This window comes from Centroberyx affinis, unplaced genomic scaffold (assembly GCF_046629955.1).
Source record: "Centroberyx affinis isolate AG114_WGS23_722 - 3 ecotype Tasmania unplaced genomic scaffold, CSIRO-AGI_Caff_v1 ptg002685l_1, whole genome shotgun sequence".
In the NCBI taxonomy this organism is placed as follows: Eukaryota; Metazoa; Chordata; class Actinopteri; order Beryciformes; family Berycidae; genus Centroberyx; species Centroberyx affinis.
This window is the reverse complement of record NW_027280867.1, coordinates 4,232-133,761: the sequence shown is the minus strand read 5'-3', so window position 1 is coordinate 133,761 and position 129,530 is coordinate 4,232. Positions and strand designations below refer to the sequence as shown.

At 42.2% G+C, this 129,530-nt stretch overlaps 3 protein-coding genes across 3 annotated transcripts; all 3 read left to right on the top strand.

The window, feature by feature from the left end:
- Positions 1–4,627: 4,627 nt before the first annotated feature.
- On the top strand, positions 4,628–37,570 carry LOC139657433 (sodium-coupled neutral amino acid transporter 3-like). Its single transcript, XM_071535267.1, has 17 exons — positions 4,628–4,764; positions 21,013–21,254; positions 22,206–22,238; positions 22,453–22,546; positions 22,663–22,778; positions 26,636–26,709; positions 26,989–27,081; positions 27,913–27,994; positions 31,508–31,590; positions 32,621–32,679; positions 33,058–33,207; positions 34,083–34,162; positions 34,640–34,740; positions 35,298–35,422; positions 35,570–35,714; positions 37,144–37,247; positions 37,457–37,570. The coding sequence occupies exons 2-17, from the start codon at positions 21,118–21,120 to the stop codon at positions 37,559–37,561; spliced, it is 1,581 nt and encodes a 526-aa protein (XP_071391368.1). The 5' UTR covers positions 4,628–4,764; positions 21,013–21,117; the 3' UTR covers positions 37,562–37,570.
- Positions 37,571–41,388: 3,818 nt separating this feature from the next.
- Positions 41,389–104,991, top strand: LOC139657443 (guanine nucleotide-binding protein G(i) subunit alpha-2). The gene is made up of 9 exons (XM_071535283.1): positions 41,389–42,227; positions 84,437–84,479; positions 88,437–88,578; positions 93,758–93,918; positions 100,722–100,850; positions 102,568–102,697; positions 102,927–103,080; positions 104,128–104,342; positions 104,434–104,991. The coding sequence occupies exons 1-8, from the start codon at positions 42,110–42,112 to the stop codon at positions 104,316–104,318; spliced, it is 1,068 nt and encodes a 355-aa protein (XP_071391384.1). The 5' UTR covers positions 41,389–42,109; the 3' UTR covers positions 104,319–104,342; positions 104,434–104,991.
- An 11,292-nt stretch (positions 104,992–116,283) lies between these two features.
- Positions 116,284–119,509, top strand: LOC139657442 (PAK4-inhibitor inka1-like). Its single transcript, XM_071535282.1, has 3 exons — positions 116,284–116,418; positions 116,557–116,590; positions 118,418–119,509. Exons 2-3 carry the CDS (start codon positions 116,573–116,575, stop codon positions 119,396–119,398), a joined length of 999 nt encoding a protein of 332 aa, XP_071391383.1. The 5' UTR covers positions 116,284–116,418; positions 116,557–116,572; the 3' UTR covers positions 119,399–119,509.
- Positions 119,510–129,530: the final 10,021 nt, after the last annotated feature.

Below are 129,530 nucleotides of genomic sequence, written 5' to 3'. Positions count from 1 at the left end.
CCAGCATTTCTACTGCTGCACTCACCAGACAGGATGTTGTCAGGATTGAGATTGATTTGCAGTCTGTAAAAATTTCAGTCATATTACTGTGCTGAAAATCTGAACCTGAGGAGATTTTTTTTTTTGGGACATTTTCCATCGTGAGTGAGTAGCAGGAGTGATTACAAGTATCAGGATCACTGTAATCTGATTGCACAAAATGCTAATTGTAATTAGTTCCAGTTACCAAATAAGCCCAATATTCAGATTACAGATACTTTTGAAAAAAGGGATATTCAAAATGCATTTCTATTGTGATTTGTTACCAACAAAAAGAAAGAGCTAATTTACAAGGTTAATGTAGATGATGGCAATAAAAATATGTAATTTATAGTTTGCAGTTTATAGTTTGTAAATTGGAACATGATCCCCATTAAAATTGGCATTAGGCAATCAGTATTCTGTACCCAATCACATTTTTTAAATGACCTTCCCAACCATGGTAAGCAACACAGAACAACTGCAGAAAAGGCAACTTTTTATTGACGCATGACTCTAATTTCAGCAGCTCTGCACGTAAATGTAAAAGTTTTAACTTTTGTCTTAGTATTTCTTTTGCCTTGATCTTTGCTGTCCATGGTCATGTTCAACTCGACCTTCCTCCCTCTTTGGGCCTCGGTCATCTGTCTGTTCTCTCCTGGAGAAGCACCTGGCTGCTCCTTCATGGAATTCCTCCCACAGAGAGGAATAATGCTCAGGGCTTCTCTCTTTCCTGCCGAGCGTTTTGTGCGGAGAATGGGGCAGGTGGTCCTCATATGTGTGTTTATGTGTGTAAAAGGGGGGTACTTTGTGAACTTGTTCTGTAAAAACTTTCTCAGATGATTGAAGTCTGGAGAGAATAACAAACATGTCCCTGGTATGACAGATGTCTCCTCTTGATAAAGGCTCCAGAAACTCACAGATTACTCTTCCTGGCTGGTGCTGCATTATGTAACAGTCACAGTTCCTGACGATTCAACTGGTATAGATAGTAAGCCTTCCATGTTTGGAATTGTGATTGTAATTCTGGGGCCTCATCAAGTCCTAAGTCCTTGTCCTATCCTATCCTTGTCAGAGATGGGAAAAATCTCATGTCCTATTTGAACTTTATGTAGCAAATCCTGTATTTATGGAGACTTTACAGAGTAGGCTAGTGGTTTGCACAGTGAACAAGTGATTGTTATAAAGACCGCACAGGCTGTATTGGCTGTGGGTGTTACTGAAGTTCAAATTAATTCATCTTCTGGGATGTGAAATGGGTCAGTGCAATCTTTTCCTCACTGGTGATTTCAATTAACACATCAGAAATCTCCCACATCAGAAAATGTGGGAGAGCATCAAACCAAACACCCATGGTTTTGCCACAATGTTTGTTGTGCATAACAGCATCTGTTAATCACATACATTTTGAGGAGTCAAAAATAAAACTATACAAACATTCCCACACCTGAATCAGTTTTGATATTCAGGAGCATCACATTGTTGAAGCTACGCTTGAAAATTCAGCTTAATTTTAATTCAAGGACGGAATTTTAATTTCCATTCCAAGACACATTTCTCTGTTGTTGAGAGTCAAAAGAGTATAGGATCTCAAGCTCAGTTAACTTTTTTGTAGGGTAAAAGGCATTAAATGGTACATACTTAACATTTTCTCTGTGGATTTAAGGCCCACATTATGGCTACTTTGATAAAACAACAAATAAAGTGAAAATGATGAAGGATTTATGCAAAACTGTCCATCACAAACCTAAGAAATATTGAAGGATGCATTGAAACCACTGCTGACATTATAGAATTTAAATTATAAAATCTCAAAAAACCTGTTAAATGGATGTCACCATGTTACATTTGGATCATCATTGTCATCATCATCATCTTCATCTTCATTACTAATATCTTATATGTAAACAAACCTGACCAACTGAGTAGGCAAGCTATTTTCTTTAACACCTACCAAATGACTCATCCTGTAGCCCCCCAGGCACCATGTCAAGTGTTATCAGTGTTAGCTGATGTTCAGCGCAGCTCGAAAGGAATTATGAGTCACCACCATTTCACAGAGCATTGAGACTTCCTCACCGAAATGTGTTCACTCCTACATAAATAAGCATCTCATTGAAAAACAGTTTGTGAGTATTTGCATAGCCACATATTTCCCACAGCATGACCACTTCTCGCTCATCTATGGGTGGGCCATATTGCCTGTGATAATGACAGAGTGGATGGCATCTCCTCCCCAATTGATGAATGCATTGGGGGACTGACCTTAATTGAGTTTGATTGCAGCATCTAGCAGGGCCCAGCAAAACAAACTGAATGGGTTTAGTGGTCTGTGATGAGGTCTATTCTTCGTCTTTCTCCTAATTATGTGCATGGTTGGGGCTGTAGGGCTGCAGAGAATGGAAGGTAGGCCACATATCCAGCTCCGCACTTGGGAGGGAGCCTCCTTGGCACAGACCCTCGTTCGACAAACAGGCTGAGGGCAGTTTCAAATTTTATCTCTGCTCAATAGAGACAATCAAGGGAAGACAACCGCTCACCCGGCTAGACAATTTTTGCTAAGGTGCAGAGTCTCTGATCAATGGCACACGCAGCCTAAAGAGCAGGCATCTTCCCTTGTTATGGCCAAAACGTTGAGTGTGTTTTTTGTGTTTTAATGAGTTCTATTATATGTAACTTGATCCTCTGCTGTAAACACTAATGTAGAGCAACCATTTTTTCCTGCAAAATTAACCTACTTTGCCAGTTTTCAGAATATAGCTACTTGAATCAATTGGCTCATAATTGACTCTGTGCAGGCTTGACCTCTAAAGTTTAAGAGTGCTCAGCTCTGACATATGAATGTTATTTGTGTGATAAAATACAATAGCAGTGCTGCCATATATTCCATTTGTCATTTAGCATCTCAGGTCAGTGGGATCTGTTGAGTTGTGGTGCAGATTTTTGTTACACCTCACACATGTAATAGGTGAAAGACTTGCCTGCACTCGGCTGATTTATTGAGGCAGAAATAATCCTCCAAAACATATGCATCACCTTTTTAAGTCGACAGGTGAGACAAGGTGAGACTCACCTACACCATTAAGGCAGGGAAGAACAGGGGGAGTGCATACAGATGAATAAAAATACTGTGCCTGCAGAACCAGCTGCCAGATGTCCTTTCCTTTCACCCTCACCTCACCTCATTAGTTGACAGCACTAAAATGAACACCAGCCCAGTGTTATTTGTGAATAGGAACTGTATCAGGAATAACTAGAGGACAGCGCTGTGAAATTACAACAGACGGGAAAGCATCTCGCCTTCATGTACTCGAGATCCTCTTTTTGAGCTATAGCATACATCTGTTGAGCTCCTCTGCTGACCTCTGAACTGCTCAAGGGGCTTTCTCAGCGTCTCTGGCCCTTTCCTCTATGGGTAGCCGTTCCCCACTGGGTCAACCCCTGAGCAGATGCTGCGCGTATATATCCCAAAGGTGAAATGTCCTCTCCTCTCCACAAGGTCAGGTTTATGCTGACAGCTTCAAAGGAAAATGAGTGGTCGCTCATTGACCATGTAGCAATGGTCACTGAGGGGACAGCAAGGGTCAGCTGCATGTTTGAGCCTGGTATTTGTGGAAAAGTAGAATGTCTCAGCTTTGAGTTTCAAATACATACATATGGTGCATAGGAGTGTGTGTGTTGGTGTTGGGGATGGGGGTGGGGCGGTGTAATTAATGCCTTATGACGTGAATAAACTGTGTAAATTTTCGATGGAAAATGTATGATTGGCCAGGTCTTATGATAAAAATAGCCCACAGGCAATCCTCAATGAATGCAGATGGAGGTTTACTTGAAATCAATATTGCGAATAGGTCAGGTAAACTGATACGGTCTTCTACAAGCAGGTGTATTTCCCTCAGTGAACACGAGATAGTGGAGAGAGAGAGGGAGAGAGAGAAAGAGAGAGACAAATCCCCGGAGCGGTGTGATATCAAAACGCGCTACCGCCAATGACCTAGAAATGGGGTGTGCGTATCCTTTGTGCGTAAGCAAGAGTGGGCTTTGGACACATGGCACAGGCAGCTGTTTTCGTTGTTGGTTACGTGCCACAAAAAAAAAAAAGATTAGATTCGTGAATTTGAATCGATAACCGCAGGCCTGTATATTTCTGGAACTAACGGAGGAGAAAACCATCGAAAGCATCACATATGGCATCTGAGAATCGCAATGCTTGGTCTGTGTTGTTGTCCTCTGTGGTCCACTCACTGTCTGAGCCAATGTCATTGTTTTTGAGGCGCGCGCAGGCACGACGATAAATCCATGCACACGAAAAATACCCCGCCACCACCACGTGAAACGGTAGTTAATTTTGTGTCACGTCAACGAAGCAGACACAACGACATAATAACGGAACGCAGATAATAAATCTAGTGCAAGCCCATTTCTAAACGCTTAAAAAGGCGCGTGCCAAATACGGGGCTCGTATCCCTGCGCGCTCTGGCACTGTACACAAGAATAGATTGACTGGAGTCGCTGCGTGCGGTAGGCGGAACCAGGACCCTCTCCACATCCCACTTTGAAGAGATTATGAGGACAATTTACGGAGGAACATATGACATTAACGCAATTTGGAGGGAACACGTACGGATCTAGTGGGAGCGAGACAAGACGAGACAAGACTGGTTGAGGCAGAGCCGGCCAGCGGAGGCTAGATCTGTGTGGAAATATTTGGAGTTTGAGGACAGCCTACTTAACCATAGTTCTCTGGTAAGGCACTGAGAATTTGCGGCGTATTATATTTATTCAATGAATGGCTGGTCTTTTCGCGTTGACATGTAATCTCACCTGTAGCCATATTTAAACTTTATATGCACATTTTTCACAGGTGACCCAAATTGTATCATTTTAATAAAAAAACGAAACAAAGGTTCAAATAAATATACGATACCAGCTAGCTAGCTTGCATGCCAGCATGTAGCATTTACAAAACGCCACTTTATGGAAAGCAAAAGTCGAGTCAAGGTAACACGGTTCCAGTCAAGCGCGCGCCATGTACCACTGTCGCAAGGTAACCTGCCGGAGATGAGAGGTGACATTAGAAACGTGCAGCACATGTTTTCTGAATAGCAGGGTTCTCTAATATTTTCACGTTTTCACATCCATTCCAGCTTTCCTTTAAGATGCACTTTAGGCCACGGACCCCATTTGAAAAGATCCCCCCCCCCCCCCCCCCACGGAGCCCATGTGAGAAGATTTTCATCGGTAGATATGATCACAGAGCTGGACAAATGTTTACACAGTAGTCGGGGAGATAACATTTTGCAGAGTGAAGCCTCTTATCATAACAGCCACGCTCGGTCATTATGTCACTGTCATATCTTCAAATGAAATAATAGTGAAATTATAGTTGGACGTGGAGGACCCTCTGGCAGCCCTTCCAGGACCCCTGGGGATTCCTGGACCCCATGATTTTCATACATTTGCTTACAGTCATTGTACGCTACGAACCAAACTGGCACATTTGCACCCCAGCCAACGTTTTAAAATTTCACTGTGGCTGTGGCACTCATGAAATGTCACTGTTTCAGCAATGAGTGTTTGAGGCATCTAGTAACTGGGCTGCTACTGAGCTGGCGTCCTGCAGCTGCACAATATCAGGCTTAATTTTCAGATTGCATGTCATATTTTTATGTTAATGCTGCTGAAGCATCCACAGCTGGCTCACACCACTTCACAGCTTGGCTACAGGTGCCAGCTGGTCTTCATATTTGGTGATCTAGCCTAGACTGTGGGCCATGTACCCAGGCTGTTGGTCAGATGGCAAGTCTGGCTAGGAAGAGGGCCAAGCCGCTTTCAAAAGCAGTTCAGTGTCTGACATTACTGGCGGCAGGAAGCGCTACCATGAAGCACTTATATATTATTTTTTCTGACTGCCTATTTGTGGCAATGCATTTAAGTAAATCCCTTTGTGGCAATGCATTTAAGTATTGAATTTTCAAACAAGCACATCGTTAACCAGTCTTGTGATGTGCATATCATCATTGAAGAGGGAATGTCCCAAGCATTAATTATAAAGCAATCCTTCAAGGGTGTCTGAGTGTGTGGGTGGGTTGTCATTTACCTAATCTTATTATCTAGCCAGCAAGGACAATCTCATACAGTGGATGAAACTCCAAATGTGGCATGGCTTCTGGCAACACCTGCAACAGGCAACGGCCCGAGTCTCACACTCTGCCAAGCTGAGACCCTTCTGACGGCTTGAGAGCAGCAGGTGAGACTGTGACTGCTGGACTTGACAGGCTGGAGCGGGCGAGAGCTCATGTCCGGCCCGCTCTGCCGCTGCTGCTATATTTGACGGAGTCCACTGGCTTGTCAGGCAGCCGTGTGCCTCCTCTACCCCACTCCAGATTCAAATCACACTCTGAGCAGACTGACCTTGTCTCAGCCGGCATTTTGCACTCTGATCTTTTGATCAGGTGTGTGAGGATAACGCCTGTGCTCATGTGTGTGAAAGTGTATTTGTGTGTGTGTGTGCAGCGTGTGTTGTGCATGTGGTTGGGTGTGCATCCACCCATGGGTAAGTGAGGATTGTTGTGGAGATTGACAATAGACTTTTAACATTAATGTCATGTCCTTTCAGCTTGATTAGATAATATACAATATAGAGTGACGGGAAAGGTGGGAAAGAGAGAGAGAGTGTGTATGTATGTGTGTGTGTGGGGGGTGGTGGTTGCCATGCAACAAAGGTCATGGCTCTGATTCAAACCCATAACCATGTCAGTACATGGTAAAATGCCTTAGTCCACTCAGTCACTCCAGATTGTGAATGGTTTCGTCTTACAGTGTCAAAATGATTAAAATCAAGGAATACATTTTTTTTTAGCAGTTATATCTAGCTAATAACAAAGTTGCTAAAAAGTTGCTCAAAATCTTAATGATCTCTTCAGCATAGATTCCCCTGCTCTCTTTGAATCCCAGTTTAGTGGCTCAGGACTGTTGATACCTTCTTCTCCTAGCTACTGTTTTCTTCACTGTAGTTGTGTAAGAATTAATGCAGTTGGGCACAGGGATTCACTCAGTTCTTATTTAATTTGATCAAAGTCCTGTGTCCATTTGTTATACAGTATATACCCCTATCCTGCCTGCAGGTGTTGGTTTAGCTGTGCAGGAATGAAAAGAAAACATAAAGCGAATTGTTCAGTCTTAGAATGCAATGTAACCTACTGTAAGAAAAACAAACTCCCCTACTATGACTTCGTCCACAGTATTAGACTATGATGGAATATGAGCGTCTGTCTGGTCTTGAGGTTTTGCAGGGATTTACTTTTGGTCTCTAAAAAGGTTAATTGGAAACCTTTGCTTAACCTGTTCCTCTATCTGGTAAAACAGCCAATGTTTCAAATGCAAAAAAGTCAAAAGTTTAGACATTTTGATAAATGCTTGCACTGCTTTGTGTCCACATATAGATCTTTTTAAATCTGTCCTTTACCAACCTGTAATCTCATTATTTGGCCGAGGCTATGTAGCTAATTGCTGCCATGGGAAGTTGACGTTGCTCATGTCTGGTTCAAAAAAGGTAGACTTTGAATCATCCATACTGTAGACCTTCAGTTTCCATCTAATCCTTAGCTTCAATAAAGTACATTGTAGCCTTCAGCTTTGTCTATCCCGTTGAGGGCAACGCATAGCAGAAGGAACATGTGTTTGTCACTAGTCATGTCACTTGTTCAGTATTTCTACATCTGAGAGTGCAAACTGGTTCATGGAAGATTTAAAGTATCTGAGGAAATGCTTGAGGTATATCACTGATGAAGTGCAGCTGGCATAAGGTCACACCACTTATAAGTGTATAAGTGCAAGCCTGTTGGCTAGTCACAGGATGAGCTCTAAGTAGGGGAAAATTATTATATTCACAACCCTATTCTGTTTAATAATCAGCAATGGAGTGAGGAGAGGCACAAATCTACGTCTAGCTGGGATAGCTGTTTGGGATTGCAAGCTTTCTATTGGTTTAAATAGGCCTACATGTCCTGTATTGCCAGGGTGTGACTGCATACACGATAATAATGTGATATTTAATTGATCCCCATAGGGAAATTCTCTTTTCACTTGCCCACTTAACAAGGAGGTCAGAGTAATGGGTCAGCTACAGGATAGCACCCTTGGAGCTGGTAGGGATTGTATCTTGCTCAAGGACACTTCAGCAGGGCAGATGAAGGACAGTGTCTACCCACTAGGCCACCCTGCCACCCCAAATTCTGAGTACATTAAGCCTTAGCTAGCTGTATTTTGACTTCTTATCCGTGGTACTGTATGACTGCATTGACTCTATTGTACTCAATGCAGTTCTTAGGATGGGGGTTTTATACTTAATCCTTACATTGATCTGATTACACAGTACGCCTGCTGTGGTCAGGAGTTCTCTGTCAGTGGATTGGGATTTGGACTTTCATGGTGCTGTGGCATGTGATGAAGTCAGCAGTGCTACATGGTGGCCATGCACTGCGTGAATTGTATTTCCAGCTGAATGATTGCATTTGCCCCCATGATGCTCTCTCTCTTTTTCTCTCCCCATGTGATGGGGATGAGAGAGAGGGGGTGCAGCCACCAGGAGAGGGTGCTACTCTATGCTGGCATTGAGTGGTGTGGTGGTGAGGGAGGACTGTCTGGATGGAAGGCCTGTTAGCTGATGACGCTTTCTCCCATTGTCAACAGTAACATACATACCAAGGAGCGTAAGGTTTCCTCATAGCACCCTGTCCTTGGCTGTGTCAATGCTGTCCTTTATGTTCAGTGTCCTGCCCCCAGACAAGCTGCTTCGTGCTGCACTTGGAGTCACGGTGGAAACTAACCACAGCTGGCTCTCTAGAGGAGAAAACAAGCTCTGCCAAGTCTAACTAGCTAGGTAAGCAATCTCTTGTAAAAGCTAGAGCTTAGATAGACCTATTAGATGTCTAGTCCAAAGTGTCATGCAGTTTCTGAACAAAATGGTGTTTCACACTTAAAGCTTAATGTAATGATAATGTAATATTAATTTGTCGCTTTAGCCTGAGTGCAGTCTATTGCCCATATGAAAGTGGAGTGTATGGATTGATATTTGCTTACTTACTTCACTTAGCATCAGCCATTGCTGATGCTAAGTGAATGTGAGTCATAGGGGCAATGGCATGTTGCACACAGTAACTCTCTCCATCAAATAATATTAAAGCAACAGTTTGTTATATACTAAATGAGGATGATTTTGGAATATGTCATGGTTCCCTTTCTGATCCTTTAGTCACACCACCTTAGTGGTGGCTCAGTTTACTTGACGTAGTGGTGAAGTGATTGACCGGTGAACCAAACCATGCATTCCAGTTCTGGTTGGTTCTTAGGTCACCCACTCTTCTTAACCAGTTTGTCTATGAAAAAAATGGGAATTATCCTCAAATACTGTCAGTAAAAATACATGCAATGCATGAACTTCAGACTGCTTCAGACATTGGTTTAAACTAGAGCAAGTTTTTCCTTCACGAGTCCTCTCCGAGGATTAAGTGGCATCTTACCAAAGCATACACTGTAAAAAAATCTTATGTTAAATTCAGGGATATTTCTCGGAAACCTTGCTGGGGGAGATTGTTGCCAGTGCAGATAATGGAGGAAAGCTAATTGTTAGCATGTCACAGAACAGGGGTAGGATAATCTAAAGGAAACATTTTGGAATATATAGTCCAATATATCCACCTTGAGGTAAAAAACAAAAGGTATTGTTTGGGGGTGACACCTTCGAGAATGACTGAACAGGCCTAGGTACCCACCAGTTGTTTTGAAAAGTCTCTTTCTTTAAGATGTCAAATCTCTTGACATCTTAAACCTGGAATAACTTTTTGCTTATTAAATCTCCTTAGACACAGGGCCAGGTGCTGTTTTCATGAGCTATGATTGCTAATTTTGAGACATGCTTGTGATGAAGGGCTATATAAATAAATGAACTTGACTTTAGTGTATAGAAACTCATTTAATCGAGACATGCCAGATTATGGCTGAAATGGAATGTTTAAACCTTGCTAGTTCATTAACTTAGAACAGTGATTTAACAGTTGTACCAGAGATATCCGGTTATTTGAAGTGCGCTCTGCACACATTCCTGGAGTATTCACCTGGGTGATGGTATTTGATTACTGGACTCTGCAGAGGCAATCTACACCCACCTCCACATGAACCACCAAAATTATTTAACACACACATTGTCATGTATAATCAATCCCGTAATTCTGACAATTTATAAAGCAATTATGATGTCAAAACTGGGGATTATTTTTATTAGTTGACTGAACGACCATAGACTTCAGTAAGATTATTTCAAAGAACATTTTTTACAGTGTAGATTTTTCTTATTTTCTTCCGTAGTTTACCATCTGACTGAATTACACAGAACATGATAGCAGGAGTATCTTCAATCTTCTTTGACAATAGCCTAATCCCTTATGTAATCTCGAGCTTTGCTGTGTAATTTAGATGTAAAATCAACCTGTGTGTGTATGAGAGAGAGAGATAGAGGAGGGAGAGGGGGTGTCTCTGTGTCACCTCAGCTATGTCAACACGTTTAACTATCCCTGTAGTGGCTAACTGCCCAGGTGTCCTCATGTATCAGGGATAACAACTCCATGTGTTAAGGGGACAACTTTAGCAGGTGATCTGTGTCATCAGGCAAGACAAAAATGATATTTCCACCAGAAAATCTGTTTCATCATCTTCACCTTCCAAATTTACCTTGTCTAATCAGGCAAGTTCACTGAAAAAAGCAATAGCTTGGGGGTGTTGGGGAGGGGTTGAATGCTGCACATGGTCACACCAGGGAGCTGAGCAGCATAATCACAGTCTTGTTCACACAGCCACTAAGCAATTCCACAGCAGCAGTTGGTGGCTTGCTCAAATATACCTCAACAGTAGATGAGGTAGGAGAGTTTTTTGTTTTTTCCCCAGCTTTTTCATCCCGGCCAAGATTTTTCTGGGGGTTCTAACTAGTGACCCTCTGGCCCCAAGCTCCTTTAGCCTCATTTAGGCTACTGCCACTCGGATGCCACTATCTGAGCCACTATTTATCACTTTGACCTTGTTCAAGTGGGGAGAACATGTTGTATGGGTAAACACATATTTATGTATGTGTGGATGTTTATAAGAAAAAGGAAAAAAAAACACACAACCGCATTCATCCCACATCTTGCTGGTTTGGCCAAGAGCCTAGGACCTAAATCAGATCAGGCAATCAGGCTAAAATGTCTCTCTATCTGGGCACTATCAAACAATCTGGTGAAAATCATTCTCTACAAAACAACACTGTTCTTTATTGAGTTGTATCTAATTAATAAAAAATAAGTGAAAGTTTTATTGTTGTGAAAATCTAACTTTAACTATACAGCTTCACAGCTTAGCTGTGATTTTTCACAGAGTGTACTTCTGGGATCTTCACTGATTCCCTGGCATGGTCTGCTGCAATACAATGATTTATGGGGATGCATAGCTACATCTTTTTTATAATCATAAGACAACACATACGCTGGAATGTTGTAATAAAACATGTTGTATGAGCAGTGTTTATATGTAATGTGTTATAAACAATGCTTGTTAACAATTCAGTTGCTAACTTTACCTAGCAAGCCCACCAGTGTAACTATATTCTCCATAGAGGAGACGAAAGCAGCTCATCAGCTAGGGAGCCAGAGAGCTGACATCACATTCAAATAAACTGATGATTAATGTCACAACAAATGTGCTGCAGGACAGGACAGAATCTGTTCTTGTTTAATCAATCATCTTTTAAGATGCTTTGCACTACTAGAGCAATATCCCCGTTAGCATCCTTGCCTTGAACTGTGTTTGTTTCCACACCACATGTGTTTATCCTGATGATCCCTTGAATAACCATGCCATTTCTCTAGAACCTCTGAATTTTTATCTATTGTTTGTTTCTCACACTATTCTTGTCCAGACTGCAGCCCCCCAGCTTCTAGCTCATACCTGCAATGACATTGCAATATTCAGTCGCTTCCTTACACTCTTTCTTGTTTAGGCCTACTTTTCCCTACATCTCACCATTCACTTCTTGTCTTGGGTCGTAGGCCTATGCCTATATCCTAATCCTCATCCTCGTACCTCTTTGTGCCCATCACCTGTCCTCTTGTCTGCATTGTTTTGAGTCCTATTCTGTGCATTTGTTTGTGTGGTCGTGTTGCTGCTGCACTGTCCCCTCCTATCTGTGGGGTGTCCAGTGTGAGAGTTGAGCCAGAGTGACAGGATGTGATGTGTTGTTCTATAAATAAATCACATTTTCAGTGAGTCACCAGGCTGGAGCTCCCACGCAGGCATGTCACGAGACACCAAAGACAATCCACTCTGCCTCACACCCCATTTGTCCTGGCCAAGCCCCGCACTGCAGCCCAGACACCCTTAATCCACGGGCCGCAGCCAGCTGGTCAGCTCCGGCCGACAAAAACAGTGGACTGACTCTTGGCCTCTCTCTCACTCTCATAGAGGAAATGAAAATTGAGTCACAAAACAGGTCACAGAAGATGGAATAGGGATGAATGATGATTTGCCCTGTCATGTCAATATCTCTCCCACTATCTTCAATCAAGAGTAGTATTCTTAAATAGGCTCTCAATCCATGAAATATTTGCCTTTTGTAGGCACTCTTTGTGAAACACAACATATCTTTATACTTGCTGATCAGATTGTTTGTGATGAGTAAATAACCAAACGTGCACAAAAAGCACTGAATGGCCTGCTTCTATAGCTTCGTCCTATGTGTGTGTCATTCAAAATACTGTATGGATTACTGTATGGTTAACTATAGACAATTGTTTATACGTGCGCATATTTGAGAGTGCAAATGGGAAAGTACAGTATGCGGTGACGTGTTTCTGATGCCACATCATTGTTTTATTCACAATATGCCATGCAATTCCCCACTTCATACTGGTATGCACCAGTATCTGTCCATTTGTAAAGAAATGTAGGTTACGAAATCATCAAAGGAGATTGGAGGGCAAATCATTGTAATCTTTTTTTCCCCCCTACTCTCAACACACAGTATAATCCTGATTAGAGACACTGTATGATAAACACTTGACTTGCTGTGGGAGATAATACCTTCCACCTGATAGTGGATATTTAAATGCGTTGCCAAGCAGATACCACCCCCTGCATCATTTCATAGTTTCTGACGTGTGTTTCTCACAACAGCTTAGGGAAACTCAGAGATGAGGAGCATCTCAGAAGCTGACATACAAATCTCTGAGTCGGGAGTTAATCTCCTACTCACCCTGCTGGCTAATCACACTGGCACTCAAGGCCTGCAGCAAACAGAGAGAGAGAGAGTGAGAGAGAGTGAGAGAATTGACACTGGCACTGAAAATCAAAGAGATCGAGAATGTGAGGAATACTATTAGTGATGAAGGGCAACACTGTGAGGAAACACAGGAAAGAGAGGCGAGTCGTGTCTGATGAGGGAGAGAGACTTGAGAACGGTTAAAGGAGAATACGCCTCAATTTAAGAATTCATGTTACGCTTCTTCCTAAGGTAGACACAAAAAAACACAAAAAAGTTCAGTATTATTTGAGAACAGAAGCAACGCTCACAGCTACTCACCAGAGAAGCAAGACTCTTGACCTATGATGTCTTACTCCGGTTACGTTAAGTGGACTCTTACAATATCTGTCTCAAACTTTACATCCGAATGAGCTTCATACTTAAGTAATACTGTCAAAGCAAAAAATGTATGCCATTTCCTTATCCTCAAAAAATGATAATGGGTTACATTCACCTTTACCATGTTTCCCAAGACATTCTCTATAGAGCTGTACATCACAGATTAGTGGGCAGGATACATTTTTTACTCTTGTTTTGAGTTACGTGAGACAGTAGGGAAGGTTTTACAAATACAGGGAGGTTTTGTCATTGATCATAAAAAAATAGCATGTTTGGAATCTGAAGTGCAGTGGTATTCCTGTTAAAGCAGAAACCAAATTGCGCAGATTTCACAAAAACAGAAAAACTCACTCAGTGCTAATGCCTCATGCTTGGTTTTGCAGCAAGTGTAATTCCATACTTCTCTCAATTACACATTTGTGTCATGGCTGTAGCTTTATTCTTTGCCGCTAGCTGTTCATTTTCATTCATTTAACAATAATTTTCATTCATTTAACAAAATCGCCATATTTTCCTGTGATTACACTATATGTGTGTGTGTGTATGTGTGTATTTGTGTTTGTATATGCATGTGTGCCCTTGTGTGAAGAACCAGAATACAGACAGATGGTTGTTCGACTCTTCCACAGTGTTTAGCAGCGTCTTCCCTGAATGTTTACTGGGCATGCTTATTTCAGGCAGCTGCTGTGTTCAGTGGCACATGCAGCAGCACTTAAACACAGGTTTGTGTGTGACATGATGCGGGGGTACAGCAAGGCTATTCACTCTTCTGTAGCTATTTTTGTACAGGAGCAAGAGTGTACGGAGTGACATGAGAGGGTTGATCCCGATTTCCTCCAGGAGCGAGATGAGCCCTAATCTGATCCGGTCTGTCATCTTGGGGGCTGAAAGGCTGTCAGGGGTCCCAAGACTCAGCCCACTGTTTTACGATAAAAATGTTCTTTGAAGGAGGCCTCTCTATTAGCTGCTCATCAGTGAAATTGTGGAAATGTGTAATCTCTTAATCTGCAGGAAATTTCTCTCTGTTCATGGACAGAAAGGGAGGATGAGGTATTTGCTTTTGACGCTCACTGTCAGTCTGTTTTTCAGCACAGCTACTGAAAAAAAATACTTTTTAGCAGCTCATATAAAAACTCTGAGTTTTTCTTTTGATTTTTGTTTTTAGTATTGATGTCTGGTGAGACAGCTGTGCTGCCTTTCAAATGATTTGTATGTGTGATGATGCTGTGGGTGATTTGAAGGATTTAACCAGTAGTTTCTTGATAGCATGTGAAGCAGCTGAGCTCTACTGTCACTCCATCCCTGGCCTGGGTGTGAGTAAAAAAAGATGTTCACAGTTGATGATTGTCCAAAGGCACTTCAGGAGATTAAGAGCCTCTGAAAATTACACTGGAGACTCAATTAATGAAGCTTAGGCTTACAGGCCTATGAGAATGTGGTAAAGTAGTGGTGGAGGAGGCAGTATTCCAGTTTGAGTATTCATTGAATCAACTGTAAACACACAAAGCACCACATGCATGTCGACATGTAAGGATAAAGTATTCAGTATGCAGAGATGTTTTGGGTCAGGCATCAGTTTAGGGCAGTTATTCTCAACCTTTTTCATATCAAGGACCCCTAATTGAATCCACATTAGAGCCACGGACCCCCATTTGACCCAAATCTAAGAATATTTTTATTGTTAGATATGATTTTGTCCAGAATTCCATGATGATCTGTATTGGAGATAGAGAGATAACAGAGAAACTAATTATTCTACATTCTCTAATTGTGTTAACATCTTGTAAATGAAATAATGCTGAAGTTTAACAATTCATCAATTTGCTGGGGACCCCCTGGAACCCCCTCAAGGACCCCTGGTGGTCCCCAGACCCCACGTTGGGAACCACTGGTTCAGGGGGAACTCTTAGCCATTGGTGAAACTGGCCCTATTTGCCCTCTTGTAGGATGACGTCTCTCAGCAGAATCGCTTACGTCAGAGCAGGCGAACTGAAGCGTATACATGCTCACAGTGGGTTGAGGGTGGCAAACTGAGGTTGTTTTTAGATGAGGGCTTGAATAAACACAGCCTCTGCTGTAGCTGTGAAAAGACTCATTTACTCCCACAAAGAGCATCACAATGTGACATTAACTCTTGCATTGGATGATTTTGTCTCCTATCCTCATCCCCCACCTTTAAATTGACCATTATTATCTATTATTATTATTATTATTATTGTTATCCACTCAAAGCATAGACCTATAATGATTGCACATTGAGAAAAATGCGGTTTACTGGAGTTACCCACCCACTTCATCCTCTTATATTCAGAGCAACAATCAGACTGAAGAGCAAGATTGATTCCCTCCCTGTCAGCCTTTCTGTGCTCTGTAATGTTGCAGGCAGAGCTGGGAAAATATACTCACCTTGTTATTTATGTGGAGATCTTAAATTAACAGCACACAGATTTTAAACTCGTATGGAGTAATTACACTGATGCACTTGTACACCTCCCTCCATGTGTTGAGAAAGCCTTGCTCTCTTAACAATGCTTTTTGAAATCAGGGTAAATGGTGATTGCTCATGCAGACAATTGCACATGTGTTTTAGTATGACATAGTGTCTACAGACTACAGAGCATGTGATTTCAGTTCTGTTGGCTGAGCTTTGTCTCTCTGGACATTTGCTCATGGACACAACCTTTTCACCATGTTTTATTCTGCAATACTGGGGATTCAGGCCCGTAGGGCTGAAACCCAATTGTTTTTGTGCTGGTTATCCTTTTCCTTTTTTTCTTTGTTTTCACAATTTCCTGTGAGATATAGGAGGTATATGACAGAGGCACTCAATTTATGCCTTATGAAGGGCCTGACAACCGGAACATTGCATTAAAAGTTTTAACTGCAAGTCTGAAGCAGTGTGCAGGAGTCTCTTCTACATTATATGACAGAGACATGAAATATGATAGGTAATGGTGATGGCTTGCTACTCAACAAATATGACCCCAATCCACCAGACAGTTGCGCTGTAATTAAAGTTCAAACATGTTAAGCTTTAAAAGACCATATCTCCCACACTGTAAATGTGATTGTCACAAAGATTTGTACAAGTACTCAGCTGACCTAGCTCTACAGCTTTGCTAATGGGACCACCCAAGTCTTCTATGATGGATTGTTTGCCATTTCGCCTTTTCTGAAAACATTTTTTTTTTCCTAAGGGTTTTTAAATTTTTTATCTATCCACACCAAACCTGCAGCATAACATTAGTGGTTATATACGCAAATGGACTATAATACAACTCCATTAAACAACATTGCAGGTATAAACCAATGAGGTTGAGATAGGTGTAAAACCAGCCATAATTCAGTGACCATTTTTCTAATTTCTAATTTCTAATGTTCAGCCGAGGTCATCAAGCATGTCTGTGTTGACAATCCATATTCATCGCATAGGGGCCCTAAAAATAACAAAAATGTGTATTTCATAATCTGCATTATAAAATTTCCTGAAATTTGGTATACATGCTCTAGGACTATGCACTTGACAAAATAGAAAGTCTGGTCGTGATTGATTAAAATGGCTGTGGTCTATGACATAATAATCATATAATAACATAGTATAGTTTTTAGATCAAAGTGCTTTTGTAATATCAGTATGAATCTTGGCATCCTTGTCTGTGAAGGCATTTCAAACATATGTACCAAGTTTCAAGTACTTTTGCCCAAGGGGGCGCTATGGTGGCATGTCAAATTCTAAAGGCCATATGTCACACATCATAAATCCGACTGACACAAAGCACGGTACCCATATCTTATCCATGCTCTAAACCATAGATTTGCCTGTTTGACCACCAAAGTACACCATGTTGAATTTTCGTCATTCTGCATTTTTTGAAAAACATTTTTCCCCCATGGCTTTCTCAATTTCTGACCTATCAGCACCAAATTTGCAGCATAGCATTAGTGGACCTAAATGCCCAAATGGTCTATAAACCAGGTCAATTTGGATAAACATGGTTGCTATAAACCAATTTGAAAATGGGCATATATTGTGTAAACAAAATTTCATGAAAGTTGATGTACACAGATTATAAATGTCACAATCCTATTAGACAGGTGTCCATCTATGTCAGCGAAAATTGTGAGTGCCAGTAGATTAGATGTTAACTATTCCCATACAGCACTTGACCCCCCCAGACTCTTACATCTTTATCACTGCATTTATGGCTTGAACTAAATCTATATTATTTCAAGCTATACTTGTCTTTTTATAGCTAATAATACCTGATGCCATGTGGGCCTCTGAGCCATAAATCTCAGTATCAGTATTCCTCCTGGCACAAGTTTGCCCTACTTTTAAAGGAGCATTTTTTCCACACATTGCCTTTTTTAATTTCACCTTCTGTTGCTCACAACTTGGAGGACTGGAAAGCAGTCCTTATAAGACATCTTGCTGAATGAGTGTGTTTTCACTCTCAGCTATTTTCAAGGATGTCACGTGTTGCCTTTGTTATTTAACACAATGATTGTAGGAGCCATGACTCCGACCAATCAGGTCTGGTGTGTTGAAGCTCCACTGCTTGAGGCCATTGAAGAGGCACCCTTGCAACCAGGCAGCCAATCGCGTTTTGTTCTCCAGTGGCTCCCCCCAGCCTCTTCATGATTTGTAGACTGCGTGAGTGACAGTGTGGTCCTTCCTAGTGATTTGTCCCATGAGACAGGCCCTGCCTCTACCGTTGCTATCGTCAGCATCTCTGCTACAACTGTGTATGAATGCGGGATACTGGCATCTGCTGAATTCAAGGTGGCATCTTTTCAATTAGGGCCCAATGAAATACCTTTAGAGCCTCTCGAGTGGCCTGGCAAACTACAGCCAAGGGGGCCCCGGCAGTATAATGATGCCTGGCACAATACTACCACTGTTCTCCAACCCGTTCCCAGGAAACCGCACAACATGTGCCATTGTGCGCTATGCTTTGCTGCCCAACCACGTTGCCCGGCTTTAGCCAGAGACACCGAGAGGCCTGGCTGTGCAGTTAAGCTCACAGCAACGTGGTTGGTAACACAGGCTCAGAGGGCTGCTAGATGAAAAACGGGGCTTATTCACCTCAAACTACGTTTGGTGTTTAAAATAATTTTATAAAAAGCTACATTTAAAAGGGCAGGCTGTGAAGCAGAAGAGGCCCAAGGGTGCAAAGGACAGCTGAGTGGTTGCCAGGAGTGGTAGTACAGAAAACCCTGAGCATTGTTGCCATGCTGAACCCTTCTCAATAAAAGAGGAAACCAAGAGAAAAGTGACAAGCAGAAAAATGGAGGCACAAAGAGGGCTAGAACTGGTTCTTAGCTAGTCCTAGCTGGTTCTTCTCCTTTCATCTCCATGTGGGGGGTTCCACTATTTGTGTGTGTACCTCCTCTAAGGCCCCTGACTTGCTCTCCCTTCTACCCTTCACTGCTGTTTACGCAGCATAGCGAATGAGATCTTTCAGGGCCAGCCAGGTAGGGGGCCTTGGGCAACAGCTTCCAGGAGATACATGTCAAAGGCCTTTTAGGGCCCCACACACTAGTAGGCCGACTAAAACACAACAGGAGACCCAGGATATAGAGGCCTTAGGCAAAGCCCAGTGTGTCACAGTTGCATGCACAGAGGAAGCACAAGAAAAATACCTGTCAGTTGATGTGTCAATTACGTATAGGATTCGCCCGGAAACAGCCACTCTTTATCAGCTCTACTACTCTACTGACATAATGGTGGTTGGTGTTTTTGTGTCAAAAGAGAATGTTTGTGTTTGTGTGTCTGAAAAGATTTCTTGCAGTTATTCTTCAAGCACAGTGATGTCATCCAAGTCAAATTTTCAAGATCAGGGTTTAACAAAAATGGTGTTAAAAAATGTTGACACAGGATATTCATCCTAATCCCTAGTTTTGTGACAGGTTGTAATTGGGGATAATTGGGTCAAAATCTTCATTTGAACATAGCTAGTTCCAATTAAGCCATGCTTCAAAAATATAGAAGATTAGGGTGAAAACCTCATGTCATCAATGTTTTCACAGTTCTGACATTGATCTTTGTCTTGAATAGCTAGTTGGGATGGCAGCTTTGGTGCGTAATTAGTTCAAGAAGTCTGCAAGGAATTCTGTGGTGTTGATCCATCTATCCATCGTAGTCTCTGTTGTCATCCACTCCTCTAGCATTCTTAGAAAGTGATTTGGAACTCAGTCACGTCCCCATGGGGCTTTAAGGAAGCTACAGGCTCATTTGAATGGCCTCACGGTGGCATGCCTCATTTATCTTTCCACAAGTCTGTTATGGTTGGCACCCAGGAATTAAGACGTTGCTAGTGCCACCACACTGGTCTGTCACTTTCTGATTGGAAATTATTAAACATTGAGTAATAGTCATTTTAACTTTTACTAAGCTTGTGCTATTGTTTTTTTAGGAATGGACATTATCTTTAGGAATGGACATTATCTAGAGTCAGACTACACTGGAGCCATCGGGCGTCAGACATTGCCATTAGGTGTCACCCATCGCGTGAATGCTCCCATTAAAGTCAGTTGACCGTGCTACATTGGCTGCTTTGTGTTGCGTCTGATGGCAGCAACCGGAAAGCGTTCAGTGTCAAGATTTGACTAGATGGCTGATGCTAGCGTTCATTCCATTTTGTGAATGGGAAAATTGATCAAGGCGACAACAACACATTGTTTCTAGTGGCATACTATAAAATGATTTAGCAAATAGCCTACATGTAAATCCTAAGAAATGTTTGAAGAAATGACTGTTTCTGGTGATTTGGTCAATATAAAATAAATTGGATGTCCACCCATATAATAAGCCAAGCACAATATATATTGGATTTTATGAGATTACATCTTTATGTTTTATGTCCACACTTGGCTTGAAAATGGCTGTTATTTTTCTCTTGTGTATTACATTTTCCTGCTTTCCCTTTCACATCTCTTTACATTGCTTTTTTTGCACATATTGTCGTGACCATGTTCATATTGTGTTTTGATGAAGATCCAATAGGAATATGAGCAAAATCCGATGCTTGTGCGTCCAGACTTGTCTCTTAATTGTAAGTGTAACCTCAGCCTTAGCTATATGAATTGCTAACCCGCTATTATTAGAAAAGACTCAACTGCCCACATACTATGATGACAGTGTGAATCTGGCTCATGTTTTGTTGTCGTGTTTCCCTCTTCGTACTTCCCTGTCTCTGTTAACTGCACTGTCAGAAAGACTCATAACAAACAACGGTGGGCTGCCTGCTCTCTTTAAAAAAAATAGAAAAGCCTGTTTCATTTTAAAATGTTTTGCTAACTGCCCCATATTTTTTCTGCCACAGATCCCAGGAGGAAAATAAAGAGTTCACTCACAGAACACTTCAAAACATTCACACAACACACACAACCTCACATCCCCATATACGCACCAAGGCACCAGTGCAGAGATGAGTGAGGATAAACCAGCCGAGACTGTGGAAACTGCCCCTGCTGAGGTGAACGCGATTCCTAATGGGAAAGGCCATGAGCCTGGGGATGAGACCACAGCATCAGCCAAAACACCACCTACAGAGGACACTGAGAAGTAAGTATAGTCGTAATTATACTCATTATTAGCATATACACCACACTCATACATTTGCTACATGGTCACACTTTTAACCTGTCACAGTATTGAGAAACTCTTTCATTTTAAGATCCTGTCTAGTTGTCATTATTTAAGAGAGGTGATCAGTGTTACTTGGTGCTTTGACTTGTGGCTGTAACCTACCACTTACTGGAGGTATCACATGTCTTCTCTCATGTGTCACATCACATTATATGCTGCGTGCCTTGTTAGCAGCACATGAAGTGAAAATGGGTGTCATGTGTAGCTTGCATTAACGCCCGTGTTGTATTTCTCATGGGAAAGACCTGGCCCTCGCTCACAGCAAACAAGATGGACTGTCCACAATGTATAATGTATCTGGCTGCAGTTTAATGTAGGTCAGCCACAGGAATTAGTAAAAGGTTACCAGTATGGGAGGCCTCCAAAGAAACAGAGCCCAAGAGACACTGAGGAGAGATACCGTATAGCAGCTACTTTGACTTTGGGGTATAGTGAGGCTGATATTGTTTGTCAGCCTGGGGCAGCAGGGTGGCCTAGTGGTTAGAGTGACTGTCCCATAACCAGAAGGTCCCAGGCACAATCCCAATATTGTGCCCACTAACTTAAATTTTCCTCGCCAAGTGTCCTTGAGCAAGACACTGAACCGCTACCTGCTCACTCATTATAATTCATGCTGGTTAAGACAGTCAGCTGAATGCCTAAATTATCAGGACACTTGCAGGTTCACTTGCAGTATTTTCTTTATCACCTATTTCTATGTAATAGATGCTTCTATTAAAATGCATCTGTCCAGGACACAGTTGATTTGCATACAGAAGGTCCCCTCACTGTAATTTTTCCTGTTATTACAATATCACTGAGGGTGTTGTTTTTCCACTTTGTGCTCTCGTTGGGTGATGGATGACGTCTCTCTACACTGCTTTGTAGGGAAGTTATTCCCAATAGTGTCCAGAATGCCAGGTATGTACCAATGATGAGTAAAAAATGTGTTTCAAATTCAGTGTGCTATCTGTTTCACTTATTACTCATGAGTAAATGTTAGGGCAGATGGACAGAAGAGTAACATGATTTTTAGCTTTGCTCTTGTGATACGAATGCACCCAGGGGTTGTCCTCGAGTGGCTTTGTAACTTGTGTTGTTCCCTCCTGTTCTTATGAGTGTTTTCTCCCGTTAGTCCCCACAGAACTGAGGATACAGAGGCCAACCGGGCAGAGAGCCAGGAGTTCTTATCAAGCATGGAGGACAAGAAGACCACGCGCTTTACAGATGTAAGTTCAAACAAAGCCAACAAACTCTTCTTAATTGTAGCTTACCTACTGTATATGCTTGCATATAATACCTCTGTATCTAACCTGTTTATTCATCTCTGTTACAATGGCATCAGTTTGAGGGGAAAACCTCTTTTGGGATGTCAGTCTTCAACTTGGGCAATGCAATCATGGGAAGTGGAATCTTGGGACTGGCGTACGCCATGGCCAACACTGGTGTCGTCCTGTTTTTGTAAGTCATGCATAGTATGAATGGATGGATGAGTAGATGGAACATCAATACGTAACTGCATGTTTGGAACCATTAGAGCTAAATTAGGTCTCACAGATGTTATCTGACTCATTTGTTTTCCGTTAAGGTCTTCACACAGAAATAGCACTTAATTGTTAAAGACTATTAACCAGTAACAGGCCTTTGTTTATGACAGCAACACAGAAACTGATGAAGCAGAGCATGTTCGATAAATAAATGTGCTGAGATTAATTTGTTTTCAAGCCCTATAGAATAATGAAGTATAATAGAAGTAGGGTTCAGATTGACTTATTATGGAAATAGCATAGTTGTGCTAAACCAATGCAATTACCATGATGAATGCTGAAAATAAACCTGTAGATTCTGCATGCTCTATTTTCTGCAGCGACCATATGCATACAATTGAGGGTCTTAATGTGAGAATGCCACCATCTAATGCAGCTGCTAGACTGATCATATAAGATTTCATTATGTAGGTGTTTTATTTTTCTCTGATTTAGATGCTCTGGTGGTCCCATGACCTTTCAGCTGCAGAGATTTCTAATCAGTTCTCCGTCTCGCTCTCAGTTGGCTCCATGCAAGGGTTGAACAGTGACAATGCACAGTAGCAGCATAGTCAACCAATCACTTGGAATGAGAGATATTGGCTATCAGGAATGGAATAGACTTTTTTTTTTTCAAATCACAGAGTGAAAACCAACACAATGATATACTGTTTGAGTGGTGAGTTGTCAACAAAATTACAGCACACAACTCATATATACAGTATGTCATACTGTATATGTGACAATTAGAATAGTAAGGTTTTCACCTTTCTTGAGCTCCTGCAGCAATCGTTCTTTTTAACAGCCATGCACAGATCAATGCATTAAAAAGTTACCGTCTCTTCATGAGTCTGCCTGCCTTAAAGTTGAACTGCCTGTGTGTTTCTCAAAATAACCAGGCTCATGTTTCTAGAAGGTAATCTCACTAGATAGCATAGGCAACATCAACACTTGCACCTCCTCCTCATGCTGTTTTGACACCTTTTCCTATCAGTGTTATATTGCAAGGTGTCTGGCCAAGTGTTTTTCTGTGAAACATTCTAGGCCTATGTTGTAAGCCCTAATAATACTTCTTTTATTAGAAAATTCAGGCAGCCCAAATTTTTAACCAAGCATCCCTGGATAAGATTACGATACAAAGCTCCAGTAAGGGGTCAAACATTGTTTTGGATATTTGTACTACTGCCATGGCTCGGTTTAAGTGGATTTGTAGCTAGGGTGTAAACCTAGATGTTCTCTTCCCTTTTTAGGTCACAGGCAGTTTGTTTATTTCACGCCAGATTCAATTATTTAATAGCATATTCATGTTAGCATTCTAGATCCAAATCATTCTGGGAGAAATGTTAAGCTAATTTCAATGCTAGACACCCATCGCCCACTAAAATATTATTCAAGGACTGTATTCAAGCTCATTTCCTAGGCAGTCATGTCTAGAGGATTTTCCATCGTGTGTGAGAAAGCTCCTTATTCTGAGCTGAGTGGTGTGACTGTGGTTTTTCAAGTTGTGTGCTGTCTGGACTGGCTGAACCCTGTGTCACCAAACGCTGCAGTCTTTGATGCTTGGCTAGAAAGGAGCTCAAATTAACTCTGTAGCTGATTAGTCTAGGCTTTAATATCTGATGAATACACTTCAGCTTTTGTAAATTAATAATGTGAGACCGAGTGCGACAGGTAGCTGCCGTATGTATTTATTTATCCCATTATACGGTAGATGTAAAGCTATGTCCCTCTGTCTCCCTGCAGCTTTTCTGTGCACATCAGTGTTACCTTGCATCACATAAAAGCTACAGAGAGATAGACGCAGGGTCGTGACATATTCGACAAAGGAATACAGGCAGTTTTTCTGCAGTCCACAATGAGCTCCAGGGTGGTGAATGCCTCTATACTCACTTTTTTTGTTGCCAATGTACTGTGTCATTCTGAATTGTAGGCTGCGCTCCCAAAGGGGACAGAAGACCTAAATGAAAGCAGTACATGTTTCCCTGAGGAAAACAATGACAAATTAAAACCCAACAACAAAAAAATAGCCCAATTGTACTGTATTTTTGTTAAGTAGGTTGTTCTTATTCTCTCCATTGACCCGGTCACCTACTGGGGACACCTTCTGCACAGTTGAACCATGAAATATTATCAAGCCTTCCACTCATCCACTGTTCTGCAGACTGCTGTGAGGCGTGATGCATCAGTTCACCCCACACTTGTCGTCATTTGTGCCTAATTGTATATGAGGGTATGACCCGATTTGGCCCCTGTCAGAGTGCTGAAGCTGTGGGAAACACAATCTGGCTTATTAGGCTTCAGCTGAACAAAGAGCGTGTTTATGGTTTATTGCAATACAACTTGCAACATTCACATTGCACTAAGGACATGTGTGAGGTAAGGACGCTTTTAGTACCACAATGAGAGCCAAAATGTGACTCATACTGTCTGTTCAAGGTTGTTAAATATACTAGATAGTGTTTTTATATCTAACACATGCCGTAGCTAAGCTTGGAAATCTTCTTCCGTTTTCCTAGAGGCCTGATATTTCATGTTACACAAATTTTTCTTGGCGGGCACAGAGGCTTTAGCGGGTCGCTGGCCCTGCCTGAGTAGGAATGCAGTGGGGGGAACGCTGCGAGGAGAGCTACAGTAACCCAAGTGTGTCAATCTGTCTGACTATCAGCAGATCTGTCCTCCCACCACCATTGCACCAGCTGAATCCTCCACCACAAGTCAGCCCTGCATTCTTCCACACTGCCCGCGAAACAAAAAAAACACATGTGAATGGGCCAAGAGTTGAAGTTGAGGTGAAAGACATGCAGCCTGGCCATTCCAAAGAGAGAGAGAAAGAGAAAGAGAGAGAGTTTAGGTTGCCAAGAGTAACAACAAAAGAGAGACAAAATAGAAAATAGTTGGAATGAGGTGGACATGTTCTGGGAAAGTCAGTAGATCAGGTTTCGTAGTTCAGACCATATCGGGCCAAGTGAGTACGGTATGTTTGGGTGATGTGGACCAAAGAGTCCAGTAATTTTCCTCGATTCCATTTACATTTAGCTGAGAATTTTATCTAGAGCAATTTATAATGAGTGCAACATTAGAATAAGCTTGTAGTTGTAGATCATCATCATTTCAAGCAACAAGTAGTGATGTGTGCAAGGGTCAGAGCCATAGTTCCCTGACAACGTTACTGTGAGAGAGAAAATTAAGAGATAAGCACAGCAATAGAAGGCAAGAAGAGGGAATAGAGGAGGAAGATGTGGGAGAGGAGAATATGACACAGTGGAGAGAGGGTGATGTGAAGAACTCTTTGAGGAGAGTTTTGGGGGAAGATGGGGAATGACTGCTGTTGTGACTGGGATGGGTTATTCCACCATTGTGGAGCCAAGAGGGAGAAGATTAACATGAACATTGGCTTTTCCTCATCCCACCAATTTCAGAATTTCCTTCCCCTTTAGATAGTCCATCTGATGCAGTGGTTACTTCCTGTGGTAGAGGGCAGATGGGCTGAGAGGGCAGCCTCCTTGGCCCAGCTGGAGCGCAGCGCAGGGTGAACTGGAACCACAGGGAGTCCAGTCCTCCAACACATTCTATGCTCCAGCATGCAGAAAATGTATCTCTGTACTGCTGCAGCTGTATAAATACTTTACAGTGTAAGAATGCAATCTATAGGACTGAGATTGTTTCAAAAAATCTATTATCATTGAGAGAAAAAAATTATAATAATTATTGTAATCCTGTTTTTGCTGGTGATTAATATTTTGATTCAGATGATTATTTTTTCTAATTATTCATGGTCTATGTCTTTTTCAGGATACTCCTAACAGTGGTTGCAGGCCTCTCATCATATTCCATCCATTTACTACTCAAGTCATCTGGTATTGTAGGTATGTACTGAACGTTATGGAGGAAACCCCCTTAAAGCCCATGTTGATGCTTAATGTCAGGCATAAACATACAGACATATTCTGACAGTCTGCTTCTTCTGATTAGCAAACCTCTAAATTACCCTCCAATGTCAGATCACAATGTTCCAACTCCTAATTGCAAACCCAACGCCTTCAAACTTATCAGTATAAGTTTAATCAAAAAGTGTCCTGTACAATCCCAGATCTTGTTATTATGGATTGAACGCACTGAGTTATTGTCTGGTATTTGTGCCTCAGGTATCCGTGCTTATGAGCAGCTGGGCTACAGGGCCTTTGGGACCCCAGGGAAGATGGCTGCAGGCATTGCCATCACGCTGCAAAACATTGGAGGTGAGGGCTCTGTCACACACACTGCCATCTGTCCACACACACACATACACACATGCACAAACACACAGTATAGACACACATTGAGCTGCTGTATAGGCCCGCACAGGCCATCCAGGTACATGATAAAGTACAGCTAACTCACCAGCGTTGCTTCTCGTTTCTTTATGGCTGTCAGCATTATAAAGTTAGTAATTCTTACAATTTTAGAATCTGTTGACAGTGGAGGAAGATATGTAAAAGCTGACATGGACAAAATAATAACACAAATGCAAAATAGATGTTGAGATTTGGTTCACAGACGATGGTTTGGATAAGTGTCTATGAGCAGGGGATATGCAGCTCATTAGCATGTGTTTTCTGCTTAGCCTCACCTCTCTGTCTGTAGAGGACCTCTCTGTCTACGCTCTGTTAATTGTGTATAATGAGGTGATGAGGCAATTTAATTTTGTGGATTCTGTCAATTTGTCTGCACAAGAATATCTGCATAATGAAAAAACAACTGGGTGTTTTGTGCTTTTGTATTGGATTTGATTTGAATGTGTGTGTGCACGCGTGTGTGTGTGTGTGTGTGTCTTATCTTTTGCAATATAATCTAAATTTAGAAGTGGTCATCCCTGTTTTTTTTTTGTTTTTACTTCCTGTGACAGTTTCCAGGAAAATACTCATAGTATCCTGTGATTGGGTGTTTGCGTCCTGCTTGGGATTAATATTTGTACTTGTGCTGCTGAGCGAGCGTGTGTTTTTGTGGGTGTGTGTGCTTCTGTCCATGTGTGTTAGCCTGTGTGTATCTTGGAAGTAACTCATGACTCCATCTGTACCTTCCCTCTACAGCCATGTCCAGTTACCTGTACATAGTCAAGTATGAGTTTCCTCTGGTCATCCAGGCCTTCCTGAAGGTGGATAAGCCTGCAGGGTGAGTAGTCCGCAAAGTTATTCATTCACACTGTGCAGTAACATAAATGACTTCAGATCCAGGGAACACATACTGACACAAATATCACTTCACTAACAAAGACCACGCCACTATGAGATGTATTTAGATGGTTTATTGAGGGAAAGAGGGGTCGAGAATGGAGGGATGACATAAGGGTCGAGGGTGGAGGGATGAATCAGGGGTCGAGATGAAGGGATGAATCGAGGGGGTCGGATGAGTTGGGGTCGATGGATAGCTCGAGGAACCAGGAAATTGAGACTCAGGGTGGGGGCACTGTCTCGCTGATGGGGAGTCTTCTTGGCTCCATCATATTCCCCTGTGGTTTCTGTACTGAGAGAGAAGAGCAAGGGGTTGGGGGGGGGGGGATGATAGAACTGGGACATACGAGAGGGAGAAAAGGTCATGGTTAGGCGTGTATAAATAGGGTGGAGCAGGATATTGAATGTGTGCTTGAGGCGTGGTCTTGTTCCTGAACTTTAGTTATAATAATAACTTCATTTGGAGAAGAGTGCACATCTTCAATTTGTAGTTACATGTACAAGAGAGAAAATCCTTTGCTCCCTGTCTGTGTTTGGGAAATTACTTTTAAAAATAATTTGTTACTTTACTGTGTTACTTACTTTAAAAAGTAGCTAGTTCCGGTATAAAGTTACTCTTTATTAGAAGTATTTTGGTGGAGTACGTTTGTGTTACCCACTTTCAAGAACATGCTGTAGCAACATGGCTTGTGCTGCCAAGTATTCTGTCGACCATTGTTTTAAAATGCAATGCAAGACTACAGCTCTGTTTTTAAAAACACCAAGCCAACCTCATTTATATCAAGCATAGTTGGGCTGCACTTTTCAATTAGAAGCTTGTTGTCTGCACGAAGTGCCGCTGGATTGTCACTTTTTTCTTCTTGTAAAACAATTACAACAGAAATGAGACAATAGGAAAGAAAAATTACATTCTCTTTTTAAAAGTAAGTAATAACAGATTTCAAGAATTGAGTCAGCCCAAAAAGCGACCCGTTACCACCATCACTTCTCCCTGTGAGTTCACACAGTCATGCTGGCTGGCTGTGCCAGTTGGCGGGCCTGGTGCCCGAGTGTGCCGAGCAGCTGGCCTAAGAACAGCTGTGAGAGTGACCCCCGGGAGGAGAGGGCAGCGCGGCCACAGAGAGAGGCGCACATCAAAACACAGCTAGACTCCAGGGCTGCAAACGTAAACCACAGGATATCACTGGCTAGTGCAGGTGGCCTTGGAGACAAACAGAACTCACTTCCATGGATGGGACTTGAAGTGTAATGTTACCCCACCTCCCCAAACCGCCCACCCCAGTTTGAGGCTTTCTTTGAGAGACGCAAAGAAGTGGGTGAGGAGCAGGGAGGAGGACAGGGAATGTCTGTGTGATACAGCGGTGCGCTCTGTTACACAACTCCTGGCCTGGATAAATGGAGGGTGGCACAGAGCTTCATGGTAATTTTGCGGGGGGGGGGGGTGATTACATTTTACAGTGTGCAACGAATATTAGAACAGAAGTATCAGAAAAGCAGAAATCCTATTAAATGTATGCACTTGGCACAGAACGCTGGATGCTGATTTCATCTAGAAGGGAAGAGAATGAAGACATGCTTTCTACCTGAAATACCGATACTGTCACATTTAGCTCAGAAATGTTGAGATTAGGGCCAGGATTGATGCATCTCACCATACACTATACAGCTGATATACTGTACATCTGTTTGAAACTCTAAAATGTATTTTAGTAGATTGGCTAAGAGGATGGTTGTAACTCTTCTGCTACGTTTTCTGGTGTCAGCGTTGTTTTGCTTGTGTACCAGTGCCCTGTGCTGTAGGCCATGGCCAACAGTCAGTGTGTTTATTTGAAATGACAGACTGGATTGTCCCGGTGGCATGTCACCCTCTCAGTGGGTGTTTTTTTATATTGATATACTGTATGTGTGCACGCATACGTGTGTGCCTATTTGTGTCTGTGCGTGTGAGCTGCTCAGGGTTCCTAATGAACTTCAGAATCAATCAACACCCGAGGCTCTGTCTGTGTGTTTGTGTACGTGTTTGTTCAACCAGTCAAGCTATCAGAGAGCTACCACTGGTGTGTCAGCATGGAGTGTTAGTTGGTGTTTCTTTATGCATTTCTGCCCATCTTATCAGGTCTTTGTCACTGCTTGTGCATTTGTGATAATGTGTAATTCTTGTGCATGTATGTGTGTGTAAATAGGTTTGTGTGTGTGTGTGTGTGTGTATCAGTGTTGATGAGCGATTGTATCCCTGGGCCAGATGGCTGGGCAGCTCTAGAGGGCTGACAGGATAGATGAACCTCTTCATTTTAGAGAAGCGTGTGTAGCCTACAGATGCTGTATCGCTGTGACGTCTGCCACCTCACAGAAGACATGAAATTAATCACTTCTACTGTTTCAATCTAAAAATAGCTCTCAGTGTTTTTTTTTTCCTAGACGCGGCTGTGTGTGAGAAAGTAACATGTGATGGGTTGTGTCAGTGGAGTCTGTGTGTCATATGTTTGCCCAACTTCACTTATTCATCTCCTCCATCCAGTCGGGCTGGGGTGTTTTTTAGTGCACCAGTGGAATGTGTATCCACAGAGCCTGGACAGGGCCTGCAGTCATAGGTAGCGTCTAGACTTCGGACCTCAGTCTCCACCCCAATCTCCATTGAGCATTGGATGCCAGAAGAATGGCGCCATGGCCAGTAATACTTTACAATAATGAAAGTTCATAAGCCTTACCAACCTAGGAGTGATGAATTAAAGAACAAAAATTGGTTAAGTATAATATTACAAACATTTGTTACTAATCCTTTTACTACATCATTTTTTGTACATCATTAGCTAATGTTAATGCTAATGTTAAGATATAATATACTACTAGATGTACTACTCAGTTAAAAATATTTACTATATGATAAATAATGTGTTATTGTTATCTAATTAATCATTAACTCATAGTTTGTTAAGGCTTATAAACTTTCATTATTCCAATGTGCTATTCAGTGGCCCATTTGTCAGTCAGTCAGTCAGTCATTCAGTCAGACAGTCAGTCAGTCAGTCAGACAGTCAGTCATGTCCTCCTCCTTTGTGTTATTAAATGCTCTTAAGTTTTCATTGTCCTGTAGTTCAGTAGTACAGTGACATTGCACACCTAAGGTCTGATTTCACCGCAACAATGGAATTTGATTTGTGTATGATTTTTACTTATCTGTGTATAAAACTGCTTGGCACTGCTTGGCAGATATATGATCAGCCCCAATCAGTACTTTTGCTGTTTCCACCACATAATGAGTAGTTACCTTATTTTCTCTGTGTTTTCTCCATGTGCACCTTCTTTCCTAGCTATCGGTACAGTTTTCGTCTTCTCGGTCAATATCTGACACATTGAAAATGCTTAAGCAGTATTTAGATTGAGTGGAGTGTTTAAGTCAAGTAATTCTAAATCAATACAGTTGATTTCTTTGTGTCTTTTTCCCTCTCTCCAGTGAATGGTACATGAACGGAAACTACCTCGTGATCATAGTATCAATTGCAATAATTCTGCCACTGGCTCTGATGAAACAGCTAGGTGAGTGTGTAATATTTTGTCTCTCTTACAGTGTGATGCCCATCTAATCAGTGTTTCAGTCTGTGCCTACAAGCAAAGTTTGTACACAAGTTTGTCACAATGTGAAATTTTTCCTCCTGGCAGAGAGATGATACAGTTTTAGAGCTATGTGAACCTGCTCTTGTGTACATGTACACATGTATCAAGTGCCTCTCCCCAGGTTTCCTGTGTAATCAATTCTCATAGTCTGTTTGCATGACAGTGCCATAATTATGTAAGCTCAGCCCCGGTTGAAACAGTGGAAAAATGGATCATTATGCAGTTACATGAAAGAAAGAGAGAAGAAAGGAAGAAAATAGCAGCCAGGGGCAGCCAGTAAAGGAGAAAGAGAGAGGCGGATTGGCTGACCTTTTATTGGGAGTCTGTCAAGCCAAGAACAGCAAAACCAATCAGTGCAACAAGAGCTCAGTAATGGACTCCAGCTCCCAGCACATTAGATCAGTCTAGTCTACCACAAGACTTGAAGATCATTCACCAGAGGATATCCCCTTTCTTAATTTACCGTTGACTTAATTGACCGCAACATTTCTGTTAACTCCCGCCCCCTTTAGTTACTGTTGCTATGTCTGGCAAACTTTGAAGATGGACGCTACCATAGACGCCACAATCCAACTCAGTGGTTCCCCAAAAACACATCAACAAAACACGAAACAAAAGCCGTACTTTTGTACTTCTGAGCCATACTCTCAGTGCGATGTCGGAGGCTCATATCGGAGGAAGAAGACGGATGCTAAGCACGGATTGGTGGATCGCTATGTCAATCATCATTTTGCAAATGGTCAATTCATCAGGAAAATGCTGCTTTAATGTTCGCCAGTGATTAGTTATTAGTAGCAAGTAGGGACGGGAGATAATACATAGAGCCTACATTTGCGTTTCCCACCATGTTAGCCTTAGTATGGTGTCATGCCACTGTATTGATGCTCTCCCAGTGGAATAAAGGAGTGTGATACCAGGTGGGAGCGATGCTAATGACGCTTGTGTGTTTCAGGATACCTGGGATACACCAGTGGCTTCTCCCTCAGCTGCATGGTCTTTTTCCTCATTTCAGTAAGTCCTCCAACTCTTCCAACTGTCTTGCCTACTGGCAGAAATAAATAGGCAGCGTATTCAGATACACTGAGATCAGCCAGTAATAAGATGTTATTTTTTCTTCCTCTTTTGTATTCCCCTCTGCTTCTACCCATTTCGATGGGCTAGTATTTGTACCCTGCAGTTCCAGACTGCGTTGCTTCTGTGTGTTTCTCTGACCTAGTTTTGGTTGTGTGAGCTGTAATCCACGCACTGCTCTCTTTCTTTCTCTCTCTCTCTCTCTCTCTCTCTCCCAGTGCCCAACAGAGCCTTGCCATATTTTCTGCCTGTCTGTATGCTAGCTGCGTCCCACAGCCTTTGTTTCCAGTTAACGCCTTTCCTCTCTGCCCTCGACAGGTCATCTACAAAAAGTTCACTGTCCCCTGTCCATTTGTGGACTTTGCTTTTAACACTAGCACTGTCAGTGGGACGTATGTCAATGCTACAGACCCTGGTGGGGAGGATATCTCTGCCTGTGTTCCCAAAATGGTCAACCTCAACTCACAAGTAGGTTTACGCATGTCACTCTGTCACCTCCATCACATCCACCTCCACCACCACCCACAGCCACCCACTTGCACTCATAGTCATCTTCAGCATGTTGCTAATGATGGTCTACAATCCAAATCACACACCACAGCGTCTTGGCAGCATGAAAATCACACTTGGTTTGAAGCACTCAGCAAACCCCGGTGCCCTCTGAAAGGGGGTCAGAGCTTTTATCAAGCTGTTTATGATAAGCAACAAGATAAGACTTACATAAGGCTCAATGGATGGACAGTGACCCCTCAGATGTCTACTCCTGCTAACAGTAGAATAAAAATTGCTTTGGCATTCTAATGCATACAGCGGGGTGATGAAGTTTGCCCTCTGTGGGTCAAATGAGTTGGGAATGAGTGAAATGGGAAAGACCTGCCATTTCTCTAAGTAGCCTAATTTTTCAGTTACAAAACCTGGCTTCACCACAGGACAGGACCCATAAAGACTCTTAATTGTAGCTAGTTGCTTGAATTGATTCCGTTGTAACATTACCTGTGTCACTGAATTGTGTATTGTTTTACTTTCCAGTGCATTAGCGAGCATTGACTAGTTGTTCCTGATATGAAATCCAATTAAGTCTTTATTAGCATCTCTTAAAGATGTGAGAGATTTTCCTAACCCAGGCTAGTAAACCCAATCCCTGCTGCTTAGCAGCTTACGAGAAAGGCATTCTTAAATAGGCTAAAGCTGGTCAGTCGCCAGGTCCAAGTTAATCACAGGGAAACAATTAGCTCTCTGTGATGTGTCTGAGGGAGTAATGGGCAGTAAAGCGCGAGGTTGGTGGTAAGACGTCTGGGATGGCGCCGCTGTATCTATGGTGACTTGTTGGGGTTCATTTTCAGACGGCCTACACCATCCCTATCCTGGCGTTCGCCTTTGTGTGCCACCCAGAGGTCCTGCCAATCTACACAGAGTTGCGCAAGTATGTTCCCCTTCCCAGGATGCAAAACTCCTGCTAAGTTTTGGACAAGAAATCAGTAACACGACAAAGAGGAAAGCTACTACGTCTGCTTTGTGCTTGGCTGATCATGACCTAGTCACATGCACTGCTTTCACTTTATTTTGAGATACAAATGCACTGCTTGTATGATGTAGCATGTTGTTAGTTTCAAATTATCATCCTGCTTTGAACCACTGTTACGTGTTTTCCTAAGATTAATTTGGGTGGGTTATTGAATCTTTGAGGCATATTCGGTTTGCACAAACTGTAACAAAAATAACCCCACAGCTCAAGATGGTATGTCATGAATAACTAGGCCACAAGCTCTATATGTGTGGGCATATATTTTGTCAGTGGATGCCCTGATGGTGTATGTGTATGTGTGTGTGTGTGTGTGTGTGTGTGTGTGTGTGTGTGTGTTTGTGTGTGACATCACATGGCAATATCTTCTGATTTCAGCCCCACCAAGAAAAAGATGCAGCATGTGTCCAACATCTCCATTGCAGTCATGTACACCATGTACTTCCTGGCTGCTCTTTTTGGATACCTGACTTTCTATGGTGAGGCCTGGCCCCCCTCCCATGGCAGAATCTACCCTCTCTCTCTTTCTCTCTCTCTCTCTCCATCTATATTTCCATCCTCTCTGTCAGTCCTATTGCTCCACTGCCTCATTTGCTTCTAAATTTGTATATCCATGCTTCCAGTGAGTTAATAGCAAAAGTACAAGAGTAGCAAAGCCACATTACTTTGATTTTGATTTGTTTAGTGTTTCTTTTCATATCAATACATTTTATTTTATCTGAATCCCTATCACATTGCAAGGGAACAGTTATCCCTGAGGTTGAAAAGCATCATGATGCACTTACCCCCTCTAGTGGTCATACAATAACCATTTGCACTGCTATGCTAAGCTACTTTTAAGGTGTTATAAAATTGGTTTTATTACGCTGGCACATTACAAAGGAGCCCTATTTCACCTATATTATGCCTGTAAATGGTTTCTGCATTATTTTAAGTATAATTGAGCTTTTGCCAGCTGGGGTCGAAGGGAGTGTTCTTCCTGGAGCCTCATCATCCTCGGACCTACTCTATTATCCAGTGTGTCTGTCTCTTCTAGGTGAGGTGGAGGCTGAGCTGCTGCACACCTACAGCCGTATTGACCCGTATGACAATCTGATTTTGTGTGTGCGTCTGGCTGTGCTCACCGCTGTCACGCTCACTGTGCCCATTGTGCTCTTCCCTGTAAGTCAAATTGTAGCACACACAGTACACACTGTGGCTGACTGACAGCTTATTGTAACAGCTGGTTCCTCATACAGTGACTCTGTCTAGATTCAAAAGCCAGTGAAACGTGTTCATTTAAGATGGCTTGCCTCTTGTTGTGATCAGGTACGGAGAGCGATTCAGCAGATGCTCTTTCCCAACAAGACCTTCTACTGGCCCCGCCACATCGCCATTGCTGTCACTCTACTCATTTTCATCAACCTGCTGGTCATCTTTGCCCCCAACATCTTGGGCATCTTCGGCATCATCGGTAGGTCAGACAAATCCTGGGTTTTTAAAGTTGAAGGCACTAAAGTTTCGACACTCACTTACTATTAGAGGCACTCCCGATGAACTTTCAGGATCTATATTTAAGCCACGATGTGAGTGCATTATGCATAGATCACTAACCTAATTGGCCATGTTGTTTATCTGTCTCAAATTTTGCATAATGTCAACAAATTTCAGCATCCTTTCTGTTTTAAAATGGCATCTATTAGCATTTTCATAGCTTGTGAACAAAATTCAGCTAGGTGTCACTTAATTATGCACCTCATGTAGTTTGGAAGCCTAATTCTCACAAAGCAGATTCTGTTATGAGGAAAAACACTCACACACGCGCACACACACACACACACACACACACACACACACACACACACACACACACAGACACCTATACCTCTCTTCCTGCATCTTCTCGACTAACAGTTTCAGTTCTTATCGTACCAATTCACACTTTTTTTCACTTTAAACTGCAAAATACTTCAAAGTTTGCAAGATGCAACACCACTAGAAAAAAAGGTGCAGTGCTAATTCACATGACAAAAGATAACTGAACATGGATGGTAGAGAGGGAGGGAATTTCAGAGACAACTGTGTGCTGCCCTGTCATTGAGTCCCAGCATCCTGGAAAATCATTTGCATAACTAGGTACTTGCTTGTAGTTGGGAGTTTGAGGAAGCGTGTCTAACGTGTTGGAAGCATGTTGAGCTGTGAAGAGGCAGCAGGCTTAAACAAATCTACAGTCAGTCACAACAACTCTGTTGACTGGCTAAAAATGTATGGCAAGCTAAATCTGGCCCACAGGCTTTTGTCAGACACATGCAGCTTTGGAGGTAATTTATTCCAACACATAGTATGTAACATACTTTGGTAAAGCAATTTGTTACGTCCAAAATATGCATTTTTTTTTGCATTTTGAAAGCAGTGATTAAACATTTGGAGAGATCTTTTTCATTGACTGTTGCTTTGGTGTGGGGTAAAATGCAGTACTTATCATGACCGTCCAACATGCCCTCACACACCTCATCTTTTATTTCACCATTCACTTCTGATCTCCTTTGAATTAAGTACTCCTCAGCTGATGGATTTAAATATAAAGACATTTGGGCAAAAAGATTGAAAATCACCTGGGGAATGTTTAGTTTAGTACAGACATCAATCAAATGGTCCGTTACAGTCTTGTGACACTTATGCAACTAAATATAAATTTTGATTTAAATGGATGTTTAATAAATTTAAATTTTGCATATTTTTTCCTTATATATTTAGTTCCATATCCTCCCTATAAGTTTCACTGCTGTATATGTTGATGATATCATTAGTTCCCAGTCAATCCAGAAGCACTAAAAAGACTAAGTGTACAGTCATGGGGAATTAGCTACATGATATAATCGTGTTTTTCCTATACTTCCCAGGTGCCACATCTGCCCCGTGTCTCATCTTCATCTTCCCTGCAGTCTTCTACATTCGTATTGTACCCAAAGAAGAGGAGCCCCTGCGCTCAACCCCCAAAATCCTGGTGAGGCATCACCTGAGAATCTGAGAAAAATATATTTAGTTTAGTTTCGTTTAATTTAATTTGATTTTGCATTCGTGTGGAGTTCTCTGAATCTGAGCATGATGTATGCAATTAACCCAGCAACAAACTCTCATTTCTCTTTCACTCTTTCACTCTCTCTCTCTCTTTCTCTTTCTCTCACACTCACTGTCTTTCTTTCTCTTTTCTAGGCTGCCTGCTTTGCTGGGATAGGCTTCCTGTTTATGATAATGAGCCTCAGCTTTATCATCATTGATTGGACATCGGGGAGCAGCAAAGCCAGCAGTGGTCACTAGTCACCACCTTCTACTTTTTCAGGTTTTATATTGTTGATTTAGATCTGTGTTGTATTTTTGCTGTTTTTGTTTTGGATCATATTTGATGTTGAAGATGCCCTGTCTTTTCCAGTAGAAAGTGTTGGCCACAGAGGAGCAGTCTAGAGTTCGGGAGGGTTCTCTCTCCCGCCGCACTAGCTTTCACTCTGATGACATGAAGTTATGCATCCAGCCAAACAGTGACAACAGATCCTGGCCAGTAGACTTTCTTGAAAAGTTGATAGTGCATAGGCCAGGTGCACAAAGACAGCTGCTGATGTTTGGAGGCTGTGCCTTGTGAGACGGATATGAAAAAAGTAACAACGTGAACCTAGGAGGCCGCTGTCTTTATGCACCTGGCCCACTCAAGAATTGTGTTGGTTGTGTGCATCTGCCGCCACTTGCTATCCCCATCCTGTCCTTAGATGACCTATAATCTGCAAACTGCCATTCAAACCACCATATAAAATCTGAGACACCTCCCTGGTAGCTGTCTGGAATTACAGAAATTTATTGAGTGATAGACATTTCTTTTATGATTTTTAAGTCTATTTAAGTTATTTGAATAACTAGATCTTGCCGATTCTGTGCAATTGCAGAGGAAATGTGATAGTAAAAGCTATTGTACAGAAAGAAAGATGAGTTAAGGTATAGCCTTTGGCCCCTGCTCCACTTACTGGTGCTGCTGCTGCTCATTTTGTGGCTTGGTGGCGTCAACAGTCTCACCTCACTGAGAGAGAGCAGGGGGCAGAGCTGCAGAATGTATGAGGAAGAGAGTTGTATACACACCAGTTATCATAACATTCCTAGACAATATAATCTAAATGTATATTTTTCATAATTTCTACTTGATAAAAACCTCACCCAAGTTACAGTATACAGTATGGACTGTAGAGCTGATCCTCAGCTAGGGCTTATTGAAGCTAACGATATCAGACTGGCAGGTTTCATATCAGTAGCTTTTTTAAATGGTTCTTAGCTGTCCAGATTACAGCCTCCTATAAAAGAAAGCCTGTACTGTGATAGGAGCTTTGTTTCAGTATTACTGCATGTTAAAATACTATGACAAAGAGTACTGAAAACCTGATCAGTTGGATTGTATTGATCAAAGTGATAATTGTAATGAAAATAAGAACGGTAACTGCTCAGTGCTCTTCATGAAACAGGGATGATTTTTGCCTTGGATTTGATGTGTTGTTTCTGAACATTTACTGAAAGTAATCAGAGATAACCAAAATATGTATAAAACCACAGGGTCACTTCATTCAGTGGATAGTAACAGTTTGGTGTCTGTAAATATTGCTGTGCCCAGCACAAGCCTGATCCCTAACTGAAATGACATGTGCCATAGGCACACAGACATGGCATCTGTGTCTTTAACAACCTTACAAAGTTGGTGGTTAGCTATAGCACTTTCATCTGATAAGCACAACTTCTTGTAGCCATTAATCAGTTGACATGCAAACAATTTATTTGTAAGATGCTCATATATTTGATAGATGTGATCTAAGGGAATGTCCCGATGTATAACAAAATCTTTGATAAATTAATCAATCTTATGTAGAGCACAAGAAAATTTGCAATGTATCTATGGTCTAACATGGTATAAGGATGTTTCCTCAAACATTACTTGAAGTTATCTTGAAATTAACTTTCCTGTGCTTTTTCCTGTGATCATTAGTTCCCTCCTCTGCTCCATTATTTAGAGAAAACAACTAATTTGGTGGATGTACTGTGAGGGGTTTTCAAGTGTCCGTGTTGTTTGAAAAGAAAACATGGCTCTACTGTATTTGAATTGTGGTACTTATATGCATATGTATTGTCAAACCTGGACCTATACTCAGATCAGAAGTATTGAAGTGTTGGTCTTTTATCATTGATAGATTAACTGTTGTTTTAAACTTAATACTTGTTCAGGCATATCAGTTGAATCTGATTCAGTGATTAAATGCAAGATTCAAAAGCCTGTTGATGAATCTGTTTTGTTTTTGTTTTTGTTTTATTTTTGTCTTTGATAGTCTTGTCCAACATGAATCAGTGTGACAAACTAGTTTGGGTCATTTCTAACACATCCTCATTGCTGCTTTTTGGGATACAGTACTAACATAGAGCTGCTAGTGAGCTGGTATCCCTGACCCCATTTAATATTTTTTTAATGATAAATCATATTATACCAGACTACAGTGAGTGCTGTATGAGTATTGTACAATTGTTCTAAGTGTTCTGTCAAGTTGTTACACATGGTGATAAAACACATCAAAGGTCTTTTAATCATTTTTTATTTTGTTATTTCTGGATGCATGTACCAGTATACAGAAGGAATCATCTGCATCAGCTGCTGGAACGTAACTTAGTGGAGGCATTGTTCAACCAGTGCAAGGGTTGTTCCTAGTTTGACCTCAGTTTTTGGGTGTATGTTAAAAAACGGAGGCATTACACTTTTGGCGAGTCCAGTCAGTATCATAAACAGTTACTTTGTTCCATGGTGCATGCATACAAAACACTTCGAAACCTCAAAACACGCAAAAAATAACAAGAGGCAGCAACGGGAGGAGAGACACTGTGTTAGTGGCTGGTACAGGATGATGACCTCTGATAACCTCTCATTAGGCCTCAATGTGGTTAGTCTTATATCCTCATTCTTCGTGTGATTTATTGAAATGTGTATGATTGAATAATAACATATTAAATATTGACGTCAGCCAGCATTTATAAATAATGTATATAAATGTAAACCCTTTATATTCTATATGCATATCTAGTTTGTATAATGTAAATAGCAGGTACAGTTTTAGTCTGATTATATATGTAATCATTTTTAAAGTGCTTTTAAACCCTTTTGTCCTTCAATTTATGTCTCTATTTTCTTGTATCTCTATATATTTTAATACATTGCTGGCAGTTATTGTACTGTAAACAATGTTGCAATAAAGATAATGAGGTAACATTACTTTGGAAATTTCATCTTCTTAAATAATGATCACTTTGACACCAACCATGCCTTTTTTTCATTGACTGGTGCTTCACTGACCATATGTTTGGAAACAGACAGTACATTTGTAGTTTACATTGTTAGTTTTTCAAACTGATTTTTTATTTTTATTTTAGAGTAGTATTTTTAGGTAGAGTGAACTTCAGGAGACAGTCCACAAGGTGCCACTAAAGAGCTGTGATAGGAATTAGACCTCTGCATTAGACTTGGCTACATACAGTATCTTCTGCATTACAATCTAATAACCTGTTTGTCAAATAATGCAACATAATGTTAGGGTTTGATACAGTTTCTACTTAAAGTTTTAATTGGCTAGTTTGTGTTGGGCTTATTTGAGTCTCAGTAGTGACTTTACACTGTCACAGGTTGTTTACACCCCTATAATTAAAAGCTGGTCTTGCTCTAAAAAGCTATGAATGGTGATTCTGCATCAAAGGTCAGACTTTAAGATAGTTACTAGATCTAACAAGGATTGCCATAATTAAAAATATGGTGAGTTTTATGCTGCCTTCAAGTGCTCATCATAAGCTCCTACTTCTGAGGTTATCAGTACAACTTGACACTCATTCAAATGTTTTGGGTTGAAAATAAAAGCAAAATGGAGGCTATAAAAAAAAAATCATATTTGGAGTCTCTTGTTTTATTTTCGTCAACTCGGGTATCACAGAAAATTTTAAATTCCGACTTAGTCACCATGTTCCCGACAGTACGTGAAAGCAACATTACTTCCCGGTAGCCTATATTTCCCATGAAGCATCAGGAGTGGGCGTTTTTTTCTTTTCTTTTTTTTTCGTTTCAGTGAAGACTGGCACCGCTGCTGAGTTGGGAGGTGACGGCTGTCTTGGTCTGTCGGGCGGAGGGGAACTTCACAGCGGCTACGGGTGTGGCTTCAAACGTGATAAATCTCAACGAGGGGAAAGAATGTATAACGGCATTACAGGTTAAAATTAAAAAACAGAAAGAGGAGTAGAAACAAACATCTTATGCAAAGTGGGTACATGACTGTGGGTTCAATAGCCCTACTGGCACCAGGAATCCGTCTTCTCGGTTTCAACAGCTGGAATACTTTTTGCTGAACTTCGTGGCCCGTTTTCGTGCGTCTAACCTGTGCGGATGGTAGGCTGAAGGATCTGCTGAATTTGTTAAAACCCAGCCATCTAAAAAAAAAAAGTTCTTCAAAGTTTTTGGTCCGCATGACAACTTCTCCCTTCGCGTAGGAAACCACCACCGATGCTGGCTTATTGACTGGACTACAACGAGTCTTTGGGAATATCTTAGAAATCATTGCCAAGTCCACACTGCAAAAGGAAAGCACTCGTGCTTGCTTTATGATTGTTGTTCCCTCTCGCGGATGAACAAACTCCGTCACGTTTATCACCACTCTTCAAAAAGGGAAGCCGAGCCGCTCAACTTGCAGCTGCGGAAAGCTTTTATTTATTTTTAAATAAAGGCTTTCACACACAGCTACTGTACCATCAACACATTTCCCTGGTGATATTTCCCACTAAGCAGCAGTCCTGAAGCGCGCACTGGGAACCATGGGTTGTACAGTAAGTCAGGAAGATAAAGCCGCGGCCGAGAGGTCTAAAATGATTGATAAAAACCTGCGAGAGGATGGGGAGAAGGCGGCGAGAGAAGTGAAACTGCTGCTGCTGGGTGAGTAGCCTGACACTACTACTTAAGCTCAGCTCGTGATATGTAGCAGTATTGCCTAAATAATGATGGCTGGTGACGACATAATGCAACTGACAAAGATGATTCGAAAGTACAGTGGACAATTATCCTAGCTAGTGTCTTGGCCAGGGTCAGCTTGTTTGGCTTGTTTGGTTTATTTGTTGCTAAGCTGGATAAGTAGCCTTCAGTAGATCATGAGGAATATGAAAGTAAACATTGGATCAAAACTGTAAGTGTGACCAAGGATTAAGCAACAGATGCCACTGTTGCTTAATCCTTTTATAATGGTGATGTAATTAGGCTTACTATAGCAAAATATTCAGGCCTAAACACCATGATATCAGAAGGAGTATTGCTCTACCCTACTGAAATTTAACCTTCATTCTTAATGTAGACTTTTGCACCCTTTGAGATGTGTGACCAACAACAGCACAACTTTCTGAATTGTCTGTGCTACATGTTTCCTCGACCTCCTGCAGAGACAACTGCATGAGGTGATGTCATAAGAAATGGCATGTGTGCATGAGTGCACTAGGTGTCCTGTGAACCTGACCTCCCGCTGCCTCTGCCCCGAGTCATACGCTAAAAAGCAGCATGTCAAAATGGAATGAAGTGGAATGACAGTTATCTTGCCACAGAGGCTTGTGCCGGGGCAAAGGTCGATGGCCACCCGCTTTGCCCCCCTGTGTCCAGCACTGACAGACAGGCTCGCTGCCTGTGTGTACTTGGCCTTCACTCTTAGCACTGCTTTGACAGAAACATGAGCGCTTTCATCGAGAACGCTCAGGAAAGTCTGGAGTCCAAACAGTTGTCTGGAGCTCATGTCCCTGCCCAACAAGGTTTTCTAGAGTCAGAGCAGCACTCCCTGTTTGGGTCAGGCGGTTGTAAACACTACAAACACTGTGATACTGTAACTCTTCAGCTAATAGTCAGCAAGTTCATTGAGCTTGTCTTTACTCTTGTTACGACAGTAGTGTCAGTTGAAATAGCCGGTCATTAGTTTGCAGTGGCTTCCTCCCACCAGGCCTGAACTGTGGGGTCAGACATGACAGTGTCTGGTTGATAATGAGTGGGTTGCTGTTTGGACAGAGGGTGAACAGCTCTGACTGTTCCCAGCAATGAGTAGAACACACACACAAACACACACACACAAACACACACAAACACACACGCAGATAAACACACACAAAATATACAAGCATTGCTTGGTATTAGAGAGAATGACAGCGTCCCAGGATGTGAGATTTCCGCCTGTTGTTCATGTTGGGTCCTCTTATCTTTAAGCCTGAACTAGGGGTTGGGCAATAATTTGTGTGAATGAAACAATCTATTACTTCCTGTGTTAACTTTGTGGTTCCCCTTGTGCTTGAGTATTTAAACATTATTCACAAACTCTCTTTAATTGTTGCCTTAATGAAAAACAAAGCTGTTTTTCAAGAACATAATTCAAGCATGTATGTGGCCTTTAAGTAAAGACAAATATCAATACTTGGCATCACTACATTGATACAATTCTGTGGGGTTTACTATTAATTTATTTTAGTGTTTTGATTTTCCTCCATCCCTATAGCGCTGTTCTTTCTGTTACTTGTTTAAACTAGAAATATTGAGTGATAAGTGCCCCTAATGCGGTACATGCAATGCATTAACCATCTGGTGAGCAAAGAAACACTAAATTGATTTGTCATTTTCTTTCCTGACAGAACATAGAAAATTCTACTTAAATGGATAGTGAGCGCATGCTGTGTTACTCTCTCCTGAGTCTTTGATGAGATGGCTGGTTTCTAAGTTGTGCCCCTGGTTAGGAGGCTAATTACATACTCTGCTCTGTACTATAGGTTTCATATCAGTAATTACTATCTGGTGCAGTGTGTGTGGGAGTTGAGAGGAATTACAGGAGAAGTCTGTATCTGAACTGAGGCTGCATAAATTTGTGCATCAAGACTCTTGTCATGCAACTAAAAAAGTCTTCCCTTCACTTGTGCAGTTTGAAAAAATGCCACAGCACGTGAAGGCAGCACTCGGATTAAAAACCTGTCTTGTTTTTGATTTGTGAAATTCAAATACCAGTTATCAGAAAAAGTAAATGCATCTGTGTTGCAGTTGTGGACATAATGGCTTAAAGATGAAACAGCTCTATTGTGCACTGATTTGACACTTTCTTAGTGTCTGCACTGTTTGCATTTTTTTTGCTTCTCTAATACACTCTAGTTGACGGTACAGTGATTCAGACTTCATTGAAGTGTAGCACTATTTTTATTCATTCTTGAAAGATACGATGCATTGAATAAGGTCTTAAAAGGGTGCTATATTGCACGGTGCAGTCTTGGCGGATAAATCCTGAACTACAGAGTGTGTAGCAGTCAGTGTGATAGAAGTGTGACATCCTTCTAGAGGTGCTACATCACGCCTCCAAGAAGTCCTTTCAGCCCTCACATCTGCTGCCGTGGAATCTGTTGGGACAGCTGAGAAAAGCCTCGCTGCTTCCTCCACATGGCCTTGGAACACCAGAAAGAAATCTATCCTGCCTGTCCAATAAAGCATGACTTGTGGATTGTACTCCCCCGTCCCTCCTAAAGCGAACTTAAGAGACTTGGAGAGGTGTTGGGGAGTTTAGATGAAACATGGGCCCGGCTGCTATAGGCAGATATATGGAGGTGATGGATCTCTCTCTGAATCAACTCTGAATCAGGGCCTTCCTTCAAAGAGCCGAGGAAGTCGAACCACAAACAGTTTTGTCAAACGTTGGCACTGTATATTTTACCTGGTGTAAACAAGTGGATGTGATTAGATATTTCCATGGTAACTGTTTTTATCCAATTACACAGTACCAGAACGAAGGCTGTATTTTGCATTGTTGGTTGTCCCCAGAGGAATCCATTAGTTAATGTAGCAGAGAGGAGTTCATACCTTTTCAGGCTTAAGCCTTCATTAACTGGAAGCACTCATTCAGTGGCTTCCTTTCGGATTCTGGTCTTTGATTGATATTTAATCTCCTCCCCCTCTACAACTAAAGCTGGAATAAATTTTGCTGCTCACTTCAGTTTATTTTCTCTATTCTTCAGTTTTTCTAACCTCTTTTTTCAGTTCAGCAGAAATGGAAAGTTCCTTTTCGCAGCTTGCTCTGCTTAACTGGGAGAACAGCACCGTTTCTGCATGGTTCACTATACACACACACACACACACACACACACACACACATTTTTTCCAGAGTAAATGTACATAAACACATTTGCTCTGAGGCTTGACAAGCAATGCAGTTATGTAAATATGTTGGCATAATGAATGCATGCATGCTCCCTGTGGGCACAGTAGACGAGGACGTTCACTTCTATTATGGATATATAGACAATGTACTGTAAATAACTTCAATATGCATGCTTGCAAATTTGTACACATTAAAGGAGTCTGTGCCCCATATGTTAGAGTGCAATTCGGGAGGCAGGTCTACAGTGGAGAATACCCTCTTTGCTGCACAGCTGTCTGCTTGACAGGGAAGAGGTGATTAATTGAGGAAAATGAAGGACAGTTTTATTGGGCTGTAGCTACAGAAATGCTGATCAAATTCTTTGAGCAGAAACAACACGGTCTGTTTTGAGTTGAAAAATAGCTGATATGGCATCTCAGTTCCATTGGGGATGAAAGAAGTGTTGTTCTTCTATGAAATGATGTACAAGGCATGCACTGCTTTTCACATTATAGGCTCAATTTATCACATGCTTATTGCTCCAATATGGGATTGGCCTGGATTCCATCATATAGCTCCTCATGGGCACTGCAGTAAGGCCACTGCATGTAACAGTGTAAGACTGATATACTGTTTTGCCTGCAGCAGCTTTTAGTCATGGTAAAAGCGTCAAATGGTTAACCTAAAATGGAAGGCGACAGCCACATTACATCACTCACGCCATTGGGATGGGAAATGTGCCGTAAATGTTTCGAAGCTAAGTGTATAATATTATCTCTGTGGAGAGGGATTTTAAAGAGAAGCCTGTGTAGCTTTAGCAGTGTCACCTATTTTTTTCAAACAGTGGCCATTACTATGAACTAAAATTGACTTTTTTGACCACAGACAAAAGAAAAGACACATGACACAAAACCAAACAGTCATTTTCTCTTCCTCTTTTACTTATCAGCTCTGCAGAGCGTGCGAGGCTGCTCACACTTTAATCTGCATGCTTTGCTTAAGCTTTGGTTAGAAATTAGGGACATGGGACTCCAACCAGGGTACCAGGGCCCAAATAATATTGGTGCATTTATTGGCAGATATCAGCTACCACAGATAAATTGCTATAGGCATATACTCCAATAATGCAGATTGGTGGTAATCAGGGTTTTCTACCAGTTATCCAGATAACCGATTACAGACTCCTTTCCAGCTGGCTACTTTTTAACAGCATTTTTACTTTTAATATGTGCAATTCCCCCAAATCTAATCATCAGACAGATCTATCTCCACACTTTGTTTCACTTTGTTTTAGTAAAATAATGATAGTGGTTGCACTTCAGTTGTTCAAAAGAGTCCCGATGTGATAATATGCAAATGCCAGCCAAATAAAAAGTTCAAGCCAATAGTTATCAACACAATCTCTCTCTCTGTCTCTCTCTCTCTGTCTCTCTCTCTCTCTCTCTCTCTTCTGCCTTTTAGTCTTTTCATTACTCATCCCAGCTTCCTTGTGTCGACCTTAGTAGACCGATGGGGAAAAAAAATATATATATTAAGAAAGAAGTGAGAAATTGAGAAAACAATGTCCCCAGCCACCAAAATAAATCTCATTTGCCTTTTTCGTCTGTCTTGCAAATTGGTCGGCCTGTCACTGACCGTACAGTACAGTACTGTCACTGTACTGTCACCCACAGAAAGACTGCATCTCACTTGTTCTATACCTAGGTAATAACAAGACTGTACAGTAATTATTAAGAACAGTAACATTTTTTCTCACTTTCTTCTTCATTTCCTAGGTTGCTGCCTTAGAGGGACTGTTCAGCTTCAGTTCAGGAAAAAACTCCTATATCAGTTAACATTTTTTGGCATTATGTAATTACTTACACACAGCATTGGTACAGTGATAAAGCTTATTATTAGGAGCTGCACCAGCCTCTGCAGTGGTAAAGTGAGACCCAGTGTCACTGTCAACACCTGAAGGGTGAGACAACAATTTCTTTTTTTGTTTTAATCCAAGAAAGGTTAGCACGGCAGTCATAACAACGTTGTGAAATCAGAGCTTGTCTCTTCTTGTCACAAGTGGATTTTCCTGAAATTGTTTATCTAGTCTTACAGTAAGTCTCAGATCACCTGTGCCAAGGTCTTGCCTCAGTACCCATCTGATAAACTACTGGTATGGAAGTAATGGGAGGTTATGGCCTTTTCTCTCGAGTGGGCTTTTAAAGGCTCAGACACAGAAATAGCGGCCAAAAACAGAGGTTAACTAACCCACACCTACTGTTTGCTTTGAACCGTCATGTTTTGAGTCGGTCATTTGACACAGAGTTTGATTCAATTAGTTGGAAGTCTGTTCGCTTTACTGTAAATATTCCTCCGAAAGACTGATAGTAATAAAAACATTAACCCGGCAAAGGCATATAAAACCATAATCCTGCAATAATTTGTTTCAACCCAAAATATCAAATGGACTGGGCTTTTGAATACAATAGAGCTGCAACGATTAATCGATTAGGTTGTCAACTATTAAATTAATCGGCAACTATTTTGATAATCGATTAATCGGTTTGAGTAATTTTTTAAGAAAAATAAGTCAAAATTCTCTGATTCCAGCTTCTTAAATGTGAATATTTTATGGTTTCTTTACTCCTCTATGACAGTAAACTGAATATCTTTGGTTTGTGGACAAAACAAGACGTTTGAGGACGTCATCTTGGGCTTTAGGAAACACTGATCGCCATTTTTCATCATTTTCTGACATTTTATAGACCAAACAACTAATCGATTAATCAAGAAAATAATCGACAGATTAATCGACAATGAAAATAAACGTTAGTTGAATACAATAATCAATACTTTCCAACTGTTTTACAGTTTAGTCTGCTATATTGTAAGCACATCCTGTATTCCCACCCAGCCACCACTGTGTTTCCTAGTTATCACTCTTAAATCGGTGTATTAGCGGTGAAGTCTGACGCACACATACCTATCTTTTCATGCTTTTTTCCCCCTCTCAGAATTCAATTTTTGGTATGTGTATTTTCTTCCCCAATGGCACATAAAGGAGGCAGACAGGCAGTTGCCTGCAACAGGGTGAGATTTCAGTTAAAATAACCTGATTAGATTGTAAGCACTGTCACACATCTGCACAGGAAGTTCCCTCCTGTGGGTTCTTGAGGAACAAACAATTACCTTTATTTCTCTTAAATGCTTTGATTGGGTAACGTTTTCAGAGCTTGGCACAGCAGACTCTGTATTGATCAGAGAGAGGGGGCCTCTATCGACCAGCCCAGCCACCGCTACTGTTTGTGAAAGCCATCAATCTAAGCAGAGTTGAGATGGAAACCTGAGCTATAGCAACTGTGATAGTATGGTTAGAGTAGCAGACGGCTCTAGCCTCTGTCTGATCGTATCCTGCTATCAGCTATTGCCAGTTGGTGATTAACTGTTCTGCAAAATGCTGGAAAGCTGTTTCTAACAGACCCGCTTCCCTTTACATTTGTTCCTGTACCTCTCCAGTTTACAGGGGTGTGATCGGGAAAGCAAGAAAAATCAGGAGTTAAAGGGAAAAGCCCTGAAAATTGCATCCTTGAATATTAGAATTCAGTTTTCATATCACAGAGCATGTGTTGTACAGTGTCAAAGAGTTAACTTTTGGCTGCTCACTGTGGACCAAACTAAAAAGACTTGACAGAACGTGTCTTCAGTAGAGTTGTCTGTATAGAATGGAAACATACAGTAGATGTTTGATGGCTACATGAGGAGACACTTTCTATTGCCGGTCAGTCCATGTGGTCAGCGCTGCATAGACATCGAGTTCCTCCCTCTCATTATAGCTGGTGGCTGAGTTTTAGTGAGTGTTTGGTGTAATTACAGTAGGCTGATTATACAGAGCTGGGTTTCTCTGGAGAAAGTGACTCAGGCTGACCTGTTCCTCAGGTATAAACAAGTCTACGTCTCCGTCATCTGCGGACACTTTGGCAGCGCCACGCATCCCCAAGAAATCTCATGAACCTCAGCTGGAAGTGGATTGTGACCAATATTCACAACAAGCAATGCTGGCAATATTGGCCGTGTCCCATTAAATTTATTAAGTGAACTGCTGCCCTATGTTTTCTGTGACATGACCTTGTTTACTCAACCGTCTGCACCGCTGTGCTGCCTAATTAGCTGTATGACGTATTGGACAGCAGATCTGTGCGTGCGTATGTGGAGGGGCTGAATGTCCTGCAATTACGGGGAGAGAGAGCTCTGAAGATAAAGCCTGCTCCTGCAGACTGCGTGTCTCAGTGCGAGTCCGCAGGGACCGGCCAGCACTATCCACTCCGCTCTGGAGGCACTGATAGCACAGCAAATCCACCACTACTGGCCCTCCGCTCCTGCCTCTACACACAGTACACATCCCTGCTTTTTTCCCACTGTTTCATGCAAGTACTAGAATAGCATAGAGTTTAATATTTTAGCGAAGGCCAGGCTGTCAGTATGCAGTCTTTTTTTTTGCTGTTGTTGTTGTCTCTTGAGGTTTGTGAGTAGTAACTGTTAAGAGTGTGGCCCTGGTTAGCTGTACTGGGCTAAGCAGGATTCAGCTCTGTTCACACCGGGGTGTCAGGATGTGGAGATCTGCGAGACAGGGCCAGATCACATGGCTGATTTGGCTCTGCCCTTTACCTCCGATAATATGTGTAGGAGGGGGAAGTAGATGCTGCAGCATGTAGGCCTGCAGACAGCCGTGCACAGAGACACAGGAACTGTTGAGTAATTGCAAAACTGTGTGTGTGAGTGAGACAGACGGAGAAAGAGACTAACAGAAGTTTAGGTGAAGAGTGTAGGAACGATTATTCTTGATGCCTCTAAGCTCATGTGCATCAGTGAGTCAGTCTCAGTGCTTTGCTTTATTCCATTGTCCGTCCATATTGTGGCCCAGGGCAAGATAAACCTTTGTGTTCTAGTTTCGGCCCTAACACGATCCACCAGCATGACCCTGCAAATCCATTGACCGCTCCCTAAAACCCATCTTATTTTGCCAAGGGCCTGAAAAGGAAAACCATTCATTCCCCAAGTTCATGACCCGCATAGCAACACCACAAATGTCAAAGTTCCCCTCATCAGATTGTTTACATTCTCAAGTGTCTTTTGGGAGTGGGGGATGGGGGCTTTCTTTGTCTGTCCATGTCATTAAACACACATACTGTAAACCATTAGCCCCCCTCCCCCAAATCCATTTCCTTCCTCTTGCCATTATAGGAAATGAGCTCACCTCACTCCCCCCCCCCCTCCTCCTCATTGGGTTATCCTGTCATTTGCTGCATTGGAAGGTCCAGTGCTCCTGGGCTCTCCTGGGGCCAAAATGCACTCTCAGCCTCATGCCTGTATACAAGTTGAAATCAGTCAAAGTGTATAGTCTCTCAAATGTCAAACTGTCACCCACTGAAAGAAAAGATCTCTAGTTTTCTATTAAGGCCACAACTCTTGGGGACATCCTGCCCTTATGACCTCCCTCTAGGAGGAGAGAGGGGCTTGAGCACTTGGGTGTGTGGCGGGCTGGGGATGAAAGAGAGGATGAATTTAATGTGGGATACAAAAGAATATCATTGTAGAAAAGCTCATGAGGGAAAAAAGAGAGGATTAGAGAGCAGAGGGTGGGCTTCAGTTCATATTTAACCAAGGGAAAGAGACTGAGCAGGACTATATAATCAGCAGGCTAGCTTTGCTAAACCACAGCTATCACAGCTGCCTTTGTTCACAACGCAGCTCATTTTGATTCCTTCAGTGTCTTCATCGTTCCTCTAGTACAGTTGCTAGAAGACTTCAGTGTGAATGTTCTGAGTGGCAGAGAAAACTTGGAAGAGGAAAAAAATGTGTATAAAGAAAAAAAAATCTCTGGCAGTTTCTAGCAGATGAGAAGAGAAGTGAGCTACATCAGAGATGTAATCTCACAAAGTGACTTAAACAGGTGGTGTGACTATCTATGTACTCAGCTGTGTGACGGCATACTGGTGCGGCGTCAGATGGAGATGTGGTGAAGCTCTCAGGAAGTAGAGGAAAGAGGAGGTGTCACTCTCCCGGAGGTGCAGGGTGGGGCTTCATGTACTTTCCTTGATCTGCCACACTGCCCTTACCACCATTTCCTCTGAAAACTGTCCCAGAATCAGATTTAGTTTAATATGTACAGATGAATTAAGCCCAGGTTTCCTTTGTACCTCAGTTGGATCTGTCCAGTGTTGGGCAAGCTACGAGCAACATGGCAAAAGTAGTTTGCTACATTGAAGCTACTTTTTCTTTTTTTTTTTTTTACATTGGGCCAACTTCATGCTAAATCAGTGTTATCAGTGTCAGTCAAACAAATAGGCAAATAAATGTTCAGTTCAATTGTTTATTATAAAAAAAAAGCTGAGCCTTTGCGAGCAACTGCTCTTATAACAATACCAATTTGTCAACAGAAACAAAAAAAAAACGTGCTCCACATAATAACATAAAGCAAATTGTTGTATGTTCATCTGTGTGTGTGTGTGTATATATATATACACCTGTTTGCGTGTGTATGCTCAATCTAGTGGAGAATTGGGCACATTAGCAGGATAAAGCTGTGGAGACTTACTTTAACAAACGCTTTTAACTCAACTCAAACCACAGCAGCAAAAGAATAAAGACCTGACGTGTGTTAACTGTATTCCCCTGCACCGGAGACGTCCCAGGCATCAGCCCAAGGATTGGTCTGTGATGTCACTACTTGTAGCGACGTTACTGCCCAACACTGGATCTGTCACACTACTGGCTTTGAGCTGCTGGGTTCTGTTGGTGTTAGTTTGGTGTGTTTTGTTTAGTTGTGTGTTGTAGTGAAAGTGTATCCAGAGGCCAGTATGGCCCCTAACATAACTGAACAGCAGGCACCTATGTGAAGGTGATAGATGGTGGGGATAGCTGAGATGTCACGCCGGGTGAGGCATGTCTTTTCCCCAGGGGGCCCAAGGTGGCAATGTTGTGACAGCTGCCCTGCCAAGACTGTAATTGAAAGGTCAATTTGTTTCAGTGGGATTGGCTTTCCTCTGCTCTCCAGTGTCTGACAACTGGACAAATATAATCCATACAAGTGGTGGCATTCTGTACTCTCTGTACTTTCCACCAGTGTTACTCACAACTTTTCGTTACTGCTTATATAAATTACTAACAACACTATAACTGTAAATGTATTCTTGAATTACTGTATATTAATTATCTCGTGTTAAGTTTATTAGCTCAGCAGCTGTAACTTATGTCCCATTTGTGTCTTTTTCAGACCCACACAAACAGGCTGTTGTTGTTTCTGTGCAGCCTTGTATGTTCTCTGTCGCTCTGAACTTATTTTTCTCATTGCCTTAGCTGCACCTACTGCCAAAATGACCTCATCAATATTAATGCCACCAAAAGACTCAAATAGGTACTGCAAAATCGATTTAGGGCAACAAATTAGACTGTTGGCACTGTAACGAAATATAGGATTTCCTTTTGAGAAATTACTCGATACATCAAAACACAGTGTTCACCTTCCAAAACTAATCAGAGCTCCCTTCTGTTCTTCAAATTAAGATTGTCCCTGGATACCAAGTAATTTCATGGTTATCGAGTCAGAATAGCACATATGGAGAAGAAATTGAGATCTGAACCATCACTTCTCTTGAGAAGATCCTTTTAGCTCATTTTCTCTATTGGCTTTTCCAATACTGCTGCATTTTTTTTTTATATAACTCTCTTAATAAGGTTTGTTGAAATTTCTTTGTGCAGGGCTTTTATTACACACAGTAAAATAAGCTATTATCAAATATATATCAAATTGGTTACACGCTAAACCTGAGATTACTACTTTCAAAGCTTTTTGTTCTTTTGCTGTTCAGTTAAGATAGTGCCTGCCCCTCCCCCCACCCTTCCTCCTCCTCCTCCCCCCGCTCTCTCTCTCTGTCACCATTTTTGATCAAGATGGTTGCTGTGTTGCAGATGGAATTGTTGTCATTTCCTGTTTCAGCCCCCGTCATCTGTCACTTCCTCTTTCAGCTGGCTGCAGGAGCATGCAAAAGAGAAGTAGATGTTAGTCCTTTGTTCGGCTCGTCAAGGAAACCAGCACACCCATCCTGTGTCAGTTGCCTGGCTCTGGTGTTCAGACTTCCAAACACGCGACAGTAAAGCACTTAAAACAAGTCTTGTTTGTCAGAAGAACCCTTTTTTGCATTACACTGTCCACAACAGAGGGCAGAAACGTTGATTACTTATGGATTACAGTGAAGGAAGCAGTCACCCTCCTCCCTGTTTTCCCTCCCTGTCACTCCCTATGAACATCACAGCAGTATTTACAGTGCTTATGTGTCAGTGTGTGAATTACAGCCCGTTCGTTGGCAGGGTCCACAGTGAAAAAACTATTAAAAAATTGGCTTGTTCTTTGTCATACCAGAGATTCCTGCCTGTCCACATGTTATAACCAACAGCATAATGCAGCAACACAGCTGAACTGGGTGCAGACTATGACAGATGCTCTACACGCCGCGTGATTGGCCAACAGAATGCCGCTGTGTGCTCACCATGACTGCAATTTAATACGGTGTTAGCTGTGATACCCTGGGATTGTTATACTCATAACTCATCTTCCAGTCATAACTCATACCCACTGTTGTTGTTTGTCTGAACACACCCCTCGGGCTATTAAAGATTTTGGAAAGAATGTAGGAGGACCAGAACGTTTTTGTACTTTGGTGTGTTTTGTTTTCCACCCCATAAAAACAACTCCTAAAGCAGCAGGGCACTATGAAGAAATGTGGGCAAGACCCCATGCAAACTTTTTTTTTTTTATATCCCTGGCAACCCAGGCAGGGCTGTGCTGTATGTGTGTATGTGTGTGTGTGTGTGTTTTGGAAGTCTTGTGTGGGGTGTATAACTTGGCATATTGGAGGCAGGCTGAACCTCCCTCAGATACGACACAAGTACTAGTATTCAATTCAAATTCAGTTCAAAAACTTGACTGTTCCATGAGGGAAATATGGTTGGCAGGGATGAAATGATAAAAATGATAAAACACACAGCTAAGTGTTGGAAGTGCTGCTGCTTGGATGTGATAATGATGAGAGATTTACTCTTTCTCACTTTATTTTTCAGCTTGCATCTCTTTATTTTCCCTCCAGCCTCAAGCCCACTTGTGCAGTCCAATTTTTTTTCTTGTGCAATAATAACCCAGAAGTGAACGGATCAAATGATGTCAATACTTCACAGCAAATCCAAAGCATGTAGATTACGTTCTGCCTGGCACATGCAGTGATGGAAGGGCGATTTTTATATATTTTGCAAAGCATTTTGCTGCTTATGTGACTCCTCTCACAAAAATCAATAACTGTGCAGGTAATGCACACACATGAACAGTTGCTGGTGTTTGTCTTTTAAAAGGAGGTGGTCTAATTGGTTGGTTATAAATACGCTCTGCAAAACCAGAAGTTAAAAAAAAGCCCTTGACATTTGGATGTGTTGTCCAACACTAATAACATGGGCTATGGTGTATAAATGTAGTGGAAAGCTTCTGCTGGATTCATTTCTGAATCGGAGCCCAGCATCAGGAAAGTAACTTTTTCCTCACAGGCAACAAATTTGTTAACGTTATTGCATGAATTTTTAATGCCAACACAGTGATATTTTAAAATGTTGATCTGTTGAAATGTTGAAAATGTTGTGGACTGCATTTCAGTTTGAGTTGAAATCTTGTTTGACAGCACACATTTTATCAACAATAGCCAAGAAAGCTAATCACATTTGACATTAGATTATTTCTACCTCGGTGTATTTCAAATAAATTGAAATGTAGCCTGATAATCATTTCATTTGGAATGCTCACTGACTTTCTCTCTCTGACACACACACACACACACACACACACACACACACACACACACTCTCTCTCTCTCTCTCTCTCTCTCTCTCTCTCTCTCTCTCTCTCTCTCTCTCTCTCTCTCTCTCTCTCTCTCTCTCTCTCTCTCTCTCTCTCTCTCTCTCACTCTCACTCTCACTCTCAATCACACACACGCTCTCCTGGCTACTTGGGACTACTTCTGGCTAAAAAGTGAGTCAGATAGCGCGAGGTTTAAGAAGAAAGGCAGACAGAAACACACTATCACCTGAGTTTTCATGTGTGGGGGAGTGGGAAGAAATGGCTGACTCAGCCCCTGCCTTTCAACGGCTCTCTCATCGACAGGGATTATGTGTCCTCCCAGGAAGGTTTTAATCAGACCTGCTGGCAACCAGGGGGCTGCTGGCACTTTGCTGCTGCAATGTGTGCACGTATTTGTGCGTACGTGTGTGTGTTATTATGCGAGCATGCTTGAGTCCCAGGAGTTCCTTAGCCAGCACCACAACACATCTTGTAACAGTTTTATGATTGCAGAAGTGTTGTGCCTGTGTGTTCATATATTTGTGTGAGTGCTTGCTTGTCTGTGTGTGTGTGTGTGTGTGTGTGCGTTTACGTGGGAAGAAGAGCACCTTGGAGTAGTCATGATAAAGAGAAAATATCTTTAACTCGAGGCTGAGTGGCACCATCAGAACGTACCACCCTGCCCCCCTGTGTTTTTGTGCTGTCCCATGTTCAGCTTAAAATTAATGTCCTTCCATTAGCAATGACTAGAAACTAAAGCACTCACAGTTTTGAGAAACTCCCAGGGGAAAGTCTTAAGGTTGGTTTCCTTGAAATGGCCTCATCAATAATGTTGCACATTGTGTTAAACATACCAACTGAAACAGACAGATGTGTGTATTTTCTCCCCCAATTCCCCTGCTGCACAGTTGATCCTCATTTTGACTGGGATTATGACTGCTTGATATAACCATAGATCACTTTTTGGGATGGACAATTCAGAGGAGCTTAGGAATTTGAATGACAATGAGATTACTTGCAGTGGGCTTTAAATCCCTTTGAAAAGTGAGAAACTCTGCTGGAGTCTTCACTTCTCTATGGTTCATTCTAAATTTTATTTTAATGTCAACTCTGGTCATTGCACTGGTTTTGAACTTTCCAGTGAGAACTCAAATTGAAACAGCTCTGCCAATGGCTCTAGGAGTTGTCTGCTTGCCACTCGTAGCACAGTAGTCGAATGTTAGTGAGCCGGAGGTTAGGAAAACTAATAAGTAGAGCATATGATGGTCTCATCCACATTATTAATAAATTCTTTCCCACAGACAGTAGAGTTCATTGTCGGTCAAATTATGCTGGTGTTGGTGGAATCATAGTAATCATACTGCAACATAAGGCAATAAACGATGACAGTCAAGCCAATATCAGTGAGCGTGGGCTCACCAGTTGGTGAACGCTCCATGCTGTGGAAAGGGGGAGAGGGGATGGAGACGGAGGAATAGAAAGAAAAGTGTAACAATGTTCTCAAGGAAGCCCTACTTTTCCTATTTTGGTTGTATTTCGCAGCTTCTATAAACAAACACCATGACTGCCTTAGCAGGAATAATTGGGATAATTGTGAAGCAAGGTATGGCCTCACAGGTTTGCATACTCTTCTCTGCACAGCACACAGCCCAGCTATCCTATGTTATGACCCCTTTTTCCCCTTTTCAGCCTTTGAATCATTGGGGTAAGACCTGCAGTCTATAGCTAGTTAGAGGATGGCTGGATGACAAAGAGGACAGAGTGTAGAAAGATGGTGTCACTGAAGCAGAGGTGACAGTCAAAGTGACCGGCTGAGTGAATTCATGTTGTAGCGTTACGTTTCGGTTTCACCTCAGCGTCTGGTGCTGAATTCTTGGCTGCACCATTCGCCCTGCTGTCCCTCTGTTGCTGGGAGACACCGGATGCCCTGGGGCCTGGAGTCAGAAAAACTAAAACTCTGGGGTCTCAGAGGTCACTCATTCTGTGATGTCTTCCACCTTCTATCAGTTCCCTCTGACTGGGTGAACTAATGTCAGGAGGAGGTGGGCAATGATTGGCCGATACAAAGTGGATGGTGGCTTTTCACATTCAATCAAGTAAAAAACGACTACACTGTGTTCTTCTGTTTATTTGGCTATATGTAGTTTGCCTGTATGTATGGTCCTCTCATTGACCCATGGTGTGTGTTTCTGTACGCCATGTCTACAAATTGAAGTGGGTTCCACTTCATCATTTGGAAGCAATGGTTATTCTTCCTTGCCTACTTCTCACACTAACAAGCATGGCGATTTTATAAGGACCGGCAACTCTCTCCTAGGCCGACTCCAGCTGTATGCCTGTTGTCTCAGACCACCACTGATGCACTGTGGGAATAATTGAACTGTAATTGACTTTTAACTTGCCGGAGAGATTTGCCACTTACACTTTAATACGGCTTAATGATTGCCTTCATTTTGTTTGCTCAAAGCTGGAGCTCTAGCTTTGTATTAGACCTTGTATTAGGTCTTTATTGCTCAGGCATAAAACCCTGAGTATTAGAAGCTCCCTAGCCAGTACTTTGTGACACAGACAAACCATACTGCATGCCAAGCAGAAATATGAAGTTTCCTTTCTTTAATTATTTTGATCAAAAGCTTCGACGTAGATTGTAGGCTTATATAGCTACATGCACTACTGTAAGTGGATAACGACCCTTTAAGGATTCATGGTTTGCTGCTGTGTTGAAGGAAATGAGATGTTCCATGTATGTGCACTGTGAAAACAGACAGGTCAGAACTCTATATTCTGCTTGAGTTTACCATCATCATCACAGTCTTTCGATCTTGCCCCAACTTAAAGGTTTCTAGGTCACTATCCTGCTTCTTGGCCCCCCTACATAGAAAACACTTTATCTTTTTCCACAGGGATTGCAAATCATGCCCTATAATATCATAAATTGTATACTCGGCCTGTCTCCTTTTACATGGGAATGCTTGTATACACTATTTCAGTGTGTGTGGGTGTGTATTTGTTTTAAGTGACTGGTGCATGGGTGCCATAGGTCATTTGCTTGCTAAGTGTGTGTATGTGTGTAAGTGTGATGGGGTTTTAGTGATTAGAATTAGATTACTGGAGATCTTCTGTCCGATAAAGAGGAGAGGTCCACCATTTAAATCATTAAACCAATAAACTGTACAGTTCAGCACTCAGCAACCAAGACAACAAACAACAGGCTGATTGACAGTGGCGTCCTCAGTGGTTCTTAGATGTGAAATGTGAAGTTGTCAGTGTAACAAGAAATTTTCCTTTTTAACTTACTATGGAGATATAATAAAAATGTGACACTTTATTGATCCCTATGAGTAATTTCAGGGAGGTCAGAGGTCAGGATCAGCTGCAGAACAGCTCCTCTGTAGCTGTTAGGGATGCAGTGTCTTGCTACATCAAAGTTACAGCAGGCCACCACAATGTAACCCAGCTTAAACGTTCCCCAGATGGACATATTAAGTGGCGATAGTGAGGTGGACCCTTGAACACACATTTTGTCTCAAAGCAGGTCTTGGCTCTGATGGAGAGGATGAGTGAAGGTAGAGGAAGGAGAGTAGTGGCAGAATGGAAGAATGAGGAGAGGGGGAAAAGAGAGCAGAGGAGAAAGTGAGCAAGCACTACAGCAGGGACAGGAGAGGGAGAGAGAGGGGCAAAGGAGGGAAGGAGGGCATGGGTTAGCAGAGTAAAAGAGAGTGGTGAGAGGGGGAGGGTGTATAGCAGGAGAGGGAACGGAGGGGCTGGAGTTGGAGCGGAGCAGGGTGCAGCTGAGCCTCTGGCGGGGACACAGCACTGAGGGCTTTATTGTGATTTGTAATTATGTGGTTTTCTGTGGGGCCTCAGTTTGGTGCTCTCCCACACTGAGGCTCTTTTTAGCCAGGGAATACTGAGTAGGAGAACAGAGAGAGGGTGGGGCTCGGACCACCATTAACCATTTCAGTTAAACCCAGAATGAACAGACATGGCTAGAGCTCCACGGGTTCTGGGTGTTGAACTGAAGCCACGCAAGGAGCCGTCATCCAGGAACAGACTGTCGTTATGATGAATCTCCAAGGGCAGATTCATATTTAGTTGCAAAGTCATTTTGTTGGAAGAAAAATAACTCAGTTTGCCTTCTTCAGCTTTTCACAACAGTTTTTCCTTGCTAGGATGGATTTGTGTATGGTCTATAAGATGTTTGGGGCAATCAAAACCCTTGTACAATTACTGAAAAAATAACCATAGGTCAAGATTAGAATAACCCTGCATTACAGCTGAATAAACAGGCTCGAATAGATATGATTGGCAGGTGTGAACTGGTCAATAACTGAAAACTGTAAGAGGAAAGTGAACAGGTTTGAAAAAATTGTGGCACAGCACTAAAACTTAACTGCCCCAAAAGAGGTGCTGAACATTATTTTACCTCAGACAATCCACTTGTTTCTGGAGATATAAACCTCCCCATAACAGCTGGCTGCTACCCAATGTAAATTATTTTTACAGCCCATGGATCTGATAAAATTAGAACAGCTTATAAACTTTATCATTGTTATTTAGCTTTAAGCCATAACCTTAACCACTGTGTTTTATGGAGTAAACGTAGAGCAGCATTTGCCTTCCAGTATCTCCAGGTACCATCACTAAGTAAATGATATAAACACAAATCAAAGTTATGATGAGCAGAATTTTATGTATGCATCCTCATTCATGACTATGAGTCTATGGGAAGCCGGTGAAATTTGGAGTGCTGCTAGTCAGGTGTGTGTTTGTGTTGTGAATGAGCGATGGTCGTCTGCTGTGGAATAGCTCCGCTCTGCCAGCCTTGTGCTGAATGAGACCTTAGTCTTTATTCTGGGCTGCCTCTGGAGACCCACAGAGGATCTCTTTACTGAAAGATGGAAGGAAGGACAAATGGGCTGTAGGGAGAAGAGGGAGCTAAAAAACAGCAAGATGAAAAGAGAGAAAGGGAGAAACAAATTTAGCAAATCTCAACTCCCAAATGAACATGAATAGGATGAAGGGAATGATAGACAGGCGCGGATGAAGGAAAGAGCTTGGGGCTTGAGCTTGAGGCCAGAAGAGAGGTGAAAACAAAGCGTTGGAGTGTTGAATTGCTCTGCTGCATGTTTTGCTGTCAGTCAGTCAGTGAGCTGTACCAGCTGTGTTGAAGAGAGTGGACAGCTGTACTGAGAGGAGCTGGAAGACATGAGGAGCACGGCTCCATCAGAGGCCGCCTCTCTCTCTCTCTCTCTCTCTCTCTCTCTTCTCTCTCTCTCTCTCTCTCTCTCTCTCTCTCTCTCTCTCTCTCTCTCTCTCTCTCTCTCTCTCTCCTCTCTCTCTCTCTCTCTCTCTCTCTCTCCCTCTCTCTCGGCCTGCATGCCACTCTAATTGTAGTGACTGCAGAGCTAAACATTCATTACTACAGGCTGCATATCTGAAATAGCTCATGACGTTTGTCGTGATTTGTTTCATATTGGTCTGAGTTTGGTTGGATTGCACATACTGTTTACAGTTGGAGGTAGTTCATTTTAAGTCTAACATGGTGCGTATAGACGGTAATTCAAAGTCTTTTTCCCTGTATCTGCTTATTGATCAGTCTTCTTGGAAAGCCCGGAGTCTGCACTTCAAAAGCATGTTGAGCCAAATGCAGCAGACCGTGCATTGACTTGAATCTGCCAACGAAGGCTGCCAGTTGAGGCAGGTTGAGTTCCTGTTTTTTTGTGGTTTGCTTGTTTTGTGATTTCAGACAGTATAGAACTGCTGTTTATTTCCTCTGTCACACACTACACACACAGGCCTGCTTTTCTCCATGTAGCCACGTACACAAAAATATAAGATTAGATCTAATTTATGAGATGAATGTAGATTAGATTAAACCTTCCAAAGTGCTGATGTACATTTTGCCTTCATCTTCATAGGATGCAGAGTCACATTGGCACACAGTCTGTCAGGGTAGATCCTATTCCTCAGCAGAGCTCAGTGGTAGGCCAAGGCCCAGGGTGAAAAATGGCCTGCCCTTTCCATTGGAGTTTGATTAAAGACTGTGGGGAAATGAGGCATTGAGACAATGGCTAAGGCAGCATGGGGGAGGGCCTCCCTGCCTTCTCCAGAAGTCCCTAAACACAGCTTCCCTCCTCTCTACAGGGGAACTGTTTTGTTAACATTGCCACTACGCAATTACAGCCCAACTTCAGCCCAGCCACATGTGTAATCCTGATGTTTTCCAAGCTCTGCGCCTCAGCGTTTTCGCTGGATCAGTCTCGTCTTGCGGTTCAGGAGCAAAGACAAGGTGGTTTGGGTTTGCAGCCTAGGAAGGGCAAGCCAGACCAGCTCCTGTTATGAGCTTTAAAACCTTAAGGTGTTTCGGTACGTGCGTTAGTCTAGAGTTTAAAAGCTCATTTTGAAGATGCTACACACTGCAGGGTAAATGGAACCACTGAGGAGTAGTGTGTGTGGTGTTCGCACACTATATCAGTGATAGTTACCTGGATGAGGAAGTGTTGTTTGGAATACCTTCAGGGAGAGGAAGGGACAGAGAGAGGGAGGGAGAGGGAAACTTTGCGTGCGTCTGTGTCTTTGTGTGTGTGTATGCATGAATGCAGGCACAGGGAGCAGGAAGGGCAGGGCCGAGGCTGTGCAGTGTGTTTCCTGTCAGGCAGGAAGTGAGCAGGGGTCAGACCACAGAACGACTGAGAGTTATTGCTCTGAACTGCTTCTGCTGTGCTGCCGAAGTCCAAAATAATCAGGAAAAACCAACACTCATCTTACGTCTTGTGTATTTGTTTCAGCAGTGTGTCACTACGGGTGTTTCGGCATTATATTCGACACATTATGGTGAAGTGGGAGTGGAGCATGTGGTATTCTAATCACATGAAATCCTAATTAAACAATCCACTGATGCCTCACTTGGTCCTCTTAATCCATACTTCTGATCAATCACTTCATACTGGCAGGTCAGCCGTGATGCTGCAGGGAGACACTGACTGACTTTACTGACTCTTTATCAGAAGGGTCATCGTGCAATTTGCCGGACTGCGCCAGATGACCAGGGTTGACACAGGCAGATAGAATATCTCACTGATGGAGTTGTTTGGTAAACATCCCTATCAATTGCTTTTCTTCACCTGTTGACAGGAAAGGCAATGATAGTGTTAGTCAGTAATGCAGCATGACAGAGGGTAGGAACCTGACATTAGTCTGGAGGATCAAACCCTGACCTTTTACATGAAAGGAGAGGAGAATTAAAGGAGCAGGGAGATGGTGACTCAGCTCTTTGGGACTAGTCTGTTTATGACATTAAGCGCTGGATTGGACATGCGGTCAGTTGCTTCTTTTTTGTTTTGTGTGTACACACACATACACACAAACTCAGTGCAGATGGGAGTGTACTGGATGATGAAACTTCAACTTTTAAATTAGTAATTTACTGAATTGCCCGGATGTGAACTCCAGCATTGCATCAGGTGTGGACGGGTTGTTTTATTAACAGGAATACACATTGAACATCACTTGCATATTTCTAAGCACACTTTTGAGACACCTGTCAATATTGGAGACGTGTGGCATTCTGTTACATTAAGCATTCTTAAATTCTTAAAATATATTTTTTCTTTTTACTTGTGAAAAACGGTGATAATATAATTTGTGACATAAGTTATGATTGCATTGGAGAGCAAACAAACGGTATGTGTGCACTTTTGCTGCATATACCTCTGACCATTTCAGACCTTATCATTTTGCCTCCAACAGCCCAAAAAGAACTTTTGAACTTCAACACGTTTCGTAGAAAGCTATAAACCAGAGAACCAAGACTGTAATCTCTTTTCTGATGTAAGACTTTACTACAGCCTTGAACAATTTCATTGGTTGAAATGGACTGACTTTGTGGACTCACATAAAACTTTTACACCAAAATTGTCTTCATATTATAGTACTGTTATTGGTTTTTAAGCCAGCAACATACCCTTATGTCCTGGGGTGCAAGGACAGTCAGTTTTTTCTATCTATTCCAAATCATTCTCTGTGGATTTGTACATTGCTGTGATATTCCCTTAGGGGGTGTGACAGGCTCTTGTCATTTCTGGCTTCAGCGATGCTTCTCTTACATAGAGGCACAGCGCCGCAGCTGAATCTCTTGCGCTGCTGCTATGAGATTATGAGGTTTGCAAACACAGGCTACTCAGAGGCAAATGGACCATTAGTTCACACAAGTTTGTTTGAAACTTACATTACTACCAACCTACAAGTTTGCAGGCCCAACTGAAGAATTTCAGCCAGGGTCAGAAATTAACAGCAGCTTGGGCAAAAATCCCCTTGAAAATTTATGAAATGGCCATTAAAGTTGAAATGAGGGGGCAAAAATTCCCCAGATAATTAGGAGTACCCTTTTTTACATTTCACCTTATGAATGTCCTATGGGCCACTGTAGGTGAGCTGTGGGAGCCTGTGACTGGGTGATTCTTTCCAGTGCATTCTGGGAGAGAAAAATGGAGCTGTTTTGATCAGAAAACAGAGTACACAGCCTGAAGCAGTAGAAAATGTTGGCACCACACAGCCAGCAGTAGAAAACAGTGCTGACCCCACACAAACCACTGACTGCATCAACAAAAAATAAAACCAATATGGTATAAAAACAAAATAACAATGGAGTGATTGATACTATTCTGTAAGGCTTTATTTTATTTTTATTAAAAACAAAAATGCATGGCAACTAAAAGTAATACGAAGAGTGAAAACAGAAACATACAATACTAGTTATTTACATGGGATGACAAATAATAAATAACATCATTGTTCCCATCATTTATTGACATGGCTAACATGCTCTCTGCCCTATAAAGATCGCATCTTGGCTGCTCGAGTCTTATCGAAAATTCTTTCCCAGGTGTATTTACCATTTTCTTTAGTTGTTCATGTGCGTCGACTTGAAGGGCAGGGTCACTTTTGCTTTGAGTGGCAACATTTAAAAAGACCTCAAACAACGGAAATATTGTGATCCATCTTGAAGTTTTGGATCTTAGTCATGGTCTCAGTACACAGGTGTCTGTGTGTGTGTGTGTGTGAGTGTGTGTGTGTGTGTGTGCATGCAAAATCCAGCCATAGGTAAACCTGAGTGCCCCTGAGTAGCACATGCACACTGCTGGAAGAAATCCTATGGGGAGACAGTGCTAAAGGTATCTGCAGTGAAGTTTCCAGATACAGGCTGAAAATATCCTGTTCCATCTCGGCTCTGTTCTTCTTGAAGAGTATTTTACTGCTTCTCTACGATCCAGTTTGTCTTCCACACAGCTCTGATATCCTTCTCTGACACAGGGCGGGAGCTCTTTGCACAGGCCTTACCGGATGGTTCTTTTAATATTTGATATTTGTGCCAGGTAAAACCTTGAGAGCTTACCATGGATGGTGGGCGGTTTATATATATACATGAAGTATGAATGCTATCAGAAGACGTTGGTGTGTGTGCATGTGTGTCTTTGTGCCTCAGCAGACACCAAGAGGAACTTCTGCAGTTTGCTCTGGTTTCCTGTAGACAGAAAGGGGGGAAGGGGGGTAAGCATATTGGGTCATTGCAAAGCTGTCTTCTGTATGTTTTTTTTTTTTTCCATTGACTTTAACTTCCCTTTAAGCAGTGAGCCACTGTGTGCCACCAGAATCCTCGTCCTCTTAAAGGCAAAGGACAGCAGACTGTTAAATGCACCAAATTGATGTTGAAAGTGCTCTCACTGTAATGGTGAACCCACTGCTGATTTGAACCAAAAGCATCACCATCAGTCAGTCAACAGCTATATACACTCAACAAAGCGATCTTATCTCTGCCTTTTCTTTATGTCATCTGCTGGATGGAGCCAGAGGGCCCCGTCGTCAGGCTTCGTTGCACACGTTGTCAAGGAAATGTTTTCCTTGTGGAGAGAGTAAACTCCGAGGCAGTGAAATATTGTTAATGAATTAATCTGCTTTGTCTGTTCATCTGTGACCCAATATTTGACGGCAGCCTTTTGCATGTCAGCTTCAGTGAACTCTAATTGTTAATGTGTGGAAAGGTCCGGGTAGGTCCGGGTAGCTCCGAGTTTCAGCCCTCTGGTTACCATGGCATTTATCACTGGAACAGAGTATGTTTTGAAAGCAAACATGACTGTTTTGGCACTGTAACTGGCTGGGAGGATGTCACTGATGGTAAAATGAAGGTGACTCTGTGTGTGTGTGTGTGTGTGTGTGTGTGTGTGTGTTTGTGTGTGTGTTTGTGTGTGTTTGTGTGTGTGTGTGTGTTTATGTGAGTGTGTGTTTGTATGTGTGTTTGTGCATTTGTGTGTGCTGGCAACGACACACACACACACAATATGCATCTTGATTTTTTACTCATATAGCAAATATTCAATATATATTCAGGACTGTGTGCTAGTATATACTTTATGTGAGTGTTTTTCTCAGAATAGTATGTGCTTAAGATACTAACAGCACTAAATGTTGAGTGGCTACCCCCTTGGATTTACTGTTGTTTTATCCTTTTGGGTGAAAGAGATGGGCGCTTATTCTATGGCCTCACGAAAGAGTCTGTCTGTCTGTCTATCTGCCTGCCTGTCTCTCTCTCGCCCTTTCTCCCGAAATCCATGGCCATCTCTCTGGTCAGCTGCAGAGAGAGGAACCTGAAAGGAAGTGGAATAAACAAAAGGAAAGCAAGCCAAACAAAGCTGCAGCGAGGCTGTAGCGGACACGCTGGTTCAGGGGCAATGTGCGCACACAAAGAACTCTCTGTGAGAGTGGTGGTGCAACCCTCTCCGTATTCCTGTGGAGTACTTGCACACACACTATGCACACAGCATAGGACACTCACACACACGCACACACAATCTGCACTTTCAAGTGATATATGACTTGCATAGAGCATTTTCACCTTTTAGCACACACACATCCAGACTTTATGAAGTCAACCTTCAGCATTAGTAGGAGAGATCTGCTCTGAGACATCTGTAGTCAGTAGCAGGCTTACTCTAAACTGCCATTTTAAGTAAATGCAAACCATCTAAATGAGACCTTGGAAAGTATGACATCTAGACAAAAACATGTTCAGAGTACCGATTAGTGAATTTGTATATAGACATATTACATTTAGGTTTTCAAAATGAAACCCTGCTAGTGGTGGTTTCTATGGATACCCAGGATAGTCAATGTCGGAGGATAATTGGCCATCACATCAGGAAGTCTTGGAGCCCTCTCTCCATCAACGGCCCCTTCAGTCATTTTAGAATTTCATTCAGTCAGTATTGAATTATACTTTTATCCTGGTGCAACATGACTGTGGTTTTGTGGTTCATTCTTTTCTGGTTATTTATGACTCATCCAATTAGATGGAAACTTATCTTTTTGCCTGGCTTGCCGCAGCTGTATATCCGTGTTTTGCTGTAAGTCTTCCTTGAATGTTAAATTCAATGTCAATTAAAAACATTATTAACCTGCACCTTTGGCTCTCAGCAGAGTTATGTGCTGAGCTCCATGGGCCCCGTGTGTGTTTGTGGGGTAGAGACTGCCAAAGTTGTTTGTGCAGGATAGATGGTGTGTCTCACAACACACGGTAAAGCTGGTCCACTCTGTACTGCTGCAGATAAACAGAGAGGTAGACTCCTGCTCATCTTTCTCTACACCTCCCTCTACAACCCCTCTTCCCATGTCCTCTCAGACTTCTCTCTCTCTCTCTCTCTCTCTCTCTCTCTCTCTCTCTCTCTCTCTCTCTCTCTCTCTCTCTCTCTCTCTCCATCCATCCATCTCCCTTGTTCCTTTTCCCTGCACCTTCTCTGTAATAAATTGCTCTATACTGTGTACAGTAGTCTGTAGCCTAATGGGAGGAGAGGGATCAGTACCAGCAGTGTACAGTGAAGTCTGGGCTGCTACTTAGCTTGTTCTCTGCTCTGCTGTTTCGGCTTTATCTCCTAAACTACAAAACAGGCTCACATGATGTCTCCTGCAGGTAATGGCCAGGAATACGAGCATGAACTCAGAACAAATTTGGAGAGAAGGAATGGCTTTATTCATGTACTTAGATTGAAATGACAAAACATACAAACCTTGCTTGTTCCATGACTTTACTATATAGTACCATTAAATATGGTCCTAATCACTATTTCCCAAATACATGCCATATTGTGGCATACAGTATTATTCCAGCTGCAGTGGAAAGAGAAGTGAGTGCCCAGTAGTGCATGACTCCAGTGAACCATGAGGTTGGATGAATAGCAGGAACAGCTTGAAATAAGTTATGACAGTCATAGAGCAGAGAGAGTTCATGAGGCTGTAAAGTGGCAAAGTGTGCAAGAGGTTGTGCAGACATTGTAAAGTAGTGCCAAAATTGGGTAAATACTGTCCGGGTGGTAATAAATACCCTGGTAATTATAGTGTATGGATAAGAGTAAACGGGTTTACAGTCACAGAATAATGCATGATGAGAAGAGTCCAAAGATTATTGGGGGTAAATTGTAAAAATGAAAATGAAATAGATCCCTGTAGGGAAATTCTTTGTTGTTGCCCCCTTCCACAGCGAGGTCACAGCGCAGGCCAGCTCTGGTACAACACCCCTGGAGCTGGTAGGGAGCCAGTGTCTTGCTCAAGGACACTTCAGCAGGATAGATGGGTTGGTGAAGTAGGGTGACAGATTTTGGGAAGAAGCTGCTCTCAGTTTTAATGCACCTGCATCATCATCAGAGAACCCGGTGGGGGCCTGGCTGGGCAAGGTCACTAGCAGTCTTCCCTGCTGTTTTCTCTTCCATGGTGTCATGCAGCGTCTTGATGGAGAGCAGCTGACAGCCAAAGGCCCGTTGAATAGTGAGGACAACTTCCTGAAGGTTGTTCTTGGAACAGGGGAAGGCAACAGAAACAGACTGTGATAGGAGATATGCGGATTCTGTTGGATACAGATCTTCCTCAGTTGCTGTGGGTAGGCCGTCCTCTGTTGGGGCTTTTTGATTAAGTAGGAAGTATTCTTATCTTATCCCATTTGAGAGTGTCATGGTGGTCTCCAGGAATAGGAACAGTCCAACAAAGTTCAAAGTTGGTCTCCATGGGTGGTGAGCAGGAAGGTTCCTTCAGAAGTCGGCCTCATGCCAACAGTTTTGAGCATGTTCAATTCCAGTTTATGGACTTAACAATACAAAGCACGCCATCTATTTCCCGTACATGTACTCATTGTTGGTAATCAGGCCCACACCTGGATGCTGTCATCTGAAAACTTAAGCTGTTTGATGGATGAGTGGCTGCAGGTACATAGAAATATCCATCATTTAGTCTAGTATTAGTGCTTAAAATCTTGTTTTTCTTAAAATAAATCTGCTAGTGGGGTGAGACTATTCAATGTTGTTTCTAATGCTGTTTCACCTGTTTCAGAAGGTTTTTACAGTACAATATCTTGAATTAAGGACAGGGTTAGTATCCTGGGACAGGATCCTAACCCTGAGGGCCTCTCTGATGGATAACACCTTGTCTTCGTAGATTCATGTGCTGGAAATTGTCCCTTTTAATACCTGAGGTTCTTGAATTGATTCTTTGATGTGCATTTCCTTTGATGAGTTTAATGTGGAGAATATTGTGCTAGATACAGAACTGTAATATGCTTCCATTATATCTGTTTTGCATCTCAGAGTGATGCTTCCATCATGGCTCAAAACAGGGGGAATCTGATATTTGATGTCCCAAAACGGCTTAAGAGTCTTAAGTAACTGCATGCTCAGTCCAGGTTATCCAAATTGTGTGTGGCTGAGACTCGAGACCAGTTCTTCATTCAGTAATTCAGGAACTGCATGTGCCTTGGTGATGTGACGAGTCAGTTTGAATTCTTTCATTCAGTGAAAGGTGTTTAGCAAAGCGAGCTTCAGCCTGTGTGCTCTAAGGAGAATGTTTGAGCCGTTGAGAAACCTCCCATTTCACCCCTCCTCTTTTCATTTCCTGTGCCTTTTTTCAACAGACTTACGAGTAGAGGTTGCCATAGTGACGTGGAGTAGGAATAAACTTCCTGTCTCTCTTTTTTTTCTTTACCACCTCTTGCACACTTCAAACATGTTGATTTCACACCCTATTCGTCATCTCATGCAGATAGCCTAATTATAATATACCTTATCGCCCTGCTCCATGAGCAGAAAACTTTTTCAGAAACTTGTTTTAAATATGGATCTTTCAAGAGTGTTTCACTATGCCTTTCCAGCTTGATAAATTACTCTTTCAGGACTTGCAAACTTCAAAAGTAGAGTGAAACTTTTTGCGAGCATACTCTATTACCAGCATGCAGCAAGGCAGTATAGGAATACCAGCAGGCCTATCTTTTTAAAACAAGTGGCATACAAATTTTCTTTTATATCCTAACCCTCCTACCCTGCGGTTTAATCATTTCCTCTGGACTGCATTAGTCATTCCTCAGCAGCCATCTATCTCCATCAACATTACTGACACAGAAACTTGTATTGCTGACAAATCTTGATCTGTTGGCCACCAGCACACCATGCATACTGTGTGTCTAATCTAAAAATAGCCCATGTGACTTTTTTATTATCCATGAGTGTAATCCTCCTGCTCCTCCTCTGCCCTGTCCTGCCCGGTTTCTACCCCTCCAACACTGATGCCAATGTCATGTCCAATGTCACACATCCCATCAGTGTGGGTGAAAATAAACTTGCCCCAGCAGATTAATTTGAAAGATATAATGGATCAGTGATGGAAAGACTGTTCTTTGATTGATGCTCCAAGTGACAGATTTACTGGCAATGCAATGCAAGATAATATTAGCAATATGACAGCATTTGATGAAGGGTGCAGATTCTGTCATAGAGACAGCGGGCGTGACAGGGTGCAGCAGTTTCACTGCGTCTTATCTAGACCTGGGTCAAATACTGCATGCCATGAAGAAAAGACGAGAAAAGCGAAAGTATGTCCCATCTGGTTGGATGAATCATGTTAAATGAACTGCACTTTTATACTTTAAATTGTAATTAACTACAAAATAACCATGTACCAATATCAATGTGAAGAAAAGAAAAAGGTATAATCTGTGCAGATATTCATTTAAAACATGATGGACTTGGTGTCAAATGACATTTCATATAGAGAGAGCATAGCTGATGGGCTGTTAGATGTTAAGCTTGTTTGAACTCCCTTTGTAATTTAGAGCTCTCCTTACACCTGTCTTACCACACACCATCTTAATATGGAGAATCAAAACAGCCTTTACAAGATCTAGTCCAGGTAGCCACTTATCCGTAATATTGTAAGATCTGGTTCTTAATAATGCTGCCAGAGGTCATGTAGAACTAGAGTTTCACACCAGTTTCCAGAACTATCTCCATTCCTGACTGTTAGGCAGATGTTTCTAAATATCTCAACTTAGTGAGTATGTCATTGCTTGAGAAACACCTGTTTGTCATGGCTGATTGCTTTGCTTTGCTGTGTATTTTAACTTATAATTACCCATCTCAGAACAAATATCCTTATGTTTCAATTGATATATTTATCAGTTGACTAATTGACTTTCATATGAAAGTTGGAATTACATTCAAAGTCACAGTGTCTGTCTTGACATTATTATTAATAATTTGACATTATTTAGTATGGAAAGTCTCATTGCAATTCAGTTGAAATGCTGAGCAATGGTGTCTGTCCCGGCATATCAGGTGCGTTGGTCTGGTCCGGCCCTTTCTTCTCTGCAGGTTTCAAGGCCGGGACGGCCTCTGATTCCGGGGCTGTGAGGAGGCCAGTTATCACAGGCAGCCTTGGTCGTCTCGTCTGCTCTTTGATCGATGGCCTTTCAGTTTAGAGTAATTATCCTACACCAGACTGGGAGGCCAGTGACTTTGTTAGTGGGCAAGTGTGTGTGTGTGTGTGTGTGTGTGTGTGTGTGCCTGCGTATGCTCATGCACATGTATAAGATAAGCACTGTAGGTGTAGCACAGGAACCTCTGTTTTGGAGACACCTGAATTCAGGATGAAGGAAAACAAACCCCTCCCCATCCATATTTATTTCCCAGTCTCCCAGCCAAGAAACAGTGAAGAACAAAGTGCTGAATATTATGTCTGTGCCCTTTCAAGACTCAGCCTTGATCGGATTTTCATTTTCTCTATTCCCAAGGTACTACCTTTGTGTGGGCTCATTTTTTTTTATCAAGGATATTATACTGGTTGTGTGACTTATTCTGAGTTCTTCACTGTGGCATTGGTCAGCATGCTGAGATGAATAGGAACATGATTGAATCGATCAGACATTTATATTCAGTGTTTGTCCTCACCTTCACAAGAAAAGTGATTCTACATTCCTCTGCAGAGCAAATTTCAAGGGTTGCACAACTACAGTGCCTTCATAAGCCTTTATATTCACTGCAACTTAAATATTTGACAGTTACTGTTTTATTCATGCATGGGTTCAAAATTTACATCTTATTAGAAAAGCTGTGCTTTATCTCATGTAGTCATCTGGAGAATGACAGTGTGTCAGAAAAATATCCAGGAAGCTTCTAATTTTATCATTGCTACACTGTCTGGCTTTTGTTATGTTTCTGCCCAAAGCGGGCTTGGGCCTTGCTGTTCTACAGCTCATCGCCTATATTTTGCTGCACCAATCCATAATTCATCAGACCTCTTTTTCCCTCTCCCTGTGTGCATGTGTGTCTGTGTGTGTGTGTACATGTGAGTGTGTATGTGCCTGTTTGTGTGTACAAAGAAGGTTAGGGCTGGTAATGGATGGATGTATAATGCATCAGCAGTACATTTCCAGTGGCCCATGGCCCATGATGCAGCAGATGCCTCAAGTGAGCTCAGGGCCACTGGGCTCTGTGTCCGTGTTTGTCTTTTACCTTTTTCAGCTGATACTGAAGGCAGAGGGTGACAGCCTCCAGGCCGTTGCTAGGTCAGACCTGTGTCTATTTCCGACTACAATGCAGCGAGAAACACCTACGTGCATGATCAGTAGAATGAAACACCATGCTATGAATTATCTTGTCGTCACCTTTTTCATATGCTAGCACTCTTGGCTCAGCCTCATCACTCTGAGACTGCAGCTGTTGTGTCTGTGTACTGTCGATGCCAAGAGTGACTGTAAGCCCCCGGCTTTGTTACGAGCTTGGTGTGAGATTGTAACTCGGATAACGATTGTGTGGAGCGGTCCCTCCTATGAGAGTATTCAAACCAAGTCTATTTTTAAGTGTGCGGTGTGGCTTCCTGGCTGACAAGAAACAATACGAAGCAGGACACATTAGGGCAGTACAGTGGTTTTCCTTAAACATTGTTCCATCATTTTCTGTCTCACCCTTCTAGAGAAGAGTCTGAGTTTTGTATATTTTCTGTCCATCCAAGCCGATTGAACATCTTTAGGAGGTATTAAATCAACGTGTGACCCTTGACCCTGTCTGTAGCCCATGGTCCTTTTGTAGATGACTGATATTATACCCATAGTGTGTGTATGTGTTTGTGTGTTTGTGCAAAGAGATTGTCTTTCAATACCCTTGATGCTAGGCCAGGTCTTTGTCTCTCACCAGGGCGGCTGCAGTGTCAGAGGTCATGTAACACAATCCTAACCCGACCTCACCAGATGCCTGCAAGACTCTGATTCAATTATATGGCAGTAGGAACCAAAGTAGATCAAGGGCTCTTATGGACAAACGAACACACACATGAATCATTGATTCAAATTGATTCAAATTGAATACTCTTGAGTTATCCATACACTATAGTGATCTGCTCATTAAAAATAAAAAACACAGATCACTTGCTTGCTGGTTGATATCCAAAAACAAAATATCTCTTTGCAAAGGTCTATTATGCTCTTAACTCATTATTCTAAGTAGACAAAGTTCATCTAAAGTACATTAGTAAATGGGTCTATGCAATCAGATCAGTCAAAACTAGAGAGAGTAGAGTCGTGTTCAGAAAGTGAGAAAAAGGGAGAAAATAAAATGAAAATGCCAACATGGACGCACGTCTCTTTGCATTCCCGTCACATTTGCATCTCCCTCATTACAGTGGAGCCTGTTGGTTCACCAAAATAAATAAGGCATACACACACATACCAAATGTCAAATGCTTAAAACAATCTGAATTTTTTTGTTCAAATGAGCAGCTGAATTTGGCCTTTAGTGCAGCGTGCTTGTCACATTGATTAGAAAGACATGAGACCTTTTCATACACGTATTTACCCTTGCCCCAATATGGTTTTACCACTGGACGCCAGCTACTATGTAAATCATTGCAGGAAAACACGTCATCATTGTGTTTAGAAGTCATCCTTTATCAGGAAACGGATTGGCTTGTTTATTTGCTTTAGAGTGTCCCCATGGCCAATTATGCCTGCTCCAGATGTTCCAGCATATTACCACAAGCTCAGACTACTGCAGATTTTCAACACAGTCCTGTTGGACGCTCCTTCATTCCTACAAACAGTCAGCTAATCAACATCAATTATGGGGCCATTCCATCTGGCGGGCTGTGATTAGCGCCGCTGGTACTGTAGCGGGCCTGATAGCAGCTCTTGCTCACAGCTCTGTGAAACAGTTTCACTACTGGACTTTAGACCTGATGAAATGGAGGTGGGAGAGACGCTTGGATCAAAGCCAAGAAGAAAGTGTGTGTGTGTGTGTGTGTGTGTGTGTCTATATGTGTGTGTGAGAGAGACTGTGAGCCAGCCAGCCAGTGAGTCAGTAAGGATAAACACTTAGCTGTTCTTAGCATACATACTTGACACACATTATTGAATATCAGACTAGACTAGCTACTGCAGGACACTAACATATTTCAGACAGCTGACAGAGATGTGTAATTGTGAGTGATCATGTAGTGTTCCTCATGTTGATTTTAGCAGTGTTGTGGATTTTGGAGGATGTTTCGGTCGTTGGGCCTTAAACATCCATCCATGGCCCTGGACTGGGCAGTTAATTTAGCACAAGCACAGTGGGATCTCACTCCATTGTCCCCTCTGGGTCTGTTAAGGCCGTCTCACTCTCTCTCTCTGTCTCTCTCTCTCTTTCGCCCTCCTCTCTTCTCTTCACCGTCCCCTCTCCTCTGTTGCTCCTCTCTCCTGTCTGCCACGATTAATGGTTTGCTGTCCCACTCCTCTCAGTCTCCTATCAACACCTTCTCCCTCTGCCCCCCCTCCCCCCCCCCCCCCCTCTCTCTCTCTGGTCTCTCCTTCCTCAACCCTCACTCTGACTTCCTCCCACCTCCATTTTCCCACCTCCACACAGCTCTCTCCACCTCTGACTGTGTTCTTCTGACTTTCTCCCTTACCCCTCTGTCTCAGCAGGCCCTGGCGTCCCCTCCCCAAAGACAGGAAAGCAGGTGGTTTCGAGACATTACCTGCTCCACATCCCTCTTTCCTTCTATCTAATTAGAGAAGCACATTATTTCCTAATTACTTTAACAGCCTCACTAGTGTGTGATGTGTGTGTGTGTGTGTGTGTGCGTGTGCGCTTGCATGCTACATCTCTATAGGCCTCTAAGACAGAAACAGTTGCCAGGGGAGTTGAGAAAGATTGCCTTTGGAGAGAGGGAGATCAGCGGATAGGGCAAGGCATGGAGGTTCCTCGGAGGGTGGAAACTAACCTTGGAAATTTTCTCTGCCTAACCGCTGTGTGAAATAATAAGAAAAATGTCATATTTCTCTTCCCCCGCTTTGTTATTTCATCCAAGTCCCATCAAAACTGCTGACACCTGGGGCGCCATTGCACAAGCATCCCAACGGCAAAATTATATCTCGCTAAAAAATGCAATTTAGGATTTTTGCCATTACAAATGGGCTACTGTAATGCAGAAAATGGGACTTTCCTTGTCTTTGACTTTTCAGATAAGATAATATGGGCAGTTAGGAGTTTTATTCAGCAATGTGGACCCTGATCAGCTGTTTGATCAGCTGTCCAGGCCTGGAATGGTGAGGCAGCACCTGCAGGAGGGCAGAAGTGTAAAGAACAGATTACTAGCAGGGAGCTGTCAGTCTGTCAGTCAGACAGACAGCTGCTTCCTTCTCGATGTTCTGCTCCCCACATCGCTCAGCAGGAGTCGGGAGAGAGAGGGAGAGAGAGACATTTTGTTCCGGAGGTCCCAATAGCCTGTCAGGACATATTACCTCTCACATACTTCATATGACGGTGTCCTACAAAATGTTTGAAATGGCAAACTCCCCTCCTTTTCCATCTGAGCCCGCGACATGAGGTTGACAGAACCCAGTGTTCTGGCGAGCTCCATTATCGACAGAACATTTCTCAAACGCATTTCAACATGATACCTCAGTCTACTTGCCCTCTCCTTCACTTTCGTTTCCTCTTTCAGTAGCCCTCTCCGTCTCAGTCTGTTAGTGAGGGAAGGAAGACTGTCTGTGAGGCATCCTTGCTTTCAAGGAGGACACAGTGTTTTGCTGGGGAAGCGCAAAATGTACATGAGGTTCACTTGTGACTGACGCCTCTCTGAGGATCTATCACATAGCACTTCAAACTCTACTGATCCATTTTCTTCATGTTTATGGTCCCACAGACTTGTCACTTTTTCTCTTCTTTTCTCCCTCCGTCTTTATCTCTCTTGCTTCACATTCCCTGATATATAGGACTTAGATCGGGTCCTCTCGCCTCTCATCCCTCTCTGCTTTGGCAGCAGTTGTCAGTGTGCCATCCAGACTTGCTCTTTGCCCGCGGCATGGTAGCCATCTGTCGGAGCAGAGAGAAGGTCTCCCTCCCTCTGTCTTTCAAATGGACAGATATGTGTGTGTGTGTTTCTATATATGTGTGTTCACACAGGCTGCTTCCATTTCCTCCCTGATTGGAGCTCAGAATAGGAAGTGGCACATGTGTCCCTCAGAGGGCCTCTGGTCTCTAGAGTCTGGATTGGCACAGATTCTCTCTCCACACTTAGCAGAGGGGACAGGCGGCGTTGGGCCGTTCACGGTTGGTGTGTAGGCGGCTGAGGAGAGTGGGAGGAAGAGTTTAAGGAATGATGGAAGTGAGATGAATTGGATAGTAGAATATAGAGAGTGGTCCCCCCGGGGAGATAGAGAAGTGAAAAGGGCTATTTTATTGCATAAGAGGTGTCTGTCTGTGTGCTAGACAGCTCAGCATAGTGAGGCTGTCTTGTCTCACTGGAGCCCGCAGCAGGGCTTAATTGCCAAGTCAGCGCTTTTATTGTAGTTTTCTCCCTCCACGCCTGTACCCCTCTTCTCTCTATCTCTTTGTACTGTTGAACTCCCATTCCTTCCTCCCTCATTTTCGCCACTCATCTTGGCATTAACACAGGCCGTCTCAACACTTGTCCCCTGCATAATTAGTGTGTGTACATTACCGAGTGGGTGGTGAGAATGCGAGTGTCTCATTGTGTTGTTTGTTTGAGTCTCTGTGTCTCAGGCTGCTGCGAGTGAGAATGGAGATGACAAGTCTGTGAGAGGTGATGTCTAACGGAGAGACGAGCCCCGCCTGTACTGCGACTAGTATTTACCAGTGCTCGAGGGGAGCAGGATAAATGGCATTCAAATGAGCTACACAGTGTTTAGGCTCTGTTTCACTAAGTGGATATTGATTTGAAGAATCATAACATCCAGGGTTTGTCTTTATTGTCTTAAGAGTTGAGCTTTGAAGCCCATGCATACTTGATATTCATGGGTCAGCCCGTCTCCAGGGGTGAGATATTGATTTATTAAGCAGATTTAACAGTGCTGGTCTAAAGTGGACAGGAAGGACCAGTGGGCCTATACTGTACTGTACCTTAATCCTATACAATACTGTACCTTAATCTGAGATCTTCTTCACTTTTTGTTCAACTTTTGCTGAACTGAGCGATTAACTCCCTCATTCAAGTGTGTAATATTTATGCTTTACAGAGCAGAGCCAAAGCTTTATAAATTTTTCAGTACATTGTCTGCATGCCTGAGGGTTCAATACAAACGGCCACCACAATTACAACACAGCACCTCAGTAATTATAGTCAGCCAGCCTATTTCATTTGGACACTTTCATAGCTTGTAAAAGCCTCTCATAGGAAGACTACCAGAATACGGTGGGGGAGTAATATCGACCACAGTCCCCTCTATCAGTATGGATATTCTGACCAGAAAAGGCTACTTAGTTTCGTATCTGTAGGATTGTTCTGCAGACTTGCCAACCTGTTTGCATTTTGCGTAACAGCTCCACATTTAACATCAATCATCATTAACATCACTGATACGAGTTCTTACTGTAAAATACACCAAATGTACACCCCTGTGTTTTTTTGTTTTGTTTTCCAACCTGATACAAAATTGTAGCGATGGTATGAAGCTGGAATAACTGACAATTGTGTGATGTAATTTTCCCAGCTAATCAGCGCTCTTGACTTTGGTATGTCCCTCCTCCTCATCCTCCTCCCACGTTCAGTCATCCTCTCACTGTGTCACTGGCTGCTTATCCTCGAGTAGACAACTGAGTTTGAACTCCTGTGTCAACGTAAATGCATGCACATGGAAAGTCAAGAATGTGAATTCAGTAATAAGTTAACACATGAAACAGAACAAGATTAGATGTGTTAAGTGCTTAATCAATGGCATATCATAACGTAGGTAATGTGATGAAGCAGACTGCCCAACACCACTGATGAATACACTTGATGGCTGAACGTAGCATTTTAGCGGTCATTATAGGTTAGCTAACATCCTTGTTGGTGTGTCATAGATATCTAACATATCTAATAAGTGCATGTTTGTTTTTGTGAGTGTGTAAACTAATGTGCAGCAAGACTGATTTATTCCTATAGCAAACTACCTGCTGCAGGAATAGGAATAGAGCAGAAATAAAAGTAGCAGATTATATCAGATTGTGAGATTGAGAATCTGGGCAACCTTAATTTCATGCATGTTCAAGTATGTTACTATCTGAGCTGCCTGTTTGTTTTGTATGCCTTGCACTTCCTGGTTGGACCCAGTGCAAATGTCTGTTTACGTTTAAGTAGCTCCTATATGTGAACTGGAGATGCATTTACATTTTGTTGTTAATGGGGCCAAATGCATCTCTAACCACCTTTTGAATTAAATAATTGACTTGAATCAATAATTAACTGTGCTATACGCAGTGATTGTGTCAGGTGAAAATACAGACAGCCTGTGTAGCAGTCAAATCAAAGCTTAACTGTCCCGGTTACAATATTGTTTTGTTTTAAGTATTTCTTGTCTGAACGTACTTCTTAGTTCAACTTAATATGCTCCTTTGATAAACAATAAGATTTAACTGTCCCCTCGACCTGTCTCTCTTGCTAGTGATCCGCTGTGGCTGGCAGAGGCAGCTGTCATGCTGGCTGAAAGGGGATGGAGGAGGGTGAGGGCCTGTTGTGAGGTGCCATTGGCTGGAACGGTCCAGGCGTGAATGTAAACAGTAGCGGCCCTGTGTTCTCTGCTAGCGGGGGCCCCACACTGCTGCCTTTGTGTCCCACTCTCAGTCCCACCAGGATGGGACACACTCGCTCAAAACACATACACTTCTATACAGACACACACACACAGAGTCAAAGCCAACCGCATGCCATGGGAAGCAGACCTTAGAAACGGTTCCATTTTGAAAATGATTAGGCTGGCTGCAGGATGCTGATTCAGTATGTTGGCATTGTAGCCCTTTTGGTTATATATGGATAAAGAAATCAGTTGATGGTGTAAAGCCGTTGATCCTCAGCCTTGGCACAGGACAGTGGCAAGTGCCCTTCAGTCTGTCCTCCTGTTATGTCTGGACTCATCATCCTCCAGTGAATAGCGTGGAGCTCTGGACATGGAGTGAGCACGCTAGGAATTCTGCAGAAGAGTTGGGTGGCACTCTTCCTCAGGTTTCGTCACTGGTCAAATGTGTGACTTCACATCCTACTTCTGCAGAACAAAACACACAGATTCCTTATCAGACTAGGTTTGTCATTCCAACATTGCAAGTCTTAGCTGATGTGTAATAGGTATGAGCGGTTTATGCATGCCAGGGCACTCATTGTGAGTCTTGTTGGTAATGAATGGTCCTGTTTCCCAGGCCTGGTGAGTATCCCAGCCATCAGCAGATATTCAGGTGTTCACTGCTTCACTCTCCTACACTCTAATCAGGCCAGAGAGCTAATTAGTGCTCATAGATCTACCTAGTTTGCAGCGTGTCACACATAACCACTGGAGCCCTAATCAGTCAAGCCTTTCTCTGTGTGGGACAGCACTGGTAGATACCTGGACCACCTGAGAAGTTCTAGCCTACGCATGATGATAGCTGCTAGTGCAAGGTGCCATTTTATTTATTTTTTTTCCCAAGAAAAATGCAGCTTCAGCAAAGAGATGAATGTAATCACTCTCTCACCTTTTGTAAAATAAATCCTTATTGTTCAACAGAAAAAAAGTTTGACTTTATAAAGGCAAACAAGTCACACAACACTGTTCTTTGAGCTGTGGCTCAAAGGCCTGCTGATACAATACACGACAACTGAATCATTTGTCTGTGTTAGCTGGTGAAGTTCACTAAGCTGACAGTGTGCCTGTATGGCACTGAAATACTAACAATGCTATTATTCCTCATCTCTCCCCAGCCACTGTGATCTGACAGCCTGTGTTCAGCAGCTCACTCTGCCTCATCCTTTTCTAGGCTATAATGCGCGCACACCTTTGGTCTACTACTGGACTTTTTTTATATCTTGACTTAGCAATTAACACTTATACTGGATAATTGTGACAAAGCCCCAACATTACTTGTTTGCACAGCAGGCAGACTCCCCCGGTCTAATAATAATTGTATTTATTCATTCCCAACTGGCCAAAAGCAGCTACCTTCTCTCCAAACAAGGCTACATGTCCAATTACAGGTATATTCCATAGAGTCCCATGTTGACTAGAAATACAAGCAGGAGTAATTTCCTTTATCACCCCTCTAACAATTAAATTAATGAAACCACCAGGTACCCTAGGGCAACAACACACATTGAAATTGATGTCTTTCTTGACCCAAAGGGATCAATGTGTTCTCTCTTTTGTAATTAGTGATTCGCATTAGTCGTTGGCCACTCAGGATTTAAATCAACTTCTGTTTAGACTGTATGTGACTATGTAATGTGTATAGGGAATGCATCCACAGCTACTACCAATACTCCTCAGGTCCATTTGAACTGCATTAATGTGAGCGTCAACTGACCTGGTTGTCTCGCTGCTAATGACACCCACCACCGGTGAATATAGTCCATCCATCATGGACCAGGCTCTGGCTCCATCCTGCTGCAGCTGGACCCCATTAGTCCAGTGGGCTCCCTGGCACAGGCTCCCTCGCTGGCACCCATCTCCATGTTGGTCCTGCCTCTCTGCCAGTCACATTGTAACCCATTGGTAATCAGGCAATTTCCTGAGTCCCGCTGAGAGATTTACAAACTTCCCTGCTGCTCTCCTCCAGTACTACATACTTTCATGCTAATACCCCCTTCTCCCTCAACACACAGATGGGTAGACACACACACAGACACACACACACACACATTCTTGTCCCTTTTTCTCTATTTCTACATCTTTTGTATTTTATCAATGAGGGAGAGGTGAGGTAATCGTGACAGACATACAGATGCCCACTAATCTCATTCAAATGGACTTGCAAGCCGAACTGGCTGTTCCCCCTTTTTCCCCCTCTGCCTCTTTTTTTCTCCTCTTTCTCTCAATTTTAGAAAGTCCAAGCCTCCGCCATGAGTCAAATATAACCACAACTTCTCCTACATTGCCCAGTTGCTAGGCAGTGGGTTGTATTTATTTTCCTGTAAATTCTGGAAATGTCTTGGTCTGCTCACGCAGTCTGGTCCCTCAGTGTCTGGATTCTGACACTTTAGTGATTGCATTAGTATTTCTTTTGATTTTGAGTTTTGTTTTCATTTCAACTTCAGTTTTCATATCAGTTAGTGTTTAGAAGGGATGGGCTTTTTTTGTGAAGATCAAGTTTTAGTTTATACTTATTAATTTTAGTCATCTTGCGCTGCATGTGTTGAATGAAGAATTAACTTTACTCACACACACATACACAAACACAGTGCAGTACTCCAGATGGCTGGTTTACCCAGACAGTGTGTGAGATGTGTTGATGCTGGTAGTGAAGCCAGTCAGTGTGGCCACTAGTCGAAGCACAGAGAGAAGCTCTGTCTGTTCAACAGTGAGTCATAAAAGACTGTAAAACATTTTTTCTAAACACCATATGTAGGAAAATACTTCTATCAATAGAGCATGTGCTTAGTGTGTGTGTGTGTGTGTGTGTGTGTGTGCGGTCCATGCAGCTGTAGTGCCGAGCCACCACAGTCCGGAGGGAGATATGGTGGTAAATGCAGCATTAGCCACAGATCAGACAAAGCCTGTTGTGTAAGAGCTACAGGATCAGTGCTATCAGTCCGACTCTCAGCAGGCCCTGAGCTCCTGCCACAGCTTCTTCCCATGGAACCATCAGCAACATATTCCGGTCTCCAGGGTAATTGCCACTCACATCACATCTGAGACCAAGACCAAAACATCTTCTGTGATCCTTCAGCATAACCCCAGTCCAGGCTGTCTCGCTAAATTGGGATGTGTGTTTCATTTTCATTAATGTTATTTTGATCCAGTAACATCTTAGCATCAACAACCATGGAAAAAACTAGCAAAAAGTGCATACAGCACCCAAAAGAATTCAGGTAACCTGCCTTAAACCTGTCTTATTAAAGTACATGTGCATGTGCAATTCCTGTCAGCCTTTTACTGCCAGCTAGTAAATATTAAATATTAAATCTACGCAGAGCACTGCAGGACCGTACTGTAGCTCTGCAGAGGTGCATGCAGATTGTGTTTATTGAAATAAAGATACTCTGCAGCTCTGGGCTTCGGGAGCAGTAGAGTATGATCACACCAGCATATTGTTCATCTTTAGGGGAGTGTACACATAATCTCAATTTATATCCCATTCCACAATCCATCATGCTTTCTGTTGTAGCTGGGCGTAACAGCATCAACTTTTATTGTCCTTCTATTGTGTACAACTGGGGATGAGGTTGGTGTCAGTGGAGATAGTGGGTGTGCTCCCTCACATTAAAGTTACTGTCTTGTGTAATGGGGAACACATTGTAGTTTATGGGCAAAACATGTTAACTGTAGACAAATTCCAAATGCACATGCTTGCAAACTCATGAATACACTTACTCATGGTATAGAGAGTCTGCCCAAGAGGTTAAGTGTACTTGCATTGTACAGTCAACAGAGCTACTGCCTTAGTGGTAATCAAAACAACATTGGCACCCAGGTATGTGGAGAACTTCACCGCTCATTTCTGGCTCTTCGCAGCTTCAGGTTCACTGGACAAACTCCAAAGGGCATGTTTACTACTATCAACAGAGCATGTTCTTATTGCGTGCGTGCGTGCGTGCGTGCGTGCGTGCGTGCGTGCGTGCGTGCGTGCGTGCATGCATGCATGCGTGGTGTATAAACAGGTCTATGAACTCTCTGTTCTGGCAGCTTGGCTCCAGAGACACATACCTGTGGCTGAGCCACAGAGGCTCCAGGGACAAACTCTGTCATGTCTGTCCAGCTGTGTCTTTCCCCTTCTCCTCTTTTAGCCTAAGATTATAAATTATTAGTTTCCAGTACCGGTGTTGAATTCTGGTCAACAATAACGTGAAAGGGAGTTTGATAAATTTGACTATACAGACTTTAGGTTTATAATAGATGATTGTTTTATATCTACCTTTGTTTTGATGGCCTTTTTGCTTAAACCAATATAACATTCTCAGCCAGCTCAGCTGAGATGGAACAATACTTCTCTGACATGGCACATAGTATTTTTTCATAGCTATTATTCCATCTGCATTCTGACAAAATAAATTTATATGGAGTGCATATTGCATGCACACAATTTCAAGCCTTTTCCAGTGTGTGCGCCTACTTCCATTTTGTTCAGCGGGGAATCTATGTACAATTCAATTCACTCTCAAGGCATGCAGCCAGAGATACAATTTCTTTCTTTATTCTCATCCTGCTCAACAGTATGGCCCACATACTGTACAGCGGATGGATAAGTGCTTCATTGCCGTGCGATATGCTAACTGCTTGGCAGGGAGAGTAGGTACTTCAAAACTATGAGGAGGATAAGGACATTAAATGGAGAATGTATCTTTATCTCTCTACCTAAATCACGGTCATTGCAATCCCATTTTCAGTAGTGTGTGGGTACAGAGAAGGAATACATAAGTGAGTGCTATACAGATTTTGCAATTGGTCAGTGGTGTGAAATCGCTGTGACCCTGTTGGTTCTCTTGATGTCATCTATACCGCTCCTCCTACACCTCAATACACAACAAGGAACTTTGTAAGACCATTAAGATCTGGTGCATGCTTGCTCAAACTGGCTTTATTTCAAGGCAAACTATATATATATCTGCTCTCTTACCCCGTCAGAGTTCATATACCATGAAGGAGTATGGGTTGACAGCTGTCTGTAGAATCTATCTTAGTCCAATCCTACCCAGGGGGGGTTCTCTGTGCATGTGCGTGCTGCATGCTGCGTAGTAGTGTATTTTGAGGGTCATCCCAGGAAGACTTCACCCTGGGCGAGTATGTGTGTGGAGAGTGTGTTGACAGTCACCCCTGGGTGTGTCTCTATGTGTGTGTAGTGTGTACTGAGAATCCTTGTGGCAGATGAGCTCTCTCTGGTCGCCTCGGGCTGTTAGAATAAACACAGCAGTGGATAAGAAAAGCCCATATCCTGTCGGTGCAAGCGCTCAGACGTTTCCATTAAAACATTAACGATGATAAACTGCCTTGTCTCAAAAGCAGAAGAGGTGGAGGGAATACCGGGTGGTGTGAATTTCAGAATTTTGTGTTCCTTCAGAGGTTGAGGCACATGGTGAACTGCTGGCATTGAGGAATGACGGTTATAGGAAACTATGATACCATATGAGAGGATGATGCACTGAAGTAATCCTCCCAGGCACCCAGATACTACTGATTACATGCAGGCTGCAGATGAACAGGACTGCTGGGTTGAATCAGGACGAGAAGGAGAGCTGAGATGTGTTTTGCAGCACTGAGGCCGTAGGAGGGGGAGGCTGGGAGGGAAAGGGAGGGCAGCAAGACAAGGGTCCAGATGTGAGGTGGCCTCGCTGGCTGCCTGTTTACATTTTCTCAGCCAACAGGAGCGTATTTTTAACCTCTGCCTGTTTTTGTTCTCTCTGCAGGTGCCGGGGAGTCAGGGAAGAGCACCATTGTGAAGCAGATGAAGTGAGTGACTTGTCATTGTTTTGCTGTTCCTCCCATCACGCCTGACAAATTAACACAGTATTTCAACAAGACTGAGATTTCTTTGTCAATATAATTAAATGTATACAGAATAATTTAAGCAAAGGCTACAGGCTTGATAAACTAATGTGATGGCAATGTGGTGCAATACATGGTTTTCCAACATTTATTCTAGGTGCATTATGTAATGTAAACTGAAGAAAAATAGCTGTGCTTTGAATTGTGCATAGTTAAGTATTAAGGGCCACAAATGTGTTTAATGTATGTATAATTGTCACTATGATCCTTAGGACCTTTGAAAGACTATGGACGATATGCATCAAAACATTATGAGTTTGGCAAAGTATAACTTGTGACAGCTGCATCTTGGGAGGCGTGAAAATTAAACTTTCAAGGCCCAAAAACGCCGTCTCCTGCTACAACATGGTCATCTAGTACCTGCTTTGATGCATCAGGTTACAATCAAAAACAACATACAGTTAGGTGGGAATAGGCACACAAGAAGGTGATGGGAACTTTTAAGCTCCAGTAGCTATCACTTTTTCCACACCTCATCTATAAGAGATCATAATTTTTCCTTAACCTTACCAAATACATGTACTGGAAGTTAATATGATTTTGAAAGTCATATTACGTTTATTTAGGTGCTTGCCGTGCAACATCCAAATTTCAGGAATGCAGGTGCCAGATGAAGGCTCTTAGTTTCCCATTGATGACTTGAGTTTAATATGCGAGGATCTCCTTTTCTGCTCTGTTAGGGACACAAACACACACACACACACACACACACACTCACCCACACACACACACACACACACACACACACACACACACACACACACACACACACACACACACACAGAGGCCAGCTGTATCTTCCTCTGCACTGCAGCTGATATTGTATGGAGGGGTGTCTCTCCTCTGATAAATACAATCTTCTTGCTAGTTGATAATGTGTGTAATATATAAAGTTTGGCCCAGTTAGCCTGGTACTCCTTGGCTCAGGGCCAACAGGCTGGAAAGAGGCCATTCTTATGCAGACAATACATTGTCAACGTTTATCTAGATGTTCAGTGGTTTTATGGAGGAGACTTGTTCAGATATTGGGGAGCGGGCAGTTACTGCAGAGAATACAGATGTCTTTTGATAAAGTTGTAAATATATTGTGAAGCGCAGACATGCTACAGGTCATTGTGCTACACAACCCATAGATTCACATGGGCCATCTGGGTTCTTGTGGAGTACAACTAATTTACTAATGATGCTACGGTTCTTGCATACAGACTCATTAATTCTAACAATTTTCCTGCTGTCTGTTGACAGCAGGAAAATTGTTTATTATGGTCGCTTATTATGGTCAAGGCAACATGGCCAATGGCAGGATAACAAAAATACAAAAAATAGATGTTTAGATTGGGTTCACTGACAATCTAGAAATACATGCGTAATGTTTTCTCCTGTTGTTGTTCTATTTAGCCCAGCCTCTCCTTGTGTATTTATCAAAACGTGAATTAAAATTCCTCTTTCCTGCCTGTGTAACTTCACTCCTGCCTCTCTCTCTAAAACCCTCCTCACCTGTCCTTGAACCAAGGGTTAAGAGGATGGGGCTAAATCTGCATGTCCGCAGCTGATGGTTATGAATGTGCAGTGCTGTTTAGTTCTTGGTGTCCCTGTATAGCGCTGCTGCTGCTGCTGCTGCTCGGCCTAAACCACTCTCACAAATCACTCAAATGCATTGCATTCTAAATCCCAGTCTCACAAATGTGCACATTCATACACATACACACATGATGCTGTTTCCTGAAATATCATAAGCAGACACACACAAGCATTCATGCCAGTGCACGCAAACGTGTCACTCAATGGCTTAATTATTTCTCTGACTTCCTGCATGTGACATGCTTTCAATCTTTCATCCACTTTCACTGACACTGCAATGACACAAGTGCATCTCTTTGTCACAGAGCAGTTTGAGTGAACGCTATACCTGAAAATAGATAATAAGATAACTTATGGGACTTCACTTTAAGTAAAAAAATAATAATAATAATAATCTTAGCATTTCTAAATACAGCTATCATTAGAAGTTATTCTATAGTCATAATAATTATCTAGACGATAATCTCTAATAATAATAATAATAAACTTTTTATTTTTAACTTTTTTAAAAGAAAGCAAGTTTATTATTTAAAAGACTGATTTACCAAATCTAAGCTCCTCAGTCAGGTTATTCCACAGTATATGAGAAATGCTCGGCCCCCTTTGAGCTTGAGGCTTGTTCGCGTTTTTTTTTACTTTGAACATACTTTTATGAACAAAGTTTTTCTTGTAATTCTAAGATGGGCAAGCAAAATATTTCACAGATGCTATGTGTGGGATTTTCTTCTAAATAATGCTGGCAAAAAAGATAATTATGCTCACAAAAAACGTGACAGTCACTATTAGACAGCCACAAGTGGCAGTAACAGTGATGTGCTCATTTGATCCAATTTTGGAGTTTTTATGACTCCATGATTCCATGTGAAAAATCCTCTTTAAACACAACGACAATGAAATATTTAGATGCACAGGAAGCAACTCACAGGGGCTATAGAGTGAAGTTGTAGCTGTGTTAACAATTCATCTGACAATGACATATTTAAAGACAATCCTACATAACCTACCTTTAAATAAGTAAAATCTGCATAGAGACAGACAGGGTATTCAGCCTCGGAAAGCACAAGTCTCTGGCACTCTCAAACACAGTGTATATTTACAGTGTGAATATTTATTCACAGTGTCGTAGCAAACGTGTCTGTTAGTGAAGAACATTGACTATTAACAATTAGTCATATATGAATGCCTGCAGCCATCTGAAAGATATCATTCCTAGTCAGTTATGCTTGTATCGGTATGTGAAATATGCCTTCAAGCCACCAGCTTAATATGCACCAGTGATCACAGGATTGCTGTAATTTTGCCCGGCATGTATGAGTGGGGCACAAAAAATTAATCAACTTCTAGACCCGTCCTAGTCCTAGACTAGTCCTGTCCAGCTACGCCTTGTCATACGTACATCTAGCCAGACCACATAGCCAGCTTGATGTTAGGTTTGGATTAAATAAGTTTATTTGAACAGCACTTTTCTCAAACAAAGTATACAAAGTGCTTTATAATCCAGACAAACAAAAAACCTTTTATTAAATTATTAAATTTATTGTTTGAATGGGGGAAAAAACACTTGTGCACTTTTTCAGCCCTTTTTGGCTGTGCTCTTGTGTCACAGTGGGCACACTTGCATTTCAATGAGGTCCCATTCAGCACAGCACACAACAAATGAGCATCCTGGCTGTGTGGCTCTGTCCTCTGGGCTTCGACAGGCCAGGGGAGACGGTTTGGTTTACAGCCCAGCAGCCTTATGCTTTTTCAACCGTACGCCTCTTTCTCTCTGTCTCTTTCCCCAGCTCCAAACTCTTGTAAATATTTGTTTTAGTGTCCTCTAGCTGAGAGATGTGAAAAGGCCTGAGTTGCCCCCTGTACCTCATCCCAGCAGTATTGTGATTTCTGAATGAATAGATATGCAGGACTCGACCATCTGTGATGAATCTGATGAAAATCCCCATAAAATACTTAAAAAGCACCATAGATCAGTTTTGTTATAACAAATAATAGACAACAGGGACATAGTTTTCCTAGTGAGAGATGTTATTTGGCAAGTATTGTGAGTTCTTTGGTAACTGTTGCCAAACAACAAAGAAACAGTGCACATATCAATTCAAGGTTCTCTATACAGGGTGACACGAGTACAATATTTATTTAGTTTTTTCCACCATTTCATATAGGAATAACGTCACTGTTTCTGTGTATGTTTTATTGTCACATTGTGATTTCAAAAATTACACATGGGTCCTTTTTCTCTTGCTCTCTCCCACCCTCCCTCCCTCTTTCCTCTGTTCTCAGGATTATCCATGAGGATGGCTACTCAGAAGACGAGTGTAAGCAGTACAGAGCCGTGGTCTACAGCAACACAATCCAGTCCATTATGGCCATCATCAAAGCCATGGCCAATCTCAAGATCGACTACGACGACACTGCTAGAGCGGTAGGTCTCTGACAACAAACATGCAGTTAAACACGGACACAAACGCATCTTGAAATTGCGTATTGTTTCTGATTTGAAACGTAATGTAGTTTTAACTTGAAAAAGTAACTGTTAAATGTGCTCACACTTGGGGCAACATGCTGAAGTTTAGTATAATGTAGCCGCACTCTGTTCCATGATATAATCTCACCTCATCCCCACCAAAGACTTCTCGCGTCTAACCTTGAGGAGGTGAGGCTGAGGAAATTATGCTGCTCGAGTATTTTTCTTTCGAGTGCAATGTGACAGTTTATACTAAGTAAGCTACTCTGGGTAGCAGATGCTTAGAGATGGACTCCTGCAGTGCCATGTATTTTCTGTGCCTGTGTGTGTGTGTGTGTGTGTGTGTGTGTGTGTGTGTGCCGTTAAAGGGACCTGTGCAGAGCTGCCTTCCAATGTGGCACCACCCAGGGAGAAGATAACATCAGAGAAATAAAAATCCAGCAATTACTCATAGGAAGAGAGAATAAAAATCCTTTCACTCTGGCACCTCCATCTCGCAAATGTGATTTATGTATTCTCTCTTCACAGATCATTTGAAAGATAATTTTTCAAAGTAATAGAGGATGAAGTGATTTGTCGACTCCTACATCAAAGTAAATTTGAATAAACTATGTTTGATTTGATCAAATGAGGAGAAAGAGAGAAGCTTATGGTGTGCTGGCTTTTACACTGTCCAAAACATACCTAAACTGTCTCAATTCAGCATGAGACCATAGATGTATAGAAGCACATACTGTAGACATAATTTCTTGTTTTTAATCTAGATTTATGTTTATAACTGTGGATAAGTGCCGTATAGGGGAATCTGGTGTATCCAAACCTCAGACTTTCAAATGATCTGCCAAACTGAACCAAGGAGTAAAGCATTAGTGATAGAACGTTTTCCATGGATGGATTGTGTAATTGTTGTACATGCAACTTATAGCATGTATTCTACAAATAAGACTCTTCAAAGTATATTAGAATATTGGTTTAATTTTATAATAATGTTTGATTCACAATTTCAGGATACTTCTCTATTTTAAACTTAACTCTTCTTCCAAATTTCACTCTTCTGGATGGCCTTTATTCCAGAGGGTTTGGATAAACAGGGTTTTATGTGGGAAGACTTGACTGCCTGGTGTGTGTCAGAATTGGTTTAGACGAGGCAGCTAGCTTTGCATGGCAGATTCTGCAAGACCATATTGTAGGTCTGGCAGTGTGTCATGAATTCATTTACAATTTGAGCTACATTTTTCCCCTCAAACTAGTTGCTCTCAGAGAGCCTTAAGCATCCTGGACCATTTCACAGATTTCAATCAATCTTAGATGTAGTTTTCACACAGCCAGAGGGGACGTAATCAACATTCAGCAAAGTTGCAGAAGTCATGATGTGACTGAGCTGTTGTGTGTGTTTTTATGTTTGACGGTAGGTGAGCAACGCAGTTCTCATTATTTACTTATATAAGGAATAAGATGCCTTTGTTGTTGCCTAAACATGGCAGTTAGTGAAAGCTATTGGTAATGAGTGAAGAAAGAGTATCTTGTCAGTTGGGGCGTCACACACATGAAGATGAGAGATCACACACTACCCCAGTCTGTGAGCATCTTGTCTCAAAATCCATAGTAGTTGCCATTAAGTTATCTGCTTATCATTCATTGTGTAGTAGTGGAGTTGCAGTGTTAGCTCCTGCCATTTTCCTTTTGTCTATCTGTTGTGTTTATTAAAGGTGACATCTCTTCCAGTTCATCTCATTTTTCTCCCCCCTTGAGCTGATCTTCCATTGGCTGTTGCCAGGATCGCTCTGGTCTGGAATAGTCAGGAGGGCCAGAGTCTTGAACGCTTTCACACTACAGGATAATCCGCACTGACTGTCTGTCCTGAGTGCCTCAGATCTGCCCCGAATCGCCCTCACTCACCCCGACAGTCGGAATGGTCCAGTCAGACTTACAATTGCCGTAGAAAATTGTCTAGTGTAACTGAGCTCTTAGGAGATTACACTGCAGATTACAAAACATGACAGCTTTTGCTTTCTAACAACATGCTGGAAGGTGTATAAATGTTGTTCTAAGAAGAGCTCTGTTTGAATTTCACACAGCCGATAGCTGGTACATTATTATGCTGTTGCAGTGTCATAAAAAGTTAAGTGTATAGCTTGCAGTGCCTTGTAATACTTTATTAGATGGGAGTCTGTAGGGACCCCTTTTCCAAACCGCTATGTTAAATTTTTGAAAATATCCCAGTTTGTGAAGAGACACTTAATAGATGGAATAGATTGTGGATCATTTCTGTGTCAGATCCCTCTGTGCTCCTCTGTTCCCACCCCTCTCATATTGCTTGTCTCCCTGCCTGCCTGCCTGCTTAGCTATTATCTCTATCTCTAGACACGCTTGGCCATTTTTATTTAACACTTATTCAACACTTCCTCTTGGTATTGTACAAGCTCTTTCACTCAGCCCGTGTGCTGCTCTGTAAGGGTCCTGCAGCTCTATATGCCCACAGCCCCACTCTACTGCTGCAGATACAGCTGTCAGATTATAGAGAAGGTGCTGCATCAGCTGACCTCTCATCCAAGGCTGAGCTCCAGGGCCAAAGATATGGATGTTTTTCAGTTTGATTCTAAATGGAACGGGCTGCCACCCTCCGCAGCCATCTGCATACAGTATCATGGCATGCTATATTGTTTTGCTTTCTTTACACTTACTGTTAGAACCCAATTTTCCTTTAGTGTTATGCCTTTTTAAAGAGTAATTTTGTTTGAGTTTGAGTTTCTCTCCGCCTACTGTCTGGTTTTGAAAAATGGAAGAAAGTGAGCATGAAGAGCGAGGTCAGAGGAGGGGGGTTTGGGGTTGGGCCGGATTGGTGAGAAGAGGAACAGGGTTAGAGTGTCTAATGTTTCTTTTTTTACCAAATGACGTATGCTGGAACAGTTGTTGGAACAATTGTCCTTGTACACACATTGTCCGGTTGCATCTCCAAGTGAACACCGGCTGCTTGTTTTAACCACTGGAGGGCGAACTGAGCCAGGTTTAGTGAGACGGCATCGGCACATTTGTGCTCAAATGTTGACAATATGACCTGCATTGTCGTATTTCATAACTACATAGTACCAAGTACCAGTTTACAACTCAACTCATTTTACAACTCGTTTACAACTTGACTAGAGTTACTCTTTAAGTTGACTGAAGGTCTGCTCTGTGGGTTTGTCTCAGAGAGAGCGTAGGTGTCAGACAGACAGTATTCTTCTTCTTGACAGTCCACATAAAACTAGACTGTGTTTTATCACAAGCTTTAATTACTACCACGTGGTACACAGTAAAGGCTGCTGACTTCCTCTGCCCTACTTCTGAGAGGCCTTGAGAGTACCTGGCACTGGGGATTGTTTTGATCCCACTCATATCCCTTTCTACTCCGTCCCTCTCTCCCCCTGCCACTCTTGGGTCATTAACCAGTACCTTGATGGAGGTAGGGGTCAGACAGGTTAATCAACACACGGAAGTCAGCTCTCTCTAGCCAACATCAGAGGTTTATCTAAGCCCTCGTCTAGTGTCAAGGCACGACGGGTCAGGGTGTGTGTGTGTGTGTGTGTGTGTGGGTGGTATGATGAAGCTGATGGGAGCTGCGGAAGATGCCCTTCTCATGCTCCTTGTGCGTGCGGTTGCAACTCCACATGTTTGTTTACACATAAATTCACACCAGCACGACCATAGCTGTTAGTCTTACTCTTTCTCTTCCTCCTCTCTCCCTCCTCCTCCGCTCTTGGGCTCCTGACGCTGCCTAGATGTAATTAATCCTGTCCTCAAAGACTGCTCTGGAGGTGAGAGGAGAAAATGGTCATCCTCCTGGGTGGCTACCTGTTTCCACACTGACTGACTGAGCTCCTATTCAGCTGGCCAGGCCACAGCTCAAATAGGCAAAGCACACAGTGCATTTCAAGGCCCTAACCCTAAACCCCCCAGTAGCTAACATTGTGTTCATCAACAGCCATCTGTACTGTCAAACTGTCCTTGAGCAAGACACTGAACCCCTAGACAGGAAAAAGGAAGTCTGGGACCAAGAGACCGTAGAGAGGCAAAACAAACATGGAGGAGATAGTTGTTTGCCAAGTCACCCACCAACAACTGCTTAATAACCATTGTTTGTGCAGTAGTGGAGTTATATTGAACCCCTACCTGCTCACTCATCGCAGGTTGCTCTGGGTAACAACGTCAGCTAAATGCCTCAAATGTACTGTAAATGTAAGTGGAAAAGGACGATTATTGTCCCTGGTGGATTTGCTATCTGATATGTTGACTCTGCCATTTGATGCCTCACCATTTTTTCAGGCCACTGCACCTTTTTATTTTATTTATTACAGTGCAGAGTTTGACAGTAAGGATTGCCCGATGGCCCAGGGACAATGAGGTGTTGACTTGGGCCTACATGACTACTTCAATCAATTTTGTTATATGACATGAAAAGAAAAATAGTTCTTTCATTGACGAAGCAACAGCATCCTTGGTTTGAAAAGGATGAATCAATCCCGTACTGTTTGTACCATTTGTCAACAATTTCCAAGTAAAGCAGGTCACACTAGCTAATTTTTAAAAAGCACTGACAATTACATCAAGTGCACAGTCACTGCCCACAACAGCCTGCAGCAACTAGGCTGCATGTTGGCAAAGCAGCCAGCTGACAACCTCTCATCACATCTGATTTATCTGTTGGCAAGACAGATGAATGGAGAAAACTACCAGCCCCATGAATCTCCACGATGGTTTTTGTTTGGTTTTTCCTCGTTACGATGCTGTACTCGTAAATGCAGCAAGGGACAATTTATATTAAAGTCACTTATTTACTTTTTGTTTTTTATTTAATTTTGCTGCTTCAGCTGTGAATATCATACATTTTCTAGTAATAAATCAGTTAGATTGTTTAATTTAAAAAAAATATATATATATTTTTTAAATTTTTGCCTGCTGGGCCAGTAGTGCTGCGCTTGGCATATACCAAGGGCAAGTAGAACTCCAACCTACTGGCTCGCAATGGTATGCTTATTGTCAGCCTTGCCTAGTCAAGCAAAATAATGAAGGTGTAAGATGGCCTATATTTCTTCTCTCAATTTTCCAGACACCTATCTAATTTTGTGTGTGTGTGTGTGTTTGTTTTCCCTGTCAGGATGATGCCCGCCAGCTGTTTGCCCTGTCAGCAGCAGCAGAGGAGCAGGGCATCCTGCCAGATGACCTGGCCAACGTCATCCAGCGGCTGTGGGCCGACGGCGGTGTCCAGGGCTGCTTCACACGGGCCCGCGAGTACCAGCTCAACGACTCGGCAGCCTAGTGAGTGGCTTGTCCAATCTATACACCTAAATATAGAACATTAAACGAGGAATGACCCTAAGGAATCACCTAAGGAATGAATGAATGATTGAACTTAATTTATATAGCACCTTTCATGCACAGAATGCAGCACAAAGTGCTTTACAATTCAGCAGCAAGTTTAAAACGACAAGTTTAAAACCATACACATACACAAGGAAAAGGAAGAAAATAAAAACAGTGAGTGTTACTATTAATAATATAGCATTTAAACAGTTTCTTTGGAAAGAAAGACGAAACATACAAAATAGAATCATAAATAAAAATCAATAATCACCAAGAGGAAATCAATAAATAAAAGATTAGAGAAAATAATTAACAGATAACAGACAACTGCTAGTTGTACGACATTAGATGTGTAGCCTTCCTTTAGTGTTAACTGCCAGCAAGCACATTTTTTAATGATATGCAGTAGGAAAGAGTGTTGCATCACCAGCTGACCTTCTGAAAATCAGTGCTGGAGATGCTTTGATTGACAGCTTCACATTACATTGATTATTTAAAAGGGCATTATGTAATCTATGACCTTTATCGACCTGTATCGACCACCAAGGAATTACAGCAACTAGGGATGCAAATTTTTAGAAATTTCCTTAAAGGGAATCTTCGCCAATTTTCAACCAGCATTGTATCATTACAATATGGGTAGTACATGCAAATGAACAATGTTTAATTTCCCTCCATGTAATGGCCTCCCCGTCGTCCATTAATTCCTGATAATGGACACCTCGTCGGGCATTATCCCTTACATATATCCTTGATCGATCAAATTGTTAACGGTGATTAATCGATCGTCGATTAATCATTAACATCCCTAACAGGAACATTGACAGGTCTGTGGCACAGCTCATGGTGGCTTGTGATTGGGTGGGTCTTAACATTCCAATGGGTGGGGAGTTTTTGTTGCAAAACAGAGTATAGGTCAGAAAGGGAGTTTTGAAAGGCAGAAATGTCAGCACCTGGCCAAGTAATCGTTGAGTCATTGGTGCTGATCAATAACCCTATCAACCCCCTGCAGTCATTATGGTTTTTTTGTGGTTATGGGACAGTAAAACATTCAAAGATATTCAAAGCTTTGATCTGAAAATGTAAGAGCAAATTTAAGAAAATTCTTACATCGATCAAGTTTTCTTAATTTGGATTTGTATGCACAAAATCTACTGGTGCTGGGACTCATAGAAACATATAAGATGAACTGTATAACTTATACTGTGTATCTTAAGCTTAGCTTTTCAGAAAGCACAGCCTCTACACGATGCTCTGTATAGTTGTTTAGCTATGCATTACAGTTTCAATCTTTCCACGGTCTCTGCAACCTGCATCGTCAATTGTGATAATGATTCATTTAAGCTGTTTTTTTGTTTCTCATGAAAAAAGATTCTACCTACAAGCCATGATTATTTCACCAAATGTGTCCCACTTTTTGTTCTCAAATAATCACCTCCTCATTTTGCCACAAGGTGCACCGTTTGCAGTTGATGCTCTTCATTGGCAATTTACTTTAACAGTCTCACATGCCTGGAAAAAACATTATTGCATTTTGTGTCATTTGTCTAATCACGGCAAACCAGTAAGCTGTAAATGGAGCGTTCTGCAAATCAGAAAGAAATCCATGCTGTACACATGCTTCATCAGCCCCATGTTGTTTTCTCCTAAAAACTTTTATCAAAAACATTTAAGCGAAATTTATGAAAATGATCTTATGGCAGGCCCAAAGAAACTGTGCCAGCGGTTTTGAATTCCCCTCATCTCCCATAAATATTGTAAGGGGATCAAGAGACCAAGCCAGCGGGTGCTGTGCGTATTATTGCTTCATTGAGAAACCAATTGCTTTTGAAAGAGGGGTGAGGTTGGCTGAACCTCCAGGGATTTTCTCATGCCTAATTTCCTTTAAATCAATTTTTGATGAGGGGAGTTGTTTACGAGATAATAAATTGAATCAATCCAATTTGATAAGACTATAAATGGAAGTATCCTGTTTAGGGGAACATGGTGCATGCTAGATTAGAGAGAGAAGCTTTTAAACAAAAATCATGTTTCATAGCTAAATTGACATGCACAAATGTTAGTGGTGATATATTGATATTAACATGATCGGAAAATAATGTCAAAATATATATTGGTTCAGCCTATTTTACAGGTTTTGTAAGAGTAAAGCATGAAACGTGAGTGAAGCGCTCGTGAGATCTTGAAAATGGCATTGCAACAGATAATCGGAACAGCTCATGGGAGACAAATGAGAGATGCAGCCCTTCACTGTGCTTTTCATATTTGGTTGAGTGAGGAGAGAGACCAGAGTCCAAGCTAGCTGCAGTAGGCATTGTAGACGTGATTAAAGCTGCACTTGGCAATGTCGCATGTTGGCAGCCCCGCAATTGGCAGAGGTTAAAATATAAGGACTCCAATACCCAGAAATCATGTAACATGATGTCACACACAGCAGCACACTCATGTTTACCAACCCAGCTGCTCTGATTGCATTATACCAAGGGACACCAAAGGGAGGTGAGAGCCAAAAGATCTTAGTATTTAGCTCTTAAGTTTTGATTTCTCACTTTCTGTGCACAGAGAAGATTTCCCGCCAGTGACCACACCTGACACCAGAATTTCATATAGGGAAGTCGGGCAAATCTCTGGGCCTCAATTAGGGCTGATGGGCTTCTCTTCTCTGTTGCCGCCTCACTTCTTGATTTAGGCTGATAAGACAGGTGTTTTTTTACATAAACATTTTGCCTATTGCAGCTTTAAATTCAACTTTAACTGCAACTGCATCAAGTGAGCAAATATTGACAAATGCATTGCACTGACAAAACTAGGATAACAAGGATTGCATTGTTTTACAAAAAAAAACAATGTCATCACTATCATAGTGGTAAATTACAATTAGTATCAATATGGAAGCACTCAAGAACCATTTGGCTGCTCTTGGGGTTAGGTTTATATAACAGCGTGATGGGCAGAGCAGGATGTGAGCAGTCACTGTAAGACCATGTCCTCCATCCTGCCTGCCTGCTTTTAATAAGCACACATACAACTGTACAGTGATGGGTAATCTGTATCTCACTGCTTCTCTCTCTATTTGTCTATCTCTCTCCTTTTCTCTATTTCTCTCTCCCCATGCAACCCCTACCTCTCCTTTTTGGTTTCATAGTTGAAGTCATTGAAGTATTTTCTATGCTGGATTCTGTGGGAGTTTTTTTTATTCCTCACATTGTTAAAATGCCATCATACTACATTTCTCCGCATGATGACACTGGCCATGGTGAAGGGCCCCACAGAGACCGTGACGGTGATTAATAGAGAAGACATTACTCCTCTGTTTAACTGCTGGCTTTAGGACCAGTCATACTGCTAATCTGTGACTACACAGCCAACCTCAGCCCCCTCGACGCACGTCTTCATTACCTCGGCGACCCTTGTCTCTGAGTGTCTCTGAGTGCTCCATTTGTTCGCCACGCTGCTATAAGGCAACGCTGTAATGACAGGGGGAGCATGAGGTAATCGTGAGAGGCTTCTGGTATGAGGTGAGAGGTTGTTATCACTCTGACCCTCTGGGATGCACCGCTACTCTGAAATGGAAATCCAGAGAAAACAAGAGAGCCTCCCCTCATTCACCACCAGCCTCCTGCAAGCTGTCGCAGAATGGACTGCATTTGTCTCCTGAACACACCGGGCCTCGGTGATGCTATGCCGCCTCCAGAATGTGCTATAAACTCTACAGCAGGGTAATATCTCACAAATGATTGCTTTGCAGTCAAGGAAATATTTAACTACCAGTGGGAGCGATATTGTTCCCATTTTATATTAGCCAGTATAATCATAACTTTTTAATCCCCACTCCACTGCTCGTATTAAAGCAGGGGTGCGCTGGAAGCATATTGCTCAGATGGCCTCACATTCAGGAGCCGGGGGAGAGGACAATTTACTGTGTTTCATCATGGCTGTCCAGAGCGCTCAGAGAGAGACAGTTTCTGTAGGGGCGGACTATATGAGTTTGGCACTGGACCATGATCCATATCTGAGCACCTGCTGAGAGAGAGAGAGAGAGAGAGAGAGAGAGAAGAAAGGCAAAGATAAAGAGCGAGATGGCACAGCTCACAGTAATGGGGACCTCTCTCTCCCCTCTCATTGTAGTGATAGAAAATGATTTGAACTGTACACTCTAAAAAAGATGGCTGCGTGAAGCTATTGTTACTTCATGGGTCGGGTAAAAACCTTATATTTCCAAAATGTCAGTTGAAGCATGTACTGTATCAACTGAAGTTAAAACATGAAAGTCAAACACATTGGAGTTATGAGGTTTTCACCCTATAGCGACCATTTGAAAAAACAATTGAACCTTTTCACTGTGGTTCCTCTGAACCACACTATAGAATCAAATGGTCTCTCATTGCACAGTAATGGTTCCATGTATAGCCGTATTTGCTGGCTTTGAACCATATGAATCTACTGTGGATCCTCTGTGGGTCTTTGACAGCTGTTTACTCCAATGGATTAAAAGATGCATGGTATGGCGATGAAGTGGTCTAAGCATCTGCTTTAAAACCTTGAAGTGGCCTTGATTTGGCCATTGATGACTGAAGATCAAACCACATTTTTGGGCCTCCACCACACTGCCTAAAAACACTTAAATGTTTTTGCACTGAATCGCAATAAAGAACCGATTCGCTTTGGACTGCTGCAGTATAGCACTATGTGTTCACACTTCTGTATAGCACTGTAAAAGTAGGTTCTGTCTAGTACCAAAAGTGGCGATGTCTATGAACTTCAGAACCACAACTTTGCACAGTTCACCACCTTTTCTTATTAGAGTGTAAGCCTACCGGATTCAATTAATCTTCAAGGCTTATAAACCAAAAGGCTTAATCAAGCAGTGTTACAATATCTGATTTGTGGACTACAAAAGCATCCTAACCCTCTCTGTGGGGTGTGGGATTATGCTTCTACTGTCAGACACGTGGCATGATGAAGTAGTGAGGCGAAGGCTGTAATATCTACACCCAGGCTGTGGCTTGCATGGGATTACACCCAGCACCAACACTTTGTTATACAACACAGCCTTTTTGTGCGATTGAATACTATGTTGAAAGATTGACAGAAAATCCTTTGGCCTCTGGCCTTCTGTCTCTCTCCCAAGTTCTTCCATGGTGATATTATGTTGAAAGATCATGGTCTTGTATTTTCTCTTTCAATCAGGTTATTAGGTACACTGGTGGGAAGAGGCAGATGTCTGTATTGTTCAGATACATACATACACACACACACACACACACACACACACACACACACACACACACACACAGAAAAGGAGCTGTCAGTCATCCTTGCAGGCATGACCAGAAAGTGTCCTCTAATTGCGCCACAGGCTGCGTCTTCTGAATAGATTAAAAAAATAAATAAATAAATCAATGTGGAGACAGTCAAACAAAGCAGAATTTCCATGAATTAAAGGCCTCAAAACCATTCAATTACCTTGCTGCCAGCTGGGAGAGGGAACATGGGAGGAACCTGACAGTAATAATTTACAATTGAATTGGGCTCTTTGCCCTGGCTGTCTGCACTGTCTAACAGAATTGTTGTCTCTCAAAAGACAACAGATCAGATGGTTTCCTCTAATGTCACTGTCGTGTGTGTGTGTGTGTGTGTGTAAGAGAGAGAGAATACTCTAAAAGCTAACAGTGTCTCTTGGTAGGGTTGAGTGTTAACATCTTCGAGCATACAGCATAACTTTATGATTGTTGACATTAATAATTCTGTGTAGGGAGATTTAATCTAAAAAGACTAGAACTACTAGAACATTAATAATTCTGTGTAGGGAGATTTCATCTAAAAAGACTAGAACTACTAGAACTATCCCTTACTATCCAGGGATGCCACATGTTGCCTGTATGATGAAAGTGGGTGAAAAGTGAAGATGAAGTTGGGTGCCAAGAATGACTGACACAGAATCTGTCCTGTTGAGTTAGGTTATAGGAGACGGGTCAATTGTCCAAGCAAGTTGTCCTAGTAACTTTATTATTAATTACCTCCGCCAAGGAGGTTATGTTTTCGGTGTCGTTTGTTTGTCTGTTTGTCAGCAGGATTACGGAAAAACTACTGGCCCGATTTTCATGAAACTTCGTGGAAGGGTGTAGCATGGTAACCAAGGAAGAACCCATAAAATTTTGGAGCCGATCCAGATCCGACTCACGAACAAGCAATAATAGCACGAACCTTGGCGGAGGTCTGCGCTCTCCGAGTGCCCTTCTAGTTTGCCTTTTGGGGCCTTGAAGGGCATGGAGATGATTAAACAACATTGAGAAACACCTTTTTCAAGAATCATATTAATGACTAGATGTAATTGTGAATAGATTTATATTAGGAAAACATTTTCAAAGAGTGTGAAAATCTTTAGGACTTTCTGAAGATTTTAGAACCATTTTATCTCATCATCATCCAAATAAGTAGCCTTTATGTGTTCATGCCAGCACCTCATCTCCCCACATACGTAACAAGTCTGGTAAATCCGGGCCGGACTGTGTTGAGAGCACACAGCGGTGTCACAGGGCCATCATGAGGTCGCACTTCACTTCTCAGCTCTGTGAGGGAATGGATGGGTGATCTGTTTCAGATGAGATATTACCACAGCTCCGGTCTCGCTGTTGTCTCTGTCAATGACCATGCCATCTCAGGACAACAATTAATATTGGTATATATTTAATTTGTGTGTTTGTGTGTGTCTGTGTGTGTGTGTGTGTGTGTGTGTGTGTGTGTGGTCCTATCAGTTACCTAAATGACTTGGAGAGGATAGCCAAGGCAGACTACATCCCCACACAGCAGGACGTGCTGCGGACTCGGGTCAAGACCACCGGCATTGTGGAAACACATTTCACCTTCAAGGACCTACACTTCAAGTAAGACATCTCTTTTAATCTGTGTGAGCTTGTGTGTGTGTAATGCATTTCCACTTTCACTGAAAGTGTGTGTGTGTGCGTGTGTGTGCGTGTGTGTGTGTGTGCATGCATGGGTGCACAATGACTCCCCTTTGTTAATCAGAAGCCCCTCTTTCAAATTCCACAAAGTCTACTTCAGACAGAGAGAAGTTTTTTTTTTCTCACTGATTTGTGGAGCTGTTGTGGAGTTTCTATCTTGTTTGCACCACACACAGCTGGCCCCACTCAATACTGTTTAATTGTGAACGCCATACTTATTGCCCAAACACAAAAAAAAAACTCAGTGTGCAGCAAAACTGTGTGTCACTTTGTAAAATTTAAAAAAAAAAGGTCTCCAAAAAATGTCTCCAGTGATGACAGCTTGTCTCTAAAATGTATTAGAAATATGCAGGTTTGCCCATTCCCCCTAGCAATCTGCATTGATTGTGTTTGTTACTTTGAATGCCAACTTACAGATAATTTCTCAGCATATGTCTTTACAATATAAATAATATCCATGTTATGTCAGTGTGTGTGTGTGTTGTGCTAATGGTATCTGTCTCATTCTGACATATGAAATCTGAAGATTATAGCCATCCTTCAAACACACACACAAAATAAAAATACATATATCCATCTGATGGAGACATTAGGCACTACTAAGGCATTGGAAGCAGCAGAGGAAATTGCTTGTAAAATATCAAAGATCAAAAAACGCTTCCTGGCAGTCTTCACTTTAGTTACTTTTTCACAGCAGTGGAAATCAAAAGGTGTGCGTGCGCTTGCTTGTATATCTGTCTGTTACACGTGTCTGTGTGTGATATGTATGTCTGTGCGCATGTGTAAAGATATGTGTGTGGATGTTTGTTTCTTTGGAGAGGAAATGATGAAAACACAAATTCAACTAGCATTATGTTCATCTCCGGCGATCTTATCAGTGTTGCAGTGCAGTGATGTATTTAGCTGACTATAAGGGATGCTGGAGTTGAGTGTGCTGTTGAGGTAAACACTCACTCTTTACTCACTGCTATAATGAGCTGTGCTTACACAGCCAAAAGTTGACAGTCCATCAGAGTCAAACTTCTGCTCTAATGAACCAAATTCTGCACAGTTAAAGCTGCTTAGAATGAAGAATGAAGCGTCATGAAAAACAAAGTGTCACTATGAGATGGTAAAAATGGTTAGACTTCTATTTACTGCTGCGATTTCCCCTACCTTTCCTCTTGTTGCTAGTTGAAAGGATCCCTGTCAATGTTCGATGGCACTGTCCAGACGGCCAGCCTCTCTCATCCGTCTACGTACCCGCCATCTTCATGAATAAGTCATATGGGATCCTAGTGAACAACAACAAGCCTCCATTCCTCAGCCTGTCTTCAGGCTGCCCGTTGCCACAGCAACGGCACTGTACTAAAATGCCAACAAATGCCAGGGAAATGACAAGGTCTGTGCAGTGAAAGCCTTGCCCTGAACTGAGTGAGGGAGAGGGGGAGACGCACTCATAGGACGGGGAGAGAGAAAGAGCGGGAGCAAACACAGGTCTCCAGAGGGAGACCTTCAAGCTGCTTCACTTGTCTCTCTGACCCGACTGCGGAGGGTAGAGTGGATGCTTCATCATTAAAAAGTGTTGTTTGTGCTGTGTTCAGTCCTTCCCGCTGTCTCCTATAAGAACAGCACAGTTACACTGTCTGCGTCTGTGCAGGATGTTCGATGTGGGAGGCCAGCGGTCGGAGAGGAAGAAGTGGATCCACTGCTTTGAGGGAGTCACAGCCATCATCTTCTGTGTAGCCATGAGTGCTTATGACCTGGTGCTGGCTGAGGATGAGGAGATGGTGAGTCCACTGCAGACTCTCCTGGCCAGGCTAGGCTTGATATTCCTTAAATTTAAACACTTTCCCCCCCCCCCAAAGGAAATTGCTTCACACTCATTTTGCAGTCCATACCCATTCCCAGGATAATCTGGGGGGGGGGGGGGGATTCAACAAACTCATTTCCTTTATGTGCCCTAGTTCTGCTCTCTAATAATCTCTTTATCTCCACATTTCTGCCTGTCCCACCCAGAACCGGATGCATGAGAGCATGAAGCTGTTTGACTCCATCTGCAACAACAAGTGGTTCACAGAGACCTCCATCATCCTGTTCCTCAACAAGAAGGACCTGTTTGAGGAGAAGATCGCCCACAGCCCTCTGACCATCTGTTTCCCTGAGTACTCTGGTACAGTAGGACCATCTCAATACGACCACAGGCCAGGACTGACTGACATTTGACTGTTTCCATTTAGTGTTTTTTTGTTTGATTGTTTGTTTTCTTTTGTGCAACCAATTAAGAACAGTGCAAAAAAATGTCCATCTTAAAAAGTTATATAGTCTAATTTAGCTTTACAATCTTATTTTTCTTCAAATGAGTGAAATATTCTGACAATGGGGTGAAATAATTCCACTTATTTCCAATTTAGTTTTACTCTGTGTCAGTATCTTGAAAGAAGGTAGAATCAGGCAGGTAAATCCACTAGTATCAAGAAAACCACAATTCAAGAACATTTCCATTGGAAGCAGTTGAAACTGTCTGACCCCTGTGGCAGATTTCTAATTTCTTTCACCTGTATTAAAGGAATAGTTCACCCAAAAATGAAAATTCTGTCATCTACTCACCCTCATGCCAAATGAAACACAGGTGAAATTTGTTAGTCCATATAACACACAGGGAGGTTGCCAGCACAACTTCGTAGCAGCCTTCTCCACAACAACTGAAGTCAATGGGGACCTGTTCTTTAGAGTTCCAAAACAAAAACAGCCAAACAATCACACTGTGAATAGAAAGACCTATACACCATTATTTGTAGCAAATCAATCAGCTGTAGTTAAGATTTGCACTAAATTATGGTGTAAATATACTGTAGGTCTTTTTGGAACTCTGAAGAACTGGTCCCCACTGACTTCAGTTGTTTTGGAGAAGGCTGCTATGGAGTTGTGCTGGCAACCTCCGTGTGTGTTATATGGACAAACTTCACCTGTGTTTCAACTGGCATGAGGGGGAGTAGATGATGACAGAATTTTCAGTTTTGGGTGAACTATTCCTTTAAGGAAAATAAGATTTTGACTCAGTACTAAAATTAATTAAAATCAATGTTTGCATTTCTTCTTAACATCTTCTGACTATTAATGACCAGATTTGTAGAAGAGGGTTCAATAGATTTCTAAGCTGAATGCCTGAAAGGAGTCTCCAACTCACAGACTTCTCCTAACTCTCCATCTCCCTCAGGCCCTAACAAGTACGAGGAGGCCCAGGCCTACATCCAGACCAAATTTGAAGACCTGAACAAGAAGAAGGACACCAAGGAGATCTACACCCACTTCACCTGCGCCACTGACACCAAGAACGTGCAGTTTGTGTTTGATGCCGTCACCGACGTCATCATCAAGAACAACCTGAAGGACTGTGGTCTCTTCTAGAGTGAAGTGTGGGGAAGAGTCAAGGTAAGCCAGGAGAAAAGACTCACAGCTCTCTGACTAGTTACACAATGAAGCCTGTTTGAAATGACTGACTTGTTTTTGTTTGTTTGAACAGTTACTTGAACAGTTCTGATGACCAGAAGGATGGGGGAATATACACATCATGAATGACTGCACTGGCCAACCACGATTTCTGCTTCAATCTGCTTTTTATAAAGACACCTAAGAGACTGAGAACTCAACGAGCCTTGCAGAATTTCAATGATTGCTGATCCAGTTGCTCGTATTGTTAACTCTTTGGGCTATGACCACAAATCAACATTTATTATTGTATTTTTGTTGTTCTTTTTCTTCTTTGTTTATTTTCAATTACTAGAGGAGGCAAAGGAAAACTTTTTTATATAAATGCATACATTTTACTTTAGAAATTCTGATGTGCAAATTATTAAACTTTTAATCACATGAAGCTTATTTTTTAAGAAAAAGAAAGCACAGGCATGGACATAGAATATGATCGAAAAAGGAAAGTGCTTTTTTTATGTTTACATAATTTCATCATTCATAGCCAACCCGCATATTGTCCTGCATGACTCAAGATGGCAAATATATTAGCTCTGTAATCTGCACAAATTATTTTAACATTCCTACAAAATTAAATAAAAAATGGCAAAAAGTTGAAAAGGAAAAAAAATTGCTTCACAACCAGGGGGAAAGTATTGCAAAATTCTAACTGATATTTAAAGTATGTGTATACCTAACATTCTATTACTTTTTATAGTACCAGTTTCCATGTCTGTTGCCGTATGTTTGTGCCTTCAGATATGCTTTCAGTACTGTTTGACCTACTGTGCGCCTATATTTTTCTTCCAGTTTCTGCATACCACCTATGGATATATAGTGATTATTAATGAGAGACAAAATCTAATTGAGAAAAAGGTTAGTGTTTTTGGTAAATATTAAAATGCTTTAAAGTCCTATATGATTTAATTTAAATAAAAGTAGAGATCACCTGACTCTGTACATTGTTTTTCCTCGCCGGTTTGTTGCATATGTATTTTCAATGCATCAGTTCTTCATTTGTAGTGGTTTTAAGTTATTAGTATTTAAACAACATTGATTGAACTCATGTTTCATGATGACAATAGACTGTAATTGAAGCACACTGTAGGCTTTACACGTGCTTCTTTGCACTAGTGTTACACAGGAGGCTCTCATTACAAACTTCAATACAACAGAAGAGAGCGTGGGTTCTCGAAAATCATAACTTTCATGATACTGCTGTTAAAAAGGAGTTGGATGAAATTTCACACCATTAATCAAAATGAAAGTGTGTTCTAATCAAGTGGATCTCAACCATAAATCATGAAGGCCCAAGAGCTTTTATTCCCACCAAACATTACTGCAGCTAGTTTCACCCATTCCCACACCTTCAACCAGAGAGGAAGGAACTAATCGGTGAAATCAGCTGCTGTGGTATTTGGTTGGAATAAAAACCTGTATACTCTTTGGATAGCACGTGGTTTGGAAACACTGCTCTAATATACAGGTGTGTGTGTAGCCTCGTCCATTGAAATTCTCCTCAGGTGAATGACAAGGAGACAGCAGCTTTCCAATTAAAGCCATCGCCTCTCACCAGTGGTTGAGTTGAACAGGTAACATCGCCCTGAAACTGCAGAGAGATTGTCCAAGTGTTTGAGGTTATCAGCTTACACTAGGTTAATGCACACTTTCTTTTAAATGCTTAGTAGTAGTATAGTATACATAAACCTGTGAAATACAAGGAGGCTTACCTGGATCTTGAGCTTTCCCATCAAACCTCTGAATGAGGGGAAATAGATTAGAAGTGGATCAGTTCTCCTGTTCAGGCTTCAGTTCAATGCAGACAAATTCACAGTTGACATTTGTGCACCTACCATGATTTCATCCTGGAGGCTGACTTTAGACAGGCTGAGGGCGCCATCTAGTGAAGACTTTTGGGATGGAGGGAGTCAATGGTTAAGAGTGCCGAAAAAAAAAAAATCATACACAAAACAATAACCAGCTGGCTCAGACTTACTTGGTCATTCTCACTGGAATCAGTTTTGTTTCCAGGGGAATTTGGTTTGTTGATCTCCCTGGTTGGATTGAACAAATTCCCAGCAAATATAGCCTACTGCACATCAAAATCAATGACCATTTTTGTTGTTTTTGATTATAAAACTCACATCTCAGTAAGTGGAAGTTCAGCAATGTCCTTTGACCCACAGCCAAGTTTCCTGTAGGTGTTGAAAAAGCACAAATTCATTTGAAATGCATTTATAGCCTAACTGAAATGCAGACTACTTTTTTTTATTCTTGGATGTCGCTTATGACAAATTGTGTGGTGCATGTTTACGTCCGTCAAAATAAATTTGTCACAGTCATTCACAGTAAGGCCGTTACTACGAGTGTATTAGGATACACATGCTTATTGCAAATGTTTGAGTTGATATTAAGAGAGAGAGATGGAGAAAGCTGGTCACCGTTTCAGAAAGGCCCAGGTGATGAGGCTGAGGCCCAGGATGAGCAGCCCTCCAGTGAGGGTCACCACAGCAACAAACCAGGGGTCAGGATCCCAGTAATCGGACCTCACAGTCACCACCAGTGGAGCTTTAGTCTGAGGGATGGACAGTGCCAAGAGGGCCCATCTGTTACAGCAGAAATAACATTCATCCATACATATATAGACATATGAAACCTTGTAGTAGCAAGGTTGGAGTTTTCGTCATACAAACTTTCTCTGAGGAAACTGGAATGGCAAAGAAGGAACTCTGGTCAAAATATAAATAAAGGAGCATGCAAAGAATCTGCACACTGCTCCACAATATGAAAAAAGATCCTTTTCACTTAGATGTTTTCTTTAATAATTCGTGATGCTTTTCAAATTATAAAGTGCAAAGTGCTCAAGTGCTCAAACATTTGGATCACGTCTTTCTCAGTGAAACAATTTAGTAAATGAATCTACCCAACACATTTATATACAGTAGGCTCTATAATCACACCTGGTATCCACTGGCAAAAACTGGGGCTCTGATCACTGCTTTTAATTTAACTACATTCTTTTATTTATAGTTTGACCAGAGTTCCATCTTTGCCATTAAAGTTTGCCAGTTAGCTAATCTTACTTAGCCAGCAACCAGCTTATATTTCTGCCTCCAGAGCAGCTTTGCCTCAGAGAAAGTGAAACTCCATTCTGCTTCTTAGTAACTGTGTCCATTTTTTATTCTGGATCTATGATTGCGGAGTAACCCATTCCAACACGTCTATAGAGTTGCACCTACTGTGGTGGTAGTGGTGGTGGTAGGAGCTGTGGTAGTCCATGGGACTACGTAGATATAGGCTACAGCCTCGGTCTGATGTCTGCCGTCTGACACAGACAAGGTCGCCTCAAACACGGTGCGGTCATACACACCGTCCACTATGTAGGAGAAAACATTCTTGGAGAACACACTCAAACCAGTCATGTGAAAACGATCCACTGCAGCACCTGTGTGAAGAAACTGTGTGTAACAGAAAGACACAAAACTACTTTGCATAATGTGAAAATGTTATGGAATTCTGTAACCTGCAACACACCGTTGGTGATGGTAGCTGTAAGAACATCATTGTCTGCATCGATGCAGCTGAGTGTGAGGATGGGCAACTTTTCAGACCGAGTGGAGAAGATGGTTGACTCATAAGAAACAGGGTTGCACACTGGAGCGTTGTCATTCACATTCTGAGGAATAGAGAGAGAGTTTAAAATGAATAGTTAAAGTCCTCCTTACCAGCTGTTTCACGTTTTACTCTGTGTTTGATATGAAAGTTACATTGTTGGTGCAGCTATGAAAAAACAACTAACTTGTAAAGAAACCATTGCTCACCTGCACGTGTATGATGATGTCCACCAAGTTCTTCTTGCGGTTGGTTTTGTCCACATCCTGGTCATAGTCCTCTGCCTGCACCTTCACTTCATGTGTCTGCTGAAGCTCAAAGTCTAGCTCTGCATTTAGGTACAGCTGTCCTGTAGAGAGAGCAATAAGAGATGTTTGCATGGCAGTGAGAAGATGTGTGTGTGCAGTATGACCTTACCGCTGTCTGGATCAACAGAAAACATGTCGTTCTTTGAGAGGATAGAGTAGCGTATGTTGTCGTAGGGCCAGTCTTTGTCTTTGGTGAGCAGCACTCCCACAGCGGACCCAGGCCGGGTGTCTTCTGAAACACCGAGGACCAGCGGATCCATGAACTCTGGTTCAAACTCATTCACTGGAGTCACTGTCACCAGCACACGGACTTGGGCTGAGTACACACACACACACACACACACACACACTAAGTTAATATCACGGATATCATGGATAGTCCAATGTTGATGCTCAACTTCCTATCAAGTGACTATAAGGTGTCACTAAAACGTTTACTGAGTTTCAGGTGATGCAATAGTGTGAAAAGTAGTGTACAGATATTCAGTGTCTGGGCCAGAGTTAATCTTTGAGTTGGGGTCATTGTTAGAAATAGGCTTGGGTTATGGTTGGGTTCAAGTTTAAAAATGGGTTTGAGGTTAGGGTTGAGCTAAAGTCAGGATTAGGGTTACATGTGGAGATGCACCAAATGCACAAGTGACACTGTGTTGAACATCTACTTTTGTCACTTGATAGTTAGTTGAGTATCATTGGACTATCCAAATAAAGTGTTACCAATATCACAACTGTAATGAATTTCTGCCACACGCCACAGCAACTTTTTGGCAGCATTAGAGTATATTATACAGTTATTATACACCAAAAATACTGATAATGCTTTCTATCATTTTAATTGCAGCAGTATACTATAAAATACAAATGAGAAGCATAAAAAAACACTGACATGTAAGAGGAGGATTGCCTGTGTCAATGGCCAAGATGGTGGCCTCATACTGGAAGCTATTTGAAGCAATCTCTGCTGTGTCATAATCCAGAGTGTTGTTCACCTGTAAAATGGAGGAACTGTCACATGGTTGGGTTGGGGCATAACACTGTATACTGTTCAAGACAAATTGATTTTTGAATACCTGCAGTTGTCCATCTTCAAGTCGGAATTTGTTTAATGAAAGATTGTTGTGGATGAGGCTGAGGGACACGTTGTGGTTGCTGGTGTCTATGTCAACACATGTCAGTGTTCCCAGGCTCTTGCCCACCTCAGTGGTCTCAGGCACCTCCAGGCTACGACACAGCCAGAGAAACAATCCCATCCCAACAGAAACCATGAAATAGCTGGTGTATTACTGTATAGAAATCAGTGTTTTTGTCTTATCATAATCAATCACAAAATCTATCTCAGGACAAAAGTGGAACTCATTCAAAGTTAAGACTCACTCCCTGATTCAAAGTACTTACAAAGATGCAGAGGAGATGACAATTCCTGATTACATAGTAACAGATTTCATCGTTCACAGTTATGCTTCAGCCTGATAATGCCATAAGTCAGGAGCATATTAAGTACTGTAGGTCAGGTCAGAAGCTGTTCATGGTGTAATCCATAACAGTCGCCACATAGGTAAGACAGAGCTACATAATAATGTTTGTATTAGCCTAATGAGAGTCATTAGTCTCCCACCACACCGCTCCCTCCCCCAGACTCAGCCTGTCTGTCCTCTCTGGATGCCCTCCAGTATAGTAATAATATGTTATATACAGTGCAGTATGTTGTATTGTAATTCAAGTATAGCAAATACAGTCTATCATGCTATTTAAGAGAGTAATTCACCAGGTTTTCGGTCACTCAAGAGGCCAAATTATGTTGGAAAGACAGGTTTTGGGACATCTAAGCTAATCTTCTGAGGTCAGCAGTGGTGGGAACAGTGACATTTGTGATTTGTGTTTTAATGTAGTGAAGTCTTCATACACAAACACAGAGGGGGAGCAGAAGGGCGGGTACTCGTTAACATCCAGGACGCTGACAGTGACAGTGGCAGTGCCAGTGCGTTCCTCTATCAAGCTGTATGCCCGCACCAGCAAAATACTATGGGCCAGTGTCCGCTCTGTCTCTAGATCCAGATTATAAGATGTTGTGATGACACCGTCCTCTGACAGGGCACAGACAAAAAACAACAACAAAGAATTAGGAAACCAAATTTATGACTTAGTCTCTCATGTAAAAGTGCAAGAGATTCTTCAAATTCCAAAGCACTGAAACTATTTGAGATATGATGACAACATTTACTTAAATCACAAAATATTAGATATATGTAGCATGAGCCTAACCTCTCCTAATCTTGAAAGGCGGGTAATCCTTCACAAAGGTGTAGCGCACATCAAGGACGGAGGAATTGATCCTGACAGAAGCTACAAAAGTCTCTGGTCCCTGGTTCTCAAAGATGGATACATTCTGGGACCTATGACTGAAAACAATCTGTTAGTCATACTGTAGCCCACTTTCTACATTGTAAACATTCAATCTTGCAATTTTATAGAGTCCTTATGAACTCTAATCTGCGTCAGGACACAATGGTCCATAATGTCATTGTCGGTAGGGTACATCTTAGTTGTACTCACAGAAAGTCCAGAGGAGGGTGGTAAACTTGCAGGACCTTGATCCTGACAGTTCCAGTGCAGTTGGCACCCTGTCTGTCACTCACAGCCACAGATACCACAAACTCCTGTAATGCAGAATTACAAGGGAGTTAATTGCTCTGAAGGGGACAAAACAAATCTCACAAACAACTTCCCTTAGTTCATCACAGGACTTACCCTGGGGCCACTGTGGTAGTCAAAAAGCCGGCTGGAAATGAGGCTACCACCTCGATCAATATGAAACTGATCTCTGGAGGAATTAGGGAGGACCTGAGCGATAGAGAACTGCAGCATAGACATACACCAGGGAGGTTGTCAGCACACACTGGTAGCATTACAAACATAAATAATATGTTAAAAATAATATAGATGTATACTGTGTGACAGATTACAGAGAGAGTGTCGTTGTTGTCTGCGTCTGAGGCCAGTATGGTGTATACAGTCACTGGAGCTGGGAGGTTCTCTGGAACATGGACTGAAACTCCTGCAAGCACATGCTGTTTCATAAAGTATCAATGATACAAAAAGAAGTACAAAGTCAGATGATGAGTTCTATTTGTTTTACCTGGCAACTGGAATAAGGGCTGACACTGTGGGGGTTCGTTCACATCCCCTACTCTGACATGCAGGGTCTGCTCCACATAGCCAGATGTTGTGACCAGGCCCAAACGCACACTGAACATGCTGACCCTCTCAAAGTCTAGAGAGCCATTTATTATTATCTACAAAAGCACACACACATACACATACACACACACACACACACACACACACACCTTATCTATTAGCGATATGCTCAATAACTCGATCAGAGTAATTTAAAATGCATCACTACAGGCTGTTGTACTCACCAGCACATTGTAGATGGCCGAGATGTTGGTAGGACTGACAATGGGGGTTTCAAACAGGTCCTCATGTGGAGTGACAGAGAGGATATGGACAGCAGGGAGAGGGCCGGGACTCTGCACCTGGAATTCTGCTATCACACTCCTGGGACAAACAGTCTCCAGCACCAACACAGAGGCAGGGAGATTGATGAACTCTGATGGAAGACGCAGCATGTTGCAATGTATGTCAAATACTGTGTTTAAAAGTACAAAGAAGAAAAACAGAGAGTGCTACAAAAATGATGCACAGTGTCCAAAAACTTCCAAACTGCTCTTTAGTTTGGAGTATGCAACTGAAAAATGTAAAAAAAAAAAAAAAAAAAAAGCCTTTATTTCATGGGCTCATCTAGGGACATTAGAAACAGACTGAATGGAAAATGCATGCAAAGCAGAATAGTGAATAGTAATATTTACCTGGGCTAAGAGTTGTAGCTGGAGTTGTTGTGGTGGTGGTTGGAGTAATGGTAGTTGTGGTTGGTATGGTTACTGTGATAAGAGAATAGATAACCCATACAGAATGAATATACACTATGTAACAGTAAATCTAAATGCTACTAAACCATTCAGCCTGCATTGGTAATATACTGTTACATTCATCTATTAATGATTTTTAGTAAGTAAGTGGACATAAGGTTCTCTCACTTGTGACAGCCGGTGTTGTAATGTCAGTAGCAGGTATTGCAGTTGTTGGGGTGGGAGGTGATTGGCCCACTGAAGTGAAGACAAGAAGAAATTGACAGAGGTATTACTGGTACAGTACTGAAAAGACATGAGTTTGTTTTGTATGTTAACAATGAAATCACAAGGCGCTATGGATACACAAGTTTTGATGATACAGTACAACCTACCCACCTACCAACCAACAGTGTTGTTAGTTATTCTTGATAGAATAAGAGCCATAAAAGTTGTAATCTTGTTGTTATGGGAAGGTGCGGCTTTACCACACCGCAGCATAAGCTGCTGAGAAACTTTGTACATTCTCTGTAAGGCCCCAAACATCCATGCATTTCCAGCCTGTTCGATATAACTGCCCCATGGTATGTTCTTCCACTGCACCGCTGGACTCTCACCAGTGGCAGCTACCTACTGCATATCATGCTGTATGAATGCACAAGGTGATAGAATAGTTTTGTTGTTAATATGTGGAGTGATATGTACAGTCCACTACCTATTGTATGTCCTGCGTTGTGTTTCAGTGTGTACTGTGTTACTATGTTAGTTGTTGATATGTCCAAAGACAAATTCATTTAATACATTTATTGCACTTGGCATATAAAACCAATTCTGATTCTGGTTCTAGTTTTCTAAACCCTATAGTAGTAGTTTCTCTAGAGGGCGCTGCAGCTCTATGGCTGTCCCACCAATCCCATTTTCTCATCCAGTCACACAGAATCACTGCACAGCTGGCTAAGAGACCCACCAGTGTAGTATTTTAATGATGTGCCAAAGCTGGCATCTGGTAATCATATGAATAAAAGAAAAACTGGGTTCGTTTTTGTGCCCCATACAGTGAGGATAAATGCTCACTTGTGTGTCATATCACTCAGTTTAAGAGATCATGTATGTTATTTTATGATTAAATGGCCCAGTTTTTCCTTATTTTATTTTCTGAGCGTTTGTGACAGTCCAATCAATGTGTACAATTTGGTAGAACTGCAAGCTCATTTTCAAAAAAGATTGGTGCACACCTTTTATGCATCAATAATTTAATGGACATTGTATGTCTAAATGTTGGGTTAAATTAGTTACTGATGCCTTGAAACTATGAATGTGCTGTAACATTTTTCAAGATAGTTTTTGTTTGGTATTTTCTGGTATTTTCTCTGTGATGAAAGAATGTAATTTTCCCTGAGAAACTCTTGCTTTTTCCTCTTATAGTCACCATTTCCATCTTTGCCAATTCATTCTCCTTGGAGCAGCTCCAGATTTAATATCTTGATGACATCATCCATTCAAGTCTTCTGGATTGGTCATGAATTGTCCATGACCCCAAATATAATAACTGTTCAAGGCCATAGCTTTCACATGTATATGGTTTCTTAAAAAAGTAGTACTCCACTCCAACATAGATCAAAACACAGATTCTTGACCATTAAAATTGAACTCACCAATATAGATGTTTCGCTGTAAAAACTGCAGCAGTAGTAAACTGAAGTGGATATTGTAGAATCCCATAATTTGAAGTTCTGAGCTGTAAGGCTGGAGACAGAAGAGCAGGCTATACTTAGACTGTCTGGACAAAACAAGACTTAGTGATGTATAAGTGTGTTCTGTGCGTTCCCCAGCCTTGGTTACCTGAGTGTCCTGCCCTGATCACCATCAACAAACTGTCCCAGAATGGCATCATCTCTGCCCGGTCTTGCAATATTTATGATTCTCATGTCAAGAAATAACTGATAACGAAATGTAGGTATGAGTATAATCAAATATTATGAGGAAGGAGAGTAAGCAAAACATCAGTGAACATAGTGGTCATGTACTGTGTTCAAGTACCAACAAATACAGTAATTAAATCCATTAGGCATTGTGAGAGGCAGAGCTGCTCAGAGTAAAGGTTAGTCTGTGCAGAAAATTGAAATAGTCACATTTCCACTTGCAGCAGCCCTGTGTAATTACTTAATGTGTGGGCTGTCGAATGGCCACTCAGAGACAGCAGCCTTTATTATGGAGTGTATGGGCTGGTGGATTTCAAGGTAATTCACATGCAGAGGCTTTCTGGGATGCCGTCCTTAATGGTGTTTTTTTTTTTTTTCCAGAAAGATTATGTTGATATTGGATGAAAGCCTTTTCTGAAAAGCATCACTAAGGATATAAGCATTAGATAGACAATAACCATATATGGATGATTTGTGTTACTCTGCATTAGGCACAACTCATTAAGTACCTAACATCACAAAGAATGAATAAATTGATCTTAGAAGCGTAATTACCCAATAGTTTACAGCAAAATGGGTTTGGTAGATTAGGTGACCATATTGTTATTATGTCTAGGAATTAATTTTATAGTTCATTCACCATACAAATTTGGTGCAAGTCAAGTTGGTTAAGCAGGTTAGGACATGCCACAAGTACCTATAGGCTAATGGGTGATTTGCTATGGAGACAAATCTGCACTTTAACAGCAGGCCATCAAATTTGGATGACTCCCCAACAGCTTTGAACAGATGCATACGCCTTAGTCCATCAGATTTGCATAAACATCTATTCACAGGTTAGTGTGAATGGAAGACTGAGTGCCAAACCACTGTCAAGGCTACGGGCTCAAAGCCCAATTAGGCTGCAGATTATAACATTTACATTTTAGGCATTTAGCTGACACTCCTATCCAGAGCGACTTACAATGAGTGCAACAGGAGAACAAGATCACCAAAATAAAACAAGCTGCCAAAAACAAACAGTGCAAAGGTCTGGGTCTTTGTATCCTTACAGTCTCCTGCTGTGACATAGAATGATCATGTAAGAGAGAAGAGCTAGGAATAGAAAAACAAAATATGAATAAATTGTGCCATTCCTATATTTCCACGCAGTCAAGCTTTGATGACACAAAGGCAACCAGAGTACATTAAATTAAAGTGATGGATAGAGAGATATGGCTACATAGATTTAAACCTTATGATGCAAAATGAACTCAAGTGACCTTGCAAAAACCTTTAATGATTTCCATTGAGATCTTGCATGAGTTGGAACTACAGAAATTACACGAAATGCACCTTAGGTCACAAGTTTCGAAAGGTACCCCAAGGGTTCTTGAGAGGGTTCCTGGGGGCCCCCAGCAAAATTGGGCTTAATTACACTATGAGGGAATGTTTACTCTGATCTGATGTTCCACTCTTTATTTATTATTATTTCCCCACCTTCAATATAGACAAACAACAAAAATGTTCTCAAACAGGGGTCCCTGCAACAAAACCTTCATAGTGTGGGGTTCTGTGGTCTAAAGCAGTGGTTCTCAATGTGGGGTCGGTGGACCACCAGGGGTCCTTGAGGGGGTCCCATGGGGTCCCCAGCAAATTGATGGATTATTAAACTTCACCATTATTTCATTTACAAGAAGTTAACACAGAGAATGTAGAAGAATGACTATTTTTTTAATCATAGTTTCACTATCTCTTTACCTACAATATGGATGGCCATGGAATTCTGGACAAAATCTGATCTAACAATAAAAATATTCTCAGATTTGGGTCAGAGAGACTACATCTCATCAAATGTGTAGGCCACTACATTTGAGGGCCCTTGATATGAAATAGGTTGATAATCTGGTCTAAGGCATGTCTATATGGGGTGCTTGACTTGAAAAGGTTTCGCAGCCCTTGTCTTAGGTAACTTTTTAACCTCTGTGGGCTTCTTGCAGATATTTCTGTCTTCAAGTGTGGCAGCAGACAGCTGGGGTTTGCAGATGACCTCGCTCAGTCAGCCTGCTGAACTGGGATTGGCTGATTCAGACGCAGGACGCTCTAACTGGCTGTTTATCGCGCTGCTGTAAAAAGGGGGCGAACCGGACTAAAGATTTCACTCAGCACATCTGCACAGCACAGTGACTGGGGCCAGGACGGGATCCGCACGGTTACTACTCGAGCCTGCCCAACACCGCTGAAAAGCCCGGAAAATCTCTTTTTTTATGGGACTAATGATTTCCTTTGGGCAGAAGGTATCATATTAGATGTGAGTATTGTCTACTTGTATTGTCTAGTTTTGCCTATTCAGTAAGCGCTGTTAAAATTTCTTAGGGAGCGCATGTAGCCTATGCCCGTTTACTTTAAAAGTTGTAACAACTGATCCCATGTGTTTGTTTTTTTGCAGTAATTGAGCTTTGCAGATGAAAGGAAAAGAAATGGTGAGTACGGTTTCTTCATACTGTTTTTTACATTTTGCGCTCTTTTTCTTTGGCTCGTTTTGTTTGTGTGGACTGCATAACTCTTACCTGCCAATTCGTTCAGCTGGCGTGCTATTAAAAAGGACATGATTAGTAAACGTTGAACTAGTTTACGTTAAATCTGAACAGAGGAGCAGTGTCCTCCAACATATGGAGACAACATCTGCCAGTGCAACACTGCGCAGACGGCTGACCGGTCAGTGATGCTCAAATGCCTCTGTGGTGTGAATCCATGCATTTGTTGGAGTAAACATAATATAGGCTACTGACAGTTGAATCGTTTCCCAAAGAAATGAAGCATATGGGGATGCTTGGAACGAACACTTGGTTTGCAGCTCATGTTCATTTCTATTGTCCGTGGTGAGGAAAGCTTTTGTAGTTGTCTGTTTTTTATTGAATTTTCTGTTTTATTGGCTCATAGCACACAAATCTGTTGTGGCTACATTCTCAAGTTCTTGCAACATCTAGCAGAGTTATGAAGAGAACAAATAAGGGCAGAAGGCCTTGTAACAGGGTCAAATGCTTTAAAGGACAGTGGAGACACAGAGGAGAGAGGTCATACAGGTTCAAAGGTTAGTGTATTAACGTGAATGGAAGAAATAACTGTACCTTTATGTTGTGTTGTATTGGATGTGGACATCTAGTCCCACAAACAGAACTTGTGTCCTGTGTTGGGATTTTCTCCGTTCTCCTCTACTCATGGTCTTAACATATCTCACCTCTGTCAGTTCAGCTTCTCAGTGTCACACTCTTTTAGCTGGAGGGCTGCAACACAGTCTGGAAATGATAGTGTATAGTGTTGTTCTCAATTCCATTACATAGAATTCAGTGATAAAACAGTACAACCCCCAGTCTGTAGTCGTACTTGCCTATATGAAATAAGTAAAACTTGTTTAGTTACTAAATAATTCATTACATTAATGCACCCATTTTAAGAGGTCTGAGTAGTTTGTGTTTATGTGTGGGATGTAATCCATCTTTCCCTTTTTACTTTATATTCTTTAAAGGCGCACATACTGTCACATGATCTCTTACCCTCTGTTTGATTTTGAGAGTGAGCCAACGTTGCTCACTGGTTGATTCTGACCAATCAGCATGGGATCCTGTGAGTCAGAGAGGAAATGGGAGTATTATGTTCTTTAGTGTGTTACTGCTGAATTTCATATGCAGACATGCTGCACCCTTAAAGAGGCAGGCCCCCTGTAGCTAAGCCAAGATCCAAAATGCCCCCGTTTCTCCTAGGTACGCAGTAGAAGAATTTCCTTGCCCCAGTAGTTGCTCTTAGATCGCCTATGTACTTAATTTTTTGCTAAAAAATTGATGTAGATCTCTCTATTATAACATCTGTATGGATATGCAGTTGCATAACTTCTGAGTCAATGGTGATAGGGCGTTCACTCTTGGTGTTGGTGTGGTCAAGTAAACTGACAAATAAATTAGCTTACTGTAGATGCGTCAGTAGTAGAGCTGTGTTCTTCTAACAGCAGTTTGTGTTCTATGGCTGAGCTACAAGATCATAATAAGAGAAAAGGTGTTCTTTTTATAGATAATTGAAACTCAACATGACAAACAGTGAGCAAGCCTGAGCCTGCCGAGCACTCCCTGTTATTTAGTGAACTGTGGTCATTAGAGCCATTCTACATTCAACAACTGTTTATCAGAAATGCTTTGAAATCACCCAGTGAGTGGCATCCATTCATCTGCCCTCTTTGACTGTACGTATTGATGTGCCAAAGTGTGTGATTTAGTGTCAACTGTTGTCTGACTCTTTCTCTTCTGTCCCCACAGCTCTGTCTACGTGACTCCGGGGACTGCTTACGGGAGCAGATGCAATATATGATGAGGTCACTGCAAGACCTGAAACAGCTACGGAGAACCTGCCCTGCAGCCAAACAGCCCCCTGTCAGCACCCCACTCCCCGCCTTCACCCGCCACTCTGCTGTGGCACGTGCTTGTCAGCAGAGAGCGTTGCAACGAGAACATCATACACGCCTGCGGATGTCCGACGCCAGCACGGCCAGCACCTACGACTCTGCCTTCTGTCTGGCCAATCCTCTGGAGGAGGAGGACGACACAAGTAGTCGGCTGGGCCTCAGCCTCAGGCTGGGCCTGGGCTCTCCCAGCAGTGAGAAGAGTCTGGAGTTTGACTCAGGCTACTCCGAGGCTTCGTGGCAGGATGAAGGGGTGGTTCTCAGGAGGACAAGGAATGTGAGGGTGTCCTCTTCCGCCTGCCTCCGCACAAACAGGGCCTCTAGTGGACGCGTTAGACCCAAATCCACCTCTGACGCCTGTCTAGAGAGGTGGACGTCATTTGAGGTCAGTGACCCAGAGGACTGGACAAACTCCTTGTTGACCAGGGGACGCAACCGCCAACCTCTGGTTCTGGGGGACAACAGCTTTGCTGACCTCATACAGAATTGGATGGACCTGCCAGATTGCCCTGAAGCCACTGAACTGAAGCCCACTTCTGGGCACAGACTGGCTAGAGGCTTCTTTGTCAACATGAGAAGGAAACTGGCTGGGATATCCAAGAGTGTAGAGGGCAGAGTGAGGATGAGGTCCACAGACGCTTCTCGTGTTAACAGGACTGCCAATGCTCCCAAACGCCTCTCCTGTCCAGTTGGGGTACCGCAGCCCAGAGCCCCCTTTTTCCATCAGTCCCACTCATGCCTTCATGAGCTGGACACAGACTTCTACCACTTCGCGGCCCTCATGAAATCAGGCAGCCGGCAGCCCATAATCTGCAAAGATATCATTGGCTACATCTGATGCATTTCAGTTTCCATCTGAAGAAGTGTACAGAATGGACAATCCTCAGAGTCACTTTATTTTTATATGACAATGTTCTCATTTATATATGCTGTGACTAATAAGCTATTGAAAATAAAAAAAAACATTTCTGAATTTAAGAGTCTAACTGCTTTGTTTGTCATTCATATTATTCAAGTATTGCACATGACACAGGCTATAGATAATAAGATCCTTGTTTGCTGCTTTCTGAATTCCCAGGAGACATCTAGAGGATTTTTATTAGAATTAAGTGACGGTTTCCACCACGGTCATCTGAGATGCATTACAATTCATTACTGTCAGACAGTGCCTCCTCACTACCAGACACATTAAAGGAGCCCTTTACTGCCTCTGCCAAAGAGGCCACAAACCTGGGTTCATTTATTTTCATTACAAGCATAATACTCAGGGCATGGATGATAGAGACTTTACAGATGCATGGTCTAGTGTAATTGCCGTATAATAAGATAAATTGATCACTGATAAAATCTCAGATGTGTATACTTTTAGTCATTTAATTACTAATAAGGACATTTTCATTTGTAGAATATGCCATATGCCAGTACACTCGTTAGATTTGAGGGTAAATGCTTGGACACATAATGTTCTCACAAAGTTCTGTTCCTACCCCTCGACAAAGAGTTGGGTTGAATCCTCCGGAGAGGCAGTAAAGGGGACAAGCAAGTTATTTACAGGCCAGAAACAGAGGCTGTATCAACATAGAGCTGTGTGTGCCTGATGAGGTAATTCCCCATGCGTCCCAACAGAGTGAGGTGAAGAGAAGCTAAGCAGCTGGGTGCAGATGGAGCAGAAGTTTACTCTCCCCTTTGCTTTATGAAGCATAACATCTCACTAACAGCCCACTGCCTCATTTAACCTGGTCTATTCCCTCTTTGCTCTTATATCGTTCTGGTCTCACAGGTGGTGCCAACTCATCCACACACATTGGCTAATGGGACCATTTGTTTGTGCTCACTGAGTAAAATATACCATAACACATTGACAGGTTACAGAGGAATTAAATTTGCATCAGGATAAGCTAATGATCACTTAACCTCTATCTTTGCCTGTCCAGTTTGTTCATTAGTTCAGATAAGGAGAGAAATAGCAGTAGGTATTATTATGGTTAAGAGTTTTCCCACCAGGATCTCCCATGCTCCCATAGTTGCCTTGCTGCAGCCAGCCCCACCAATCATGTCTGATATTGAGGACATGGGGAATTAGAGAAGAGAGATGGTTCTTACTGGGTGTCGTTTGTCTTAGCCTGTTATCTAGGTCTCCTAGTGGAATGTCACTGCAGCACTCTATTGGTGAGCCGGGATAGAATGAACTCTTATCTGGACACAACTATATTTTCACGCTGCAATGCAAGTTTGTAAAAGCTTGTGACAACTCATGATGGAAAAATAGAGATACTTTGCAAAGAGAAGGTGGAAGAAATGGACTCCTCAGAGAATGTACGTTTTTTTCCTGAGCATTTTCTGGCTCTGCTGCTGATTTTCCTTTTTAGAATATGGAGGTTCCCAGTGGTCCGCAGCTGGATAAGTGCATCAATCTATCACCTCCCCTGGCTGACTGAGAATAATTCATGGAAGTGGGATGAGAGGAGAGGAGAGAGGAAGCGCTCAATCAACCAATTACTCCAACTCGCCCTAGCAGCACACAGTCTCCAAAAGGTAGTCTTTACCATGCATGTGTGTGTGCGTGTGTAATACATATGTGTTGTACATATGTTACACATTGTTACAGTGTGTGTAAGCAGGGGCATCTTTTATAAGAGTAAGGATGTCAGTAATATTTAATGATCCCAGGGTGGGAAATGTATTTCTCACTTAAACACAAGTGATATAATATATATTATATATTACAATGCACAATCAGGACACTACTCATGTAGATGGAACAAAATACATACAAAACCCTGCACTCTATCCACATTAGTCACATTAGTCAGCATTATTAGGTATACCTCCCCATTTATGCAACAGCTCACTCCTCCAGACAGTGAGTAATGTTTAAATAAAGCATAATTATAAAGCATGTAGACAGGGTTGAGAGGTTCAGTTACTGTTCGACTAAACATTAGAATGAGCAAGTTGCGTGATTTACCGTTTGATCGTTAGCGCCAGACGTGTGGGTTCAAACTCTCAGTGGGTTCAAACTCTCAGAAATGGCTGCCCTCCTTGGATTCTGATGCAATGCTGTGTCTAGATTTTTTGGGAGAATAGTCCGATAAAACATCCAGTCAGCTGTAGTCCTGTGGGTGAAAACACATTGTTGATGAGAGAGCTCAGAGGAGAATGGCAAATTTTTTTCAAGCATTTGCAAACAGGCAAGTATGAAAATAACAGCTCAATGTAACAGCGATGTGCGGAAGGGCATCCAAGAACACACGATTCATTGAACCTTGGAGCCGACGGGCTACAGCAGCAGAAGGCCATGCCAGGCTCCACTCCTGTCAGCTGAGAACAAGAAGATGCAGCTACAGTGGGCACATGATCACCAACACTGGATGACTGAAGAGCAGGTCTGTCGAATCCCCGTTTCTGTTGCAACATGTTGATGGCAAGTTCAGAATTTGGCATAAATGGCTTGAATCCATGGATCCATCTTGCCTGGTGTCAATGGTGCAGGCTGCTGCTGGTGGTGTAATGATGTGGGGAATGTTTTCTTAGCACACAGTACACACACTGAACATCATTTGAATGCCAGATTGCACCAAAACATTGTTGCTGCTCAGGTCATCCCTTCATGGCCACAGTCTACCCTTTTTCAAATGGATACCTCCAACAGGATAATGTACCATGCCACAAAGCATGCATCAATTCAAGCTCGTTCCAGGAACATGATAGTGAATTTACTCCAATGGTCTGCGCAGTCCACAGATTTCAACCCACGGGGTGTTAGCATATGCCATTGAAAAATCTGCAGTAAGTCAGCAGGGACCAAGATCTCCGTAAAACATTTTGAGTACCTTGTTGAAGCCATGCCTCAAAGAATTTAGTGTACAGTGGTGGCAAAAGGGGTCCTACCCGGTACTAGCTAGGTGTATGATAAAGTGAATACTGAGTTCCTGTCAGTGAGTCCTGAATGTTTCCTGAAGGCCACAAAATTCAACCAGGTTGAGCTAGTGGATACTGCTTTGTTCAATGTGTCCTGCTTTACAGTTTTTACAACTTATCACTTTCACATTGTTGTCCTTTATCAAACCCCAGATCCACCTGATGACTGTCTAGAGGAACTTGACACTCTTCTCAGCACTCTTCCTAAAGATGGGGAAATCCCTGACTCTTTTAGGTGACTTCAACCTTCCTACAGAGAAGTTAAATTACATTATTTTGTTTCAATTCCTCTTTCGATTTCCCATGCTCTCCACCCGCATCCCTGTCCTACTCACAAAGCTGACAAAAGGCTAAACTTCGTCTTCTCTAGAGCCTGTTCCACTGCTGACCTCTCTGCTTCCTCTCCTTATGTTTCTGACCACCATTTCATTTCCTTGTTCATTTCCCTCTCCACTAACTGGTCTCACATCACACCATCACCACTTGGCATAACTTCTGGTCTCACTGTCCTTCCTCTCTCTCCTCCTCTTTCTCCTCCTTACTTCCTCCTGCTGACTCCGTCCTGTTTCCACTGCCACTGCCACCTCCACATTTCTATCTGCTCTTTCATGCTCTTTTTATGCTTCTCTGTACCCTCTCCTCTAGATCTGCACATCTTTCTCCACATGCCTTACAAGTTGAACGTACAAGGCTCCAGCACTGTCCCATTTTCAATCTCCCCTCTCTTCCCTCTACTTCTGTCTCCTCAGCTGAATCAACGTTCTACCAGTCTAAACCCCAATCATATGCTTATAACCCCCAGATAATTTTCTCTGTTTTATCAACCTGCCTCCACCCAACCCTCTTATCTCTCTGCAGAAGACACTGTTACCATCTTCGAGAGGAGGGCCCTCTCCTAAAGTCACTCCCTGCTTTTGCTGTTCATTCCCCAGATGAAGTCCTCAAACTCGTTTCCACCAGCAGACCTACCTCCTGCCCTATTGACCCCATCCCCTCCTCTAGAGCATCGCTACTGATCTACTGCTGACTACCATCATGAAATCCTCCCTAACATCTAGTTGCGTAACAACCACCTTCAAGCCAGCTACAGTCACTCCTCTTCTCAAAAACTTCACCTCCAACCAGGGCAGGAATTTAACGGGGGCCATGATGGCCATGGCCGCCGTGGCCCCTCAGTTTGGCCTTATGCCCCTCAAAAAATGATATGCCCTGCGGCCACAGTGGCCTTGATGCCCCGCCCGCACTGCCCCAGCTGATTTCGCCGTTTTCTCCTCTGCCTCTTTCCTGTCAATACAGTTTTTAGACACCAGTGTCTTTTGTTGAGATTCTGAATTCTTATTGGGCAACATCAAGTGAAACGCTGCGCACATAACCAGTGGTGGGTTTGATTTCAAGCCTGGTATGAACTGCTGGAAAACTGGGCTATTTATGACGATAGTTTGACACAAATCTAGCACCGGACAACCAGGAGACTTAATCGAACTCATCCTGATGTGCCAATGCCGCAAAGCTGTGACTGAGTGAACTTCTGAGAAGAGAAGGTCGACTGAGCTGAGGTAAGAAAGCTTGATAAATTAGAAAACGAATAAGACAAGAAACTCAACATATAATGTTACGCATTGCTCGTATATCGCTACAACGTTGACTTAGCTGACCCAGTGGCCTAAGAAGTGTTAACGTGCCTAATGAGTATTATAGCCTCCAGGGCTGAGCGTGTATGAACTTTTGACTCCTGGCATTTGGCCTTTGTGCCCTCAAAAAATTGACAACACCAAAGGCCAAGTGGCCTTGCCCCTAAAATGATGAAATTCCAGGCCTGCCTCCAACACATCCAACACTCATCCACCATTCCTTGCTGACCTTGGAATCTCTCTCTGCTCTCATGATTTGCCCCCTAAATGTTGGACCTCAATTATCAGCTATCATGGAGACAATGAAGTTGCAATTTACCTTTCAAACTGTAAAGGAAGGTGAAGGCAATGGCTCCTACACATAGCCTGATTATAGTGAGTGAGACTCGCTAGCAGATATTGGTGCCAATTCCCATATGTTTGCTGGCTTAGTCATCATGCCTTTGGCACACAAGATGATCTAGAGCAGATGTGCTAAAGCATCCCAGACTCAGAGGGGGGGCAGTTTAAGGTGGTGGATGGACGGCCAAATCTCTTGTTAATTAAGAATGCTGCTAAGAAATTAAAGATGGGTTTTTTTCTAGTGCTCGCTGATAGTCCTAGGGTACCACTGTGAGCGTGAAGTCATCGTCGATGCTCACTAATCCCTCACTCCCACCACCCACATTGTAATTATCCCTTCAGTAAACAAAAGGAGATGGGCCATGTGTTAAAGTTTGGCCTGCTCCTCATTTATGTGGTTCCTCTGTGTTGATAGAAACAAGCTCCAATTAGAGCCCCGACAGCATGCAATTAAGTCTTGTGGAACAAAAAAAACCTAGGCTACAAATGTAATACAAAGCCAAATATAGGATTATTATGCCTGTAGTTGTCAAAAATGTAAAATTGACTACACGCATGACTCATTAAATTCAGAAATAGTCTGAATTGGCTCTTTATCTGAGTGTCCACTCTTTGTTCCATTAATTCATGGGCTTACTTGGACTGAAGCTTGGTGGTCCAGACTCACAGGGGAAGGGGGAGGGGTGGATGTGGTCTATGTGCTATGAGCATATGCAAATATGCTGGTGGCTGATTGGGGTCATGTAGGCCCATTGGTCAGATGGCAGTCGACAGCAACGTGTAGGATGTTCTGTGACTGCTTGTGCTGCTAAGTTGAAAGTCAGTGGAAGTTATTCTATCACTTTTGATGGTGTTGGGTTGTTGAGATATAACAGATTTGCTGGGATGTTTTTTCTTTTTTAATGCATTGGTATATTTGCATATAATAAAACTAAGTCTGCATCCAACAAGATGTTTGTGCTATTGGTAGTTGGTGTGGCACTAGACATTTATTCATGACCACTATAATCCTCTGCTGCAATTATGTTGATAAATGTGGGGGAGGGTACAAGTGCTCAGGTGAAATGTGTGAGCAGAGCTAGGGTCAGCAGAGGTATATTGAGGTTGATGAGCTCTGTCTCTGTATAGTCTTTCCAGACAGGCAAGGGAGAGGGAGTGGGCAGAAGTGGATGCAGGACAATGAGCTGTAGAGTTTACCTGCCAAGTAATCCCACTCAGTCAGAGTAACTGCTCAGAGATGGCAATGCCCCAGAAAACAATGGGATGCCACTGCTATACTGGGCTGGGGGCTTATAGTGGCATATGAAGAAGCCTACAATTCTTTTAGATCTACCATCGGAAGCATTTCAATCCAAGATCTTGTGATTTTCATTTCATCTTGTTAACAAGAGGACAACCAGTGACTCAACAACAATCATGTTTTTGTTCCTCTAACATTTCGGTGTACATTGGGAGCTGCTGACTCTGATTACGTAGATCCATAATTGATTCTACACACCATAAAACACTGTCACCTGGAAGCTAGGGTTAAGCAACATCACATGGCCATTTTGTTGGAAGCCTTGGCATCATGTGATTCTTCCAGATTTAGAGAAAAGAAATGTCAGAAGAAGGAAAATGTTACAACAAATCTCTATGCCTGTGCTGACACACTTAGCTGCAGTTAAATCAGGTCAGCTCATTATTTAGATGTCAGTGAATATATCTGATTTACTTTGTGTTCTGGTTGTATTCAAAAAGACTGATTCAGCAAGCTGCAGTCATAAGTCAGAGCAAAAGTTCAGCTCTAAAGAGACTTGCCGAAGACACATATTTAAAACACAAAACCAACCAAAAATTGCAACATCATAGCTACTCAGTTGTTCCGTTTGGTGATTTTTGGTTTGGAAAAAGGTAACAGAGGAAAAATAGACTGAATTGTGCAATCACACTTGAGATAGGCTTGATTCAGACAAGATGACTATGGGGTTGTGTGGACTGTTAAAATAGTTGAGTTATGTGTTGGAAGAATGCCCAGTGTATGGCTTCCATTATCTGTCACAGAGCCAGACAGACTGAGGCGATTAAAAGCCTATCTGCTGCACAACTAGAAAAACGCTCTGTTGCAGATAGAGAATATCAACCTCTCACTCTGTTGTTTGCCTTTACTGATGCCATGTGAGAAGGAGACACACACACACAAATACACTCTCAGACATAGGCGTGTGCACCCCCCCTCTCACCCACTCACCCACCCACACAGGGTATTCCCATTCACCTTCTAACTAGAGACTGGGACAGGAAGTGCAGTGGGGGTGCCGAGCCTGGAGTCTGACAAAAGCTGAATGTGATTAATGCCCATCTTTCTGTATGAAAGGGCTGGGTAAATAAAATCAATCAGAGACAGCATTCAATGTTGGGCCTTCACTCAGCACATAGAGAGCCTGTTCTTACTCACCACACACATCTCTCCCATTATAACCTGGCAAGGACTTAGAGCATTTTCATTACTAGACTCAACAATTCACTGCTGCTCTTCTTCGTCTGAAATATTCAGATTATAATAAAAAATATATACAGTATCTACTGATATATGTGACACCCACCCCTACAGATGGATTGCTGGCATTGAAGTCCTTGGTTACTATTGGAATTATTAGTTATCATGGGACATGCGACAAAATATGAACATTTTGGATGACTTAGGTAATTGTTTTTCTCCAAAATGGATATATAGTGTTTTGGAATGAAACTCCTCATATTAAATTTTCTTTTTATAAGAATATATCATTATTACTCTGATGTAATGTGAACAGAATATTCCCATCCTTGTTGTGAACAGATAAGAATGGAACAGGGAATAACCACACTTGGCTTTATTTGGATACCACACAGCTGCTTTCTTCTTTCGCTTACTATAAACTTTACCATAAGGTTCATGGGAAACATAACAGAGGCGGATGACACAGGCGAAATATCCCAGGAGACCTGGCTTCGGTTCTCATGGCCAAACAGGGCCTCTTAGGTCAGACCCTACTTCCTCTGCTCAATACAACACACTGCTTTACAGGCAAACACAGTATAAATACAACTACCTCATTATAGGCTACAATAATAGAGGAGGTCATGCTTATGTAGAAGACTATTAATCAAATTATTTGATATATTTATAATTTACTGCTGTATCAGGGTTTTTGGTACAGTGGTAGCTATTATTCAAGCCCCATTTCTGAATCTCTCCTGCATTTATCCTCCTTTAGTACCGCAGTAGCCACAGCAGTCTATTGTTTCATTTCATTTGTCAACTATTCTGATGGCTGAAAGCACAAAATGTTCATTAAACTTTTGTTGTAAACAATCCCTCTTGGGGGCAGAAAACCAATGCACTATTTGCAGGCCAATGCATTGTATGCAGTAGTTTTACCATTTGTCTCATCCATGATCCATTGTGTGTTATCCATATCAATATGTATCATCCATCATATGCATGAATATAATCATATATTATGTTTAAATTATCATTTTTCAAACTTGTGTATCTTTACTAGAGTAATGTTACTTTGCAAATTTTGTAATATTGGAAAGAGTCATTCCCTGCTGTATTTCAGCTTTATTCAGCTATTCACATATTAAACAACCACTATCCTTGGAATGTAGTGCTATTCTGTACAGTCGACACAATCTATTCCTATTGTGAATGCACTGTGAGTGTGTGTGTAGGTAGGCAGGACTTGCCTGAGCCTGTGTTATGTTGTGTCCCAGTTCACCCAGATCTGGCTCAGTGACACAGCCTTGGGTCTCTCAAAAGTCTGCAGCAAGCACGTTCACAGACCAGAGTGTGCCTGCAGCCTGCAGCCAGCCGCCTCACTGACGTCTCTACTTTCTGGTTTGGAAAAACAGAGAAAAACACCACAGTAAAGAGAATGGAAAAAAAACATTAGCTTCTCTGAAGACAACTAATGGTGTTTCTGTTTCTCGCTTAGCCTCTTGTCTCTGCACTCCCATAATTTAACGTCAATTTCCCCCTTTCTTTGTCTAAAAAAAGATACAGCCAAGTAGGTTCATCTTGAAAAGGGCAATTGTTCAAGACAATGGGACACAGTTTGACATTATTGCTGTTGCCTACCTCCGTTTATATAGATAAACAGTCCCCTCATGATCACAGGGTTCTCTGCCATTCTCTGCCACAAAGCTATAATTGGAAACACAGTGAAACATTCTGAAATGGTTTTGACTAAAGTAAAATGAATGCCACAAAGAAGCTTTCTCAAACAAAGCCTGTGGAAGCTGCCAGAGCCTCATATGGTAAGAACCCTCCACATTCCTTCATGCCTCTGCTGTGAGAGGATGCAAGTGTGAGAGTGTCACTGGGCATTCAGTTACAGCGTCCATTCACAACCACATGGCCCTACAGTGTGTGTGTGTTTATAGTCAAACAGGGAAGGCATCAACTCCAACAACCCAACTCACTCAAACACACACTTCCACTAGCAAACACAAATATTCACACTCCCATACACACAAACACCGTCCCACAACCCGGACATAGTTTCCCTTGCTACAATAGACACAGGGTTAAAATCAATAAACCAGCATCTCCTCTGAAGACCTTGCCTGAACCCTGTAGGATCTGTAAGACAGACCAGGAAGATGCTGTGTTTTTAGTCACCATATCATAAGAAGCAGTCCTATGGTTAAGGTTTCACAAAAACGATTTTCAGACTATTTTCACACCCATTCCCTGTTGAAAGGATCCAATCCATTCAGGAAAACATCAGTGTGCAACCCTTGCATGTGACTCACGACCTATACACAGAAATGCATGCAAACACACATACTCACACAAGAAGATACGCATACATACACACACCAACGCAACTATATCACCCCCACTGTCTTCTGGGGCATAATGGAGCCTTTCACCCGAAGTAGCCAGTGGCCAGAATGTGACCCTCTGTAAAAGTGCCTCTTGGCTACAAATGGATGATAAAAAGCTGCCCAGTTGTAGCCTTCATCTACACTCTATCATACTTGGCTAAAAGGGGCTCATGTGACTGACATACAAAGCACGGGGAAGCAATATGTCCTTTGTTTTCC

Coding starts and splice junctions, on each gene's coding strand:
- LOC139657443 (XM_071535283.1), top strand. CDS start 42,110: ATGGGTTGTACAGTAAGTCAGGAAGATAAAGCCGCGGCCGAGAGGTCT. Junction 93,919..100,721: donor CTCAACGACTCGGCAGCCTA/GTGAGTGGCTTG, acceptor TGGTCCTATCAG/TTACCTAAATGACTTGGAGA. Junction 102,698..102,926: donor TGGCTGAGGATGAGGAGATG/GTGAGTCCACTG, acceptor TGTCCCACCCAG/AACCGGATGCATGAGAGCAT.
- LOC139657433 (XM_071535267.1), top strand. CDS start 21,118: ATGAGTGAGGATAAACCAGCCGAGACTGTGGAAACTGCCCCTGCTGAG. Junction 26,710..26,988: donor CAAGTCATCTGGTATTGTAG/GTATGTACTGAA, acceptor TTTGTGCCTCAG/GTATCCGTGCTTATGAGCAG. Junction 31,591..32,620: donor GGCTCTGATGAAACAGCTAG/GTGAGTGTGTAA, acceptor TGTGTGTTTCAG/GATACCTGGGATACACCAGT.